Source organism: Gouania willdenowi, chromosome 7, assembly GCF_900634775.1.
Source record: "Gouania willdenowi chromosome 7, fGouWil2.1, whole genome shotgun sequence".
Classification (NCBI taxonomy): Eukaryota; Metazoa; Chordata; class Actinopteri; order Blenniiformes; family Gobiesocidae; genus Gouania; species Gouania willdenowi.
The window spans coordinates 24417985-24526620 of NC_041050.1; the positions used below are offsets into that span (position 1 = coordinate 24417985).

Sequence of the window (108636 nt, forward strand, 5' to 3'; positions counted from 1 at the left end):
CTTATGTATTCAGCAGAAAAAAGTGTGTTTGGGGATTAGTTACTCTTTAAGGATGTTTTAAAGGATATTGACTTGGATTCTGCAGTCTTTTTTCACTGCTCATCTTGTGTTCGGGTTATGAAGAGCATTAAAGTGGAGTTCTAGTTGTTCAAAATAACTTCACATCTGGGCTCCGTTTTAGGGATGTCATTCAACACTCATCCAACCGGAACACTAAGAAAATATATACGCACATAAAATAAATAAATAAATACATTTAGGCAGTTCACTTAATAGCTGTTAAGTTTCATTAATTACATCGAACAAATAATTGAGGTATTTGGCGATTTAATGTTACTTTGATCTTCAAAAGATCAAAGTAAACTTCCTTAAATATATTATTGAAAAAGAAGAGAATAACTCGCTGGAGTTAGTACTGAAATGCATTGACTTCGACAAAATTAGCAGGAGAACATCGAGTGCAGTGAGAAAGAAGCTACATTTCTGCCTCATAATTGAATGTCACCAGCACAGGGAGGAGTGATGTGTGCAAGGGAGGGGTCTGCATATGCGCCTGGAAGTGGAGAAGCTGCCTGACCTGTTGGGTTTGTGTACAGCATAAACTTTCTGTAGGACAGCATAGGATTTGAGCCAGGGGCTCATCAAACAGAGGGAGATGGATTATGAGCGCAGACGGGATGGAGAGGACATGGCTCTGAATAAAATGGGGGACGTGGAGGTAAGCAGCTAATTGTCAGGCCTTTACTTTTACCTTCAGAGTTTCATCTGCATGTAAAAGGAGTGACCTTTAAAGGTGAACTTTTTAATCACTTGTTGTAATAAAATATTTGGAGCATTTATTGTAATAATCATTTTAAAAATGTCTTCAATGTGTTTCTAAGAGGAAAGAAGAACTCTTACAGCACGTTCTGTCTTGTTTCTTTCTTTCTCTCTCTCTTGGTGAGTCATCACGTGTTGCTCTGCCACGCCCAACTTTTCTCTGACTGACACACCTGAGCACAAAGACGTGCTTAGACACACCTCAATAGGAACAAAAGTATGACAGTTTCACTTTGCAGCACAGTATCACACCTACAGGTATAATTTTTCTTAAGTTTTCTTTCACAGTCCAAAGCTATTTATGCTAAGATTGACACTGACTTGGATTTATTTAGAGATGGGAAGCTTTTATCACATTCATGTCAGCATTAGAATTCAACAACATAGGGTTTGAGTGATTTTGTTGTTGTTTTGTCAATTTTTGGGTAATTACCTTTGCCAAGGAGGAAATATTTTCAACGGCATTTATTCATTTATTTCTTTGTTTACCTGTTTGCAGGATTAAATCCAAAATATTTTGGATAAAACTTTAACCAAAGATAGACCTTTTAGGTCATGGAAGATTCCATTACATTTTGGAGGGGATCCAGATCATTACTGATGCTGGATAAATTTGGAAAATTGGAATTATCCCAATCTCTCTCATGTCCCGGTTCGGATCTGAATTGCACATTTCTTTGAGATTTTTCGAAAAAAATGTAACTGTATGGTTAATATTAATGGGGATATACATTTCTTCCAAGCCTTTAAAGTGTGAATGATCAAGTCAGCATGATTGATCCAGATAACTGACAATATTGACAAAATAGATTTTTCGCTTGGTGGAACTTTGAGTCTTCTATTCTTGCCTTTGTAGCCCTGTTGAAAATATAAATATATAAAATCCTGATGTCTGCACATGCTGTCAAAGGTCAACACTACAAGAAGTGCAATCATTATGAGACAGCAATGCATGTTTTGTTATTGCAATGAAATAAATTAATTTATTTTATTGCTTAATTGTAAAATCCTGATGTAGTCATTATAAAATATAAATATATAAAATCCTGATCTAGCTTTTATTATGTATTATTATTATAACTGGTCATGTGACATAGATATCTAATATATAATAAAACACTTATTTACTGACCATCACCTCTCTTAGCTGAACTTATCTTCTGATATAACTAGACAAGGCAAATTTATTTGTATAGCGCATTTCATACACAAGGCAACTCAATGTGCTTTACATGATAAAACATTCAACAGCTTAAAATCAATAAGAACATTTAAAATCATCAGTAAAATCAATTAAAATCATCAACAAACACATTACATCAACAACATGACCAAAACTCTCCCTTTCAATCATACGCAGTAGAGAAAAAAAGTGCCTTTAACTTTGAATTAAAAATGTTCACATTGGATGCTGATTTCAGCTCTGATGGCAGTTTGTTCCACTTCTTTGCAGCATAACAACTAAAAGCAGCATCACCATGTTTACTGTGAGCTCTGGGCTCCACTATCTGACCTGTGTCCATAGATCTGAGAGACCTGCTGGGTTCATACCTGACTAACATCTCACTGATGTATTCTGGACCAAACCCATTCACAGATTCAGTCCAAATATGTCTCTATAATTATTATTATTTTTTTTTTTAAGTTTTCCCTGCATTTAACTGCTGCTTAATCATGATGTAAATGCTACAGATTTTTCTGCAATTTTTAAAAAAAATGTTCGAATCATTTTGTGTATTTTTGCTATTAATTCCAGCAAGTTAATTTTGTCATCTTTTTGAATAATGTGTTACGGTTTCATTTATTCAGACAACTTTTTTTCAGGAAATTTACTTTGATCTCAGACACGTTTCGGCTGTCAACTGTCAGTCTTCCTCAAAGGCATCTGCTGATTGCTTTGATGTGTCCTTATGAGTTCTTTCTCAAAGAGAAATTTCATTTCCTGAAAAGTTGCCTGAATAAGCCTTTTCACACTCTGGAACTGCGCTTGCGTGACCTGGGGGGGTCACAGGTCGAGGGGGATATAAACGTCAACAAGCTCGGTTGGTCTGTTGATATTTCCAACCTAACAGCTTTTGTCATTTTAGTCCAGAGAAGTGTATACATCATTAATAATACTCATATTTGGAATCGAGGAGGGACCAGGACTTTCCACTGATCGACCCAATCCGAGTACTTTTATAAACCAATGGGAGCAGCAGTATTGAAGCAAGGGCAGTCACCCTCTCTTCCACACTGATTCCACCTTGTTTACAAAAACACCAACTACCTGGGTCTCCAGCGGGCAGAATTCGGACTCTACTCCGGAACGATGCACATATCCGTGCACTTTTGTAAAACTGATGGGAGAAGCAGTATCAAAGCGACAGACTTCCTCTGCCTCCACACTCCTCCCAATGATGGGACTTAGTCTCTGAACAACAAGCCCCGACTACCAACATATTCGAACTCAGAGAGGCCAGGGCTTTCTGCTGATTGGAGCACTTTTAAAAACCGATGTGAGAAGCAGTATCAAAGCAACAGACCTCCCTTGTTTACCTTCTCCCAAGCTTTTAGCTTATGATTATTATGTATTTTCTATATTTACTTTTAGGCCGTGGTTACTGATACAAAAACTGGCAGTCTATTCATACAGAGCGCCCCTCATTGGCCAGTTTTGGTGACGTGATAGGTGCACCACGTGACCTAAAGTTCCGTCAGTTTTATTTTAGCTCATATTTATTTTTAGCTATCTGCTAACCCTTTTATTTTAGCCCTAACCCTAACACTATTCCTAACCTTAACCCAGGAAATACCCTAAAATGTTTATTTTTTTGTACATGTATTTTGAAAGGTGGAATTTGCCATGTTAAATATGTTGAAATGAAAAAATATATATGACAAAAGTAGGACTCGAACTTACGTTAGCAGAAGGAAAGTGAGTGCGGTGCCTTGGACCACAAGGCCATCCTGGCACAGTGAAACAAAACAGGTACATTATGCTTATGTAGAAAAGGTCCAGTAAACATATGCTTTCGTATCAATTGACACTTCGTTACCTTTATTATTGTTAGGTTATTTTTTTGACTTGTGTAGTTGTTTTAACAACTGTAAAGTGTTTTTGAGTTTTTGAAAAGCGCTTATAAATAAAATGAGCGAGAGAGAGATTTCCGAAAAGTGTGAAAAGGCTTACAAATGAAACCGTAACATACTTTTGCTGTTGTTTTGTGTATTTTTCTGTCACTTGGCCCCAGTCTGTTTTATATGATGACTCAAACCCACCCAGGGGGCTTCATGTGTAATCTACACATTAGTTACTGTGGTGTGTCTGTTAGGCCCGTTCTGGCAAAGTGCATAGGCGCCTGAACTTGAACCACTACGCCACAAAGAAGAGCGCCGCTCAGAGCATGCTGGATGTGGCTCTGCTGATGGCCAACTCGTCCCAGCTGAAAACGATCCTCTACGTGGGGCCTCGGTACCGTTTCTACGTCCCACTCATCGTGCTGCTGTCCTTGTCTATCACCTTACAGGTCATTGTGGGGCTGCTTCTTATCTTCATTGGTTAGTGACACACGCACGCACGCACGCACGCACGCACGCACGCACGCGCACACGCACGCGCACACACACACACACACACACACACACACACACACACACACACACACACACACACACGTCATTTAGAGTGGACGAAAATGACCCGTAGAATTTAAAACCTTAAAGTTGAAGGAGGAACAGGTTTGTTTGTCCTCCAAATAGTAAATGCACCAAACTCTAAAAATACACAAAATGGCAACAAAAACACACAAAATTATTCCTTAAATGCACAAAGTGCCATCCAAAACACACAAAATGATCCCAAACCCCCACATAACAACAATAAACATCTTCGTTAAATGAATCTTTGACAGTTGTTTGATATCTGCCTTTAAACGCTAACAGCTGCTGTCTCATTGTGCCTAATATTGGCAGAGTAATTATTTTTTGTCTGTTTTTGTAACTGTGCGCAAGCAGTGAAGTATGATCTGAACGATGTGAGGAAACATGCCAAACTGGACAGGATGAACAACGTGGCCACTGTGTTCGTCTTCTTCACTGTCCTCATCAACATCTTCATCACAGCTCTGGGCTTTGAGGGACATTCTCTAAGGTACGCGTCCACATACACTTTACAACAACGCTGCTCACTCATCATATGCTCATCGTATGCTCTCCTGTGGTGGGTTTCCTTTTATTAAATCTCACTCCCTCACAGGCCGCCAATGCCCCCAACAATGGCAGAAGCTGACCTGTCCCCTCTGCCCGTGGACATGAACATCACTGGTGGGATCTAGACTGGTTTCGGGACAACTTCTGTGCACAGCTTCCTGTTCCTGACAAACACTGACTGGGTGGATTATTCTGATCAGGAGAACTTTAACCAATCACAGCACGGAGTAGGAGTTTATGGGATCGTCACCACAGCTTTCAAGTGTCTCGAATAAAGACATGGGACGTTAAAAGTGGAAGAGACGAAATAAAGACTTGCATTTCATTTGGAATGAATAAAACACAGTTGACGATGCAAGTTGTCGAAGTCAACAATTTACCCTCCTTTGTATATTTAAGACTTTCCGTCAACATCAATGTTTAATGAAGCTTTTATTTGAATTCTTGTTTTTTTGTTATGAAATCACACAGACATGTTTTCAACTCATTCCAACAAACAAAATCCACATTGTAATAAAAAAGAAATGCAAAAACAATTAAAAACAATGTGCATAGCTTCAAAATATATTTCAATAAAAGCTAAAAGTAAAGCTTATTCCTTATTTCTGGAAATGCTGTTTTTTGTTCAGGCGAAAGATGGAGAGTAAACAGGACTTTCCATTCCAAGTGTTCTGGTTTTTAACCAAAGGCACAAAACATTGGAAAGGTTTAATGTCTGGAGAAAGTATTAGGCATTACCAGTGTTTGGAATAACTGCGTTTAAAATAACGACGTTTGGTAACGGCGTTTGTTTTTCAGTAACGGGGTAATCTAACTAATTACTTTTTACGCCGTTATCATTACTGAACATTAAATGTGGTGCGTTACACACACACACACACACACACACACACACACACACACACACACACACACACACACACACACACACACACACACACACACACACACACACACACACACACACACACACACACACACACACACACACACACACACACACACACACACACACACGCACACTGGATGAAGCAGCAGAGATGGTGAGCGTGGAGCAGTCTGATGAAAAGTTGACATTTTTAAGGCGATACAAACACTACTTTAAATTAATTGTGGTCAAAGGCAAGAACGTGCATGTGAAGTGTTCATTATATCCAGGAGTGAAACTTTGTTCACATCCGTTGTAAGGAACTCAAATTTAATGAAGCACCTCATGACACATGCATCTAAAAAATGTGAATTCTTTGACATAGAGCAACTTTTTTTTTTTTAACAGTAACGCAAATAGTTACTTTCCTTGGTAATGAGTTACTTTTATTATAGAGTAATTCAGTTACTAAAGCAGTTACTTTTTGGAACAAATAGTAACTATAACTAATTACTTTTTTAAAGTAACGTTCCCAACACTGGGCATTACTTGCATGAATTATCAAGTCCAAAATACTATTAAATTGTAATTCAGTAATACATTTAATTTAGTCTTTGCTGAGCAATTTCTCTCCAATATGTTTTAGGCAATCTTAACTAGAGTTTTGCTGACTGTAACACCATATTGCATTCTCACCTTAAAATAGTAAACTCTTCCCCACCCCTTCCATTGTCCTACCCTGACTCCCTCTTTCCTATTCCCTTCCCCCTCACCAAGGTGTAACACTGCCCTCACTTTTTATGTTCTCTGTCTAATAGTTTTTCTTACCCTTCCTTATGCAGGGTTGGTGATGGTAACAATTATGCAATAAAATAAATTAATTTATTTAGTAGCAATAATAAAACATGCATTGCTGTCGCGAAAAGGTTGAACTACGAATGTTTACCTTTGACAGCATGTGCAGACAAGGTGAAAAAAAGAAATATTAGAGACAAATTTAGCTCCGCAAAAACATTCCTTCACAAAGAAAATGACTGAACATGTCTATAAACTATTAATGTTCTTCATTCAACATGGAAAAAAATACTTACTGAAAAGAGAAAAGCTTAAAAAAAAATCATCAGCTGTACTATAATAGTTCATTTACAGAGTAATTAAACCTGACGTGCACCTATAGACTGGAAATTTAAAAAATGCCTTGATTATGGGCGGGGCTACTGGAGGCGGTAACGCTCCTTGCCTTGGTTGCCAACTGCAGTAAAACTACACAGAAGAAGAAAGAGAATGGTTTCTTCCTCTCAGAGCCCTCACTGAGCATTGATTGACAGCTCCATGTCGAACTGTGCAGCACTGTGGGGGCGGGGCTGCTGTTACTGGGTGTGTCTTAACTACTCTAGAAGCAACGACCATAATCAAGGCACTGTTGGCAGTGTCTATCCATACGGTTGCCCTATCAATATACCAATATTCTATCCGTACGCAGCACCCCTCATTGGCCAGTTTAGGTCACGTGACTAAGACTAAACCTAACCCTAAAAATTGTTGTGATATAGGGTTATAACCTAACCCTACCAATAGCACCAGAGGTTGTCCGTACGGCAACTGTACAAATAGTCACTGTCTTTTTTGTTTCCCCCTAGTAGCATGTCAGCAAAAACCTGGGGGTGTACTGACACTTTAACAGCAGCCCCCGTCAAAATACTTTGATAAAAATGTCATATCCAAATACATTTGTCTTCAGCAAAATAGAAAACGTTTTTTGGGTTGAGTTACTCTATTATATGAATGCGTTGTTTTTAATTCATTGTTTGATTTGAGAATCTTTTACTAATTAGTGAACTTGTTATTGGAAGTTTGAAACTTGGTGATGGACGATATGATTCAATGTTTTTGGAAAAGAAAAAAGACAAAAATATCAGTTGGAAAAATAATCATGCATTTATTAATCTTTAACTCTCGGGACACTTACATATGTATTTAGTACAGTAATGTAAAAAAATTTAAACAAATCATAACAATCTAGTGTGTAGTAGATAGTGTGTTTTAAAAAAAATCTGATCGGAGGTTTTAGGGGGTGAGATAACCCTGCAGTTCTCACCAAATCAACAGAACACTTTCTTTTCCATGTATTTACTAAAAAAAGTTTTTGGCTAAAAGGAAGGTTATTTACAGTTATGCAGTGATAGTTTGCATCACAGCAGGAACAAAGCTGGTTGGTCCTGAAGCCAGTTTAAAAAAACCACTGCCATTATGTTTTTAAACCAGCCAAAGCACTGCTTAGGAACACATTCTTTAATTTGTCTTTGGTCACTCTTTAAAACTCAGTAGAGGATATGGGTGGACTCTAAAAGGCTATAGATGTTTCACTGAAAGGAAAATCATGTTACAAATCTGGGGAACCGTCAGCGTTTTCCAACGTGCGGTACAGAAGGTAGTATAAGGCGAGTGCAAGCACAGCGAGGACCATCAAGCCTTTAATGATGGACCACAGAACGCTCCCGGACTTCTTTGGTGCAAGTGCAGTGCGGGCAGTGGGCGGGGCTGCCCTGTGATTGGCTGCCCTGTGGCTTCTCTCTACAGGAGGTCTGAGAAACAGGAAAGAAGTGAGACATCACACAGAGATGGGTCAGAAAAATGATTGCATCTGATCTGAGGGTCACATGATCAATATTCATGTCAGCATTACATTATTGAACAAGCAGAGCTTCAACACAGCAAATAAAGAGTTTATGGTTGTTTTGTTTGTCATTTTGAGTCATTTGGTGTATTTTTGTTTTCATTTTTGCTTTTTTGTACTACCTCATCCAAAGAGTAAAAATTTTCATCAGCTTTTATTTGTTTGTTTGTCTTTTAGCAGGAGCTGAGAATGTCAAGATTTTTAAACACAAGCTGAAAATGTATTTATTTAGTCTGATTTCATAATTTTATTCCTTGAATTGTTTGATATGTTACATCTTTTATTATTGCTGTTTTTCACTTTTACTGTTTTATGCAAATTTTCATGTTTTATAATTAAGTCAGGATCACTTTAGTCAAATAGCTTTATTTAGGCTCTGTTCTGGGTACTGTCTGCCATTCCAGCAGCTGCGTGGAAAGCCCAAAGTGAAGGGGGCTTCCATGAGCTACATAGAAAGGCATATACAGAGAGCACGGTCAGCATGACCCCCTGGAACAGAAGCACGGGCGTTAGTGTCAATTCAATTCAACTTTATTTATATTGCGCAAATTACAACAAGTCATCTCTACGTGCTATCAAAATATAACATTTGCAAGAAAGTGGAAAAAACCCCAACAAATCCACATGTAGAAGCATCAGCGACAGTGGGAAGAAACAATAGGAAGAAATCTCCAGCAGAACCAGGTTCAGAGGTGGCAGCCATCTGCTTCGACTGGTTGGGGTTAATGGACAGAAGGAAGAGAACAGAACAGGATAGAGAGATAGAACATCAGAGTGTCCTGGATAAGTTGAGTGGTTACCATCTGTTTAGTTAGACAGAAGAGGAGGAGCTAGGGTGGGGGTGAGTTGCGAGGCGTTTGCGGATGAAGCTTGTGGAAGGAGGCGCGTTTGCAGTGGTTTAAATACAGCGCAGTGACTTACTCTAACCAATGGGAAGCATAGAACATGATCAGCTGGATGATTAACTGATCAGGGAAAGTCTACTGTCAGCTGGTGGGGCTGGCTAGCTTGACTTCTGTGCCTGCCTAACGCGATGCTCTATTTCATAAAATATTTACTTCTCTGCTTTGTTTTTATCTCCAACTCTCTTATTTCTCCGCTTTTTAATTATTTATTACATTACATTTTTAACAAATATAGACATTAGGCCATGGAAGATTCCATCTGGATCAAAATGCTGATTCTGAATCAGTTTGAAAAATCATCATTGGTGAAATTTTAAAAAGTTATATCTCAGTTCATAAGAGGCTGATCTTTATGAAATTTAACTCAGTTATGTTGGGTTGGTTCCTTAATTACTCCACTGAGTTTCATCGGGATCGGATCCGGATTGTGTTATTCATTGCAATTCTTCCAAAAAAATGTGTGTCCTTGATACATTGTGACTTACTGTATGGTTACTGATGGGGGTATACATTTCTTCCAAGCATTTAAAGTGTGAATGATTGTTACTATGATCAGAATCATTGCTCCAGATAACTGACAATATCTGGAAAAGAGGAGATTTGGTGCTTAGAGGAGGTTTCACTCTATGAATGTGACAATTTTGTGTATTTTTAGTTTGTTTTTTTGAAAATTTTGTTTATTTCTGTCAATTTAATGTTTTTGTTGTTGTCCTTTTTATAAGTTTCTGTTATTTTTCTTGTTCTTTTCAGTAAATTTCTGTAATTGTACATGTTTTGACTGATTTTGTGCATTTACTTCAGAGGCCACACAACATTGGAACCATGTCCATTGTGGAGAAACTCACTGAGTGTTGTTGTCTGATACATCCTCTTCTTCAGGCTCAGCAGGACCTCTTTGCTTCAGATTATTGCTGCTCCTTTAGTGGACACCACATGCAAAGTTCAGTCAGAATGGCCTCGCTTAACATTGAACATGAAAAACATCTTTTCTTTGCACTCAAAGAACTATTATTAATGTTCTAAAACATGTGGTAGCACAAATTATGTGATTTCTACGCGTTTTAAAGAAAAATAGTGACATCACAATACATTTTTTACCCATTTTGTTGAAATTTTGTTGCCAACGAGCGCACAGAAAAAGTTTGGGAACCACTGGATTTGAAAAAGACGAAGTAATGCAAGCGAAACAGAAATATGTAAACATGTGTGAGGGTGTGTTTTCAAAGTGAATTAGAAATAAAAATTTTAAAAAGTACTCACATATTTGAATATTCTTCGTGTTTCACCTGTCAGAACCAAACCAAGGTTGTATGTGAGGTAGGGATGTAAAGATTGATCGTGAGGCAGTTAAAAAATCTATTCAAAGGTGTCACGGTTCACATCGATACTCTGAAATTGAATCGCAGGACTTAAAAAAAAAGATTTTTTTTTCTGAGAAAGGTGAGAATGAAAGAACTTGTGAAATCCAAGGTAAGAGGAGCACAGTGAGGAAAGGGAGAAAGAGAGAGAGAATGAAAGCCATAGTTTGTTTATTTATATTATTTCTTTGATATGGGATTTGTTTTAAAGTCCAATTGTTAAGGCACAAAATACGTTTTCATTTGCACTTTTAAAAAGAAAAGGAACTATTATGTAGTTTTGCATAGTTTACTGTAGAGCCAGAATTTAAATTAATAGGCTTCTTCTTCTTCATTTGTACTATTTCTTTATTTATTTCATTCAGGATTTATTTTTAATTAAATTGCATTGTTTTGCCTAGTTTATCAAGGGATTCTGTTGACAATGAAAGATAAAAGAAAATAGTACAGTATTTTTATTTTTATTTTCGAAGAAAAAAAAACACTTTCAGTCATCATTTGTCTACAGTCTCATTTTGTAAAATAAATTGTGAATAAATCGTATTGTGAATCGAATCGTATCAGGAGTTGAGTGAATCGTCACATCCCTAATGTGAGGTTTTTCCCACATAACACTGAGTGAGTAAAGTTAGACAGACAGACAGATAGACAGACAGGACTCACCGAGCTGTGGTAGGTGATGTAGGTCACTTCATCCTCTGTAAACAAAGACCACCAATTACACACATTCATGCTTTCTGTGTGTGTGTGTGAGAATGTCCGCATGCTTATGCTTCTGTCCATTCACTCTTTTCATGAGATCTATGTCTTCTAAGACTCTTATTAAATAAATAGTCTCGGCTCGAGTCCGGGCGGCCATCTTAGAATATGTTGTCACATAAAAGGAAAGGAACAAAAGGAAACAGTGAGGAGCATATTATGTTTAAAAAGCTGAGTTTTGAGATGGGATTTGAACATTGAGAGAAACGTCCCTCCATCCATCCTTTTTCTGTCCCGGAAGCGGGAGGAAGCGAAAGTACCTGGAGAAAACCCACGCAGCACGGGGAGAACATGCAAACTCCACCCTAGGGCTTGAACCCAGGACCTTCTTGCTCTGAAGCCGACGTGCTAACCACTAAACCATCGTGCGCCCTGAGAGAGATGTAAGGAGCACATTTCCAGGGGGGGAGTGATCCAGAGGCCGGGACTGTAGTCCCATGGTGGATAGGTAACAAGCAGGAGGAATGGCGAAAAGAGAGGCAGAGGAGGACCTGAGTGTACGGGAGGGTGAATAGGACTCAATGAGATCAGTGTGGTAAGATGGGGCAAGATTATGGAGGGGTTTGAAGGTGAGGAGCAGGACTTTGAATATGATATGGAATTGGACCGGGAGCCAGTTAAGTTAAGTGAGCACTGGGGTGATGAGATGAGGGGGTACAGGAGATCATTTTGGAAACTGAATTCTGGACAAGTTGCAGTTTATGAAGGGAATTGGACGGTGGACCATAAAGGAGAGAGTTACAGTAATCAAGGTGGGATGTGATAAGTGCATTGACCAATATGGAAGAGCTGTCCAGGGTGAGTGATGGGCGAAGACGATTGATATTGTGGAGATGGTAATAAGCAATCCTGGTGACGCTGATGATATGAGCAGAGAAGGAGAGGGAGCAGTCCTGGCCAAGAGCTACATTTGGACTCAGAGATGGAGACTGATATGGCTTTGTGTCATGATTACTGTGTGGTCCCTCAAACAGGAACAAGGGCAAGTCATTTTGTAGACGAGAACGAAGCTCTACGTTGCCAGGTTAAGGAGCTACAACAACAGTTGGAAGGCCTCAAACTTCACCAGCATTTTGGGATAGCGCACCTGTCTGCATCAGATGATGGTGTGCAATTTTATACAAGGTTTTCATCTTTCAAAAGTTTCATGGCACTTTGGACATTAATTGAACGTGCTGTGATCTATAAGATGATTTGCATTACAGCGCCAAAATAGACTCTGCCAGCATCAGCACAGTCCAGCACCCACCAACGGTACGCAACAAATATGGTAACAATTGTTGGTGTCTGCTCACCAAGATCCTCTGTACCCAGCAATGAGCAATATATGTCTGTGTATGTGTGGTGGGCATCTGTACACATTTTACCCTTAAGCACTTTGAATGCATTTTTTTGTACAAAAAGTGCTTAATAAATAATTATTATTACCAATACTATATAGTTAAATTATATACATATATATTAACTATATATAATAACATATTAACTACATTGTAGTTAACTTAACTATATTATTACTATGACCATAATGTGCCCACTCTGTAAATGCTCATCCCTAATTTCACCTACATTGCTTTTCTTTTCTCTTCTTTGTATTCTACTCTTTTTAATGTATTGCACTGTTTTTATTATTCTGTTTTTATTGTAAAGTGTTCTTGGATGGCCTGAAAGGTGCTTTTAAATCAAATTAATTATTATTAAAAATGAATTATTATTATTAGGAGCTGTAGGCCTAATAACTATGGCATCTCCCTTGCCCGAAGAAAGCACAGAGCAAATAGTTTCCAATGAGTTGCATTTGGTGATAGCACTCTGTAATAGTGTATTTAATCATTTAGCCCTTGGTACATTTTAAATTGTTGGGTTCATTTCTTTTTATTTTTTTATGTATAGATCTTATTTAAAGCTTCATTTCACACTCTTTGCATATTGTTGGCTTAAAAGTAGTGCAATAAAAATACAGATTTTTCCCTAACATGATAAATAATCGTGATTACGATATTGATCAAAATAATAGTAATTAGAATTTTGGCAATTTGACGCGGCACTGAGCTGGAGAAGCCACGCCTCTAGGAAGCTCTCTGCCGTGATTGACATGTGAACAGACACGCCCATGAAGGTGAGCAGTTCAGCGTCCTTAGCGCAGTGCTATGTATGTACCGGTGAACGCCCAGCCCCCACGCTCTGTCTCGTGTTTATAAAGCAGCATGAGCTCCGCTACGGAGTGGGTGGGACGTCCTCTGGCCCTATGTCATCAGACACGCCCACTCACTCAAATCAGCCTGTTTGTGTAGAGTTGCTCAGAAAATGACTTTTCAGAGGCTAAAACTCTGGAAAACAGGCGAGTTTGGGAAAATAAATTTCAAACACTATGTGTTTGAGGTTCTTAGAACAAATGGAGATGGGTGAAAAATACCATGACATGGGACCTTTAAGGCAGCTTTCTATAGAAACAACTAAAGAGTGGATTACGGCTGTTTTCTGCACTTGGAGACTAAAGGCATTTTAGAAGCATGAAACCACACAAAGCATTAATATAATTTATGTTTGCTGTCCTTAGACTCATGCACAGCAGCCTACCTTCCTCTCTGTAGTAGGTTTTATCAGAGGATGGCTTAGCTGCATCTTCCTCCATGGCCTTTTCCAGCTTCCTCTCATACAGCCTCCTTGTGGAGTCTACATACAAACAGTCAAGAATCAACAAACACATCAACGCTGCTGAGTCACAATAACATTGCCACATGAGCGAGCAGTAAACTGGTGTTCTGGTTTGACTTGTTTTTGGATTAACTGGTGCTTGCGCTGAACTGTTGGATACAACTGGTTTACAGTTGAAAAATGCAGTTTCAACACCTGGTGTGATATTGTAGATAAAAGTGTAGCGTAGCTTCTCCATTAGGTGGTCCAACAAAATGACTATGCTGTATCCAACTGATAACGTCTTTCAACAGTGATGCATCAGGCATGACCGTTTTAAACATTCTAGCTTTGGCTCAAAGCAAACCAGTCACAACTTCCCTTTTTCAATTTCAATTTTAAAATGTGTTCAAAAAAAGTTTTAGGTTTTATAATTTACAAATCTTAGTTCAAAATATTAATCGAATGAAATGTCTCAAATGAAGGCGACGTAAGCCTTTTTTTTTTGACCTGATAAGATGTTTTTCTTACGAGTCAGTTTTATTTTATTTTTATTGTACTTAAAGATCTTTTTTTACTTGTTGTAAACCATATTGGTAAGGCCAATAATTTTGTTTACTTTGAGTAATATATCGGTGATTTTACTCCTAGACTTAAAAAATGTTACTAGTAAAACCCAAAGCTTTACTAGTTCTAGTACTAGCAACACAAATTGTTTACTAGTAAACAGTTTGAATTATCGATAAATAGATGCATTTTGCTATACTAGTAAGGTCTACTTACACACTGGTGTGCCAAAAACCTTTACTAGTAAAAGAAAATTGTTGTTTACTCATACTACGTGTACACTCAAAAATCACATTAGTAGTACTAGAGTCAACTGTTTTTAGTCTACTAGTAAAGCTAAAAGATTCACAAGTAGTACTAGTAGACCTCAATTAAATATGAAACATTATAACCAAATCCAGCTCTCTAATTGGTTATATGTGAAGCCAATGTGAAGCCGGATATAACAATAGTTAAGATCTACTAGTACTCATCTTTGTACTCAGTTTAGGTTTACTAGTTTGTGAGTACACTTTACTAGTGAAGAAAAAAATATCACTACTAGCACTGGTGAAGCAAAATGTGTCCCTAGCATAAACTGTAAAAAGAATGAAAGTGATGTCCTCCACAGTTCCCACTCAACACTCTGAAGCCAAAATAGGGCGCAGCCATCTTGCAAATTTGACGTCATTTGGAGCCAAAGTCAGCAGTATGGTCCTGCAGGAGGAGCCCTGGTGACATTATTTAAATCAAACTTCTCAGAAAAATGAGCATTTAAACACAATGTAGGGTAATAATAACTAATGATCACAGCAGAGTTTAGGTTTGGAAAAAAAATATGTGATGAGTATTTTAACTTTATATAGGTTTATGACCTATAATAAAGCTTCACTTTTGGACGAGCTTGTCCCATCCATTCTTTTTACAGTCTAATTCAGGCTTGGCATTGGATTTCAAAACCAATCAGGGTCCTGGATTTTGTTCTAATCCCTCCTACTTTTATATGCATTATTTCTAGTAGTACCACTAGTTAATCTTTTGGCTTCACTAGTACTACTAGTAGATTAAAAACATTCTGCTTCTACTACTAATGTGCTAGTAAACAAAAAAGTGAGCGTGTGTGTGCGCATGCGCGTACCGACTATGGGTCCGTGTTTGATTCCGTACTCCGTCAGTAAGCTGCTCAGCTCTTCTTCACTCTTCTCACTCAGAGACATCTGCAGATTAAAACAGTTTACTCACACCGACACAAAACAACTCTCACTAAGGTTTTAAACGGTTTTCTAAGCGCTCCGCACGCGCCGTCACGACGGCACACGCCACAACCGTCCGTTCACGCACCGCCCGCGAGCCTCCGTCGCTAAAAGTCACATTTGAGGAATGGAAAGAATAATATTAAGGAGCTTTAACTTACCTTGAAACGCACAGAGTCGTAAAGCTCGGCAGTGAAGGGCGTGGCCCGAAATGAAATGTGACCCGAAGAACGCGACACGCCCACTCAGCGCTCCCCACGAGCAGCCGTAACTGTAGGTGTTGTGCCAAAATGAGTAACCCCGGCAGAAGGTGATTTAGGGAAACTGGAGCTACATTGATTTTGAAAAAAAAAAACTATTTAAATATTTTTTCATAATTTTAATGGGTTTTTATTTTTTTTTAAAAATGTAAAAATATATTTAATCAATAATCAATTACCACTGAAACAGTTTGAGAAGGTGTCCTATTTGTATTTCCTCTGATTTGTCATACTTGAGGTACAGCCTGAATAGTTTATTGGTATATTATTAATGTCTATTTTTCTGTGTGGTGAGGATTTAAGGTTTAGTGACTATACACACAATCATTTATTTGGCCACACTGGTGCACTGGGGACCTATGCCATTTTTACTCGGTGTTATGTAAAATATTGCATCAAGAGAAGTGTCATCAAACAACATTTGATAAAAATCAATTAAAATTTAAATAACATGTTTTTGTCAGACCAAGTGTTGTACTATCATCAGAGGAGATAAGTGGAGTATTTTTGGTGACAGTGCAGTGAATATCAGTGATGTTATAAAGGGTTTTCACCTATGTCATGTTCTCGGAAGTAACCTGGATGCGCGGCCATATTGGAGGCACTTGGAGGTAAACAGTGTGATGGATAAATGTCAGAAACTACACAAAAGCTCCTCAAAATGAGTTGTAGATGCAAAGGCATACAGGGAAGGACTTGGAAAAGTTACGGTTTATTGGTGGTGCACATCCATACGAGTTGCCTCCCTCGTCTGGGATCAATGACCCGGAGAATCTTCCGTCTATTGCGTATCCTGATATTGTCACCTACCTGGTTTTAACCCTAACCCAATCTGGCTCATCCTTTTGATAAAGATCAGACTTTTTACCTGGAATACAATGAGAAATACAGCACATTTTAAGAACTGTGATGCTACTGTAGCAGGCTATTAAATGTGATTATATTAAGGCAATAATGCCAAATGCAGTAGCTTGATATAAATTATATTCTTATTATCACACTAGAAAATTAATTAAGAGCTGTTGCTATCAACAATATCAAGAAATGGGCCGAACAAATTCGGATGTTGTCCAGATTTTTGCCTCGTAGATCCTGGTTTAACGTCGCTAACCACAAGCGCCTCCTTTCCTCTGGTAACTTTTGACATTGTTCTCCCTGATTTGTTCTAATTTTTGGCAGTCTATAAAACTCCAAATGTTTTTCATGGTCTGAGCAATTAGTACAGCCAAAAACACGGTAATAATTCATCATTTCCTTTCGTTCGACATTCAGGATCTGCTTTTGTTATCTGCTGAGTACCTCCAATATGGCGACTTCTGGTTTGATGACGCGCCATGAAAATCCATCCATCCATCCATTTTCATACCCGCTTATTCCCCTTTAACAGGGTCACGGGGGTCTGCCGGTGCCAATTTCCGGCTCTCATAGGGCGGGGGTACACCCTGGACAGGGCGCCAGTCCATCACAGGGCAACACAGACACAGACAACCATTCACTCTCTCATTCACTCCTATGGGCAATTTAGAGACTCCAATCAACCTTACAGTCATGTTTTTGGATTGTGGGAGGAAGCCGGAGTACACGGAGGAAACCCACGCAGCACGGGGAGAACATGCAAACTCCACACAGAAAGGACCCAAGTCCACCGCAGGGCTTGAACCCAGGACCTTCTTGCTGTGAGGCGGACGTGCTAACCACTAATCCACCGTGCGCTCCATGAAAATCCTCTATTAGATATTCTTGTGTCGGAAAATTGTTAATAGTCAGCAGAGACTTCAATACTGGATGATAGTGTTTTCCACACATGTGGACCATGAGTTTTGTTCTTTGTCTCAAAAATAAATGCACACGTGGGCCGATCCACAAACACAACTGAATATCTACAAATAATAATTAATGAGTACACACACATACATCTGAAAAACACGAGAAAGTCTGAAAATTCACATGAAACTTATATTTGTGGATTTGAAAAACACGTGTGAAAACTGGGGATTTATTTGTGAATATTTCTGAGACAAATCTCTCCCCATACTTATGTGAACTGTAAAGTTCAAGTTTGAATGACAATAAAGAAAGTCGAAGTCAAGTCAGATTCTTAGTCATTTGAGCAACTGTATTTTCTTTTTACATTGTATTCTGGAAATAGTTTACACAAGTTCGCCTTTTCTTATTTATCAGTGGATTTAAAGTCTTATGTTGACAATGTTACTCATTTAAGTTCCTTATTTTGATTAAGTAATGTTTCACTTCTTTGTCTTGAATCATATTTAGCCTAATATAAGAATTTAAATGAATGCATGAATGTTTTAATTTGGTTTAAAAACAAGAAAAAAATATTTTTTATTCATAACATAATTTATAATAGGCTGAAGCTCAATGGCTTGCCCGTACCATCATAGGAATAATCAAGCAAATCAGAACATACATTACTGATGTAATTATAGTAATTAAACAGTACATTGTATTACATATACAGAACAGTAATTTTAAATCCCCTAAGTTGAATACAAACAAGACACTTCTATTCCCCCACAAAACATATTTTCTAATGTTTTAAAATATATGATAAAATTCAGAAACTTTAATGTAGATGATTTACTAAAAAGCTGATTGGAAGAATCACAATATCCTGTTTCTTTAACCTTATAGCTAAATTGAGTTTTTTTATTTATTGGTTCACAAGTGAAAAATTCAGTAAACAAAGGCTGTTCTTATTTCGGTTTTGTATGTTCTGTGTAAGGCTTTGAAATAACTATCATCGATTACTAATACTTTGATAAACTCTTCCAATTTCAACATTATTTAATTTGAATTTTACTTCAATGTCAGCCATTATATCTCCAAACATACATTTAGTTTTACTTTAATGATAGCTAGGGTTTTTATTTATTTAACTTTGATTTCTTTAGTTTCCCTCCCAAATAAAATACATGTGTGATCTGCAAACATATTTTAATGCATCACTTACTGTCGGGATCTACTGTGTATACATGGTATGTCTGGAACAAATGTGTAAACGTCTAACTGTTAAAACGACAAGTGCACAATGAAAAACAGTGAGTCAAAAATGCAAATCGAAAGGGAAAATCAACAAAGTTACGCTAAAAACACACAAACCATTGTTTCCTGTTATTGGTCATTATTCTAATGATAATGTGGCTCTCATAGCTGTGCTACAGTATATGTAAACTGGAATTTCAGGAAACCACTCCTTTTACTGTCAATTTAAGGTTGTCTTGTGAACAGGGAAATTCAAGCATGTGGTGCGAGTCTCAATGGTTTGTATTTTACCTGAGAAAGTGGTCGTTTTTATCAGTCTACATTAAAACAGGCTTTATTTATGTATTCTATATTCCATTATTATAAAGAGTCACAACCATTTTAGTTGTACAGCGGCTCCTGGAGGTCGTTCCAGAAGGGCGTCGACTTCCCCAGCCCAATAAACTGTACATTCCAGATGGAAAGTTCAGTTTAGCAGTGAATGTTTGGTTCAGAACAATGACGATCTTTATGAAAGGACTGAGGTGAAAACACACTGAATGGTTTTGTTTTTGCTTGAGTCAGTTTCTTTGTGGAACAAAAAAAAAAAAAAAAAAAAAACTCAGGCTGGCAGAAAAATACTTAGACAATTTTATTGTGTATCAAAATACTGTCTTACAATCACTTTAAGCCTTTTTTCATTTTTCTTTTTCAGACAAAATTCATTTTTTTTGTTCAGGAATATAAATCAGCGTAGAGCAGGGAACCAGGAAGCACATGGGGCTGGTGTGGGTGTGGTCAGCCACAGGGAAGCAGTGGGATACTTCACACTGAGCACAAATCAGAGCAACACAAGCTTCCTGCTTTTGGTGATCACAAAATAAGAAAAACAACTTCATCGTCTCCTTGTAATCCTTCCCATAGGCTCACAATGAACTTCCCTTTTTGAACCTTTCAATCGACCAACACTGTCCTCCTCCCAGATACTAACGCACCACAAAGGCCCAGAGAGAGCGACGCTGTGTGTGAGTGGGAGGTTTGTGACCTATGATAACCTGCGGCACATCCACAAAAACAACAGTTTCCAAGCAGTGGCGTAAACGGAGCACGTGTGAGGCGGTAAGCTACTGTGAAATGAATCTTTTCACCTGAAAGGAGCTCCCTAATGCTAAAAGTGCAGGCCAACTCTGTGCTAGCATGTTAAACGACTCGAGACGAATCCTCTCCATACACGGGATGCTGCTCTAAATTCTCGCATATAAAGAGATTTTCAGGTACCACAACTGAAGCGGTGAAACATTTTGAGAATTAAGACTTGTCGTTAAAAACAAGAAACAACATGAGAATCTAAGGCTTTTTTAAGTTTACATTGAGAGTGTTTGTATCTTCATTATTTAGTCTGTTGTTACAGTAGAATCCTTTTTTATTTCCATATCAGGACAAGAAGTGTGGCTTCATTTTCCTCCTTACAACCAAACTCAGAAGGTGCATCAGGGCTTTGCTTTGAGCCCAATTCATAAACATCATCAGCGTAAAATGAAACACACTTCTAATCAAAGCAGGGGGCACAGGTGTGCTTCACTAGGCTAATGCTATACTGACCCTTTATAATGGATTTACCAATAAACAACAATTGCAAACAGTCATTCTAAGTGGTGCTTTATTCTAAATGTAATAAAAGGATGATTTCTTTTTTCTATCTGAACACATTTTTAAGACTTTGGATGAAGCATTTATTATTTATTCACTAATGACATATTTAAATGAGTAAATACGACGTGGGAGGGATGTGTCGCTGTAAACATTTGCTTTTAAATTGGAGGAAAGGTGAAAAGGTTTCAGTTGGTTTTTAACAGTGGTATACATTTGTGATGGGCCCCCCTGGCTGTTTACACAGCGATGTGGTAGGGGCTGCCCGGGATGTGCTCGTCGCCCCACTTCACCACCAGGACGTACTCGCCCTTCTCCTTCAGCTGGTAGCTGACGCTGTACTGGAGGTTGCCCAAATGTTTCACCAGGATTTCCTCACAGGGAACTTTGGGACCGTCCACGCCAACCAGGAGCATGTTTCGGCCTGCAGGGGGCGGTAAAGGAGATGGGCGTGGGCATTAGGAAAGATACTGTACATGCAACTTTTGTCCACCTTTGACGGCCCTCAAAACAAACAGAGTAACTTCAAAAACACAACAAATGAAAACAAAAAATCAAATAAATAAAGATACACAAAACGACAAAGAAAACACACCAAATGAAAAGTTAAATACAAAAATACACAGAACGACAAGGAAAAAACACCAAATAAAAAACAAAACTACAAATAATAAAAATACATAAAACGACAACAAAAAGACATTAAACGACATGGAAAACACACCAAAGGTAAATTAAATTCTTTACGCGGTAAGTCACCATGGTAACTTAGCCTGAACTGCTAACCTCGAGGGTATTTCATCAAAGTGTTCTTATGAGAGCTATGTCAGGGTTTAAAAAATTGCAGTAACTTACAATTCAATAATATTTTATTATATATTTATTATGATTTATTAGACTTATGAGTGTTTGATGAACTCAGCACTAGACATTAAATTCAAATGAACGGATACCAGACGCGCACAGAGCACGGGAGGTATGCACACTAATCCCCTCCCCAAAAGCAATAGTGTTCATCAGGAGCCTTCTCTCTGCCCTGTGACTGTCCTCGAGCAGCCTCTCCCTCTAAACCTGGTCGTGAGCAGGTTTGTGTGACAGACTGCGTTACTGTGACAACTAAGGTGTTTTTCTCTTGATGAAAGATCATTCCAGTTAGAACCCGGTTTAACTGATCTCAGGTAAACCTGGAAATAACCATAAGTTAGAAAATACAAACATGTCCACCTTTTGATGTAGGCTGAGCTCTATGAATGCAACCTGTCCCTTTCACAGGGTTCACTAAAGTCCTCAAAAAAAAAAACCAATCATGTCTGTGGGAGTCTGTGAGTAATTGAGAATGACTATGTGAATAGAAACATCTGTGCTGTAATAGTTAAACTGATCAGAGTCTCTGTTTATTCTGATGAATAAGTATTGTATAATCTTATTGCATTAACAGTCATCAATTTCCGCATTCATTCCATTCTGCTTTTGTTGCAGCAACAATGTAATCCTTCATATTTTTAAAGAATTATTCGTCAAATGTGACAAATTGCTCTGCACAGTTTCTCCATGTTTGCGATTGGTCAGATGTTGTAATCTCCACCCCCGTTACTGGAGCGCGCACGTACCCAGGCTGAAATCACTTGGGTTAAGTGAACGTGTTGATAACTTGTTTCATAGTACAGCTACTCTGTGATGGAGAATGTTTGGTAAGATGAAGCTGAGGGAGAGATGTTGGGGTATTTTCAATAACACACAAAATGATGATAAACCATAAAATGATGGCAAAAACGCTAAATTATGACAAAAACACATCAAATGAGGGCCTAAACACACAAAATTACGACAAAAACACACAAAATAAAAGAAAAACACAAAATAACATGTGTACACAAAACAAAGTGAGAAAAAAGAAGTAAAAAAAGACTAAAACCCTTTATAGTGTTTGTTTCCTGCTGTACCAACCTGCTTTGCTACAATCAACAGTGAAGCTGTTCTTCTGACCGATGAAGCCCTTGGTCAGGCCCAAGCCCTTTGCCACCACTTTGCTCGCGTCAGATTTTGTGGGCGCCGCATGCTGAGATGAGCTGATGGCGCGGGTCACAGGGTCCACCATGACAGAAGAGGTTTCATGCAAACTGTGGCTTGACACAAGTTTAGAACCTAGCAGACAGTGCAGGAAATAAGGGACTGTTAGCAATGTGCAGATAGCGAGCGAGTGAACCAGTAGCTCTTGTTGGAGCACAGACAGAGAAAATTCTCACCAGTAATCTTTGCCTTGAAAGGGCTTCCAACAATGTGATAAGGACCGCCATATTTAATGGAAATGAGATAGTTTCCAGGTGCCATCGGGGTGTAGGTGACCCTGTATCCCTCGGGGCACTCAATGCAGTCCATCTTCACCTTTGAAGGCCCGTCTATAGTCACAGCTAAAGCTCCAGGGCCGGCGCTGCTCGTGTTCACCACAAATTCACAGGCTGTTCCTGAAGTCAAAGATGGAGTCGTTTAGAAAACACCAACATGTTGGTCCTCCCGTTTTACGCTTCTGTTACCTGTGGTGCCTCCCTCTAACCCCGGTCCATAGGCCGACACCATTCCAGGGTCTCCACTCTGGCCTGTTTCTCCAACTCGGATCTTAAAGGGACTTCCAGGAATGTGGTTTCCATTAAACTTCACGTCAATCAGATACAGACCATTCTCTCTTGGGATAAACCTCACAGCATATTTATCTGAAAGAGCAAAACAAATCATTTGGTCATATCGCACCATCTTATTATGTTAACACCATCTTTTCATATGAAAGAAACATTGCCGATATCTGATCATTAAAGTTCCAAACGATGCTCAGTTTGTCCGTAATCTTAATCCAGGTGCCAATATTATTCTGCATGTTTTCTTCTTCTGAGGAAATCCTACTTCTAATGCACGAATGATCCCCAAATTTGGCACAAAGGTCCAGTCACATACAGGCCAATCATCCCAAAGGTGGCACACAAGCCTCTAAAGTTTAACACTTTTAAAAATTCACGATTAATCAACCATATATGCTACAGATTAGAAACTTTAACCAAAATGTAGCCCCAACACTGAATAAACTTTGGTACATTTAAACCTATTTGAAATTATGAAGTCCTCTTTTTTATCAAAAACTGTAAAACTAATCTCCTCCACACAGATTTTTGATTTATCAAAAATTGAGCCGTGACATGAAAATTCTTGCAAAATACATTTAAAGAAAACCACTTTTTAAAGCCATTAGAGATGGGTTAGAATTTTATCTGAAAAACAAATTCATGCATTTTTTAAGCATTTTGAATTTCACTCTTATGTGAACAATTGGAGTCAATGGAAAAAATGTCATGGAGCCATCGTATTGTTTTAATGACTGAACATTGCTGTTTGAAGTCTGCCTTTAAACGCTAACAGCTGCTGCCTTGTTTTGCTTAAAATTGCCTGGCCCTGACCATCACTGCGCAGCAGCTATAATTAAACAGTCATTTTCACTACAGCCCATCAGCAAAGATGCTCATGGCTCATAAGCGACATACTGCAGCTGAAGCACACAAAAGTTTGATTTCTAGAGAATTACACAAGGAGAATATTTGCCTTCCATGCTCAGATTCATAGCGTAGCATGCTCTATACAGATTTTATAGTGTAGACTGGACGTATCTTAAGTGCTTCAAGAGCCCCTCCCATAATCAAGGCATTTTTTAAATTTTCCCTTTAGTGGCAGGTCAGCAAAAACCTCATTTTGTCAAGTTACAGAATAATAGTAGATGAGTGTTGGTGCCAAACAACTGATGTCTCCGGTTAAATGAAGAAACTCCATTTACAGAAATCTTCTTGCAGTGATCTGATACACACTATGGAGGCATATTTGAGAGCAGATAATGTAATGATGATGATGCAATCTAATTGTAGGCATTGTCCATGAGAGCCATCAGCACTGCAAGGAAGCTGAAGCAGGCCATGCTAGACCATTTTTCTGCATTGCAACCCATATATGGTCATTCTCTCAAAAGCAGACCGTAAAAAAAAGCAACTTTAACGTGCAAAAATCTAACAAAGATGGACACAATCATATAAAACATTTAGTGGACGCACTAATTATTAAGGCATTATTCTTGCGTTAAGCATCAATATGAAAAATGTTGTCCCATACACTTTAAGAGTTTAAAGATTCTGGGATTGATGCGGTTTACCTTGGTCTATCTCGGTCACGCAGCATTCCTCCAGCGCTCCCGACGGGCTGTGGACTTTGGCGTCGATCACACCCTTCGCCCCGTTAAGGCTGACGGCAAACGATGCCGGCTGATTCACCTTCAAACCCGACTCCTGCTCCATAACACAAACTCACACCATCAAAGAATGCATCACACTTTCATCGCTTTCATCTGCAGTCACACGCACTGCGATCTGATCTGTATCTAAGGTGGCTTACCTGGAGGTTGCTAATAGGGTTAAAGAGGAGGGCAGTGGGAGGCTATAGGAAGCAACACACACACAGACAGACAGACAGAGAGAGAGAGTAGTGTGACCAAACAAAAGGAAGAGAGGGTGGATGTTCAGCTTTTATTCTAAAAGTGCTGGTGAGTTGCTTTGAATCATTACCAGGGTTCTCACCAGGAATTTTTCACAGCATAAGAGATCGCTTAGTGCAGCCATATGGCAGGCACGACAGCTGGTAGCGCCAGTGTTGTAGTGTGGTCCGGGGGACAAGAAATAACATTTTATTAAAAAAACTGATTTGAAAAACCACAGGGCGAATTTGCTTCAATTACCCATGAAAAAGCAGCAAAGGAAATTCAAATTTAAATGATGTATTATGAGACCCGCAGTAAACGTATTAATTTTATTTGTTTTATTTAGTTGATTGTTTTTGTTTAGACAATGAAGCACAATAGTTATATTGGACGGTGATTATGGGTTACAAAGTGGAGGATCAACACAGGCAACATCGGGGCAGCTAAGTGAATGCAGGGGTCCTAAGGTGAAGGCGGGGGCATCCGAGCAGATCACCTGCAGTAAATAGACGGTGAGGCTGATTTACTTGTTTCTTGGTTATGCAGATCAAAAAGAGAGTTAAAACTACCCATGCGTGCCCGGAAGTCCCTTTTGTGACCAAGTGTGCAGCAATTATTACGACAGTACTGATTAAAAAAGGAAAAAACTAAAGAGTCACCGACATCACAGCGAAGGGGGCCCCTACGCTCAAATGCGCTAGCGTGAACCCTGAAATTACTGTTAGGAAATTATAGAGAGGAGAGAGAGATAGTGGAAGCAGCCCATGTCAGACCTCTTTATCCCTTTAGCAGCCCATCAGTGTGTGAGCAGCAGTAGGAAGCTGTTGGCAGCCTTTAGAATGAGGCACGAGAAACACACACAATCGTCTGATTGATCCCAGAAGCCTGAACACTCCTCAGCAATGCAGCAGCAGCACGAATCCTACAGCTCATCAGTGAAGTTCACTGAACAGATCTTTGGGAGTTGTCTACGTTACCTCTAACGTATCTATAGGAGCTTTGGGAGGTTTGGAAGCTGCTGCTGCTGCTACACTGCAGGGAGTGAACTGTGGCCTGGTGTGTGCGCACACAAGATGTGTGTGTGTGTCTCAGAGCCTCACCTGAAGACTGGCAACAGTGAGGCGGCGGGCGTCATCCGATGGCGACGCCACAGGCACGATGAACGGACTGTCAGGAATGTGCTCATCGTTGAAGCGGATGGACACCTCATAGTCACCTACGGGAGAAAGGAAACCAGTCAGACGCTCAGTGTTTGAATGCTGCATAGCACCCACACTGCTCCAGAGTCAGGCCACCTTTGTGAAGCTCTCAGTAAAAAACTCAACATTTTTAAACATCTTATGTTCAAGAAACAAAGTGTTAAGTGAGAAAAAGCACTTTAAGCTCCAGGAAATGATATTCTGTTTTATCAGACAAAGACCAAAGCTGTGTTGGAAATGTCCCACTAATGTACTATACACTACAAATTCAACCTGTTTACTATATACTATAAATTAGGATGATGAGCATTCCCACTTAAGTATACTTCCCAGTTTCCCAAGATGCATTTCGAACCTATGACAAACACCTGAAGCACACTGAGGATAAATATCTCTGTTGATTCTCCACCTTTGAAAGTTGAGAAAGTGACCAAGTAGAATATCATCATGTGGTCATTTGATCCATGTATATACATTACATTCCTACATTTCAGCGATTTTAGTTATTAGTATGACATTTACAACACGGCTTAAGCGGACCCCTCAAATATCAATAAATCAAAGATCATTTACTCTAAAAAAAGAAATAAAAAGTTTAAAATTTTAGCTCAAAAGTTTGTTTTAATCTTCACTGTTGTTGGATGTTTAGTTTGGATTTACATATAAAAACACTAATCTGGCTGAATATCTGGTGGAGTGAGATGAAACCATGGTGATCACAACAAACTTTCTAGCAGAAATTTCTACCTTTTCCATCTCTTCTTTCTCCCAGAAAATTATCTTTGATCTATTGGTCTATGAGGCCTACACTTAGTTTTTATCTGATAAAAACATTTTGTCTAAAGCAGTTTTAAGTCAATTGTCCATCCAAACTTTGCTATCTATTTACATTTCACATACAGGAAGTATTTAGGAGACAGAAAACAAAGAGGTGAAGCTCATCGTGACGTCTTTCTGTGAAGTTGCTCACCAGGCTCCTGCACGGTGTAGGACACTCCACTGGAGCCGTCCTTACGGTCCTCAAACAGAATCTCAGCCTTGCTCGGTCCCTCCACAGCAATACTGAGGCCGCCAGCTCCCGCCTCCCGGGTCCAGATGCTGAATTCGGCTACATGTAGCAAACATATATCCGGTCAGAAACACGGACACTGATTAGCTACGTTTGACACATTCACAAAGACATCGCCTACCTTGTACTCCAGCCTCTGCTCTCTCCAGTCCCGGGCCTCCAGCTCGAACTTTGTGAGCCCCGCCCTCTCCGAGGGGACCAACAGTGAACTGGAACGGGCTGCCAGGCACGTGCATCCCATTGTATTTGACACACACAGTGTGTACACCCGTCTCAGTGGGAACAAATCGGATGCAGTAGGTGTTGTTCTCGCCCTCCATAATGTCAGCCTTGTGGACCTGGCCTGATGGACTGGTTACCTGAGCCGTCATGTCGGCAATGCTGATCTCTGTGGGGAAACGTAAGAACACGGCCATGAAAAAGGACATAACAAGGCTGATATTCAGCTACTAAAATAATGACTTTTTGAATTTAGATTAAAGCAACTGTTAGCATTAGTTTGTGTAGTCTGTGAAGCTAAAGGATGCTTTGCTTTTCTTACAAAGACAACGCACCGAGTATTTGTAATATTTTAATTAGTTAGACTAAATTAGGAACAAATAACCATCGTTTGTCAGATGGCTTAATAAGAAAACTTCCAAATTGAAGATAAAAAGTAGAAAAAGAAAAAATAAAGTAAGAAAAAAAGAGAAAAAAAAGTGTGTGAAGGCTGGTTGACTCGTGGTTTTATTTTGTGCTTCCAGGCAAGTTGATCACCTGGAATCTTGAGGCTGAGATCACACTGACTGCCCACGTTGGCGACAGATGCCGCTCTCCTCTTCCTGGTTATGCTCTCCTTCATCCTGCCCTCTCCTGTGACCTTTACAGTGAACACACTCCCTACACACACACGCACACACACACACTTAGCATAGCCACCAGGAATCAACCCCTCCTCACTGATCCCTGGTAAACACCTGGTACGTGTTGATCAGCAAATTTGATGTTGATGATGTAGTTTCCTGGTTCCGTGGGGCAGTAGGTGACTTTGCAGGTGCCGTCCTCTTGGTCTTCAGTGTTAATGTCCACTTTGCTCGGTCCCTCGATGGACAGGCTCAGGCCTCCGTATCCTGGACAGAGAAACAGGATTTAAAGCAGTGATTTTCCTAACATTTAAATACTATTGAAATTGTTGGAAATGTCAGACATCTTAAAATGAATAAATGATCTTTAACATTAAATTAACTAAGGAGGTTTATTGTTGTCATCAAACCTGCATCCCGTGTGTCAATGATGAACTCAGCAGGCTCAAAGGTCCTGGCCTCGCTCAAGCCCTGCCCGCTCACACGCACTCGGCTGGCGTCGCCGATCTCCGACTGGTTTATCATGACGGCGATGGGGCTGTTGGAAATGTGACGGCCATTTTTCTTGATGTTCACGAGGTGTTCGCCTATCTCCTTTGGAACGAATGAGATTCCTGTGAAGGTGAAAGCAGAAAACGATGGTGAGATGTTATCTGGAGTCCGTCTCCTGGTTTCAAATCACGCTCACACTCACCAACGTGTCCATTACGAAGCACCTTCAGTAGGCAGGGCTCCTCGCGGCCCGACGGTGTGGTCAGCGAGGCCGTCAGCTGGCTGAGGTCGAGCTCGCCAATGTCCAGGGGAATGTCAGCAGCTGAGCCAACCTTCAGGTGGGACATCCTCATAGAGTCGTCACCTGGGAACAGCAGTGACCTTCATGGATCCTCCTTATTATCAGTGTTTTCCTCACTTTCATTAACAGAAGTGAGAGTTCCGCAATTTGTTGTTGAAATGTGTGACATCGAGTCTCAACCGTTACAGGATCATCAAAATACATTCTGACTTATTCATAGAATTAGAAACCAATAAAAAGACCAACCTGTCTGCTATGTGAACATGCTGACTCAGCTGGCTGATACATAAAGGACCAAAAATAGGCAAAGTCTGCAGACTTTGAGCATCAAGTACTGATGACAATCAGTCACAGCTTTAGATTTAGTCTCTTTTTACTATTTTACAAGTTAGGTAAAGGTGCTTTCACACTTAGGGGCAGATTCACTAAAGGTTTAGGGGTATTAAAATGTGTGCAAACATAACTCCACGCACAAAAAAGGGGAACAAACCGCAGAGAATCAGGACTGCGCATCATCTGTGTGTCACAATGCGCCTACAATCCATTTAGCGCATTGCCCTCTGATGAATATGTAAAGAAGGCGGATCTCAAAACGGCAAAAAAAAATGGTAGGAGAAAATGCAAATAAATGAATGCAGTGGGTGCAATGCAATTAAACAAATCAGGAACAGTTTGCGGTGATTGTTTTAGCACCGGAAAATAGTACAACCCACAGGCAGGTGCAAACACACGCGCAGAGATCATCGCCGCACTGAATGTTGACACAAAACACAGCGGGGATGAAAAAAAGACTCAAGTTAACCTTCCTAGTATAAGAAAATTATTTAAATAAAACAATTGCATTTTCCTTCAGTGGCTTGTAATAATGACAGAGTGTGTGATGGAGAGAAATGCGGCTGGAGTCCAGTGTGGCGCTCTGGACGCACCGCTCCAAGGAGCTCCTGTGTCATCCTATACATGTTTTGACCTTCAAACTCGTCGCATTGATGGCAGGAGCGTCAATTTACGCAGCAATGGATCAATGTTTACATCTAAGAGTGTGTGTGGCACAGCGCTGCAGGAGCTCAGAAGGAACTGATGGAGCAGACACATTAGATTATAGGGGAAAATGACATTAGGTTTTAAAGTTTATTAAACAGCATTTTCATTTGTTTATTTTGTTTTCTACATTATTAATTGATTGTGCAGCAGACAGAAGTCAATCTGCCTCTCATTTATCTTCTTCAAATGTCATTTTGTGCTTCTGTGCACTCTCCACGTTAAACGAGCAAAATGTTCTTTTAAATAGGGCGGTCTCAACCACGTCTGTGAGTGCTGCAATGTTAGTGAATTCCCCACAGCAAGTGAAGAAACAGCCCCACAAAAGGATTTTGGGACGCACCTGGTTTACCACCCTTTATTTCAGATCTTAGTGAATCTGCTCCTTATAGTCTGGTGGACTCAGTGTGGTTCAGGCTCTACGGAACAGAGCAGTTTTGCTTTCATGTAGTGCTTTATCATTTTTATGCTTATAATTTTAGAATATTTTTCTTTGAATTATTTGATATGTTTCATTATTACTGTTTTTACCTTCTACTGTTTTTATGGTAATCCTAAAGTATATATATATATATATATATAAAATATATTTTAATTCTTCCCTTCTCTGCTTTGTTTTTTATTTCTGACTTTCTTATTTGTCATCTTTTTAACTATTCAATTAAATTACTTCTGTGCATTAGTCTCTCAACCTTATAAATCATTTTACCTTTTATCAATCACTTTAGCAAAATTCTATGACTTGGACTTCAATTGAATTTGTTTTGAAAGGTGCTATATATATATAAATATATATAAAGTTTGACTGATTGATTCTTACCAGTGATCCTGGCGCAGAAGGGGCTGCCTGGGATGTGCTTGTCATTGTATTTGACCAGAATGCTGTAGTCTCCTGGTAGGACGGGCAGATAGCTCACAGCGCACGTCCCATCCTGGTTGTCCACGCAGCTGATGTCGGCTTTGGACGGACCCTCGATAGCCAGGGAAAGACCACCTGCGGGGACATGTTGGGACCAGAGGCGTTAGATTCCCGTGGCGGCGGTCTCACATGGTCACACTCACCCTCTCCAGCATCTTTGGTGTTGACAGTGAAGATGGCTGGTTTGTTCACGGTGCCGTGGATGAGGCCGGGCCCGTACGCGCTGACATTACCGCTGTTTATGTAGTCCACGTAAAACTGAAGAGGACTGCCTGGAAAATGGAGTTAACACATCAGGACTGTGCATATATATATATATGCACAGTCCTGATGTGTTGTCATATACATATATACATACACATAAACAATCGTCCTAAAGGTGGCACAACAGCAAGCCTTTTAAGTTCATCACTTTGAAAATTGACAAAAAAAAAATCAACCATAAGTGCTACAGATATGGCCTCAACACAAACTTTAGCACATTTAATCTTACTGTAAAACATAATTAACTTATCAATTGATCAACAATTATGGAGGAGATATCAAACTGTCTATAGCTCATCTTCAGACTGTCCTACACAAACCATTCATACAGATTTATCACAAATTGAGCCTACAGTGCATCAAAATGTTTGATTGTAAATGGTAAGGTAAACATATACTTGACTCATTGCAGATGTTTGGAAAATCTCAGAATTTTATTTTAAAAACTCCATTATTTTTGCAGCATTTTGAATTTCACTCTCATGCTAACAATTGGAGTCAATGACACTTTAAAAACATTAGCTTTTCACTTATGGAGCCAATAAATAATAGTTAAAGTCAAAATAACATCTACATGCTGTCGAGAGGCAATATGTGTATTTTTTTTAACTTAAATCTTAATAACTGATTATTTAACAGCCATTTGAAATCTGCCTTTAAACGCAACAGCTGCTATCTTGCACACAGGTGACCAGAATAGTTATTTAGTAAAGCTACAGGTGACATTTACACGTGCTAATAATAAATGATGATGTGATCGACTTATTGACTAATAATTGTAGAAGTCCAACAAAATGTTTTAAACATGTTTATTAATTAACTCGGTGACAGTGCATCATCTCGTGTCAGAAAATGTGAGTTCAAGCCTCAGCTGGTGTAAAATTTCACATTAGAATGACACCTCTTTTCTTCTTCCTACTCTGTTTGTTGCTCACAATTATCTGATTTTGCTTAAAACTGCCTAGAATTGATCTTTGATTTCATCCCACAACAGGAGGAGTGACTTCAGGCGTTACCTGGAATGTGAAGGCCGTCATACTTGATGTCCATCTCATGCAGTCCAGCCTCTGTGGGGCCGTACTTGACCGTCACAGTTCCGTCTTTGTTATCAGTGATGTCGGGCTCGGTCACCTTACCAGACGGCATTCTCACCTCACCTGAGGAAACGCAAAGAGATCATTGTTCTAAAGAATAGTACAGCAAAGGATGGGATTTGACATTAAAGGGATCCTTCACTGTTTTTAAAAGTTTGGCGTAAAATCTTTGAAATGTACTTCATAAAATTAATATGATGCAAAATAATGTTTTGTTGGGCAATTATTTTTTAAACTGTTAGAAATGGGACAACTTTATGGTTTTAGAGTCTGTGTTCCACCATCTTAAAATCACGTGGTTGATGATGTCACAAGGTGCCATGCCTGTAAACATCTCATTGTTTCCTATTGGAGACAATGGGATGTTTTTTAGCCTGCTTTTTAGATAATTTAGCAGCTTTTTCAGTCAAAATGAAAACGTATGGTGCTTTTTGTTTGCTCTAAAAAACTAGGAAAAGTTAAAGATGCTGATGTACCCATCTTGTTTACTGAAAGAGGAAACAAACACCGAAAAAAAAATCTCTGACCGCAGGGAGCTCTTAAACAGTGCACAGCCGATGCTCTGGTGACTGAAGTTAGCAAGTAATCATGGACTGTTGAAGTCCCACCCAAAACCCTCTATCCTGAGGGTTTGTGCGACTCCAACAGTCTAAGATTACTTGCTTATCTTCAGCCATCAGATGCATAGCATTTAAGGGAAAGATCCTTAAGGAGCTTCTTCTCTGCTTCATTGTCCACTAGAAAACCTCAGAGTTGGAAATGTCGCCCCTGCGGTCATAGATTATTTTTCAGCCCACAACCGTTTTTATTTTCTTTCTGTAAACAGAAGAGGGTTACATCAACATCTTTGAACTTTTTCTGGTTTTTTAGAGCAACCAAAAGCAGCACAAGTTGTCAATTAGCTGCTAAACAATCTAGAAACAAACTAAAAAGCAGGCTGAAAGCTTCATTTCAATAGAAAACTATGGGCTGTTTACAGGCAGTGGGGCTGTGTGACATCATCAATCATGTGATATCAAGATGGTGGAACTTAAAGTAGTCCCATTTTAAAAGGTAATAAAATGAATATGGTAGAAAAAATAGTTTGTTAGGCATAGATCTTCCAATAAGTACAATTCAGAGATTTTAGGCCAGATTAAAAAAAAAAAAAAAAAAAAACAGTGGAAGTTCCCTTTAAAGCACAAGAAAGATGCACCCTTAGCACCCTCAAGACTTAATTTCATCAATTCTGATTACCTGTGATTTCTCCTTTTTGGATAGTGAACGGGATGACCAGGTCAAAGGGTCTCAGCCCGGCCACATCTAGTCCATTCATCCCCATCTGCCTGTCCTTAGCCTGGGGGGTGGGGGTTGGGGGGGGGGAACACACAGAGACAGTGGAAACGCCTGTGAGGATTGGTTTAGTCACAAAAAGCAACACAAATCGGTCAAAGTTCCTCCACCAGCAGACAGAGAACATGGGATGAAGTAACCATGAGATGGAGGGACGATGCATGTTATAGCAGGGGGTCATGGTCAGGATGACAGCTGGTGATGACAAAGCACAGGAATGCTACAAAAACATAGGGATGTTGGGAAACGGAGGGAAAAAGCAGAACTAGACCATTTTGGAAAATGTGGTGGAGATGGAAAGACCACATTGGAGCTTTTCAAAATGGATGCTTTGTTTAAAAAGCAAGTTGGTGTGTGATCCATACAGAGATTAGTCTGCTACATATCCTGTGTCGCTGAACAAAAGCGTGCACACTTTTTACAACCACAGTTCGTTTCCCCCTCCTTTTAATAGGTGAAAGCCCCTCATTGATTAAAAAAGGCCTGAAGCATGACACGTCGAACACTGATGCAGGCTGATGAAAATTAGGAGGAACAAATGAACATTAGAGGAACAAAAACCAAGCAGATGAGATGGGTGAGGGATGCTGAGGTACCCAAGGCTGTTGAGCGTAGTATGGAGGCATTTGGCTCTGCTGCATAAGCTGGTCTGAGGGAGCTCCTTCCAATGCCTGAGGGGATAGAAGGTGGTGAGACAGACGTGTGTGTTTTCAGCTTTAAGGATGAGAGCAATAAACTAGGGAGGAATAAAACAGTAGTCAGAGTCATCTGGACCCAAACACGCAGCCTCTGTGGAAAGAAAGAACATCTAATTCTTTGGTTTGTTTCGTTCACACGAGTCCAGGAATCTTCTAGGAGCAGACAGGTGGAAGTCATCCTTTCAAAGGAGTCGTTTCCTGAGCTTAAAGTGCAAGTCCACCCTACAACCACTTTTTTCTGCTGAATACATACATGATTTGGTATGAAGTAATGTAGTTTATTGATCAGAGTTCCCTTTTCATATTTTAGTCAAAGTATTTCAATTCAGCGCTTTTTGTTGTAAAATGTCAGAGTGACTGCCCTCTATGAAAGGCAGCTATTGAAATTGAATCGTGCTATTGGCTGAGATTAGATCAGTGACATCACAAACCATCACTGTTGGACCTGCCCCTCCTATAATATATAAGATCATCTCACAGCCCTCAGTGAGCTCCATATGGATCTGAGCAGCGCTGTGGGAGTGAGGCTGCTGTGACTGGGCGTGTCTTAACTACTCTAGGATCAATAGCCATAATAAAGGCCTTCACCTAGTGACAGGTCAGCAAAAACCTGGGGGTGTACTTGCACTTTAAAAGGTAACTAAAGTCCCAGGTTTAAGATGGATATTTTTTAAAGCCTCCTGGAGCAATTAAAATAAGCATAGTCTATACCAGGAGTGTCAAACAAGTGGGCGACAGATTTAGGTGGGGAAAAGAAGTGGCTTCACTGTGCTTAATTTACTTCCACATATTATTGATACTATATACAGTGTGAGGCACCGACTATACCTAAGCAATATCCATTAGTGGGGATTTTGTGGAAATGTTTGTGAGAAATGGCAGAATTTTAGAAACATTGAGAGTTCTCTCTATAATTTGAAATAAAAAAAAAGATTGCAGCCATGTGATGCAGGCACTGGAAAAAATAGCAAGCTTCTGTATATGTGTAGTTTGATTTAATTTGTGTATTTGGATGGACTGAGATATCTACTGTACAACTGAATTATTTGAGAATGTACACAATTATTTATGTTTTCTACAAACTGAACGGGCCAAAACGGCCGGATTTGGCCCCCTTGACACTTGATCTATACTATAACATCAACAAAGAATAATTTATGCTATGCTAACTAGCTACTCAATACTTCGCTCTCTTCACAATTATTTCAATCCAACCTACTCGCCACAGATTGAAGAGTCCTCAGTTTTTATAGAAGGGGCTTGGCAGTAACTCTGACATTTTTTAATACTTGAACTTATATGTCAAGATAAGAATCAATTAACAACACGACTATATACTAAATACATTTTAGTTTTCAGTAGAAAAAAAGTGGTTTAGGGGTTTAGTTATTCTTTAATATTCTTTAAATAAAACATGTTACAGGGTTTGGAGTAAAAAAAAAAAAACTCAACTTATAAACCTAAACAAGAAAGAATTTGTTAAAATACTTGAGTTGTATGCTTAGTAGGGGTGGGACGATAGACGGCGTTTACAATAACAAGTTCACAATAAAGATATGGTATATTAAAAAGTGAAAATAAAAACATAACAAATTATACATTAAACAGACCATTAATTTACAGTCTGGATGCGTAAGTGGTGGTTGTCGCTCTGCTCTGAGTAACAGCTGAGATCATTGCAGATGTCTGTGTGGGCTTGTGGCAGGGGGAGGAGCTCACGGCAGCAGCTGCTGCTGCTTAGGGCAGTAACAACAGAGTGATGCATGCTTTCATGTCACTAAAACGCCAGAAAACTCTCCAATAACACAAGCTAAAGACCCTACATTTATCACCAGTCTATATTGAGAAAAAAGCTGCTAAGAGCTCCACAGTTGTACACGTTCACGAGGATAGCAGCAAAGGGACAATAGGTTTTGAAACAGAGAGGGGAGGGGGTCTCATGATTTTACATACTGCAGCTTTAACTGAAAGTTTTGTCAGTAGCACAATTGTGGGTCTCCGAAATGTCTGCATTTAATGTGAGTTTTATGGATCAAATGGCTACATGTTAATATTCTACTTTGTCACTTTCTCATGGTGGCAAATCAACAGAGATGTTTAGCCTCAGGTTTTTGTCGTAGGTTCGAAATGCATCTTCAGAACCTTTGAAATATACTTCAGTGGGAACGGTCCTCATCCTAAACAGTGGCAGACTTACCATCATAAGGCAAGGCGTCACCTTTGCCTTGGGCCCCCAACCAGTAGGGGTCCCAAAAAGCCCACTCCCTAATTTTGATACCTCACAGTTGTTTTTGTTGTTGCAATAAGGCCATAATACTTAATCATGATTTTGTGAAGAGTTCATTTTAAGTGTTGAATCATTGTCGACTACTGTATGTCTCACAAGAAAATATACACAACCTGAGTTGTTGATCCAGCAGGAGCTGATCCAGCATCATGGCCAAAACACCTCACCGACAGAAATCATTGCAGAATTGTTCAAAAGGACCAGTGCAAATACAAACTGACTTCCCTAAAAACCAACACGATCAGCGTTTTAATAGTAGTCATTATTACAGGCTAATAATAATGGGGAGAAGATCAGACAGTCCTGGCTTGTCTACATTCAGTTCTCTTTGAGGATGAAGGACTGAGCATACTAAATGTTGTGTGACCTCAAAAATACCAAATATTTCATGATCATACCCAAGTGGGAAGGCCCGTCAAAGAACTATGCCTTGGGCACCCAAAATGCTAAGTCAGCCACTGACCCTAATTATACTTACAGTATATAGTAGACAGTAAATACTCATTGAGTTAGTAGTGTGTAGTACAAAGTGGACCATTTCAAACAGCCTGTGTCACTTGGTGGACTAATGAGAGCTGTAAGCTGTAATTGTTTTCAATGAGTTGCAATTCGTGATAGTGTATTTAGTGAGTTAGCGCATGGTACATTTTTTATTCTTGGGATAATTTTTTATTTATTTTTTCTGTATAATTTATTTAAAGCTTCATTTGGCATGCTCGGTTGGAGAGAGGTTGGAGAGGGCGTTAAGAGAGAGGTCATTTAGGTTAGAGAGGGACCGGAGAGGGTCCCATTCCTCTCTCTAACACTCCCTCTATGTCTGCTTCTTCCCTTGTGTGTTTGCTCCTGTACTCCTTCTGGCTTTTGTCTTGCAGGTCCGTGGGATCCTCAGTGTGGAGTTACAGAGTCTCAACAACTCTGTCTCCACCCTTTCCTCTGCACACACCCAACACAGCATAACGTGGATGGCTGTTCATCATAGGAATGGGATCCACACAAGGTTCCTGCTGCTTAACAGAAGGTTTTCCTAGCCGCCATGATGAATTCATGTTGGGTGTGGGATACATATGTATGTGTATATCCGTATATATGCATATGTGTATCCATAAAATGAAGAGTCCGTCCTTAAGACTGCTCTACTGTAAAGTGTCTTGAGATACCATTGGTTATGATTTGTCGCTATACAAATAAAAGATTGATTGATTGATTTTGCACTGTAAACTGTAAATATATAACTTGTTTTAAGTATTGCAATAAAAATACACATTTTTCCCAAACATGATTAATAATTGTGATTATAATGATAATAACAACATTCATCAAAATAATCAGGATTATCATTTAGGCCATAATCGTATAGCACTAAGCATGGCTGTATTTTCTGTCACCAATTGACACTTTTGGACAATGACTGTTTCCTGCAGATGAGAAGACGAATGTAGCAGAGATGGAAAGGTCGGCTTCACAAACACCCCTGTAACAATACATCGCCACATATCATCCCACCTTTAATGCTTAACATTACAAATGCGGTCACAGCCCGAGGAGGTCAAAGTGCATCACTCACCGTCACTTGAAAGGGACTATTGGGGATGTGCTCGCCACCAAAGCGGACGCAGATCACATACTCGCCAGGCTGTGGCGCTGTGTAGAAGATGTCAAAGGTGCCGTCCTCGTTTTCCACCACGTCCACGTCGAGCTCCGCCCCCTCAGGCGTGCACACGCTGCACGTCACCTTGCCTTTACCGGCAGCCTTGGCGTCCACCGTGATCACAGTCTGTTCGCCAATCTGGATGGTGGGACCAACACCTGCACCTTGACCAGGAGAGAGCGTGACATGAAACATACACACGCACACTCAGTCGCACTACGTTCAGCATGCACATTCCACAACCATTAGACCAGGTTAAGCAGACTAGAATGGAGTCGTTATTTATCTAATGTTACCATTGAGTTACAGCTTCTATGTTCCACGCGTAACTCAAAGATAGATTAGCCCCAGAGCCATTCTACCGTCTGTGTTAGTTCATTAGTTTGTTCACTCGTCAGGTGAAACTGAGAAAGGAAAAACATGGTCAAGGTCAAAGCAAAGGGAGAGGATGGTAGACATGGCAAAGAAGAAGGCAGAGAAGGGACGTAATCAAAGCTGGAGCCACTACCCTCCATGCTGACAGGACAGAAGGAGCAGAGAGTTTTTTGGTGGGCTTACCTAAGCCGTGACCGCCGATTGAGACTGATAAAGGACGAGTGAGAAGCAGGAGAGGGAGCAAAAAGTGACAAATACACACAGTCAGGTGATGGTGGCAACATCTGTGCGCTAAACACCTAGAGGAAAAACCTTGGGGGTGATGGTGGCATGTGAGCAGGTCGAGCAGGATGGTGATCCGTGTGTATGTGTGTGTACGGCACAGCACAGGGGTGACATCATTGATGAGCTCAGCGTGAACAAACTATTGGAATTAATTAATTTTAGTTTCCTCAGGGCAACATTTATCAAATCATTTCCGAGATAGATGTTGATCATGTGACCTTATGTGATTAAATTTGTCCATCTTTTATTTAAACTGACTGACTGGTAAATGTGTCCTCTGTTAATCCTGGGATAGGCTACACCCTAAGAAGCAGGAATAGGCTCCGCCTGCAACTCTGCTCCAGATTTGAGGAGTAGAAGAAAGAAATCATACAATGTGAAGGGAAACTACAATGATTGGTCTTCAAACATCAGGAAGCTGAAAGGTGACCGGTCCCCGCAGTGTGTTGCGGTGTGTACCTGTGACGGTGCATTTGCTGGCGTCCCCGGTGGGTAGGGCTCTAATACGGTACGGTGAGTATGGGATCTCGTCCCCTCCGTACTTGATGAGGATGGTGTATCTGCCGGTCATGTCGGGTACGTAGGACACCAGGTAGGTTCCATCGTGGTTGTCACGGATGTTGGCCTTCTTTGGCTTCCCTTCTGGATCCTGCACAGAGACGATAACCTCATCTTACTCACTTCTCTTGTGTTTTTCTGTGTGTCTGCTGTGGCCACTCACAGTGATCTGCACTGCGAGCAGACCCTCGCCGGCGTCCTTTGCATCAATGGTGAACTCGACGGGCAAAGAGGCGGGGACTCCTGTAGTGTTCAGGCCTGGACCACTGGCACGCACTTTGCTGGCATCGTGGGTGGGAAGGACCTTCACTTTGTAGGGACTACCAGAGGGACAACAAAGAACAGCAGGTTCAGCATGGAGAGCGCCATTCTGCCCCCTACAGGCAATAATCAAACTACGCCATTGAAAATACAAAACACACTATGAACTTCTTTTTAGTTGAATTAAAGACAGACAGCATTGCTCTTAGAAAAAAGCAACTGGCCCGCCATCAAAGTAAATACACAAAATGACATCAAAAATGCAAAAAAATACAAAACACACAAAAAACAGAAATAATGCACAAAATGACATCAAAAATTAAAAATACTTAAGACAACAAAACTACAACAAAACACTACAAATAAATAACTGAAAAATATTGAAAACACAACAAAAATAGACAAATTACTCCAATCTTAGTCAAAGCAACAACAAAAACACACAAAACGATTTGTTACATACAAAACAAAAATATACAAAATGTCAGGCATAAACACACAAAACAATACCAACAAAATAATATAATTTCCTCAGTCACTTTCTATATTTTTTTGTTTGTTTTTGTTGTGTTGAGTCCTTTGGGAGTACGTTGTGTAATTTTGTTGTCATCTTGTATGCATTTGTTGTCAATTAGTGTATTTTGTGCTGTCTGATTTATTTTCATTTGAGTCCGTACTTGAAGCTATTTTTCCAGGATATTTGTATTTTTCTGTTTGACATATTCCCCCATTGATGTAGTTTTTGAGATGGAGATGCAAATGTGAATAATGAGATTTTTTAAAGCCGATATCTAGTAGAAAAAGGTAAGAGGAAGTATTTAGTGTGCTACCTGCGTGGAATCTCCTCATCGGCGTACAGGACATTGATGGAGTATGGCCCCTCTTTGGTGGGGACGTAGTTGACCGTGTGAGTCTGGTCACCGTTGTCCACAATCTCTGCAGGCTCCACCACACCTACACACAACCCAAACAGAGAACTCTTAAATTGGCTCCTGATCTGTGTGTGAGCTTTTGAAGAGTTAAAACATCAGTTCACTTCACCTTTGGGGCCTTGAACGCGAACCTGCAGCGGGGCCACTCCGGCTTTGGAGGCGTCCACCGTGAACGCCTGAGGGATGTTGGCTCTAACGTTGTTACTGAGCCCTGGACCTTGACACTTGACCTTCGTGCAGTCCACCGTGTCAGTGACTGGCACCGAGAACGGACTTCCTGTTTAGAGGAAACACTCCAAACATTGAACCCAGACTTCATTGCAAATGCAGACACTGACACTGGTTACGGAGCTCTACCTGTGATTGGCTGTCGGCCATACGTGATGTTCAGGTTGTACGTGCCAGGCTCATAAGGAATGTACTCCACACTGCAGCTGCCATCCTTGTTATCAGTGCAAGACATTTTGGCTTCTGATGGACCTTCCATTGCAAGACCAAGACCACCAGTACCCGCCCCCCTGCACAGGAAGAGTACGTTTAAAGGAAAACCAGCAGAGAGCCATTTTAAACACATCCGCCAATGTTTTTACAAATGTGGCCTAAAACCTGAAATCTACTTATTATAAGATCGAAGCTTAACAAAACACATTTCGAATCACGACTAATATATATATATATATATATATATATATATAGGGGTGTAACAATTTGTTTTAGCAACTATTCGATTTGAATCACAATTTGCTGTTGCCGATTTGATTCAAGGATGATATTAGTTAATTTAGAATGATCAGATCCAAAATGATTCAGTAACTTTTTAGACAAAATAAATATTTAACCAGTGTGACTGAAATAATGCTATACAGTACAGGTAATGTTTCATAAATTCCTGTGGTTTCTTGTGGTTGACAGTGGACACAGCGAGCGACTCCTTTAGAATATCTCCATCTGTTTTAAAGCCAAAGTGTTTCCACACACTGGACTTGAATCTTTCATTTTAGATAACTACAATTTCATTTATTATACCCGGTATGCAACAATTGACATTTTCATTCATGAGAAATAATTGTTAAAAAATGCATTTGTCATTTTGACGAGTCAGAATAGAACTGTATATATCATTAATTATCAAAAAGAATTGTTAATGTCTGTAATTGCAATTACTCTCTGCCATGCCTCGCCTTGCAGAGAGTGCGTCACTAACTTGTCAAACCTTTACAATCTTATCGTCACGTACCGTGTTTCAACCGTGAATTTGTTGGGCTTGTTGGTGATGCCTCCTTTCAGGCCAGGTCCATGCACACGAACGCGACCTGGATCACAACCTTCAGTCACGCCAACCCTGAAAGGACTCTTAGGCACCGAGGAGCCGTCATAGCAAACCTCCACGATGTGTGGCCCTGGAATGTTCACACGGCACAACGATGGCTTCAAACCCTGCTGTGCTAAGCAGGATCAATGCCATCATTGGGACTTCCAACCTACCCTCTTCATAGGGAGTGTATTCCACGTTGTAGGTTCCGTCTCCGAGGTCGGTGATCAGTGCGTCCATGCGGCTCCCAGACGGGTTAGAGATAAGAGTTTTAATGTGGTCGCCTCCGGTATGTGTGAGGGCTCGAGCATCCACTGTGAAATCTGTGGTCGCCTCGCGGAAAACTCCTAAAAAACACACAATGGGAGATGTTCAGCTTCAGTAGTAACAGCCTGGGGAGCAGAACAAGCTGTCAAACTCATTTTAGCTCTCTGTGACAAATGGGGTTTGACAAGGTGGTGTTTTATCACCTGTAATGTTGAATGGGTACATGGATGTTCTCTCAAAAGAGTTATATGCATGCAAGACTGGAGCAATGATTGGGCATTTGATGTATGCAGATGACTTAGTTGTTCAGTCTCCATGCAGTGCTAGGCTACTACAGCTGCTCAGAGTGTGCTTAAGTTATGGCGTACACTACAACAGTAAATTCAACTCCAAAAAGAGTCTAGTTATGATTGTTCAAACAAATGAGGATTGGAAGTTAAGCTTTCCTGCATTCTTTTAAGGCAACCTGGAGTTGAATGTGGTTAAAGTGAGGTGCCTGGGTCATGTTATGCTCAGAAATGTTATGTTTAAATTTATTCTAAGGTTATCTAAGTCAAAAAAGGAGTTGATCACGGCGTTGGTTGAGCCGACATTAGGTGACAATATATTACTCCTGTTATTAGAAGCATTGGTGGGAATGTATGTATCCATTTTAACTATATGCCCTGTTAATATATTGTACTATGGACTGAATTGGTCTAAAATAAAGTTTAAATGAAATGAATCAAATGTCAGGGTTTTTTCATTTTGTTAATCTTTTTTTTATTTTGTAAATTTTTTTTAGGGTTTTTTGTATTTTTGTGTGCAATCATGCCCTGGAAAATATTGTGCAGTTTAATTGGATTGCGTATTTGGAGGGACTGAGATATCCACAACTGACTTAATTGGTAATTTTCACAATGATCCACGTTTTATCTTTCATTTTTCATTTCTCCTGAGGGCCAAATTCGGCGCTTTAAAGAGCCCGATTTGGCTCAAGACCTTTGTGACGTTGCCAATCAAAAAGCAGCTGACCAAGAAACATGTAACGCTGCATTCAAGGCAACTCAAAAATCAGCCTTTCCGAATTTAAAATTCCAATCTCAGAGTTTGACCAAGTTTATCAGCAGCACGTGAAATCTTCTCCAACATTGCAAAACCGCTAAAATATTAGATTTTTATTTTAGAAGAGGAGCTTCTACTTCAGGTGGTGTTCTAAGTCACTTTTTCAAGTTGGAGGTCAGAAAATCTGTCTTGGCGGAAGATTATGATGGGACTGAATGGTTCTCTGTGTGTGTGGGTGTGGTGAGATTATCGGAGCTAAAAAACACAGTAAGATCAAAACCGCAGGGGAGATAATACACTTCTTCAGGTTTGGAAAGTCCTTATGCATGATGTGTGTACTCTGTGTTATTGACCTTTGCCCTCCACTCCTGGTCCATATACACGCACTCCACTGGCATCGACCGCAGGCTCCACGTTGAGTCTAGTGGGGAAGTTGGGCACATCCTGTCCGCCATAGCGTATCGTGAGCGTGTACGAGCCAGGGTACAGAGGGATGTAGGTGATGGTGTATGTCCCATCGCCATTGTCCTGGATATGAACTTCTGCCTCTGTGCCACTGTCCGAGATGATCTCGATGGTGAGCTCGGCCGGGCCGGCGTTGGTACAGTCCACCACAAACTCCCCTTTCTCGCCCACCTTGGCGCGCTCCAAGCCAGGACCTGAGCAGAGCACCTGGGGGGGAACAGGGAGACGTCAAACCATAGCATGCAGATGCGTCCCAAAGCTGTCCAGAAGAAGGTTCAACCTTGGAGGGATCCGTGGCAGGGTAAGCAGTCGGGGTGTAGGGTGACCCCGGAATAGGAGCGCCATCATAGGTCAGTTCCACCTGGTACGGTCCCTCCTCCCGGGGAATGAACTTAACCTGACTGGTCTCAGGGCTCAGTCCAGGCTCAACCTATGATATAAATATGAAGTGTACACCAAGAGCTTTACAAGCAATATGGGATATAACCCAAAGTTAAACAAGCTTAGCTTTAAAGGCTACATTTTTTAAAGGGATCCTCCATGGTGCAAGATGATGCATTTTGTTAGTCACATATCTTCCAAGTACATTTCAAAGATTTTAGGCCACATTTGTAAAAACAGTGGGGGATTCCTTTAACATTATGGACACTAAATCAAGATTAAAATTAAAACAAAGTCAGGGTGACTGAATATGAAAGAAAAACTAAAGCCTAAACACTGTCAGAACAGTTACAACTGCCTTATTAATCATTACATGTGCATTTCATATTATTAAGGATCATCATACCTTGCTGGCTACCGACTTTCCAGATGGTGCGGTAACCTTGGCAGCTACTTTGCCCTGCCCACCAGCTCCTTTTGATTTGACCGTCACTTCCTGATCTCTTCCAACAGTCATCTCTAGAAAAGCATCAAAGCAAAACATTAGAAATGGAAGGGAATTAGAAAGCTTTTTGTATCATCCAGAATCTTATGTATTTTATGATTATGCTATTTTTTTGGGCTATCAATACTTCAGTCTAAAAACAGTGATTGCGCTCTTCCTCCCTGTGCTGTATTTTATTTATTTTTGTTCTTCATGGCTGAGTTTTGTCTTTGCCACGGTGCCTTTGTGTAGCCATTTCTTGCTGTACGTACTGTCTCCGAGGCCGGTCACGTTGATTTTGCTCAGGTCCAGCGTGGGGGCCACTCCGACGTTGAAGGGGCTTTTAGGAATCTGATCCCCTCCATAAGTCACAGCTACTCCCAGAGGGCCCTGGAGCAGGTGGAGAGCAGAACTCATGTTACAGACGCAGACAGAACAATGCTTCGTTATGAATCACCAACACCAGTGTCGGACTGGATGAATAAAAAATGTACTAACTGGCAAATAAGAAATTTGAGCCTGAGAGCTTCACTAAAGGTGGAGACATTTCTCAAAAGTTCCGTTTCTCTCCAGTGGAATAAACATTCAAAACAAACTACAGTAGATTTTAAATTACACTTTGATCACAGAAAAACATCACTGTGATTAATCTGAAACAATAACATTTTTTTTTTTAAATATTTGTTCTGGTTACACCGTATTTATTAAAGTAAATTATTTCTTGTAACTTGTAAAAAAAAAAAAAAAATTAGAGCCCATTATGTCACCTTGCAAAAATTACTCAACGGAAAACACAAAACACAGAAATTACTCCACAAAAAAAAACAAATATGCAAAAAATTACTACAAAAACACAAAGCGACAAGATCAGCAAGATAATATTCAATGACTCCAAAAACACACAAAAATGTACTACAAAAAACAAAATAAGAAAAAAACCAAAACAATAACAAAATATAGAAAATGACAAAATACACAATGACTTCAACAACAACGATGCATCCAAAAACAAACAAAATGTCGGAAAAATAAACAAAAGGACAACAAAGACGTACAAAATGAGAAAACCAGTGCCAAATAACAAAAATATACAAAAACATACATCAACAAAAACATATAAGTACCCTTTGTTGTTTTTTTGTATTAATGCTCAGATTGGTCATTATTCTAATGCTGACATGAATGTTGCCCTGCTGTGATAAAAGCTCGTCTCTGTTTCAGAGAAACACACAAACTGTGATATCAATATTTATTTATGGTTCTCTCAACAGCAAACCCAAACATGAATAAAAAGCTCAAATTTTTCCTCGACGTGTATGTGTGTGCGCACACGCGAAGTGAAAGTGAATTTTTGAAGTTCGCGTTGTGTCTCACCTGCTGCACAGGTGTGTACTTGACGGTGTGTGTGTTATCATGGTTGTTAATGATCTCCAAGTCCTTGACGGCCTCTCCCTTGGTGGGGCCGCTGAAGTTGCAGTCCAGGTTCGCCTTTCCTGCTCCTTTAGTACTCACGGTGAAATGAGTGGGTTTGCACAATTCCACCCCTGAGAGAGATTAGACAAAGCCAGGTTTAACTAGGCCAGACTTATGGTGTTCTCTGAGACTTTGTGAACGGTTGGTGGGTTCTTACCGCTGCGGCTGAGCCCTGGTCCCTCTGCCTTGACTTTACTAGCATCGTGAGAAGGATCTACTTTGAGCCTGATGGGTGTCATGGGGATGGCCTTCACATGGAAACAAACACGCATTAAACACACACACACACACACAGTGTGGTGAGTGCACGTCCTGCTGGAGGAAACCGCCTGGGTTTCTCACCTGGTCAGCAAACAGGACCATGATGGTGTAGCTTCCTGCTCCGGGGGGCGTGTATTTGACAGTGAACGTATCGTTGTCATTTCTAATGATGTCAAAGTCGATGTCGGCCTCGGCAGGTCCCACTACCCCCGGGGCACACTTGATTCCAATGCTGATGTCACCTGAGGGTAGGAACAATGGAGCACATCTGTAGTCATGGCATTTAATCTGGACTTTAGTCATTATACAGAAAGAGAAGAAACCTTTGACACATTTGAATTATCAGATAAAAAGTCCTCATAGATTAATAAATCAATCATTTGCTCAGAAAAAGATGTAAAAGGTTGAAATTGCTGGTTGAATGTTGTATTTTTATCTCAGCAGAACTAATGGCTTTGTTGACATGTTGAAAAAGTTTGGTGTGTTGCATTGTGGGATGTGGAGTCCTGTAGACGGATGCATAGTAGTGTTTTTCCTTCACTCCTACTGTGATTTCTTGTGTTTCTTGTCCACACAAGGAGGACAGTGATTGGTTTGACTCTATTTTTATTCTAGTTTGTTCCCAGAATCCCCCTTGATATCACCTCACTGCACCAAACAAACATCCTTTATCATTTTGCCACAACTTTCAGGAAAAGTGTTGGGAAGTCCCTTTGGCAGAGTTTTATGGGGTCAAATAAGAAATTACAGTAAGAATGAACTAGAAAACACTTCAATGCATCCATCTGCGAGACTCCACATCCCACAACGAAATGCACCAAACTTTTCCGACAACGTCAATAAACAGATTGTTTACAGTAGAGATGAAAACAAACGTTTGAGCAGTGATTTCAACCTTTTTTCCCCACGATTTATTGATGTATGAGGCCTACTCTGTGTCTTTATTGGTTTAAAAGTGATTGAAAGTTTCCAGTAGATTTATTAATTAGAAGAGGTTTTACATCACTGTAACCTTCCATTGTAATTATTTGATATGATCCACTTACCCTGACCTGCCTCCGAGCAGTCAACAGTGAAGTAAGTTGGCTCAAAGGCTTTCAGGCCCGTCTTTGCCACTCCAGGTCCAGACACCTTCACCTTGTTTGGATGACAGCCTGCTCCTATGTTCATCTGGGGGTGAAAAACATGGAGGCTTTAGAATAACATCTGCGCACACTGGCTCTGCGATGATCAGAAGGGACTCACCCTAAAGGGACTGTCGGGGATGTTGACTCCGCCCCAGGACACCATGACGGTGTGTTTGACAGGCTTACGGGGGGTGTAGGAACATGTGAAGGTGCCGTTTCCATTGTCTTTGACTTGAACATCCACAGGATTGCCTTCTCCATCCTACAAGAGAGAGCCACAAAACAAGATGAATCAACGTCAGCATTTTTCAATACAAACAAAGTGAAGTGAGACAATATGCTTGTACTTGATAAAGTAAGTAACTGACAAAACATCCAAGATTCTTTGTGTTTAATCAAATAAAAGGTAAAAATAAGATCCATATTCTTCTAATGGCTCCTTTAAAGTCATGAGGGCTGTTTATTGGGTCATATGTCATCAATTGTATGTGTGTGTGTATGTGATGATTGTATTGTACAGTCATACACCTACATGAAAGCAACAAATTCATAAATAATTTTTTTTATATATTTTTGTTGTTGTGTCTGTGTTTTCTGTTGTATTTTGTGTATTCTCTGGCTTTGTGTGATTTTGTTGATAATTTGTGTATGGTTGTGTGTTCTTGGTATCGTTATTTTTCCTATTGTGTGTTTTTGTTGTTTTGAATTACCATATTTAGTAAATCGCTTTCATTTTTGCATGTTTTTTTATTGTGGTTTGTGTTTTTGGTTTCAGTAAGTATATTTTTTCTCTTATTTTCAATTTTTTGTTTGTTTTAAATAATAATTTTTTTATATTTTACTGTTTTTGTGTTTTTTGTCATCTTTTATACTTTTGTGTATTTTTGTTGTCACCTTGTGTATTTTTCTGTCATTGTGTGTGCATTTGGAGTAGTTTTATGTGTTTACTTTTAGGCAGTCTGTATGAACTTTGGAGGACAGCATACCTGAGCTACAATCTTCAGTGGCGCCTTCCCTCCTTGCTTGGCGTCCACAGTGAATTCAGTTGGTTTTCCCACAGCGAGGCCGCTGCTTTGAAGGCCTGGACCAAAGGCTTTCACCTGAAAACAATTCAAACACATAAAACTAACACGCTGACTGGGCTTTTGGTGTGAGGAACTGAAATCTTGGGAACGTCAGCAGACCTTGTCGGGATGAAAGTCTTTTTCTGGTGCGTTAACGATCTCAGCCATGAATGGCGAGTGTTGAATATCCTCGTTGTTGCACAGCACGTGCACCGCATACTCTCCAGGCTCGGTGGGCCAATAGCGAACATCGCAGGATCCGTCCCCCTTATCGTCGCATTCGATCTTAGCCTGAGACGGACCTTCCACAGAGAAACCTGGAGAGGCGTGCTGATCTTAGCAGTGCAGACTAGAATGACATCTCCATCACCTCGCCGACTTACCCAGAGTTCCAACATTGTCCCCAACAGCTTCCACCACAAAGTCAGCAGATTTACCCACAATGCCTCCTTCAAGCCCTGGACCCCAAGCCCTCACTTTCTGCTGGCCAGCCTCTGCTCCGATTTTCACCTCAATGGGACTGAAGGCAACGATGGTGACGACATCCATTTAGAAAACAGTAGAAATATATTAAACATGTGAAACAAGTTACTGGTACACTATGTGATAATATTAGATGTTCTATAAGACGGTGTGGCCTTTCTAATCTTACTTATAAGGCTAAGAGAAGAAATTAGGTTTTGAACTGATGTGAAAGTGAACAACAATAATTTATAAAACACAAAAAAAGACAAAAATTAAATATGTACAAAAATGAAAAAAAAAAAAAAAAAAAAAAAAAAAAAATCACTAAAAAAAAAAAACACAACTCAACAAAAACACTAATTTAAAGAGGGAAAACCCAACCCATTAAAAATACTTAAAATGACTCCAAAAACTAACAAAGCAACAAGAAAAACACAAATATTGCATGGTTCCATTCAATTTGTGCGATATCTACACCTGAATTAGTGAATTTACAAAATGATTAATGTATTCTCTGTCATTTCTACTTTCTCCTGCTGGCCGATTTGGATGCTGTAAAGGGCCGCATTTGGCCACCGGGTCTCGAGTTTGACACAAATGGAGTAAAGTAAATATTTGGAATTTGACCTAATGAAGTTGTTAAGGTCAAATAAAACCAGTGATTGTTTCTGGTTTCTGCATCTGACATTTCAGTGACATTTTAACCATAGTTACCATAATACTACGTCTTTTCCAGTGCTGCCCGTTGTGTACCTGCGAGGGATGTGTTGTCCTCCCCAGGTGATGGTGATGGAGTAGGTTCCAGGTGTGGTGGGGTAGTACTCAAATCCATACACACCGTCTCCAAGATCTTTCCTTTTACACGGCTCCTCAAGTCCCTCTGTAAAAAAACAAAAAGAAGTTAAATTAACTTTAAAAATGATCAATGCTTAGTCATCACTCAACCAATCAGAGCTGGATTTGGTTTAACGGAGTCATGGACAAACAAGCCTCATTGATATACATGAAAAGTTCAGTGTGTAACTTACTGGGGCCTTTGATAAGAACTTTCAACTCTCCAGTTCCAGCTCCTTTGGTGTAGACCTTAAAGTCTGCCGTCTCCTTCACCCTCAGGCCTTTGGGCTGCAGTCCTCGACCCTTGGCTCTGCAGAGGTTGGGGTTACAAGCTGTGGGCAGAAGAACCAGTTGGAGGAAAAGCGGAGACAAAAACGCAGAAACAGATTTAAAGCTTCTCAGGACGATCATTAAAGACAGTGTAGGCCTCATAGATCAGTAAATACAACATCATTTGCCTCAAAAAAAAATTCAAAAGGTCGCTAGAACGCTTGGATTTTAAACACTACGACATGTCAGAAAAGTTTTTTGCATTGCATTGTGGGATGTGGAGACCTGCAAATGAATGCAGAGATGTGTTTTTACTTCATTTTACATGTGACTTCTTTTGTTTGCCCCAAAAAGTTTGACAAAGTGACTTTTGAACACATTTGTGGTGTTTTCACACTGAAAAAGTTGCTGCAAAACTATGGCAGATGTTTGAGGTTTACATGGAAATATCTGAATCAGACTTTCTTCTTTGGTGAAGAAACACAAGAAATCAAAGTAAGAATAAAGTAAAAACACTGCCATGCATCAGTCCATAGGACTCCACATCCCACAATGCAATGCACCAAACTTTTCCCAACATTACTGTTGAGATTTAAAAAAAATAAAAAAAACTTTGAAGCAGCAATTTAAACTTTTTACATCTTTCTTTTTAAATGATCAACTAATCTTTGATTTGTTGGGCTACATTTTGTCTTTATCCGATTAAAAATGATTGTCCCGGGCAGCTTTAACATTACAAACAAAATGATCCTGTGCCTAAACATCCCTCCCTCATGTCCCTCATCATTCATCTAATCCTACTACAGGAATTCATGGTTTCCAGTGAAGGAAGTGAGACACTTTCCTCTTCATTTCCTGAATAAAAAAGCACAGAGGACCAGCAGAAGGAACAGGAAGTGAAGGAAACCAACAGCTAACCAAGGAGCGGCACCAACAAACACCGGTTTCCATAGAGCTTTGCTTTTTAGATAATTGACAAATCCATAATAAACACAATATCTATAAAGAAATTTTGGAACAAACCTTGAATGGTAATATTTTATCCAAAAATCATGTTAATGGCAACTTTAGACAAAGGACGATGACACAAAAACACTTAATATGACATGTCAAAGTGTGAGTGAAAAACTGAATGGACAGACAATGGTTAGCAAGTGCAAGAATGGAAGACAAAAAGTTAGTGACATCAAATGAAAATGACGGACATTGCACATTACACGAATACACAACATTACACGGAGTACCCAAGAGAGATCCCAGGAAGCAGGAAATGACAGCAGAAAGAAGAGGCGGTTCCTGAGAGCACACTTATCACCAGGTCACTACAAGAGAGGAGAAAAAGAAAGAGCACAGCAGCTAGCATCGCCGCAGAGCAGGAGGAGAAACAATAATCCATGGATTGACTCAAAGAAAACCACTGGAATGGATTCACTTCAGAGGAAGTGTACATGAACATAGGGAACAAAAACATTAATCAACATATTCATAAGTTATTTAGACAAATGTCCAAGTCATTTTATGTGTTTGATTTAAAATAGGGTTGTGTTACACTTCACATCAAAGACACGTTAAAAATCCAAAATACTAAAAAGGTCCAGACATGGAAAGAAGAAGATTAAATGAGTCTGGGCATAGAATGGAGAAAAACATGACAAAAGTCTCAGAAACGTGCACTACACATAGGGTCTCAAAGCTGGGGAAAATTTCCACAAGAACTTAAGCTCCGGAATTTCAGGAAACATTTAAAAAATTACAAACTTTTCAAGGGAATTATTAAATTGGAATTATCTGGAAATATAAAACAAATATAACGAATGCTGATATTTTAGATTATGCTAAAATATATTTTATTAACTATATTTAACATCCAACCTTCAATTTTGTAACTTCTGTATTTTTTTTTATCGTTAATTCCCTAGGAAAGTTTCCAACCTTAAGAATTCACAGAATTTTCCAACCTAGTTCGTATTATTTTGCATAGATGCTAACATTTGTGTTTGGATATGATATAGTCATTTCAATCACTCACAATTTCCTGTTAATTGTAATACATCATTCCAATGAATAGTTCATATTTTTGAATATTCCCAAAATTCCAGAGCTTTAGTTGCCATGGAATGTAACCAGACCACAGGTACACAAGACATTAAGGTTGGGAACAAAATACTTCTCATAGTGCTTCTATACTTTACCTTTCTTCATAGTTTCACTGATTTCTAGTTTGACGGGACAGCACCTACCCATCCTACTAGCGAGCAGCTAGCATGCTAAAACCCAACATTTTCTGCATGTCAATCTTCAGAACAGAGCGTTTCATTTGTTTTAATTCATTTGTTCTTCTTATCATGAAGTTAAGTAGTAGTAATGGTTCATTAGTCCCACAGTATTTTCTAGACTGCTTTTTCTGGAATAGTCGCTGTCTTACCTTCTCCCACAGAGACAGTGAAAGGGCTTTTGCTGATCTGGCCACCAGCAAAGGTTACGTAGATGATGTGCTGGCCTTCCTGTGTGGGTTTGTAGGTACAACGGTAGCTGCTGTTGCCTTTGTCTTCAATAGTGCACGTCACCGTGTTCTTTTTTCCTGTCGGGTCCATGATTACCACCTCCACCTCTCCGACGCCGGCGCCTGAGATAAATAAACTTTTGTTTTAGCTCCATACCTGTATCAACTCCTGATGAAAACTAAACGCTAAAGTAATTGTAAAATTTCAATTTTGAAATATTTTGCTTCAAACCAACGCAAAAATCCATCTTTAACTCATTATACATTATGATGGGCTAATGTGTTTGTGCTGTCACTTATTTCTTCCTTTTATTCAGACTAGACCTTTAACCTTGGAGCCTATATCTTCATCACATGGGTCTTCACTGAGGTCTACAAGGAGATAAACTAGAAAACTAAATGGCTGGAGGTCTGAGCATCACCTGCTGTGTAGACATCAAAATAGGTGGTCTTGTTTGCGATGTTTCCAGCAGGCTCCAGGCCGGGTCCCTGGGCTGTGGCTCTGCTGGAGTCGCCCTGAGCCATGCCGATCTCCACCTCAAAGGGACTCTTTGAGATGTGCTGACCTGCAAACAGCACCGTCACCTGCAGAGCGTGACCAGGGAATTAATGAAGCATCGCTATGCTTGTAAGGAAAATGTTTGCACAACTTATAGCAAAATAAGAGTCTGTTCCTCACTCTACCATGCCTTTTAGTGGAATATTTTTGTGCCTTCTAATCTGGAAATAGTAATGTATCAACAGTAGGGATGTAATGATTAATTGTAAGGCAATTAAAAATCGATTCATAGGTATCACGATTCACATCGATACTGTGAAAATTGAATCGCAGTACTTTTTTTAACAGCTATCCAGAAGTGTTGGCGGAATCTGTTAATACTTTCTTTCTGGCCGCCTTCTACTTTTAAACATGTTCATAGATTCCTTACCCCTTTAGCACCAAAAAATATCTGTAATATTACGTGAATATCTGTAAAAGTCACGTTTTTCTATTAGCTCTGTCTGCTAGCATAGCATCTCTTCTTCACTGCAAGAATATCTGCATGCCAACCGACCACTGGGTTACCAGCGCCCTCTGCTGGTCCAAACAAATATCTGACCTAAATATAGTGAAATTACTTTTTTTTTTTTTTTTTTAAGTCCAATTGTTAAGGCACAAAATCCATTTTCAGTTGCACTTTGAAAAAAGAACTATTATGCAGTTTTGCATTGTTTACTATAGAACCCGAATTTAAATGAATAGGATTCTTCTTCACTTGTATTATTCCTTTATTTATTTCATTCAAGATTTATTTTTAGTTAAATTGCATTGTTTCGAATCGTTTATCAAGGGATTCTTTTGACAATGAAAAATAAGGAATATTTTTCAGTCATCTTTTTTTCTACAGTCCCATTTTGTAAAATAAATCATGAGAGAATCATATCGTGAACCCAGTATCCTGAATCGAATCGTATCGGGAGTTGAGTGAATCATTACATCCCTAATCAACAGCTGAAAGTCTGGTCCAATAGTCCTACATTGGCTGGTTCAATATTTTCCATTTTCAGTTCCACTGTATCCTAGGGTTGGGGGGTCTGCAAACATCCAAAGTAAGCATAATAATACTTATGATGAATATTATTAATAATAATAATAATAATAATAATAATAATAATAATACTAATCTTTATATATATAACACTTTTAAAAAACATGAGTTTACAGATAGTAATAAGAAATAAAAAAAAGCAAAATTAGAAATCATTTACTGATACTTTAGGAACTAAAAGAAACAAAAGTCCTGCTTGTGATACTGCCTTAAATAGATTATTAATGATCTATTAATAATAAATAAGGATAAGGAGACAGAACAGAAGCATTCATACAACTATTCAGTCCAGTGGGAAACTTAAAGCTGTTGGAAGTGATGATTTTTTATCCGTCATGTAAACGGTTCAAATTGCCACATGAAAGTTTATTTTGATCTCCGCTATAAACTCTCTTATTGAAAATGTGGGAAAAGTTTGGTGCAATGCGTGATGTAGAGTCGTGTAGAAGGATGAATAGAAGTGTTTTTACTGTTATTTGATTTGTTTCTTCCCCAGACAAAGAACAGTGATTGGTTTGACTCCATTTTTGTTTTAGTTTGTTCCAATATTCCCAGTGATATCACCTTACTTCACCACACATTACATTTCAGCCAATTTGTATATTTCTGCGTAAGATCCAAAATAAACATCCTCCAATGTTTTGTCTCAACTTTTAGTGAAAACAGCAGAAACATGTTGGAAAGGTTAAAATTGAAGATTGAAAGTTTGTTTTGATCTCAATGTAAACTTATTACATTATCAAAAAAGTTTGGTGCATTGCACTGTGGGATATGGAGTCCCATAGCCAGATGTATAGAGGTGTTTTTACTTCATTCTTACTGTGACTTAAATGAAAATTGAATGTCTGGGAGAATGAGGTGATATCAAACAATCACTGTCCTCCTTGTCTGGAGAAAAAAAACATAAGAAATCACAGTATAAATGAAGTAAAAAGTTAAACACTTCCATGCATCCGTCTACGGGACAGACATCCCACAATGCAATGGACCACACTTTTCCAACAATATCAATAGGAGAGTGTTTACAGTGGAGATCAACGCAAACGCTCAAGGGGCAGATTCAACCTTTTCCATCTTTTTTATGAGCAAACAATCTTTGATTTGTTGATCCGAGACCTACACTACAGTATGTGTTTATCTGATAGAATGATCATCTCAGTAGCTGTAAGCATGACAGAACATTACCCTTTGTTATGCAAGTGTGGTTATGTTATTGTCACCAAGGAGATGGAGGAAACAAGCCGGTCTCACTAGCACTACCCAATACAAAGCATTGGTAAATGTCTGAAGGATTCAAAGGGGATTTGAAGGGATTAATAATATTTTACACTCAGCTCACCTTGTGCATGCCCGTCACTTTAGGTATGTAGTAAACTGAGTAGGTGCGGTTCTTGTCATTTTTCGCTGTGACTGTGGCCTGATTGGAAAAACAAAAAAAAATGCTTCAGAAGTGAACGTGTGTGAAACCGAAGCACGTCACAGTGAGCAGACCTCTTCTCTGTGGCCTGCAGGGTCCTCCACATAAACCAGCACCTCTCCCATTCCAGCACTGATGGTCTCCACAGTGAACACAGCCTTCTTCATCACAACATTACCAACCGGCTCGACACCTTATGGGAAGACTCAGGTCAGCATTTACACGACTAAAGTCTGTGTGAAACACATGATAACGTACCTGGTCCGTATGCTCGGGCTTTCTTGGGGTTTAGTTTGGGTCGGAGAGGTGCTCCGGGCTTCAGTTTGGCCTTGGGGAACTGAGACAGGTAGGTCATGACCGAATGCTCATCCACGTTGGGATCAACAATTTCTTCGGGGGTGATCACCTAGGAGCCAAATCAATCAAAAACTTGAACATGTGGATGAGAAAAGCAGATTCTTTCTGTGAAGCTGGAAGAAAGACATGCTCCGTGTTTGCAGGTTTCTATGACAACCAATCGAGTAATTTGTGCATTGATTTCATGAACAAAAAAACCACATGCCACCTTCCATCTATGCTCATTTCAAAACTCCGCTGTAGGAGGAAACCACACAACCACAGGAAATAAATGGCAGCACGCTATGCAAGCTCCAGTCAGGCAAACACAACGCTGCCAGGTACTGAACACGAGAACAAACACCAAAAAAACCCTTAAGATGCAAGAAGGAGACATACTAAAATGTTTGAAATGCATGAGAAACCTTTAAATGTGTCTAAGATTTAATTAACTGGATTTAAATTTGTATTTATCATTTAATGTTGCTGTTCTTATGATGTTTATGCACTCTTGTTTTATTATTCTATTGTGTTGCACTTGTACTTTTACCACAACTCTGTACAGCACTTTGTGATTTTATCTAAAGTTTTACTAAAAATAGATTTAATGATATAACAAGATCACTCAGAGTCAAATCTCCTCTCTGTCAGATATAGTCAGTTATCTTGATCAATGATCCTGATCATGATACTGTGATCATTCACACCTTAAATGCTTGGAAGAAATATACATTCCCATTAATAACCATACAGTAGGTCACACCCACATTTGAAACCATGAAATGCACAATCTATCTGATCCAGATAACACTTGTTGCTGTGATTTAACTTGGCATAACTGAATCAAGTTTTATTAAGATTGATTAATTATCAACCAAGATATGACATTTATGAAATTTCCCTAATGATGAAAGATAGGGTTTTTTGATTTTTTAAACTGATCCAGCATCATTATGTTGATCAGAATCCCATCCAAACCAACAAAGTTTGGTTGCAGCTGTATATCAGATTGAAGGACATTTAAGAAAGCTTTAGGTGTTTGCAAGTTTAGTGATGCAAACCTGAAACAAACCCTATTTCCACAAGAAATAATTATATTGAACCAATTTTAGAGCCAGCCATTAAGTTGTGATATTTATTAGACATGTGAATGAACACTATGCAAAGGCATATTGTGTTTGTGAAAGGAAATAATGTACACGGTGAAAATGAGACATGAGTCAATGGTCTTTCTAAACCTATCTACATGAATATAGTATTCTCATATAGGCGATTAACTTAATTTATTTTGAATGCATTTTTTTTCTTCCAAATTAAACTTCTAAATTTTTTTTTGTGTCCCATCTAACTAAGGATGTAAGCCTGTGCACATCCATCACACAAGGACTCTGATCTCCCATGATCTCAGGAATTGATGGAAAATTAGAAATTCTAGTTCTGAAACAGAAAAAGCAACCTGAACCGGGTTTTTTCCCCCTCTTTATTTAAAATATGACACGGAAATACATCACCTGCATGATTTGGGACAATATCTTGCATTTAAACATAATTTTTTCCCAGAATAACAGGTGACCGAATGTCTAGAACGTGAATATGTCCAAATTTGTTAAGTGTCAAATTTCGCTCATAATCTTGTTTAAAATTTCAGGCTTTGCAATTACATGGCTGTGCTGGATTTCGTGCAAAACTTGAGGGTGATTTCACTAAAAATGAAATTGAAAAATCCAAATGATTTGGAATCTTGTGTGATTTTAGTATCCCTTCCTGCTTCCATAAGTCATAAACTTAAATTTATGTAATATAAAATAACAGTAGTCACTCTAATAACCCTATTTAGCTAGTTTGGTATGATTTCAAGATGTTTAATAGCCAGTGAAGTCCTCTCAACAGGGAAAGAAGATGAAAAGCCATTCATGCATAAAGAAGACATGATAACTCCACACTGGGAGATCCATAATGGAGAGTCAGGATTTTCTGCAGCACAGGTGTCAAATTTGAAACACACAGAACAAATTCAGCCACACTATCTAGTCTGGCCTGCAGGAAGATTTTGTTCAAAGTAAAACAACAAAAACAACACTCTTTATAAGTTGTAGATATCTCAATGCCTCTAAATTCTCAAATTAAATTGAAATCCATCTAAATACAATGCGATTTGGACTGCAAGCTCCATCCAATGTTTTTCTCAAATCTGGAAAATTCTCGCAAATTAACCAAAGAATTTCGGCCATTTACGTTGCAAATTTTGAGAAAATCAGGTGCAAAATCATAAATGTGCAAACTGGAAAACCACAGTTTAAAATTTGTGCTGTTATTCATTCACAAAAAGATGGATTTTTCTGTTTTTTCTGAGATCACACTGGGGCGTATGTGGTCCTTGAACCAAGATGAGTTCGACACCCCTGCTTTGGGGGCTACTGTACAGCATCTTACCTGGGGGATACCCAGCCAGTCGTCAGCTTGTTGCATGGCCTCGCGAGCATTGTCCACAGGTTTGGTCTGATCCCACTGGTCCCAGTCAGGACACAGACCTGCAGGAGCACAAGGTCATCTGCATTTAAAAGCTGTTGTAAATGTTTCTTTCATTTTAAAAATGATTAAACGCAACATATTCCAGGAAGAGGGTTGGGGGAGGAGCATCAATCCAAGAATTGGGAGCTTCTCGTGTTTCTGCGAGTCAGTACTGGGTCAAATGTGAGGATGACATTCAGCAGATAACGGAAGAATGCAAAACAGCCTCATGAGGAGCATGCTTCTCCCTCTGGTACTCCACATTTCATGAGCACATCATTACCCAGAACTCCGCTAACGTTATCTGCTCGAGTTCCCAGTCTGAAGCTGCTATTCTTACTAGGAATGTCCGATACAACTTTTTCACTCTGATACGATACCGATTTTGCAGCCTTGCATATTGCCCGATACGATACAATATCAGCACGAATCATACATACTTTTATTACTTATTTTTTAGTGTGGAATGTTGGAAAAGGTTTGATCAAGTGATGTTACTCAAACAGAAAACAATAGTCAGCAACAGTAGGTATGAGAAAAACTGACCCATTTATTATTAACCAATTGGTTACATAAATTTTAACCTTCAACATAATATCTTCATTATTCTACAAAGGAATACATTTTAGGAGCTTTTAGATACAGTCTGATAAAATCTGATTTTCGTTGATATCGGACCGATATCAATATCGGATCAGGACAGCTCTTTTTTCTGGAAGAAAATAAGAATCTGATCTCCTCGTTAAAAGTCTTCAAGTTTCCACAAAAATCTTGGTTGGGTTAACACAACCTGACATGCATGATGTTTTCCCACGCTTCTATCACATGATGGCAGTCAGCTGTTAAAAGATCTCTCCATTTTTCCAAAATAGTGCAGTTTTCCTCAAAATATTCCAGAAATATTCCCCCCAAAATTAATAAAAATTGGTCACAAAATCAAGACAATTTAAGTTATTAACAGTGGGCCTGGCCATCCCAGCCCCTCTCACCTGGTGCACAGCTGTCCACCAGCGCTCCCAGTGCCCGGCCGCTCTGCCAGTCCTTGCTGAAGTTGGTGATGGGAAGTTCAGGCAGCTTGTTCTGGATCCATCCCAGCAGCCTTTGTTTGGGGGTCTTCTGTTTGCCATCATCCGTCTCCTCGTCTTCATCCCACATGGGCATCGAGATGGAGTAGTGCAAAATTAAGGTCCAGATCAGACCCAGGATCAGCTTTAGGTTCCCATCCACAATGGCTTTGGAGTCTGCAGAGAGGAGGGAACGAGCAGAGAAGCTTCAGATTAACCAACAGGGATTAGGACAAGATGGAAAAATACATGCTGTAGATTAAAGATGTATTGCCTTCAATATTCTATGAATGCGAAAAACAGATGAAAAAAACTGAATTAATTTCCTATAAAAGGAAATGGCAATATTGGTGTACTTTTATTATCATTTTTAAACAACATCAAGTGGGAATTGCAGTATGACATTGAAGTTATCGCACAATATATAAAATTATGACAAACTTCCCCTCCTGAAATGAAAAAAGCTTTATGATACATTCCAAACCCTGACTGACATGTTTTAAACAATATCACACATAAAACACACAATTTTCCACCATAAAACGGATGGTCAAATGTGTCAAATCTCACGCCAAATCCTGTGTGATTTCAGTGCGTGCGTTCAGCACAAATATAGCAAAGAAATATGAAATTTTTGACAATAGTTAACTCCATTAATCGTATTAGGTTGGGATGTCCCGATCCGATAGATATCGGCCAGTATAAACATTCTCTGATACAAAACAGTCGATTCCAGACTTCGCTCCAGCACTTCTAATAAGAGTCAGTTTTTCTCATCCCTAATGTTGCCAACAACTGTTCTCCAAGTAATTTCACTTGATCGGGCCTATTTGTAACATTCCACACTACAAAAGAAGTCATAAAAGTATGTATGATTCCTGCCAATATCGTATCGGATCAACATCGGTATCGGCCAACACATAAATATGCAATATCTGTATCGTATCAGAGGTGATAGAGCCTCAAACAGGCCTTGTCTTGATTACCAGCATGAGTGAGATTAAACAGATTTCAACGTGCTCGCCACTAGTTTTAGTGTAGTACTACGTCTCAGAATGAGCCACGTGTTACTCTACAGAACACTTTTTAGACTCAAAAATTTACAAATTGTGCTGCAGTTTGAATCTGCTCTCTCAAAGCTCATTAATGCATGAACACCAAGGTTTCAGTGGTGAGGTTTGCTGTTTTTTTTTTTTTTTTTTTTTTACAAACCACTTGTGTTGCATAACACTGAATGACCATTGTGTTCATTCCATCTTGTAAGACTTGCTTTCAACTAAGGTACTAAAACTACTTAATAATTACTTATGCTTTTAATGTTATGGTGCCTTGTTCTTCTTTGTAAATTGTTCTTCATTCTTACATAATTAAATGCTTGGTTATAAACTGTCCAAGATAAAGTAACGCTTCAAAAACACTTTGAACGACAAAATCTTTGTTGTTAGATATGAAAGTGGACACAGAATTTGGCCGAGTCTAAAGGATGCTTAGAGAATATTGGGTTCAACTAACAAAAATGCACCGTTTTTTTTTTTCTTTTTCTTTAAACAGACTGCATAAGGCAGTAAAGCGGAAGGTGTGAAATACAGAAGCTCATCAAGGTGAAAGGACACATTTAGTACTTGACCTTTGGAGAAAACTGGTCAGGTCCAACCATTAGGAAAAGGTGGAGCAGCCCTTCCTCCTTTAAACTCAGAAAGAGAGGAAACAGGGCTTTAGGTTGTTGATTTTTCAGCAGTGTGAGGGCCTGAGTGCTGAATTTAGATGTTCATTATGATTAAGACATTCTTGCCCAGGACCATTTAAAGCTGCTGGAAACAATAAAAGCCAGTGTTGGCCTCAAAAATAAAATGAACACCATTTGAAAGAAAAAAAAAAAGATTTAATAAGTTGAGATTGCCATTCAGAAAATAATTTTGATCTTTACTGTAAACACTCTTTGATATTGTTGGAAATGTTTGGTGCATTGCATTGTGGGATGTGGAGTCCTGTAGACGATGCATCAAAGTGTTTTTACTTCATTCTTACTGTAATTTCTTGTGTTTCTTGACTCCATTTTTGATGGTTTGTTCCCAGTATTCCCATTGATATCACCTCACATTCAGTGTCAGCCAGATTCGGACCTTTCCGTGTAAACCCCAAAAATAAACATGTCCGTTTTGTCTCAACTTTCTGTTTAAACACCAAAAATGTGTTGGAATTCTGGGAAGTCACGTTTTTTGTTTTTTGTGAAGTAAAAACACTTCTATGCATCCATCTACAAGAGTCCACATACCACAATGCACCAAACTTTTCCAGTGGAAATATCAACAAACTTCTGAGCTTCAAATTCAATCTTTGAAACCTTTTTTTCTAACAAATAATCTTTGATTTATTAATATGTGGATACTCTTATAAAAGTTGGTGTTTTTATGTTGCGTTACATTTGAGAAATGTGGCCCAACACTGTGTTTTTGTGTGTTGAGGCTTTGGTTTGGGGCTGGGCTAGTGAAAAAAAATCAAAACTGACGGCCTGCAGGAGGGTTTCAAATTTGTTTGCCAAAGAGAAAGGAGGACAGGATGAGGATCTAAACCACAAGGGGTGGGGGAGGGTGGGGGTATGTGATGGAATTTGATGTATGATGACAAATGAATCCTCGTTAGTCCCTGCTGGACATGAATCTATTCCAGTGAGAGATTCTCCAAAAACGAAAGCTTTTATTTAATCTAAAACTATAAACGACATTAGAACAAATGTTTGAGAGAGCTGCATTTTCCTAGCAACCTCCTTTGGATTGATGGGAAGAAAATCAAGTGAATAAGTGAAAGGAAAGATAAAAACAAGATAAAGAGAAGCCATTTGTCTGAGGACAGATGAAGGTAAACTTTCTTTACTGACAGGATGGTTGGAAGCCTATATGTAACAGGTCGGTACTTGCAGCAGGAATGCACATAACTTCAGGGATGAGAGTATCACACTAATGTCTTCTGTACGAGAACCCACATTCACCAACCAGCACCAAAACCACCCAGTAATATGGAGCTGCATTTCAAATACAACTGATGTCATTGTCTGACTGTTAGCATGGAGCCTTTATACATAAATACACCACAGCCCAGGTCAGCCCAGTCCATTCAGAATAATCTCTGCACCCATAATGATATTGTTTTGCTTCCACAAACAAATAGTGCTGTGCAATTATTTCCATGACAACAGCTAAAAATTGAAAGATCAGGGTTAACATCCAGACCATACAGTGTTGGTCATCGCCCTCATTGTTTTCTGGACAGATAAAGTTTGTGTATAGGGATTCCAATTGTTTGTGAGGACTAAAGGTGTGTTCACACCGAACGCAACTATAGCTGCTTAAATCACTTGTGATGAGTTGCTTGAACAAAGTCGTGCTTTTTGCTCGCTTCGTCGGAGAATTATGGGCACACAGCAGTGTGCACGCCAGTGGCGGCTGCTGGTCTTTCATGCAGGGGAAGCTCATTTTCTGCCTACTTCAGAAAATGTATCTGTTTATTTAAATGTGAATTCTAGTAGAATTCCCATTTTGTTGTCAACAACTATTTGTAGATTATCACACACGCACGCGCGCGCACACGCATGCACGCACGTAGCTGCTGCGCGCTGGAGTGTGAGTGTTTGGTCAAAAGTCTCACAACACAAGCAGTAACAGTCTCCACAAACACCAAAAACAGACACTAGGTTTGTCAGAAGTTAATTCGCTATGAGAGGATCAGGAAAGTCTCCGTGTCAACACAGAGCAACGGACTGAAATATTTGAAAAACCCGCCTGTGTGCTTACGTCATACTCTCTGATTGGCTCATTTTGCTGTCAATCAAAACTGAATTAGCCTGAGACAGATCATCCAATCATCATCCATTATTCCAGCGTCCGGAACAGACAGATCCAGCCCACTGCTCCATAGACCTCCTGTGAAGCCCGGCGTCCGATGGGCGGGACTAAGTGCGTCATAACCGAGCATTTATCCAATGACCGTCTAGTTTGACTGCAGTGGATCAACCTCTAAATCCTCTCCCATTGAAGTCAATTGAAGCTGAACTTCACCACTGTTTATTAACACTGTGACGCTGCGGTAATGAATGAAGAACGTCACGCTGTCACTGTCAGTTTCCTGTTATAAGAAGCTGATTCTGAACTAAACATACATGTGTTCTGTCATATATTTAGTCAATGAAATGTACACACAACACTACATATTTGACCACTGATTTTAGGGGAAGCTGAGGTTCCCTTGTAGTCTTAAAGCATCCGCCACTGGTGCACGCACACAGAGCAGTATGAGTGCGCTGGCATGCCGCTTGGTGCGGCACATGCACCCAACATAACATACTTGGAGCACTCAGGCAGATCACCTTGAGACCAAGTCAAGTCTTAAGTTTGTGTGCGCAACTTAAGTGCGACTTGAGTTCGAGTCGGCAACTTGAGTCCCCATCTCTGCCGCAAGTTTACATTATTTATCAACTTATTGAGTTACTAAAGGATGAGTTCACTCAAAATATACTTAGAATTTAAAAGGCTTATTTAAGGAGTATGCCACTATTATTTTGGCCCCAGTAAGTTGAAGAAGTGCAGAGCCCTTTCAACGTGCTAAATGGATTGAGAGCGCATTGCGACGTGCAGCAGCCACGCATTCCTGATTCCCTGGGGTTTGTATGGCTTAGTGCGTGGAGTGACGTTTGCACACGTTTTAATACCCCTAAACCTTTAGGGGTCTATTCTCCCGTCTGGACTTAAGCGCTTTTTTGCGCGCCTGCAGTTACGTGCTTCTCTCCTATGTGTATTCTCCGGTCCAGGCTGCTGACACGCCCATCGCGCGTAAGGTAGACCAAAAGCACGTATGTGTGCATGAAGGTGGGCTGAAGGTAAAGAGGTGGTGATGTCATTTTTTTGGGGCTGTCTGGAAATCACAAAACATGGAATTTTCCCAATGCTTGTAAATGTCATTGAAATCTGTGAAAATGATAAAGGTCACTTTTAATTTGAAACGCCTTCAATGATAAACAATGTAACAGGTTGATTTGATCAGATTATTGCAGTGTGACTGAGTCACAGTTAAATCTCTCTCCTTGATCATCATCATCGCTGTAAAGCGTGACCGAGTTCGATGCGCTGGAGATATGAGGAAATAACGCGGCCGCAGAGCGTCCTGCTTTAATACAGAGGGATGTTTGTAGTGAAACAGAACTATTGGCTTCCATAATACGCAGTTTTAAATATCAATTGTTTAAAGTGACCTGAGCTGATCCTCATTAAAATATGTGTGGGAACAGTTTCTGGTCCATCCTGACAGCTTGTTTCACTCTGTAGTGGATCAAATTGTGACTTTACGTTGGACATAGTATGAAAATAGTTGAATCACTGTGACCAACGTGGACAGACGTTGCGTCTGTCAGAGTTTTAATTATTCACGCAGCAGCAGCTGAGTGATCACAGCTGCTGCTGCGTGATGCACGGGTCCGTGTGGCTTCAAATGTAACTAAGTCTATATTTCTAGTGCAATATAATGTTTCACCTTATCGGGGCACAGCACTTATTCCAGGGTTAGAGGCACGTAAGAGGAAAAGGACTTAAGCACACTGGAGCCAGATTTGAACATGAACACCCACATTTCAGGGCTGATCCACCCACAGTCCGTAACTGGGATGAAGACGCACAGCAACTGACTTAAGTACAGGGGGAGAATAGCACACAGCCAAAAACAGCGCCGCTGCACGAATTTTTGGACTTACACACATGGGAGAATAGAGCCCTTAGTGAATCCGCCCCACAGATAGCAAAGCAATTCACACCCAGTGCAACATCAGCCAGAAAATGTTTCCAACAAATTACAAATAAAACCAATAACACACAAACTGAATTATGGGACAACTTTTATTTTAGCTCATATTTTCACCAGTGTTCATTTATGTTTGTTTGTCCGTTAACATGATTATGTCAGAACTTAATTTATTTTGACAAGATTTTAACAAAAGAGACCTTACACCATGGAAAATGCAATTAAATTTTGAAGGGGATCTAGATCAATATACTGACTTACGATGAGTTTCAAAAATGTAAAAAACCCTCTCATCATTCGTGAAATTTCAAAAACTCTTATCTGGGGTTGTAACTGACTGATCTTAATGAAATTTGACTTGTCGTGTTGGTTCCTCAATTAGTCCACCAAGTTGAATCAGGATCGGATCCGATTTGACCATTTCATCGAGTTTTTTCAGAAAAAAAGAAAAAGATATACATGTCCATAAATTGAGACCTACTATATGTTTATTAATGGGGATAGAAATTCATTCCAATCCTTTAAAGTGTAAATGATGATGGTACCATGACCAGAATCATTGATCAACATAACTGACAATATGTGACAGGAGCTTTGACGCTTGGCGGAAGGTTTCTCTTGTTCCATATATAGTTTGTTTCCTAGTTTTATAACAAAATAAAAGTTTAAAAATTAAATGTAACAAGTGTAACCTTTTTAATCTTTGTCAGTACACCAGCCAATCAGAAAGAGGCGTGTCACGCCTAATTGTGATGTACTTTGGACCCCAATGAGGATGAAGATACTCTGCCTGTTCTGATTCACTGAACAAAAGACATACTAAAAACATCATTACTGTTAGGTTACTGGTAAATTTGTCAAATGTTGGTTACATTTTGTGAATGCAGTCGAGCTCGTTGCTGAGACTTGTCTTTATTTCGAAATTGTTGAGTCTGTTAAGAGCTCTTTGTTCATAGTGTAAATAATGACACCGTGGTTGGTCGGACAGGGTTTCTAAACACAAAGATAAATGTCATCGTCATTGAATCACCACAGTATTATTAATCTGTATGACTATAACGGTAGAGAGATCGGTGGCAAGCGCCACTGGCACGGAACATTTTAAAATTTATAACTCTGAGGGCCAAATTTACAGAAGTATCTTTGTTCCAGCCTTACTTTAACGCCAAAAGTTGAATTGATGATAATGATGAATGTAGTTAGAGTTGCTTGGTAGGTCCTCCACTAATAAATACTCAAACACTGTATAGACAAGAAACAACATTTTATTCAAAAGACTGATTCCAAGACGAGCTTTTCAAAATTAAATCAGGTATTGTGTGCCTGCAGCAATATTGCAACTATTATGGACACATTTTTCCCAGCATTCTAATGCCAGCATACAGACCACTAGTTCAAGTCACCAAACCAGTCCGGAAGCCAGTACGTGTGTGGCCGGAGAGGTCTTCAGATGCACTCAAGGACGGTTTCAACACCACAGACTGGAATATGTTCAAACGGGCTGCCACCTACAGTACAACAACTCCACAAACCTCCAGGAATATACAGAGACCGTGACTGCCTACATCAATAAATGCATCAATTATGTAACAAACCCCAAAACCATCAGTGTCAGGGCCAACCAAAAACGATGACCGACAGGTGAGGTCTACAGGCTCCTGAAGGTTCGGCACACTGCCTTCAGACCTAGGCACGCGGTAGGCCTAGAAACAGCTATCTAACAGCCAACCTGTCCCGTGGCATCAAAGGGGCCAAGAGGCAGTACTCCAGAAGGATCAGCCTTCAGCTCAGTGACAGCAAAGACACTCGCCACAGTCTGTGTCATCGGATACAAAGCCCGCACCACAGACTTACGCAAGCCCCACCCCTCTGCTGAATGAACTGAACAACTTTCTTGCTTTGGGGCACACAGCAGCACCCAGCACAGAAACACCTCCCACCTCCATAGACACTTATCAGTTTGCATAGCAGTCCAACCGCTGGATTGACGATGCTATCTCCACCGCCCTCACACATCTGGAACCTAAGGATTCTTGTTAGAATGCTATACATAGACTTCGGTTCAGCATTTAACACAATCATTCCCTAACAGCTCATCACCAAACTGGACCAACTAGGACTCAACAAATCTCTCTAACTGGCTGCTGGACTTCCTGACGGGGAGAGCATAGAGAGTATGGGTCAGCAGCAACAGCACCTTTACTTCCTCCGCAAACTGAGAAGAGCCAGAGCCCCCGCCCCCCTCATTTGCACCTTCTACAGAAGAACAATCAAGAGCATCCTATCCAGCTGCATCTTTGTGTGGTACGGGACATGCACCGCATCCTGCCGCAGGTTCTTTCAGCGCATAGTGAGCGCAGATGAGAAAGCAGTTGGTTCTGCGCTCCCTTTCCTCCAGGACATTTATAGCAACCGTCTCACCTGCAAAGCCCTCTGTATTGCGGGTGACCACACCCATTACACAACCTTTTCAGTCTGCTGCCATCAGGGAGGAGACTGCAGAGTCTCCAGGCCAGGACCAGCAGACTGAAGGACAGCTTCATCCCCCAGGCTGTCAGGAAACTTAACTCCCTCAGTGCACTGCCCCCTCCTGCAACCCCAACCCCCCTGCACACAATAACTCTGGATTATGACCCGCTCCAATCAAACTCACTTTTACGCCAGCCACTTTATGCAGCATCAGACTACTCTGCACCTGCCAACAGTAATTTTAATGTTCTACGTGTCTTGTACATATAGTGGAAATTACAATAAAGCTGACTGACTCTTTTTGACTTTGAGGCTGTGCATCAGTGTTTCCTAATTCGGACTAATGATAATTAAAATTATGTTGGTGATTTTTAAATCACTTTCACCTAACCAGTCTTCTGATCAGAGGTTGGGGGTTCGATCCGAGTCTATACAACGAAGTGTCCTTGGGCAAGACACTGAACCCCAAGTTGCTCCCAGTGGTTGACCAGCGCCTTGCATGGAAGTCCCATAGGTGTGTGAATGAGTGAATGAGTTGATGTTGTAAAGCACTTTGGGACTACTTCAGTGTAGGCAAAAAAGCGCAATATAAGTCAAGTCCATTCATCTACCATAAAGCTGCTTGAGATTATTCAATTTTATCAGACAAAAGTGTAAGCCGCATAGATCGATAAATGGAAGATTTGTTTAAAAAAAAACTATGTCGCTTGAAGGTTTGGTTCGATCTCCACTGTAAACACTCCTAATGACATTGTTGGAAATGTTTCATGCATTGCATTGTGGGATGTGGAGTCCTGTAGATGGGTGTATAAAAGTGTTTTTACTTCATTCTTACTGTGATTTCCTGTTTCTCCTCCAGACAAGGAGGCCAGTGATTGGCTTGACTCCATTTTGTTGTAGTCTGTTCCCAGTATTCACTGTGATATAACCTCACTATGCCAGTCATTACATTTCAGCCGAACTCAGATTTTTCCGTGTAAACCCCAAAATAAACATCCTTCATTGTTTTGCCTTAACTTTTATAGAAACCACCAAAAATGTGTTGGAAAGCCACTTTGGTTGTGTTTTTGGGGTGTAACAAGAAATTAAGAATTAAGTCACACTTCTATGCATCAGTCTACGGGACTCCACATCCCACAATGCAATGCACCAAAGACCAAACTTTTCCCAAAATAAAATTGTTTTTTTTTTCCCAGCAAAGAGTCTGGGATTTATTGATCTACAGTATGTCTTTATCTATTAAAAAGTGATTGTCTCCTGCAGCTTTAAGTAACATTTTGACTTATCTATACATTTACTTGTATTAGAGGGAGTATTCATACTTTCACTGGAGTACTCCAGTTCACCTCTGAGGATGGATTCTGGCACAGGTTTTACTGCTACAGTAAAACATTCCCGTTTTTCAAAGCTAAAAAACTGACCTCCACCCTCCACCCTTCCTCCACTGCAGCTACGAAACAAGCCACAATGAAGCTACTACACTTCCGCCTCTTCCTTTCTACTCCTTCCAGTCATCCTCCCTCCCTCTCATCGGCCTCTTGCATGGAAAAAGTTCCTCCTGGTTTATACCCTTAAAAGGGAAGAAGCAAACTGGATCTTGGCTGCCCTCCCATTCCCTGGGCTCCAGTTACAGCCTGAGAGGGAGGAGGACCGGAGGATAACAGGACCAGGGGAGACGTACACAAAAAGGGGTGGAGGGACGTGAAGAGAATAAAACTGAAATGTTGCGACAGATAATTTCAGCCAACAATGGCAATCACACTGAGGATGAGCTGAAACATGGTTTGTTTGATAAAAACCTGAAACAGAAGTTTATTTAAAAAAAAAAAATAAAAAAAAAAAAGGGACTGATGAGAGGCAGGAAGATGGATTGGGGGGAGGGGGGTTAACTGACAGACTTTAGGAGGTGAACGGAGGACAAAGGCACCGCATTAAATTATGAAGAGTTTGCCCATTACAAACCATGCAGCATTCATCAAGCCTTGGATTCCTGGACAAATCTATAACTGGATTGAACAGTCGGACTCGCTAAGTAACAGATGAGAAATGGTTGAGGTCTGGAGTCTGCATGGAAGAGGCTGATCCCCACCCCCCTCCCCCCTCCAGAGGCTTGTGTTAAACAGCACAAAAGAAGACCAACACAGAGCCAATATTACACAATCACAACTCCATACATTTCCATCTAAAATATGAGATCTAACGGGCATTGGGTAACTCTGTGGAAAAGGGAGAACGAAGCGATTGTGTTTATCGAGTCTTAACGTTGGCCACTGGCTTTTGGGGCTCGTTTCCAACTCTGATGTAATGCAACAGCAAAATAACAGTGCATTCACGGGGCTGATCCCCAGCATTCACTCTACTCCACCACTCTTTCTGCTGCTGCTGCTGCACACAGGAAAATATGCCAGTGATAATGAGTTGGCAGGAAGTGATTCATCGTAAGCCGATTGGCTGAGCTCGGTTATCTCACCCTGTACCAACAATCCTCTGTGCCCACCGCCACCGCAGCTCTGACACACAACGTTTTTTTTCGCTCCCTCAAATACAAGTTTACATTGGATGTAACACTATCTGATATGGATGACATTCTTATTGAGTCGCCACATCCCTCAAGATGTCACAAACTCTTTAAAATAACTTTCATCTGTAAGATACATCAGTTTTATTTTGAACTAATAATAAAAAATACTGAAGGACTGCCTCCTAATGTTAGCTATTAATAATGTTCAGATAATATTTCAATTACTAAAAACTCAATCTAATGGACTCTAGCCCAGATTTGGGTTGTCCTTTACTTGATGTGAATAAAAGTTTGGTGCATTGCATTGTGGGATGTGGAGTCCTATAGATGGATACTTAGAAGTGTTACTATGAGTGATTGGCTTGTGCCCAGTACATCACCTCACTCCATAAGACCTACAATTTCAGCAGAATTTTGATCTTTCATGTAAACTCTAAATTACACATCCTCCATTGTTTTGCCACAACCTTTAGTGAAAACATCAGAAATTAGTTTTTTGCGCAAACTAATCACAATAAAACAAAAGCACTCGGAGAGCGCAAACCTCCGCCAAGTTTAAAGGCGCAAAGTCACCAGCAGGTGTCGCTGTAGAACCAGCCAAATATCCACAATATGCTCCAAAAACTTGCTCTTGATTCCGTATCTACGGTACCTTACAAATCACCTCCAAATTGTGAATCATTCTTCTTTTTGACATTGCCTATTCATTTAAGTCCAAGTCAATTTTCTGACCCGCTTGCTCCTATTTCCAGGGTCGCGGGGGTCTGCTGGTGCTTATCTCCAGCTCTCAATGGGTGTTAGCCAGGGGCACAGTCCATCGCAGGGCAACACAGACAGACACACAACCACTCACATTCACTCCTACGGGCAATTTCAAGACTCCAATCAACCTAACAGTCAGGTTTTTGGATTGTGAGAGTACCCGGAGAAATCACACGCAACGCGGGAAGAACATGCTAATTCCAGACAGAAAGGACCCAAGTGGCTTGAACCCAGGACCTTCTTGCTGTGAGGCGAATGTGCTAGCCACTAATCCACCCTGCACCTTTGTTTAAATCTGTTTGAAACTTTGAGTTTTTTTTTTTTTTTGGAATAATGAAGTAAAAACACTTCTATTCATCCTTCTGCGGGACTCCACATCCCCCAAATGCAATGCACAAAACTTTTCCTACAACGTCAATAAGAGTGTTTACAGTGGAGATGAAAACAAAGTGCAAGCTGCAATTTCAACCTTTTTAGATCTCTTTTCCAAGTAAATGTTTTTTTTGATCGATGAGGCCTACACTGTCTTTAACTTTATTTAAAGTTGCAACTAAATTAATAATAAAACAACTATTCACTTATCCTCTTTATCAGCAGATTAAGACATTTTAATAATGAAAAGGAGGACACGGCCGCACGTTACCACAGTGGCGTCTTTCTCAACTTGTGCGCCTTCACTTCAGGCCGCCAGGTATTTAACATCCCATAAGTGTGGATGATGGGAAGATGTTGGCATGACGCAGCCATAACAAAAACTAAGCTCGTAAGAGACGCTCACCGAACGACAGAACCAACAACTACACAAAGAGCACAACAATTAACACAATCTGCTGAACAGACTTCACGTAACTTTAAGCTTCATCACACATGGGCAATAACAAAATGATGCCAAGTGAAATGATTGCTTAGCTTGTACAAACACAGGTGTTGAGCATGGGAAACTATGCACAAGCTGCAAAAATGCAGCGACCTCAAACATCAAAATGTTCAAAAGGATTGTTCACTTAATCAAACTTAGATGGCCACACATCCCTGTACTACTTTAAATATAATTGCTTTGTCACGTTGCTCTCCTTATGTTTAGTTGGGCAGTGACAGTTGATTACATCACATTTAACAATTGATGCGGATGTAATTTAAGGAATCAGAAAATAGACGGAACAACCTGAAACGGAAAAAGCAATCTCAACTTTTCATTTAAAATCAGGTCTTAATATAAACATGGAAAAACATCAGAGGTAAGTTTTTGGAGCAATATCACGTATTTACATGCTATTGCCTGGAAAACAAGTGACTGAATGTCTAGCGAGTGTAGCAAACAAACGGCTATATAATCTTATTCAAAATGTGGTGCTATGTAATCACATGGATGTGGGGGATTTTGGAATCATAGCACACATTCACATGGTACTTCTCCTGTAAAACGGAATCATCTAAAGCATATAACTATAACATTGATACCAATAGTTGACTCTATTAACCCTATTTGGCATGTATGGTACGATTTCAGGAAGTATAATAGACTAATGTCATCCAAACAGGGAAAGAAGATGAAACTAAACTGTGAAACTGAAACTTTGAGATCCTAGTAAAGGACTTTTCAGAATTCATGTGCTTTATTGTGGAAGAACATGATGGGGACACTTTGGAATAAAATACAAAGTTGAACCAGTTCAGGCCAACATGCATGTACCTCGCCTTGTTTGCTCCGAGAGAAGTGGTCGTGTGACCAGGTATGTCACATCCTGTGATGTATAATAAATGTTACCATTGAGCTTTTAAGATACATTTCAACATTGAAACGTCCAAAAAAACTCCTCATGAAAGCGTAAAAACTTTATGATATCGGAGTGTTTTTTCTAAATTCAGGAGTTTCCATTACCAGTTATTATTGAACTTGTTAGATTTTGTGCATTTCCAAGGGTAAGGGAAGCACAGCTTATGACACTATGAATATGTAGGACTGACCTCCTGCTTAATGGGCGGAGTCAGTTACCAGCTCAGACTACGACTGGGCGCATCTTATGATGGTGTGTACGAGTCCTCATCTTTTTTTACTAAGTGATCTGAACAAAAGTGGAAAGTAAAAAAGAAAAAAAAATGCAGAGGCTTAGAAAACACCTGAAATTACAAAACGGTAAAATACAAAATGGTAAATCTGTTAAAGTGCACTAAATGGAAAGATTAGGATTGAAAAGGAGAAGGAGGGAGAATGTTGATGTGTCATGGTGAGCACATATTGCAGTTTGTCCATTTGTGGTCGTCCAGTCCTTACTGTTACTGCCTGGGTGTGTCCGTTCTCTGTAAAGGCAGGGGGAAGTGAGCGAGGCTGTAGCTCTCCTCTCTCATCTTCAGATTAAATGACTCAAAGAGGGAGGTTTAGGACGAGGGTGAGTCAGCGCAGGGAGCAGACGCAGCGTGCTGACTTGCATGGTTCACACACGTACTGCTGAAGTCCAGAATCCACATATTACAAGGAAAATATTAAATAACAGATGTTCATTCATCCACTTAAATAATGTGTAAATGTGCAATATTGTCTCAAAACATGCATGTGAGGCATTTCCGTATCATTTTTGGGCCTTATTTCACATAAAGGAAAACATTTCTGATTGCTTTTTTTTTAGTTTCAGAACATGACTTCCATATTTTCCGTCTGTTGTCTGCGATCACGGAAAATCCTAAAGTCCCTAAATCTCAAAGTAACCAATTCTCAGGTCAAGTCATTTTAAAATGTCACTTCAACAAAATATTGGTATATAAAATCAATTGCAATCTGAAAAGACAACTCCTCTTCCTTCATACATGATATAAACTGATGGCTATGGAAAGCAATTCTCTTAATATACCAGTCAAGTGAACTGGGATCAGATGTAGTGTATTAAATAGAGACTTGTGCCTGATTGTAAAGGTGTACAGTGTGATGAAGACTCAATGTCAGACAGACAAGAAGTGACTCACCAAGTCTGTCTGTGTTACTCACATATTTGTCCTCAACCTAAACACAGTCACTCTCACACAGCAATAAATCAGGACTTCACATTTACGTACTATGATCATGGAAAAGGGATGGGGAAACATTGGAAAATGAAAAAAAAAAAACATTAACTTTTATTTTTATTTATTTATTTATATTAAATCAAGCCCCATCATGACGCAGAAATACCTTGCATGCACGTAATGGGACAATATTACGCATTTACAAGCTTTTTTACCCAGACAATGGGTGACTGAATAATGAATATCTAGCAAAAAGTGGAGCAAATGGCTACCAAGGTCAAATTTCAATGGGTAATCAGTCAGGTTTAATAAAGATACTTGTTCTGTGACCATAACACACATTCCCATCGTGTTTTTTTCCGGTAAAACAAGTGGCAACATGCAGACACGTCAAATTTCTCGCCACTTAATGATCTGGCGTGTTTGCAGCGCTCCCCAGTCGACTCTTTTAACCCTATTTAGCATGTTTGGTACGATTTGCCAGGATGCCTTAATAACATTTAATCTGATATGTGGGAGGGGTCTATATCAGTACATTAATTTTGGATATGTGGGCGTGGGGTCAGATTATTCAGCCATTGGTTGATTTTAAAATCGGCCATGTCTAACTTATAAATATTCAACAAATGCTTATCAGAATATGGAGCAAGTTATAAATAGTCATTGAACGGGCATATATTAACACAGCTGTGTGCATTCAGAGAGGACCGTGCGCCATAAACACTTTGATTGTCAACTTAAGGATTACTGATCAATTTTCTACAGAGACATTCAGAGAAACTTCTGTAGATCAGCGAAATGTCAGGATTGATGCAACAGGCGTCTGAATGCACAAGTATGTCGGTGTTAGCGCTCTGCGGTAACTGACTATTCACTACATTAAACATTCAATAAAAGGCAGAGACGCCATCTCAGCATCAGACCCTTCCTGCATCATTCTCGCTCGTTAGCTTCTCGAACTCTGTCGTTGGCTTTTTCGTACCTTATTAACAAAATGTATGCATTTCGGATATGTCCCTGTCCCACCCACATATCAACATATTAACAATTGTTTTCTGGTTATGTCCCACATATTGGATGTGTAAGTTTAACTTGTGGAAAGTCTATTCTGATATCTAGAATTCAATCCTGACTAGTTATAAAAGGAATTGTAGATATCTAAAATAAACTTGTTACTAGTAAGAATTACATTTGTAGATATCCGAAATGCAATTCCAAATATCTGAAATTGCAATCTTACAAGCTACAATCCCAAACTCACATATCAGTAATCTAATTCTGACTAGTAAGAATTTAATTTCAGATAACTACAATTCAATTTATGATATCTGAAAAGTAAGAACAATTAACATTGGGATTAGTGAGAATTGAATTGTTGAATTCAATAATTAACATTGCAAATAGTCAAATGAAAATTATATTATGGATATGTGGCCTTGGAATTCTAACATGTCAAAATTAAATTGTAGATATCTGAAATTGAATTTGAATTGAAGTCACTGGGACAATGGCAATTTCCATTAGCGAGAATTTAACTGTTGATATCTACAATTATTAGTGTACTTGGTGAGAATAGAATTGTAGATATCAATAATTCAAATTGCAACTAGTCAAAATTACACTGTGGACATGGAATTACATGTTGAAATTAAATCATAGATGTCTACAATTACCTCTACTTATTAAATGTAAAAACAGCTTGACACAGATTAATATGGAGAGCACTCGGTCACTGTAGAGTAGGACGAGGCAAAACCAAGCATGCTGAAAAACTTCCATTCCTGGGAATTAAACATTAGTGATTCATTGGAAAACTTGTACTTAGCATAGTTTCAGCATTGAGTCGTGACTAAAAATGAGTGGGATTACAAAGGCACACAGGAAAAAGCAGAGTGTGCAACAGGCATGGATGGGCTTTAGTGGAACATGGCCAATCAGGATTAAGTGTGTGCAAAGCTTTTTCCATCACGTTTGATGACTAAGACGTTTTGCTTGTATTTAGATGCAGTGTAACTTATTTACTCATAAATAAGTCATTGTTTCAAAAGATCAGTTATATCAAGAGTTATTTCTTTGTTAAATATTAATTCATCAACACGTTAAAGTACTTTTAAAAAGCAGGCTATGCACAAAGTGAAGTTTAAATGCACTTTGTAAACTTTGTTGCCCTGTGTGTGTGTGTGTGTGTGTGTGTGTGTACAAGCAGCTGCATGCAGACACAGCTCATTAGAGCCACTTGAGACCGCAGAGCATGAAACAAGTTCTGTGCGAAGCTTGGGGACCCTGCGCGAGCCCACTGCGTGACACAAGTGTAGACAATAGCCCTGTATGTGCGTGCGTGCATGACACACACGCATGACACACACACACACGCATGACACACACACACACACACACACACACACACACACACACACACACACACACACACACACACACACACACACACACACACACACACACACACACACACACACACACACACACACACACACAGAGAGAGCGAGAGAGAGAGAGGCAGAGACACACAGTCCTCCTGGACCAACCGAGCTCTAGTCTCAGTTGGTCCGGCTCGGCTCGGCTCGGCCCACATTACACCCAGGCCGAGTCCCACACACACACCCACACCCACACTTACCGATGGACACCAGCTTGATGTTCTCCTTGTCCAGAAACTCCAGAGCCACCGACACGTTCTCCAGCTGCATCTGGCGGAAGGTGGGCCTCTGGTTGTACTTTCGGAACATTTTCTTCTGGGACAGGACCTCCAGGAGCCCGATGAGCCTCAGCCCGTCGCCCAGGTCCGTCTGAAGGTTGCCGATCCGCTTGTTGACGCATTTCAGGTGCTCGTTGCACCAGCGGGTGAACGTGTTCTGCTGGATCTTCTTCCAAGGCGCGTCCTCGGCCAGGTCCTTCTCCGTGGCGGGCATTTCTGCGTCCTTTTCGGCGGACAGAGCGTTGGGAGCGGGCGCGGCGCTCTGGTGGCCTCGGAGGTGGGAAGCGCTCATTTTATGGGCTCGGCTGTCCCCGGGTTTGCTGGAGCGGGTCTGGGTGGAGTCTGCTCGGCTTGGTGCGGCCCCTCTGACTTGTAGCCTGCAGACAGATGTTTGACAGAGACAGGACGCACTTTTTTTGTTTGTTTTACTTTTACATCACAGATGCTGTCAGTCATTTTGTCGGAGAAATACAGACGCGCTCAAGCTTTGGACCAGCAACAGTTTAACAATTAAAAAAAAGTTTGTAAAGTTCTAATTTATGGTTTAAAATCACCCCAAAACATCAAAAACACCCTGAACGTGTTTAATTCACACACACAACGATTAACAAACAGTGTGGTTTGCAAAGATAAACATCATTCACAAACCAATGTTGGTGTGTTGTTTTACTTTTGCAAATAAGAATGTACCTATCAAACAAATACATATTTTACACATACAGACATTTCTTCAATTACAAAAACTGTCACATGACTTTTGGCACTAATTTTCAGCTTTGCAGATACCCACACAAATGCCAGTATACGTTCTAAGAAATCCATTTTGTACTTGAAGGGTATTTTTTTGGTACTCTAACTCAATGCAGTGTGCCTTTGACCAAATTAGCGTGCTATTCACAGGGCGGCCAAGGCTCATGTACTATACAGGTCAAGTATTTGCTAGAAGGCCAAATTTGCAATTTTCAGCAAAGTATTTTGGGGTTATATTTCTTCTATAATACCACAAGTGTCCAGTGTGTTTCCAACTAAGAATAAATGTGCAAAAACACACAGAACACGAAAGAAAAAACATTTGTTTTTTTATAGTAAATACCTTCTGACATACTTTTTAAAAAAACAAAAACAAAAAAAACTTACACAACTTCTTTCTTTCAATCAGATCTACACTTGTGATTTAGGTCTTTTTCTGACTTCATTATGCCCTTATCAGAGCCTGGCCTTAAAGGGATCCTCCACTGTTTTTACAAATGTGGCCTGAAACCTTTGAAATGTCCAAAACACATTATTTTGCAACATATTTGTTTTATTAACTTTTTAAAATGGCTCTGTGCACCGCCATGTTGAAATGACATCATTGATGACTTCAGTTCATTGAGTTTTATAGGGGGTGCAACATTCCGGATCAAAATACAACTTGTGCTGTTTTGGGTTGCTCTAAAAATAGTAAATGTTAAAAAAGCCAATTAATTTTACCAAAATTTAATGAACAAAATCTGTGACCCAAAAAAATCTGTGACTGCATGAGATTTATTTTGACCAATTTCAGTGAACAAAAAAAGGTTTAAATTTACTTTTTTAACTTTTACTGATTTTTAGAACAACCCAAAAACCCACAAGTTGTCATTTTGACTGAAAAAGATGTTAAATAATCCTGAATGTTTCACCTCCTATAGAACTCAATGGAATGAAAGGGGCGATTCGCATCATCAATGACGTCATTTCAACATGGCGGTGCACAGGCTCTCAAACAGTAAACTTCTGCCATTTTTTAAAAGTTAAGAAAACAAATAAGGTGCAAAATAATGCGTTTTGTTAGGCATAGATCTTCTAATAAGGACATTTCAAAGGTTTTAGGCCACATTTGTAAAAACAGTGGAGGATCCCTTTAACACCTTTGCAGTCAATGTTGTCCTTATTGTGCACTTCCCTCTAATTTTAGCAAGCTGAGACAGGCATTGTTTTATTTGAGATAACTCCTTTCACAATAACATGGAAAAGGTCATTATCAGCATTTAGAAAAACGACCAATCAAAGCATTAATACAGGAAAAAATTAGAGCACTCAGAGAGGGCAAACCTCTGCCAAGTGTAGAGGCACAAAGTCACCAAAACATTTTCTGGATACTCTATCCACAATACCTGCTGGATCGTCCCCAAAACCAAACTCAGCTCACCAAATTTTATTTTAATCAGTTCAGAATTTTATAGATATCATGCAAACAAACATCCACATTAGCAGACGGACGGACAGACAGACGAACGGATGTAACAAAAGGTTTGAGTGTTTTTGTTGTCATTTGGTGTATTTTTGTTATTGTTTGTTAATTTGTATATTTTCTTTCTATGTTTGAGTGTTTGTTGTTGTTTTGTGCACTTTTCCATTATTTTTGTGAATTTTTGTAGTCATCTTGTGTGTTTTTGGTATCATTTTGTGCATTTTTGTTGTCATTTTGTAATTTATTTTAAATTCAGCATAAAAAAACTCACAAATACACATCATTTAAACCAAAAACAAACAAGAAGACTACAAAACTGCAGAAAATTAACATTAAAAAAAAAAAAAACACAAAAAAATGTTCTAAAACATAAAATCCTTCCAAAAACAACAAAAAATGGGTTCTGAAAACACACAAAATAACACAGAAAAATGCACAAAATGACTCCAAAAAGATACAAAATACAAAAAAGTAGACGTATTGGTCAATACTCAAGATGTCATATCGAGATCGTACCGAAAGTGAAAAGTATACACCCCGATACAACTTTTTCACTTTCGGTACGATCTCGATATGCTGTCTTGAGTTTGACCGATACGATATCAGCTCCAATCATACTTTTGTTACATATTTTGTAATGTGAAATTGTAACAAAGTCTTCATCAAGTGATTTTACTCAGAGAACAATAAATAGCAACTTTCGGTTTAAGAAACACTGACCCATTTATTATTAACCAACATTTTAACCTTAAACAGAAAAATTATTTACAATAAAATAAAATAAATACAAATTTATTTGAAGACCATGACATGAAGTCATGACACCTTAACAAAACGACTCCAAAAACACACAAATACACACATTTACTCCAAAAACAAACCAAACTGAGATAGAATGTACAAAAACAAAAGGAGAAAATACAAACAGACAAAGCCTTTGTTCTTTCCTGTATCAATTATCTGATTGGTCATTATCATAAATCAATGATCATGTGACCCTCAGATCAGATCCAATCACATGTTTGCGGTCCCAGTTGGGATATAAAAGTTGCCCATCTCTGATTTAGTGGATTGCTTTTCTTTGGTCCTGGTTATTATTTGTGTTTAATGTTGATGATATAAGTTGGTGACAACATTTACACATTTATGTGATTTTTTTTCCACTGGTTAAATCTGCCAACAAGATAAATCTCCAGGGGAATGATATGTTTTTCAACCAAACCGCTTCTAGTTTCATTAATATGAACATTGTTGGTTTATGTCATTGCTGTGAGGAAGGAAACTACACCGTCTGCAGCTTTTTTGACTAAATAAGGAGCCTGCTTCCAGAAGCCACAGCTATCAAGAGGAGCACTCTCATTCTGAGTGTGTGTGTGTGCGTGTCTGTGTGTGTTTGTGTTAACTCAAGGGAATAATCCAAAGAATGTTTCTGAAGCCAGAAGCAGGCATTCAGCACTCAGTCTTAAGGAAACCTCAGTAAAACGGGGTCTGGTTCTGTTTATGAAGCTAGCACGCTGCCACATTCACTGTGACATTTAAACAACACAACAATTCAATGAGCTACAACTTTACAAGCTGCAGCTAAAACGTACACCCTAAGGTGAAGAAGCCACGGATGATCAGTGGAAATCTCCACATGATGTTGCCTAATGTGAAGGGAAGCTGAAGTGAATAGTTGGCCATTGTTTGAATGGAATTTGGCATGTTAACACTGGGAGAACACACAGTGAGGGTAGAACAGGACACACTCCCAGCAGAGGAGAGAGCTTCAGTCTCTGGATTATTATCTGGCTTCCTCTACTGACAGCCTGCAGTACTACACTGTCTGTCATTTGTTACAGTATGAGCTTGAGGTTTTCTTTGAGAAAAAAATTAATATCACTAAACCAAAAGCTACATATCTTCTTACAAATATACCCTATGAAACCAAAGCACAGAGTTAAAAGACTGAGTGCGATCCTAAAGGAGTTAGATATCGTGATTCCTTTTTATTACTCTTGGATTGTAGATTGGAGTAGATCAGACATGGGCAACTGTTGGCCAGAAAATGACTAAAAAACACACAAAAAAAAACAATTAAAAAACAAAAACATCCATCGACTCAAGAACAAATGAAACAGCAATATGAATATATTTGAAAAGGTCAACAAAAACACACAAACCTTTGTTGTTTCCTGTGTTAATGCTCAGATTGGTCATTATCCATAATGCTGACATGAATGTTGATAACATACTATATGTGGCCCTGAGATCACATATAATCACATTTCTGTGATAAGTTCATGTGTAGAAGCCTCCCTCAGAAAGATACTGATTCTGCGTGTCCAGCACGCACTGCAAGTATGTCAGCCTGGGTGTGTGTGTGTGTGTGTGTTGTTATAATTTACTGAAAAGTCAGCAAATTGCACAATAATGTGAAACTGTGGGGTGACAGTAGGCACCCGCCCCTCAAAGCAGGATTGATAACAAAAGCTAAACAATAAAACTATGTTGAAATGTTTCCTGTGCACCCTGTTGATCTTCACCGTGTCATTATAATTATAAGTTCTAGAAGATGTTCTAGAATGTTTTCCTATTATTCTTATTTCATTTCCTTCCTCTTTACTCTCAAACAACAAAGCTTATCCAAAAAGTGTGTGTATTTAAAACACATTCAATGTCATGTTTGTGGCCTGAGCAGCAGGCAGCAGTGGATGTTGTCCATCATCATCATCATCATCATCACCACACCCTGTGAGCCACACTCAGTGTAAAGCAGAACTCGAGTCAGGAAGTGAAACACTGTGAAACCTCACAAACAACCACATGACCCTGGATGATGCACAGAGCGCAGCTGGATGTGTTCCTGTGGACGTTGTTGGGGTGGCACATAATCGTTCATTTAAATGTTAGAGAGATGGGCAACTTTTATCACAACGGACCCAAATAATGTGATTGTATCTGATCCGAGGGTCACATTCATGACAAAAAGTTTGTGTATTTTTGTCATCATTTTTTTTTTTTTTTTTTTTTTTTTTAAATTCATTTTGTATATTTTTGTCTCATTTTTCATGTTTTTTGCTGTTGCTATTTGTGTTGTAGGTAGTTGTCTTGTGTGTTGATAATAATAGTAATTGTGTATTTTGTTGTCATTTTTCCAAATCTGGTCCCTAGATCAGAGACGAGCAAATTTGATCACAGCGGGGCCCCCAGAAATGTGTTTGTCTGAGAGTCACATTTATCAAAATTAAAGTCAACGTTTAGATAAATTACCAATCTTAGCATTAACACCATAAACAATAAAGAGTTTTGTGTACTTTTGTTGTTATTTAGTATATTTTTCTCATATATTTGTAGTCATGTGTGTTTTAGGAGTTATTTTTGTGTATTTTTGTTGTCGCTTTGTATTTTCTTTGTGTTTTTGGATTCTTATTCTCTAGTTTTGTGTGTTTTTGGAGTCAAATTTTGTATTTTTGATGTGATTTTTTGTTATTGGAGTCATTTTGTGAATTTTTGCCTTGGTTTTGTATATTTTCCTCTCATTTTGTATGTTTTAGGAGTCATTTTTGATTCTTTTTTCTGTGTTTTGTTGTTATCTTGTGTGTTTTTTAAGTACATTTTGTGTAAATATCTGTCATTTTGCGTGTTTTTGGTGTTGTTTGCTTTGGGGGCCCCACAAATTAGACTGAAGGCCGCATGTGGCCCCCGGGCCATCAGTTGCCCATATCTGCTTTAGTGACAGTACCGCAGGAGAAAGTAACAATTAAATAAGAAACAAAACCATGAGTTATTGTTTAAATACAAACCTCCTCCAAGATCCAAATCTCATGTTTTTCACATTTTGTCAGGTACTGGATCAATGATACTGATCATGGTGCAGGATCATCCCTATTAAAATCTGCTATGGCTGTTTGGATACTTTAGGGTTAATCTGTCACTTGTCACTGCCTTACATATTGTATCATCATTTATACATGGAAGTGCAAACTAGGGCAGAATAAAGTTGAATTTTCTTGTTTTCCTTGCCTAAAATCTACGGCCCACTTAAGATCAACCTGGTCCGTACTTGGCCCCTGAACTAAAATAAGTTGGACACTCCTGCTTTATTATATAGGTTTGTTTTTGAAAAAGAAAATTATTAAGGACACTTGATGAATAAAAGCTATACATTTTATGACTTATTATCATTGAAAACACAGATATAAGTTGGTCCAAAGCTCTCATACCTCCACCTGGCGGTAGGGGGCGCCCGTGCCCGCGCTACATGTTCCGATCCCGGTGGACGCAGCGCAGGAGCCCCGAAACTTTCCCCTTGATGTACGGCACTGACAGTCCGGGAAAAGTGTTTAAATATTGGATGTGATCGGATATGTTCGGCCTAACTGGTTGGTTGAACAGTAACGTGTAAAAGGCGAAGACATCCTCGTGCTGCTCCCGCCTGCTCCGCCGCCCTCCGTCCCATGAAGAACCCACGGACTGACCTGTCAGCGCACCAGCAGCCTGCAGCGGCCCGCGTGCGCTCCCGGTCACACCAAAGAGACGCGCGCTTTGACCTGACACATACACACGCACGCGCGGAGGGACGGACTCACCTGTTGCGCACGGAGTCTCAGGTGTGCTCGTGGAGTCCGCTCAGCAGAAGTGAAGCCTCTTCTCTCACAGGGAGTCTGTGAGCGCGTGAGGATGACCTCCCTCCCCAAAGGCCTGTTGGGGGATACTGGGCGTAGCAGCGCGTGTGCGTTAGTGGAGAGATGTCCCAGTGACTGAGACTGGACCACTGGGAAAGCCTTAATTGGTAAAGGGGTGAAGCATCTCTCTCTCTCTCTCTCTCTCTCTCTCTCTCTCTCTCTCTCTCTGACGTCATGACCGCGCCTACGGGATTTTAAAGGTATGATGTCACTGTCCGAAGCATTTTTCTCTCATCTCACAATTTTTTTCACGTCTTCATTCCATCAGTGAATAACATCATCATCATTATCAGTGTGTGTGTGTGTGCGCGTGTGTGTGTGTGTGTGTGTGTGTGTGTGTGTGTGTGTGTGTGTGTGTGTGTGTGTGTGTGTGTGTGTGTGTGTGTGTGGAAAGTTAAACAGGATGCAGATAAGATGGGGGAAATCTTCTGCCATACACTGTTTGTTAATTTAGTTTTAGTCACAGTCTGACTAAAATGCAACTTAGTTTTAGTCAAAATGTAGGGATTGGGACTATTTCTGTTTTCGTATATAGTTTTAGTCCACTAAATGACACTAATATGTTAGTCGACTAACTCCGTTACAGCTATAGTCAACTAAAACATAAAGCATAAGAGTTTATGCTGCTTATTTTTTAAAAGATTTGATTCCCGTTGATCAACTATGTACTGCTGCCAGGACACACTTGTAAAAGAGATTATTAATCTCAATCTGGTTCACCTGACTAAATAAAGGCCAATGAAATGAAACAAAAACCTGATATGTGTTGTTTTTAATGTTTGTAAACACACAGACGGATTTAATGTGATCAATGATCAATAAGCACATGATCACATGAGTTCTGATTGGGTTTTGTCTCACGTGACAAAATTATATTTAGTTTTTATTAGTTGGCAAACAATATCAATACTTTTTCAGTAGTTTAAGTTCACATGTATTTGTTTTAAATTAATCATAGTTTAATTATTGTTACTTAAAAGTCAACAAAACGAACATACTGTAAATATATCGTCAGTCATTCAAGGGCAGTTATTTATGAAACATCAAGTCAAGGTATGTTGGAAAAGACAGAGTCGGAAATAAACACAAATGTGGAACATTTTGACCCTTTTTTGTATGAACAAAGTTGATCAGTGTGTGCACAAGTTGAAGGTAAGTTAAACCAATGCACAAAGCCAAATGCTAATGTCATGTTTGCGTTACGGTTTCCTCTTTTTGTCTCTCCTGACAGAGCTTTATATGAACTGAAGCATAATTAAACTTTTGAATTTCCAGCTCTAATTTTCAACCACTGCTGTGAAACAAATATATGATGGATGAAATGAGACCCTGTTGCATTTACTGGTATTTTGCTTTTTTATTTGTAATTTGTGCCTTCCACATTTTTAGTAAGAGTTATTGATCATCTGTGATCATGTGTGATAGAGTAGATCAGGGAATTAGTAAAGATGCTTTGTAATAATATAATGTTTTATTCAAGACAATTTACAACTACATAAGCAGTGGTTTTATCCCTAGAATTATTAAAATGATATGCATGAGTTATTTTTGGTAACAATATTAAAGACATCATGTCGAAATAATTCCCTGACATGGCTAACTAAGACATTAAAGAGTAACTTAAACCCAAAACTTTTTTTTCTGCTGAAAACAAAATGTAATTGTTATGAAGTAGTGCTGTGAATTGATCCTGGTCCAACTCTCAACATTTTAGTCAAAGTATTTGAATTTGTCGTTTTTTTTGTTGTAAAACCTAGACATTTAAGCAGTATCACATGAGAGGAAGTGCTGTTGTGATTAATTACAGAAAAAATTAATGCGCTAAAAAAAATAACACTGTTAATCGCATATTTTATCACTCTATACAGCGCGGAACCTTTCTTATTTTAAGAGATCCCAGTATACCCATATTACTGATGCACAGACTACAGTATAAGATAGGAGACATCTGAGCTGCTCAGCTTTGTCTGTTTGCTACACTTGCGAGACATTCAATCACTCATACTAGTAGTAGTACTAGTAAACTTAGTACTACTGGTAACACAACAATTGTTTACTAGTAAACAATTTAAATTAACTGGTTCGCTCGCACACTAGTGCGCCAAAAATCTTTACTTGTAAAACTAATTTTTTGTTTACTAGTACATCTAGTAAACTCAAACCCTCACTAGTATGACTAGTAGACTGTTTTAGTCTACTAGTAGTATGAATAAAGCCAAAAGATTCACTAGTAGTACTAGTAGACCAAATGCAAATGAAGTAGGAGGGATTACAGAATAGCAAAATCCAGCTCAGCTCCCTGATTGGTTGGAATATTTTTGAAAGCCAATGGCAAGCCTGACTTTGCTGTAGTAGTAATTCCAGCAAGTTCATTTTGTAATTAATTAATTAATTAATTAATAATATGTTATAGTTTTATTTTATCCAGACAACTTTTTTCAGAAAATTTACTTTGATCTCCTGACATGTTTCTAGATCAAAGCTGGATCAAACAAAGCCATCGAGATCAGGAAAATAAACTTCAATATCAACAGGAATAATGGAACATTTTCACTCTTCTACACCTGAGACTCTCTTCTCCAGAGGCCATCGGGCGACAGAAGAGAAAGAACTTATAAGGACACATCAAAGCAATCAGCAGACGCCTATTATTAAGACTGACAGTTGACAGTCGAAACATGTCAGGAGCCAAAGCAAATTTCCTGGAAAAAGTTGTCTGAATAAAAGAAAAACTTTAACATAGGTTTACTAGTAGTACTAGTGACACTTTTTAATTCACTAGTAAAGTGTACTCATCTACTAGTAACCTAAACTGAGTGCTTGTACTCCAAACGTGAGAACTACCGTAGTAAAGTTTAACTACTAATGTCTAATTTATGTTGTAGTGCGTTTAAAGTGCTTTTTATTGCATCTGCAGCTCCTACATTCAGCTCCTCTGATTCCTACTGGGAGAGATAACAGAATTGTGTTACATCCCTTTGAATGAATAATAATTGATATTACTATGTAATGTGTAATAAGAGAACATTGTTCAAGGCTGCCAGTGTTAACTTAAACTCTGTGAACTTCTTTTGTTCAAACGTTAACTGTATGAAGTTATTTTCTCCATATTTTTGTCTGTTTCGTAGGATGTCTGGTCAGAGTGAGTGTGTGAGAGATTTTTGAGACCTGGATCATTTCCCAGTTCTAGTTCCTGTTGGGTAATGAGTGCAGGGCTGAGGCAGACAGTGTTTTTGTTTCGTGTAAGTTCACGAAACAGGCACATGTGCATATTTCTTCAGTTTAAAGAACATGTCTTTTCTGTGGGCTTCTACCCTAAAATAAACCATTGTTTAATAGTGTGGATGGTTGGTTACTTAGATGACTCAGCTGTGTGTAATTCAGCATCAAGAAAACGAATCCACACTCGTTTAAAGCCAGTTTGAACTCAGTCGACCAAAGTAAAGGGCTGAGGATAGAAGAGGATTGGCCTCGCAGCACTCGCAACCTGACGAAGGTGAAGAGAGGCCCGTGTTCGTCGTAGAGGTTTGTGATGCCTCGTCTCAGCTTGTTTGGATCGTTCTTACTCAGAACCTCTTAATTCATCTGTCCCTTCTCTTAATATTAGCTTGGGAGACGGTTAACTACCCAGAACAGCACATGCACAAGTACATTTAAACAGTTCAACGCCCTTCTCCTTCTACAAACACAGCCTTTTAAGGTAACATCTGCCTACCCTTGTTTCTGCCTCCATTTTTCTGTCCCTGCTTCCTCTCGTGCACTCAGCGTGTGTCTCCTTCAGTCAGCATGTTTATCCCAACCTCTGATCTTACATTTGTTTCATTTCTCTTTCTCTCTCAAAATTCAAGGACATGATCGCTGCCTGATTCCCTCTCGAGCAACGTGCCCTTCTTGGGTCTTTCTTCTGCATTCTTAAACTTGTCTAAACATTATGTGATGTGAGTGCTGGCGACCATGGTGAGGGGACCCATTAAAGAAAGACCAGTAAACAGAGACTTAGCGTACCAATAAGACAACGTGACGGCTTTAAGTTTAAAATCTCTTGATCCTACATCAGTTGTCACAATGTGGAAAACAACTGTTAAATGGCCTGTTTGTAGCTCAGCAGTTCTCCAGTGGAGTATGAGTGTGTGCGTGATGGAGAGATGGGCTCCAGTAGTTTTGTCCATATATGGGGGGAGGAATGTGGAGAGCGAGCTGCCTGTGAATGACTGATCTCGCTTTCTACCTCTTTCTCTCTATCTGCCCTCATACTTTTCTTTGCTCTTTTCTCTCTCGCATGATTTTTTTTTCTGTTTCTGTTGTGTGTGTATAGCACGGGTTGGCAAACTCATGGTTCAGGGACCAAATATGTCCCAAAACAAAGAGCATCAAAAATGGCCTGCGGGATGATTTTACTGAAGAGAGAAATTATATTGAAAGAATTATTCCCACTATCCCATGGGGCAACATTCAAATCAGTTTGATATTAAATGCACTTTTATAATAGAAATAATGATAATTTTACCACTTTTGTGCCTATGTTGACATTAATCAATATAAAAGACTTACTTATACATTAAAAACAGTGATGCACAAACATCTGACATGACAGAGTTTTACTTCATAATTTCTGTTTTCCAGTCAGCAAGCTTAGTCATCCTTCCTTTTAATGACGTACTAACCCACCATGCCCCACCCCACCCCTCCTTACTCCCTTTACCTTGTTCCTTGTCCCTTAGGTGTAACCTGGCCCTCTCTTTTTATATTTTTCCCTCTAATAAAGTTCACCCCCCCCTTCCTTAATGAGGGCTGGTGATGGTCACAACTTTGCAATATAATAAAGGGGAGCTACATATAATTTTTCACAAGATTTGCGACACCAAGAGGTTAAATTTGCACTACCTCAATAGTGCACATGGCCAATAACAGTACAGTACTGATGCATTTTGAAGAAGTTAGTTTATTATTTTTATCTAGAGTTTGTATTTTTGAAAATGTTCAAAGAAAAAGTACAGCTGATGCTGCATTCAATGCTTTGAAATCATCATTTTCAAGTTAAAAATCTCTTTCTTTGTCTTCAAAGTATTACGGACACAGCACGTCGAAATAACTCCCGAACGTGGCTAACTGAGATAGTATTTAAAATTAAAGACATTAAAGAGTAACTTAAACCCAAAACTATTTTTTCTGCTGAAAACAAAATGTAATTGTTATGAAGTAGTGCTGTGGATTGATCCTGGTCCAACTCTCAACATTTTAGTCATATGTTCGTCGTATTTTGTTGTAAAGATGTAACAGTGGCTGCCCTCTATGGGTTGAAACCAAGACATTTAAGCAATATCACATGAGAGGGAGTGCTGTTGTGCTGAAATTAGGGCTGTCACTTTAACGCATTCATTGTGATTAATTACAGAAAAAATTAACGCGCTATAAAAATAACACTGTTAATTGCACAATTTAGCACTCTAACCTTTCTTATTTTAAAGGGGACATATCATGCTAAATCTTTTTTAGCCTTTGAATGCATTTTGTTGTATATTTAGAGTGTTTAGAAGTACAGAAAAGTCAAATTAGTCTCTTCAGGTGCTCTATTGATATCTTTATATTCTGTTTTGGTCATATTTTTCAATGTGTTTTGATTTTTCTATTCTCTATTATGTTTTTTGAACAATGACGTCACAGTATTTGCAGCGGAACTGCCAAATTAGGACATCGACTCCAGACACAACACTTGAGCAATCCGCCATTTTTATTTCTCGCTATGATTTTGTAGTCCAAGCTCAAGGATGCCGAAGTTACGAGAGGATAAGTCAAAATGTTCGGTTGTTGGATGTAGTAACCCACACGCTTCATTACACCTGTGGAGCTATAATAATGAGGAATTCAGACCCAAGCATTGCAGTTCCGCTTTATATAGACCACAACTGTATGATTTATATGTAAAAAGGAAGGATTTAAAAGCATGATATGTCTCCTTTAAGATATCCCGGTATATCATTTGCTTTAGTGTGTGTGTGTGTGTGTGTGTGTGTGTGTGTGTGTGTGTATGTGTGTGTGCGTGTGCGTCCGTGCGTGAGTGTGTGTGTGATTGGAGATGGGAGGGGCAGAAGAGTCTTATATCACGCATCATTTTAGCATTCACTACAAGTTCAATGCATTGGATAATTACGAAAAAAAGAGTTCCCGTAAAAATGAAGACCAAGAGAGTCTCCCAGGGAGCCTCTACAAACTTTTACCCATTTCTGTCATGCTACCTGTCACCTCCGCTTCATGTGAACGCAGTTTTTCCTGCATGCGGCGCATTAAAACATAGCTAAGAAACCAAAAGGCAAACCCTTGACTCAGCAATCTTGCCTGCCTGTCCAAACACGCAGAAACAACAACAAACACATAATTCTCCTATAAAACAACGAGGGTGAGTTAGTTCCTCCCTGACGTTTTGCATTTTAGATTTACTGTCTGATAATTAGCAGGTGAAAGAGTGGCTGTCAGGTGGTGAATAGGTAACTTTTGCTCAATATTTTTTTTGTTGCTATTGCCTTGTGGTTACTTGTATTATGCTTAACTACAGTATTTGTTAAATATTATTTCACCAAATTCAGTTAAAACTATATAACTAACATTCTGTGTTGAACTTCTTTTATTGAAGAAAACATTAGAAACTCCTCATAAAAGTAATATCTTTTTTTTTTTTTTTTTTTTTAATTGTCAGTACCCCACATATAAATCCTGGCGCTGTGCCTGGCTGGAACAGAGAACGAGCAAACCCTGTGCTCAGTGCGCACTTGTCTATAAAGAGGTGGATTGAGCGGTCGTTGTGATAATCTACTCGCTTGCCTCCCCGCCACAAAATCGGCATCCACCGGCCACGGGAGCACATAGACATTCAGCAAAGGTGGAGTAAATTCACTCCTGTATGCCATGGGTGACACAGCAGATGACGTTTTGACTGTTTTACCACTGAGTACTGATGATAAAAAAAAGTGTGATGCTGTCAAATCAGCATTTGAACAGCATTATGTTGGAAAACACGTCATTTTTGAAAGAGCACAGTTCATCACCAGACTTCAACAAGATGGTGAGAGTGCAGAATCATTCATCACATCAGTACACAAAATCACGCTATTGGAGTGCTCAAAGAAAAACTTATAAGGGACAGAATTGTTGTTGGCATAAAAGACAAAAGACTGTCAGAGCAGCTACAAATGGACTCAGAATTAACACTTGCTAAAGCCATACAAAAAGTCAGACAGAGTGATACTGTAAAGAAACAACAAGCAATTCTTCACAGCAGCTCTGCAGAGGAAAAATCACAGAATATGGACTTGATATGGACAAATAAAACAAGAGGAAAATCACAGACATGGCAAAAGAAAGAACAAAAGCCAGCAATGCAAAATGAAAAAGAGTGCAGTCGCTGTGGTCAGAAGAACAAACACTCAAGACTGTCCAGCAAGTGATGTACAGTGCAGAAAATGCCAGAAGAAAAGACATTTTGCTGTAGTTTGTCGCAGTAGTGAAACTGCAAGGTTACGTGAAGTGACAGAAAACCAAAATGATACAGACAGTGAGGATTGTGTATTCCTAGGAGAAATAGTGACAGAGAAGTCAATCAATCAATCAATCAATCTTTATTTGTATAGCGCCAAATCATAACCAATGGTATCTCAAGACACTTTACAGTAGAGCAGTCTTAAGGACGGACTCTTCATTTTATGGATACACACATATGCATATATACGTATATACACATACATATGTATCCCACATCCAACATGAATTCATCATGGCGGCAAGGAAAACCTTCTGTTAAGCAGCAGGAACCTTGTGTGGATCCCATTCCAATGATGAACAGCCATCCACGTTATGCTGTGTTGGGTGTGTGCAGAGGAAAGGGTGGAGACAGAGTTGTTGAGACTCTGTAACTCCACACTGAGGATCCCACGAACCTGCAAGACAAAAGCCAGAAGGAGTACAGGAGCAAACACACAAGGGAAGAAGCAGACATAGAGGGAGTGTTTGAAAGAGGATTGGGACCCTCTCCGGTCCCTCTCTAACCTAAATGACCTCTCTCTTAACGCCCTCTCCAACCTCTCTCCAATCGAGCATGCCAGACTTCCCCGGCAGTCTATGCCTATTGCATCTTAACTATGAGCTATCAGCTGGTTCCTAACTAAAAGCTTTACCAAAGAGGAATGTTTTGAGCCTAACCTTAAAGGTAGAGAGGGTGTCTGCCCCCCGAACCGTGGTTGGTAGATGGTTCCAGAGAAGTGGGGCCTGATAACTGAAAGCTCTTCCTCCTATACTACAAATAAGTCAGAGCCCTTCATGCTAAACATCAAGTTAAATGGGGAAAATCTAGAATTTAGACTTGACACAGGGGCAAATGTCACATCTATTCCTGAGAAAATGTATAGACCAGACAGGGATGGCAAGCAGTCAACCAAACATTAGCAATGACGAAAGACGCTTAAGTTTCCACCAAGCTCGACGCCTGTTCTGGATTCTGGCAAATCCCCATCACAACAGAGTCAAGGCCTCTCACAACGTTCATCACTCTTTTTGGAAGGTTCCAGTTTAACAGACTTCCATTTGGAACAGCATCTGCACCCGAGAATTTTCAGAGGAGAATGTCGCAGATGCTGGAGGACTTCGAGGGTGTGATCTGTCAAGCCAATGACATTCTTGTTTACGGCAGAGACAAACAGGAGCACGATAAGAGACTGCACTGTGTTCTCAAAAAGTTCTAAAAGGTGGGACTCACTCTTAAAGAGAAGTGTGAGTTTTCCAAAAGTGACATTATCAGAAAGTTTCTGCTAAAGGCATTGAGGCTGACATAAATAAGGTAAAGGCAATACAGCAGCTTCCACAGCCCCAGAGTGTGGAAGATGTGCGCCGTCTCATGGGCATGGCTAACTATTTAAGATTATGCCACAGTTAGCCACGATCACCATACCACTAAAGGAGCTGCAGAGAGAGAGAAATCAGTGGATTTGGGCAGAGCCACAGGAATCCACTTTCCAGAGACTAAAGCAGATATTAAGCTCTCCTGAAGGGCTCGCTCAGTACTCCAACTCAGCAGACACAAGAGTAGCCGCAGATGCATTGCCATATGGTATTGGAGCCGTACTCACACAGAAGCAGTCTGACAGCTCGTGGCGACCTGTAACATGTATCACCAGAGGACTCATTGACATGAAGAAGCGCTATGAGCAAGTAGAAAAGGAGGCAATTGCAGTCACGTGGGTGTGTAAAAGATTTTCTTCTTATTTGATGGGACTACAGTTCACACTCATCACTGATCACAAGCCCCTGGTTCCTCTTCTGAGCACAAGAGGCCTGGACAACCCTCCTCCACGTATCCTTAGATTTGCTTCACATTCACCATAGTCCACGTTCCAGGGAAGAACCTTGTCACCGCTGATGCCCTGTCGCAAGCTCCACTGGCAGACCCGCCCTCCGCAGGAGATCTTCAGCTTGAGAAAGAGGTAGAGGTTTTTGTGGACAGTGTAGTATCCCATCTCCTAGCTACAGATAAAAGGCTGGAGGAGATAAAGTTAGCACAGGGAAAAGATGAACTGTGTACAAAGATCAGGAAACAATGTGAGTCAGGCTAGCCAGAAAGATGTAGGCTGGACCCAGACGTAAAAGGCTATTGGCAACACAGGATGGACTTACATGTAGCACAGGGTCTTCTCATGAAAGGGAATAGACACGGGATACCACCTCCGCTGAGAGCAGATGTTTAACAATGTCTGCATGAAGGCCACCAGGGCATTTCAAAGTCAAAGCAGATGTCATTATTAAAGCAGTCAAAGAGGCTTTTGTGAGACATGAAACTGCAGAAACTGTGGTGTCAGATAACGGGCCGCAGTTTTCATCAGAACAGTTCAGGTGGTTTGCAAAAGATTACCAGTTCACACATGTTACGAGCAGCCCCAGGTACCCTCAGGCCAACGGGGAGGTAGAGCGTGCTGTTCGGACCATCAAGGACTTGTAGAAAAAGGACAGTTACTATAACAGAGCGCTGCTGGCGTAGAGCCACACCGCTGGAACACGCAGCTGCTCATGGGGAGAAACCTGCGCACCTCCCTGCCCCAAACCGCAGCCAAACTGGTTCCTAAATGACCAGATTTGGTTGGGAAGACATTGTGCCATACAACTCCCAAAACTATTGACGGGACAGAAAGTGTGGATTACAACAGAAGGAACCACTGGAGCAGTAGTTAGACCTGCTATTGCTCCCAGATCTTATGTGGTAGATACTGAAAGAGGTTTCCTCAGGAGGAATATTATGATGTCTGGTCGAGTGGTGAGACCTCTAGAAAGATTGGACCTGTAAAATACTGTCATTGTCCATAAATGTATAAATGCCAAAGTTTATTATGGTGTAATGGCGGCTGTTTAAAGCTGTGTACATGTTATGTAAGCTAAAAGAAAAGGTTTATATTAGATATGTTCATGCTAAATAATCAGTCCCTCCAGGATTTCTTAATGTTGCGATCGCAACTATTAACACTAAATCAAGCAAACTGCAAAATCAGTGCGGCATTGCAATTTTTCCAAAAGCTCGCAACTTTCCCTCAACTTTGCTGAAAAAAAACATTTAGATATGCGACCGCTTATCATTATTTTTGGCATTTTAGCGCTTGTAGTTCCTACGGAAGTAGCGGAGGATGTACTATAGGCTTTGCGCCATAGACATACATACGTAGACGCCGCATCGATTGCTGCTGCCCGCTAGAGCAGTGCGTCTGCGTATCTTATGTCTATGCTTTGCGCTGCTTGCTTACAGGGAACCTACGAAGAAGAAAATGCCTACGTCACATTCTGTGTTCAACTAATGCCAGAAGAAAGCCTTAAATGGAATCATGTGCGATAGAAATACCTCATATTTGCAACAGAAATATTGGTTAAGAACTGTGCAAAACAGTACCCAACGTTGCTTCATAAGAGTGGAGGTAAACTTTTTTGTTCAAAATGCAATGTTATCATCGAGCACAAGCGGAAGTCGTCTATGGACAAGCATTTTGCTTCTGCAAAGCACGTCAAGAGAATGCAAGCCAGTGCACAACCCCATGTGGGAGAACAAACGGGAAGCACACAATATCATTACATACAGTATGTTTGTTAATGCTTTGTATTTTTTTGTCATGCCTAAAGAAACATGTCTTCATGTCAGGTTCATGTTACGCACTTATTAATCCCTAAGTTCAATATTGTTTACTGACTTGAACTTCTGATGATCATTTTGATTAAAAACTGTTGCACCCTTTGCATTCAGGTTATGCTCAGTGTATAAGCTAAAAAAAAATTGTTTGCACATTTTGAAAAATTGTGTTGGTGTTTGCTTTACAACAATAAAGCATATTTTTTTCGAGAACATGTCTGGTCAATATGTATTTATAATTGGTAGAAAACATAACTTAATTGTGAGTAAAGTATGTTTTAGGGTTAAAAAAAAATGCAACTTTTTACCGCAACTTTTGGAAAAATGGCCCGCGAAATCAGGAATTTCAGCCCACAACAATCCCAGAAATGCCTCGTGAAATCAGGAGAGACTGATTAATGCAATACATGAATGTTTGCTTACGCTGTTCAAAGCACTTTATAAAGAAACATGACTTCAGCTAAAAGGAGGAGGTGTAATGGTAGACTACATTACCGACAATGCACCGCTTCGCGGGTCATCGTCAACTTTCTGTTATGTGAATAAACGAGACCTGACATGAGTCCATCGTGTCCCGCATTATCATTACACAGTCTCAAATACAGAGGAATGTAAATGGCTATGCCTGAATCTGTTGTAGTCTGATACAAACTAAAAATACATTACTTTATAAAGCCACTATGTTATATATCAATGTTCTGATCTGCCACAATAATGTAATTTAAATGAAAATACCTCAAGTTGACGGCATTTCTCAGTTATTTTTAGGTGCGATTAAAAAAGAGATTAACTCATTACAGAGCATGATTAATTAATCGCACAATTTATTAATCTCTTGACAGCACTAGCTGAAATATCAGTACTGGTGTGATTCGGTCGGCCTTGTGCCGTAGATAATCACACCAGTTCCGATATTCAGCACAACAGCACTTCCTCTCATGGGATATTGCTTTTATACAGCAGTTCTACAAGTGCATTTTATTAGTCAAAAGCATTAAATGACAAGAAATTATGATTTGTTTATTTCATGATTTACTTGGCTCAGCCAAAACAAATAGGTCCACAACTGGAAGGGAGACACGGCTGTTGCCAGGCAACACATAACCATTTCCTGACAGTTGACTATCCAATGAGTAATGGTTATTACAATGCCGGAACAGAGGCGTGATAATGTCTTTAAAAAGTCCTGGTGCTGTTGTTACTCTATTAGCACTCATGGAATGTCTATTGTCCAATCAATTCATTTGGTGGGAACTAACTGTTGTATAATTCGGTTTAATTTTGCTATTGTGGACTACACTTGTGTGATGTTGAAAAACACATTATACCAGTTGTTTACACATGGTTACAAGTGTATGGATAAGGGATAATAGAGTATTTTTGTGGTTCGGCCCACTTCAGTATGTGGCCCCAGAAAATAATACTCACAGTCAGTATCTCTCTCTCTCTCTCTCTCTCTCTCTCTCTCTCTCTCTCTCTCTCTCACACACACCCACACACACACACACACACACACACACACACACACACACACACACACATACACACGGTTAATGGTCTGACAGCTCAGTGTTTCAGAGTTCTGTCTGATACCAGTGACTTCACCGTGACCCCTCCTGGTCCTCCTGCTCACTGACTCATGAGCAGCATGTGAGCAGTTTGTATGTGTGTGTGTGTGTTTCTAAGTCTGCTTGCTCGCTCAGGTGACAGGGTGCAATGCATCAGTGCCACAGACAACCACAGGAACGCAACGCACACGCGCAGCAAACTGGGCGTTTGATCTCTGAAATCCTGTTGTCATATACTGACATGAACTGGTGATGAAATATCGGTGGAGTGGCATCTTCTTCACCTGCGTCTGGAGCGGCCTCAGTGAAAGCAGATGTTGAAAGGAAACAAATAATGATGTCAGCCCATATGAATAACAGCAAGAAGTATTTAAAGATGATGTATTCCTTCTGTGTCTGTGTGAATGTGTGTCTTGTGTGACTGTGTGTGTTCAGAGGGTGGCTGAAACCAGAAACCAAGTCTTTTGAAGGAAAACATGGCTGAGAGAGTGGAGACATGCTTTTTCTTCTTCTTCTTCTTCTTCTTCTTCTTTTTTGTGTTTTGCCTTTAGTGTTGATCTCTGTCACCTCACTCTGCCTGTGGTCCCATTCTTACTGACTTTGTGTACTTACAGTAGCTTTTAGAAATGTCAGTGTGTTAGAACAGCCTCAGCGTGCACACAGAGTCTTATTTTCCTGTTCTCGCTGCACATTCCCACACATCTCTTCACGCCGGGGTTCAGGCAGTCTGTTCAGGAGACGGAAGGTTGCTCCTGCTTGAACTGCATGACATCATATGATCTCATTACTGAAGCAGCTCAGGCTGACACACAGACCTGCAGGAACACGACAAGCAAGCGAGGGAGAGGGCTTTGTGTAGTCAGAGGAAAGAGCAGGAGAACCATCAGTGATTTCACTTATCCTATTCTTCTGAATTTGTTACAAATTGGCCCTGTTTAGATTTCACACGCACAAGTAATTCAAACTCTGGCTTGTTTGCTTTTTGGGGAAAATTCCCTCAGTGTTTCAGAGGTCGACAGCACTGCCTCTCAACTCGACTCCAGGTTAAATATACAGCTCACATTGATTTTCACTAAGTACTCTGGTGGCGACAGAGCGGTGAAGCCTATTACTGGATACTAACTCTGAGTTACAACCTTAATGGATGAAAATCAATCAGAAAAAGATATAATTAGACTTTCCAGCAATAAACATCCAGGAACATTAAAAATAAACAAGTCAGCAAACACAGACGGAATAGAGATGCAGGAAATTTCATGTCCTAACAATGAAGATTTTGTAAAGAAACTTCCAATCAAATCCCTAATCATTGATAAGTGTGTGTATACTTCCCTCACCCTCGTTCTGACATTTCGGTTCACAAAGGCATCTAATCACAATTAGATTAAAAAGTTAGATCACAGTGACTGCAGACCAAAGTTCTCCTGCACGGTTCTGCATCATCATCATCATCATCGTCATCATCAATCAATGGTTTAGGGGAAGTGATGAGGAGAAATGTGAATCCAATGAGAACCAAAATAAATCTTTACTAATGTTCTCTAAAAGATGTGAGAGGCTCCATTTTAGAAGCTGTGGTTTGTTAAGATCCAAGTTTATTGATCATGAACACAAATGCACCATTACCAGCCCTACGGTGGGAACGTGAACTGAGGAGTCACGCAAATCTTAGAGGACAACAACATTTAATGTTTAAATGAAAGCTTTTCATTCCTGCATACAGCCCTCTGGCTAATTCTGTTCAGCAAAACAACAAAAATACACAAAATTATCAACAAATAAAAAAAACGCACTAGAATATGACAATAATACACAAATGCACAGCGATAAAAATATGCAAAATGACACAAATGTCACAAATGTCAACAAATATAAATAAAAATAAAACTTAAATTATCACAAAATTGCACTATATATCTGTATAAGAACGACAAATTGACAACATATTTTAAAAAATGAGAACACAAAAAAATCACAGAGAAATAGACAAAATCTCAACAAAGGTACACAAAATATCAACAATACATGCAAAGTAATCAGTCATTGTGTAAGCAAAATCACATAAAAATACACAAATTAACAACAAAAATGGAGAAAATTACATTAAAATATCAAAAATAATAACAAAAACTCATGACTCTGATAACAAAAATCCACAACAAAAATTCACAATATTATGAATCACACAAAATAATAACAAAACATTTCAATACATACAAAATGGCAGAAAATGCACAAAAACATACAAAATAATATCAGGAAAATAATCACAGACAAATACAAAATGGCTTAAAGAATACACAAAATTTCTCCCAAAACACATAAAATGAAATGAAACTACACAAAATAACAATAATACATACAAAATAATAAAGTCATTAATTGAGAAAATTACAGAAAAATACACAAAACACACACATGACTCTAAAAACACGTTAAGTCACACCAAGAATTCCCCAAATGTCTTAAAAATACACAAAATAATAAAAAAGAGAAGACAGTAAAAAAAATATATTTTCAAAACACACAAATCATCAACATAATGTACAAAATAGCTGTTAAAAATCACACATAGAGACAACACAAACCCATTTTTGTTTCCTGTGTTAATGCTCAGACTGGTGATTATTCTAAATGCTGACATAAATGTTAATCATGTGGTGCTTCTCTGCTGCATCGTACCTTTGGAATCTGGTATTGTTGAATGTGTGTGCGCAAATGTACCACTTGTTTAATAATGAAATTCACTGTAACCATCAATGTGAGCCAAGACATTGTCCTGACCTCAGTCCCTCAAAAACAACGACTCCTTAAATAGATAAATAATGTGTAGTTAGTGTTGTAGAAGATTACTGGTAGAACATCTTTTGTAAACAGATATCCAGAAGGAATTTGAAGAGCTGAACCTCCATCTACTCGTGTATTCTGCAAAGATCTCTATCTGCACTCACCTCCACCAGGTGTGTCTCACCTACACCATTAAATGTAACGCAGACAAAGGCCAATGAGAGTTCAACAGACACATTTGGACCACTGACAACTGCTGCACCTTTTAGTTGACCTTGCTTTGTATCTACAGGTCATGACAATAAATAGAGGAGCAAGAATGTCAATGACGGGAGAAAAAGACAGGATGACACAGTGATAAGGAACAAGTCAGATTTGTGTTGTTCTTTCAGCTCTCAGTTTCTGTGCCAACAATTCGTTTTCACTTCTCTGAGCTGAAATGCCTGTTCAGCAAATACCTCGTCCATTACACAAACTAACAGCCTCCACAGGGAGGAATTAAAATGAGTATGGATACATTTGTATCCACATTTTTAACCATGACAGATTCTTTAAGGCATGATAAACACTTCCTCTAAAATCTTTGCTTTTGTTTTTACATTTCTTCATGTTAGCAGGTTGATCATTGAGAACCAGTTCTGACTAACAGTGACAACATTTTTAGAAAAGGTTATACTTTCTCCCAAAAGAGTAAAGGACTGAGATAAAGGATTTCATTAACACAGGAAACTACAAAGGATTTGTGTGTTTGTGTGTGTGTGTTTTTTTGTTTTTCATGTTTTTGGATTTGATTTGTGTATTTTTGTTGTTAATTGTATATTATTTTGCTCATTTAGTGTATTTATTGTTTGTTTCATGTTTTGGGAGTCAATATGTGCATTTTTCTTGTCGTTCTGTCATTTTTGTTGTCATTTTGAATGTCTTGTGGTCAATTTCTGTTTTTTGCTCATTTTGTTTAATTGTGTGTGTTTTGGGAGTCGTTCTGTGTATTTGTTCTGTTATTTTATGTTTTTTTCCAGTCATCGCGTGTGTTTTGGGGTCCTTTTTGGGTTTTGAAGTAATTTTGTGTTGTTTTTTTTCATTGTGTGGGTTTTTCTGTCATTTCTTTATGTAAAGTTGTTGTAGTGAACTTTTGTGTTTTCAGTTATTTTTTTGTGTATACTTATCTTGTATGTTTTTGGAGAACATTTGTATATTAGTGTTGTCATTTTGTGCAGTATCTGCAATTTTGTATGTTTTTATGTATTAATGTATATGTTGCTGTTGTTTTATGAATTTTTGTTGTCGTTTTGTTTGTTTTTCTGTTAAATTTGCCTAAGCTTTAGGTGTCTTTTGTGTTTTTGGAGAAAATGTGTGTATTTTATTGTCATTTTGTACATGCAATTTCTGTAATTTTGTACGTGTTTTTAAGCATTATTGTGTATGTTTGCTGTCGTTTTTTGTGTTGTTTGTGGTCCCTTTTTGTATTTTTCTGTTTTTTTGTGTTTTTTTTGTTTGTTTACTTTGGGGGCCATGCAAAACTTGACCTAGGGCTACATGTGGGCCCCAGGCCGCCTGTTGCTCATGTCTGAATCAAACACTTAAAATTAATACAATGTAATCTGTGAATGCAGTGTTTTTGTAGCTCATGTGATTGAATGTCTTTTACATCACACGTCTAATGTCTATATTATCATACGTCAGTGTTTGAGTCCAGATGTTTAAATGACTGGGCATTTTTAGAACATTTAGAAACATCTCTTTATCTAAAGTGTGTATCTGATGTTTGGGTGAATCTCTTTGTCCCGTCATGTGTCTGTCTGCTTTTCATCTGCTGTCTGCTGATGTGTGCTTCTGTCATTGGTCACATATTCCCACACCATTTTTGGATACCACTCTGTCGTCATGGCGTCATCGCTGGCCTTCAGCTACGGTTGCAGGAAAAGTCTGGAGGAGTTTTAGACAAAGCAGAGGGATTGGACCTGATATGGAGCAGATAGCTCTCCTTCACATGAGGCTGCACATGGATACCATTCAATGGTTCAAAGGTTTTCCTGTCTGAGATTTCCACTCAGTGTTTGAGTCACACGGTTCAAAGTAGCAATGCAACTCCATTAATCAATCACACTCCAGGCCTTCAAATATTGACCTTGTTTTGCAGCTGATAAGTTAAACTGTTTTTTTTTTTACAAAAAATGATTTTAACACCAATGATGAAGAAATGACACAAGCATGACTCATGATGATCCCACACAACTCTTGCTCTGTTGAGTGATGCCAGCTCCCAGATCAAACAATCCCACTTTCTCAAGCAACAAAACATTTGTTCTGAATTAACAAGACTTGACATGAGCTCACTGCTGTTTTTAGAAGGAGTGAAGTAGGACGCTCCCATTCATGGTGCAACAGTCCCTCCTAAAGGCCCACGGTAGAAAACACATCAGAGGGGTATTCCATAAAGCAGGTTATGTTCAAACTCTGAGTATGTTCGGGCTCAAATGAGGGAAAGTGTCCCATTCCTAAATGCGAGGTATTTTCTTCTCTTAGTATGTCACCATAGCAACATTGTCCGTGAACTAAACCTGGTCACTGGCAGGTTTTATCGAAGAAACCCTGGGTTTCTACCTGGCTCCGCCCACCTGAATACCATTTCTGAACACTTTAATGTACCTTGACACTTCTCTGAAACACATCAGTAACATCACACACCACAGACGTGCTCACATCATTACTAATGTTGTGTTGCTTCACGTTTTTTGGGTTTTTTTTGTGCAAACGGTAGTTTTCTTTATAACATTGTGGATACAGAGCAATAGGGGAAAGACACTGAGAGGTTGATCTGCATTAAAACATCTACTGACGTCTGTAGTAAAGTTCCCCGGATACAAACCCGTGGATCATGTAAAGGATGAGATGACAATTTAAATTAATCAACTTTTAAGGCTCGATTGTTGTTTTATATTGTCATACAGTTTAATGTGTATATCATGCATCTTTATGATGACGCAGTGAATTATTCCACTGCTTTTGGAAGCGATGGGTTGAGGGTTCTGTCTCGCTTCTGTCTTCTTTTATGACATAGTTTTTGGACCTAGAGATGACTCTGGCGACAATATAAATGATGCGATATGAAGCGGCTGTCACTGTCTTTATAGCCAGTGTAACGGGAGGGCTCTCTATGCAGCCATCCTATGCTGCTGCCATGTCTCCTCAGACACATTTTATTCATATTATTCCCTGCTCATCACGTCACTAACTAATCACGGCTGATTTAAGCCACTGTAGTCACTGAAGGTGCATTCAGTGTGAACACACCTTTAGAAGAGGCTCATGTACCTCAAACACCGTCTGGTTACCATGGTAGTTCATCTAACCTTCAATCCATTGATGATGCCTTTTTATCGCGCGCGTGCATGTATGTAACCCAAGGTTTACATACTCAGGGTGATTAACCCACTTCATACCAGCTCTGTAATGGAATCCGATACCCAGAGTTTCCCATCGCGGGGTATGTTGACCCAGAGTTTATGGATAGACTCAGAGTTTGTTAACCCTCCATTTTGGAATACACCTCAGGACTAACATCTGTCACTCACACTGTAACTAAAAGCATCAGTACATTGAATAGAAACAACAGAGGAAATGCAAACGTCAGGATTTAAATAATCTACCAGTGTTCCAATGGGTTTTCTCCACAGTCTAAAACATGTTAATCAGGTTCAATAGAGTCTTAATGGGAGACATGGGCACCAAATGCTGCCATCTGACTAATTTTGTAAGGCCCATAAAGTTGGTGCACATGACTCAAAAAAAAAGTAACTAAAGTAATCAGAATTATTCCAAAAGAACACAAGATGAAGACAATAAGAACAGAAAAATATACAAAGAATATACAAAGCAAAAACAAAAATACACAACATGAGAATAAATTGTGCAAAACGGCAACAAAAAAACACCAAATTAGTCCAAAAATACAACTAAAATAATCAAAATTTCTCCAAAAATGGATAAGATGACTACAAAAGGAAGTAAAACATATATACAAAGCAACCACAAAATGACAAGCAATTATGCAAAACAACAAAAATATACAAAACACACAAAATGCAACTGAAATAATCAATATTACTCAAAAAACACATAAGATGAAAAAAATACAAACAATAACAAAAAATACACAAAATTAGAACAGAAATGACAATACATTATGCAAAACGGCAAAATAAACAAAATGAGTCTAAAAGCAAGCAAAGTAACAACAAACCTACAAAAAATTACTTGAAAAACACACAACAGAACATCAAACACACACAAAAGGACAAATGATGTACAAAATAACAACAAAAATATACAAAAATGACAGAAAAATATACAAAACAAGCACACAATCCCTATGTTCTTTCCTGTATTAATGCTAATGTTGGTCATCATTCTAAATACTGACATGAATAATGATAACGTGGCCCTCGATTCAGAGCATCATGTTTTTGTGACCCTGCTGTGATTGAAGTTGCCACTCTGGGCCCTATTATCAGAGGCGTTTAGGATCTATTTGATGGGGGCCACTTTCTGTTTCGCTCTGTGTGCTCTACATATATTTACATTTTCTTCATATATATATATATATATTTATATATATATATCACCTAAGCAGTGCCACATTTTCTGAGATTTTGAATTTGGGGTTAAGTCATAATTATCATAATAATTTATACAAATAAAGGCTTATATCTCACTTTGCATGAAATGAGTCTATATAATACATTTGTTTCACCTTTTAAGTTGAATAAATGAACTTTTGCACAATTTTCTAAGTTTTCGAGTTTTACCTGTAGTAAGGAGGCATTACAAGGTAATGTAAATCTCCACCAATTTGCCTAAAAGGCAAATCACATAGATTAATGAATGAAGCAGCTGCTGCTTCACTTTCCAACAAATTGCTGGAACTGGAAAAGAAAGGAACTTATGCTTGGCTGCTGTTTGTAAGTGAACATTTCTTAAACTCTTGTATTTATATTAAATTACATTAGCATCCATGCTCATGCTCATTGATTGCTAAAGTAGAGATGAGACCTTTCTGTGTGCAAACACTGCTTTCTCCCACAGTCCCAATGAATGTATGTGAGGTTAATTAAGGCGTTGATGTTTCCTGTTGGAGTGTCGTTGACCATCTGTAATTCGTCCTTGCTACAGTCATGCATCTGGACAGGTGTTCCTCTACTTGTGCTCCATGTGAGCTAACCCCTGAAACTCTGTGCAGTATAAAGTGTGTACAGAAGATGAAATAATGAAAAAGTGCCCTTGTTGAATCTTCTGTTACAGATTGTATGTCTTTTGGAGGTGACTTTTGCTGTAAAACAGATTATATCCCCCCCCTAATATATGCTACTATGTCAGGTCCTACAGTGTGGATGTGATTCAGAGGTTGGCCAACAGCACAAGGGAACGCAGCTCTATACAATCGGCCGCCATGCCGTTAGGGGTGTGTGGTTTCAGACGAGCATTAAAAAGCCCTTGTTACTTTCGAAAACGAAAATGGTTTTCGGAAGTATGTTGGTCAGTTTGTGTGTGTGTGTGTTTGTTTGTTTGTTTGTGTGTTTGTGTACACCATAACGTGAAAAGTTATGAACTGATTTTGATGAAATTTTCAGGAAATGTTGATAATGGGTCAAGGAACAGCTGATTCAATTTTGGTGATGTTCTGGACACCAAAAAACATATAAATATATATATGCCATTCATTTTCCCATCCACACTGTGAAACTCCTGTTAAACATTGTTTTAGAACACTGATCAGAGCTCTACACTAACTTTTGCAGTGGTGGCACTGGACACCCCCCACCCCCCGAGGCAAAAAAAGGGTGTGCACCCTTTTTTTGAAAATATTCATCAAAATCAGTTCATAGCCATGCATACTGATGAATAGTTGACTTAACTGGCGTACCGTAGTTTTGTATGAAGTTAAGATGGACAATGACTCGAGATATATTTGCTGAATGTTTTCAGGTTTTTGCATCAATATTAAGTTTTTCTGTAACAAGCAGTGGCTGAAATAACAGGTAATTTATTTTATATAATTTGAAAACAAGATGTAACTAAATGTTTTTAAATAACAACAAAGCAAAACACCATGTTAAATGTATTCTGTTTTTTTTTTTTAATTTATTTTGCAGAAATGCTGTACTTGAATTAACTTAACAGTAGCATAACCAACTTAGCATCTGCATTGCTTCACCCCATGGAATTAAATTCAGAGGGTCCAGCTCTTTTAGTGGGGTCTCCTAACCCTCTTCCCCTGGTCAACGGTCTGCAACCTTTACTCTACAAGGAACCATTTTGCCTCATCTCACATGGATTAAATTCCTCCTGGAGTGGAAAAAAAACCTTCTCAATGAAGACAATATAATGAATTAAATTCTATACAGTTAAAATTATATAGAAAAATGTTTGATTTAATTTGATTTGATTTATATTGATCATGTAAATGGTAACTTAAAAACAGTTTAAAATAAAATAAATTGACATCAAGAAATAATACAGTATCTTCAAATTCTTACACATCTCAGTTTACATGAACACAATGTTAGATAAAGAAAAAAATTTAGTTAATGTATTTGAAAGGCTACCAAAAGTAACATGAATTTGATAGCACATGATGATGTGGTCAACACATGCTAATTGCTCATAAAGCAACAAACACACATAAAGCATGCATATTTAACAAGCACATTGGCGGTTAAATGAATCTGTCCCCACACAATTATAATGTCTATTTTCTTCCAGAATAGTGTTTTTGTTGGTTTAATTATCTTACCAGGGATTTAAAACTTAAGGTGAGCCACAGGTGCAGGAAAGTAAATAGTCTGTAGATGTTGCAGGAGGTGAAGTAGGAATGTGGACGAGTCCTTGCACGACGTCATTTATTTCAGGTTTACAAAATTGTTATATCTTGATTTTATTTGTCATTAATCATTAATAGCCTCTGTAAAAAAATAACTATTTATTTCAATTGTTTTTTTATTGGGAGCCATTGCATAAGAGTCAAAGAGCCACATTAGGCCCCAGAGCCACAGGTTGCAGACCCCTGCCCTGAGAGAACCACAGCTGAACATCTGGCCTGGCATCATAGTCAATCAATCAGTTGTGGTTCCTCCATGCTGATTCTGATGAGCGTGTACGCTCTATCACTGCGCTCAGCACGTTCTTCCTTTTTACTGCTGCTCTCAATGTGAGCGTGCACTCAGTGAAGGGCTCCTTATGCGTGGCTCCGTTCGCAGACCACGCGCACTCCAAAGGAGAACATTGGTGTTTATACTCGGTGCATTCACCGTTGCAATACCAGCAGCCAAGTTGAGAGGGTGTGCACTGTCTCCTCACCCGCAGCGTGGAGCGAGAGAGAGAAGGAGAAAGAAGTGCACTCTGTGGGACGTGACGAAGTGCAGAGCTGCTCCGTCCAAAATAAGGTCATCCATACGCACTCGCACAGATGCGTCGAGATAACATTTTCACTCGCACACACTGAAAATATTCTCGCATATGCGACCATTTTGGTCGCAGTCTCGAACCCTGCTGATGATATGGAATCAGAAGAGTATCATAATGAATGAACTCATGCAGGGTTTTTCACAAATGCACATGCTTTGTTTCACAGTTGTATTTCAGATTCACAAATACACACAATCTGTTTTGCAAATATATATTTTATGCAAACTTGTAATATAAATTCTGAAATGCACACGCTCTACTTCACAAATATTATTTTGAGGCACACTTGTAATATACATCCATGGATAATGCGAATTGCTGAATGTGCAATAACTGTGTTACACTGTTGTGTTGGGAGTGTAATGTGAAGTGCAGCTGGTACACCTGCCCAGGCAGGCATGGTAAAGGGTGAAGAGGTGGGTGGGAGCGGCTGTGTGTGTCTCTGCTTGTGTATTGGTTGAGGTTACAAGGGACGGGGTCAATTAGCATACGTGCGAAACATTTAAGTTCAACATTTAGATTTAGATTTAACATTTAACATTTAGATATAAGATTAAGCATTTAGATATGATATATAACATTTAGATTTAGATTTAAACATTTAGATTTAACATATACTATTTACATTTAGATTTAAACATTTAGATTTAACATATAGTATTTACATTTAGATTTAATATATACTATTTATATTTAGATTTAAACATTTAGATTTAGATTTATTATTTAGACTTAGATTTAACATTTAGATATAACATACAACATTTAGATTTAAAATTTAAATTTAGATATAGATTTAACATTTAGATATAACATATACCAGATTTAGATTGAAATATTTAGATTTAATGCTTTTTTTTTTTTATCTCTATATATGTGGTTAAATGTTGTGTTAAATGTAGGAAAATATGCTAAATATGAGAAAAGTGAGATAAATAATGAAAATGTGTTAGCTACAACTTTCATACTAAATTTTTACACTTGGCACCCCATACAGAGAGCTATACGTCTTTTTGCAATCAGTGAGCTGAAATCAATAAATGTAGTTTCAGACTTGCTAAAATGATGTTTTTGTGCGTAAAGACAATAAAAATAGAAAGTATCTATATGTACGGTTGCCGTACGGACAACGCCCAGTGCTTTTGGTATGGTTACCGAAGTACAAGTACGTAGAGTCTTAGGGTTAGGTTTAGGGTTAGGTTCTAACCCAATATCGCAACAATTTTATTTTTTTAGGGTTGGCAGAGGGTTAGGTTTAGGGTAAGGTTTAGTCTTAGTCACGCGATCATGGCCAATGACTGACCTATCACGTGACCTAAACTGGCCAAATAGGGGCACCAGCTGCGTACGGATAGAATGATGATATATTGATACGGCAACCGTACGGATAGCCACTATCATAAAAATATGTCAGGTGTTAAAACAAACTGTTTTGAGATAATCTTCACATGGAAATATTCTACTTCTTTCCAAAACAGTTGTATCTGACTACATTCCCATGCAATGTATCAATGTGCCTTAGAGCCACACTTTATACATGAATCTGGAATGTTTTTATTATATTTGTTTAATTTTACTGGTGTGATGTATATACGCATTAACCATTTGAATTGTTGTATCCATTGCCGACTATTTATAGACATTGTGTGAGTTTT

General features: G+C 39.3%; 3 protein-coding genes across 13 annotated transcripts; 1 reads left to right on the plus strand and 2 right to left on the minus strand.

Annotated features, from left to right (window-relative positions):
• Positions 1-539: 539 nt before the first annotated feature.
• On the plus strand, positions 540-5451 carry LOC114467638 (ninjurin-1). Of its 2 annotated transcripts, none has more exons than XM_028454089.1 (4): positions 540-718; positions 4134-4359; positions 4813-4951; positions 5057-5451. In XM_028454089.1, exons 1-4 carry the CDS (start codon positions 656-658, stop codon positions 5133-5135), a joined length of 507 nt encoding a protein of 168 aa, XP_028309890.1. In that variant the 5' UTR covers positions 540-655; the 3' UTR covers positions 5136-5451. The 2 variants fall into 2 exon arrangements, with proteins under 2 accessions (XP_028309890.1, XP_028309891.1); XM_028454090.1 differs by having other exon boundaries at positions 4816-4951.
• Positions 5452-7793: 2342 nt separating this feature from the next.
• emd (emerin) lies at positions 7794-16303 on the minus strand. 2 transcript variants are annotated; one of them, XM_028454072.1, is made up of 7 exons: positions 16175-16303; positions 15899-15977; positions 14158-14253; positions 11482-11516; positions 10721-10746; positions 10306-10377; positions 7794-8463 (listed from the first exon to the last, which is right to left on the minus strand). In XM_028454072.1, exons 2-7 carry the CDS (start codon positions 15975-15977, stop codon positions 8262-8264), a joined length of 510 nt encoding a protein of 169 aa, XP_028309873.1. In that variant the 5' UTR covers positions 16175-16303; the 3' UTR covers positions 7794-8261. The 2 variants fall into 2 exon arrangements, with proteins under 2 accessions (XP_028309873.1, XP_028309874.1); XM_028454073.1 differs by lacking the exons at positions 10306-10377; positions 10721-10746 and having other exon boundaries at positions 8330-8463.
• Positions 16304-19885: 3582 nt separating this feature from the next.
• Positions 19886-84128, minus strand: flna (filamin A, alpha (actin binding protein 280)). Of its 9 annotated transcripts, none has more exons than XM_028453857.1 (50): positions 83915-84128; positions 77051-77505; positions 59799-60050; positions 58732-58829; positions 56221-56368; positions 56037-56155; positions 55885-55962; positions 53379-53541; positions 52879-53079; positions 50378-50515; positions 50064-50229; positions 49268-49404; positions 49005-49201; positions 48807-48920; positions 47939-48082; positions 47740-47863; positions 46775-46935; positions 46590-46680; positions 46334-46503; positions 45232-45349; positions 44882-44994; positions 44375-44524; positions 43983-44301; positions 42492-42665; positions 42244-42406; positions 41364-41524; positions 41116-41283; positions 40905-41028; positions 39977-40133; positions 39715-39904; positions 39154-39177; positions 38512-38753; positions 34559-34633; positions 33867-33966; positions 32553-32693; positions 31416-31544; positions 31174-31347; positions 29217-29378; positions 28933-29136; positions 28637-28789; positions 28437-28559; positions 27802-28068; positions 27582-27719; positions 26513-26628; positions 25331-25372; positions 25092-25224; positions 23440-23616; positions 23152-23370; positions 22853-23050; positions 19886-21329 (listed from the first exon to the last, which is right to left on the minus strand). In XM_028453857.1, exons 2-50 carry the CDS (start codon positions 77418-77420, stop codon positions 21145-21147), a joined length of 7710 nt encoding a protein of 2569 aa, XP_028309658.1. In that variant the 5' UTR covers positions 77421-77505; positions 83915-84128; the 3' UTR covers positions 19886-21144. The 9 variants fall into 9 exon arrangements, with proteins under 9 accessions (XP_028309658.1, XP_028309657.1, XP_028309660.1 ...); XM_028453856.1 differs by having other exon boundaries at positions 38512-38759; XM_028453859.1 differs by lacking the exon at positions 39154-39177.
• Between the last annotated feature and the right edge of the window lie 24508 nt (positions 84129-108636).

What these genes read in the sequence shown, in the direction of transcription:
- LOC114467638 (XM_028454089.1), top strand. Translation starts at nt 656, where the DNA reads ATGGATTATGAGCGCAGACGGGATGGAGAGGACATGGCTCTGAATAAA. An exon ending in ATAAAATGGGGGACGTGGAG is followed by an intron (nt 719 to 4,133) that starts GTAAGCAGCTAA and finishes TGTGTCTGTTAG; the next exon opens with GCCCGTTCTGGCAAAGTGCA. An exon ending in GCTGCTTCTTATCTTCATTG is followed by an intron (nt 4,360 to 4,812) that starts GTTAGTGACACA and finishes ACTGTGCGCAAG; the next exon opens with CAGTGAAGTATGATCTGAAC.
- flna (XM_028453856.1), bottom strand. Translation starts at nt 77,420, where the DNA reads ATGAGCGCTTCCCACCTCCGAGGCCACCAGAGCGCCGCGCCCGCTCCC. An exon ending in CACCAAAGATGCTGGAGAGG is followed by an intron (nt 31,348 to 31,415) that starts GTGAGTGTGACC and finishes ATGTCCCCGCAG; the next exon opens with GTGGTCTTTCCCTGGCTATC. An exon ending in CTACACCGTGCAGGAGCCTG is followed by an intron (nt 26,629 to 27,581) that starts GTGAGCAACTTC and finishes TTTCTCCCGTAG; the next exon opens with GTGACTATGAGGTGTCCATC.
- emd (XM_028454072.1), bottom strand. Translation starts at nt 15,977, where the DNA reads ATGTCTCTGAGTGAGAAGAGTGAAGAAGAGCTGAGCAGCTTACTGACG. An exon ending in CAAACACGGACCCATAGTCG is followed by an intron (nt 14,254 to 15,898) that starts GTACGCGCATGC and finishes GTTTGTATGTAG; the next exon opens with ACTCCACAAGGAGGCTGTAT. An exon ending in AACCTACTACAGAGAGGAAG is followed by an intron (nt 11,517 to 14,157) that starts GTAGGCTGCTGT and finishes CTTTGTTTACAG; the next exon opens with AGGATGAAGTGACCTACATC.